Source organism: Rhineura floridana, chromosome 1 (assembly GCF_030035675.1).
Source record: "Rhineura floridana isolate rRhiFlo1 chromosome 1, rRhiFlo1.hap2, whole genome shotgun sequence".
Classification (NCBI taxonomy): Eukaryota; Metazoa; Chordata; class Lepidosauria; order Squamata; family Rhineuridae; genus Rhineura; species Rhineura floridana.
The window spans coordinates 129,564,308-129,708,486 of record NC_084480.1 but is presented as its reverse complement, the minus strand read 5'-3'; the positions used below and the strand labels follow the sequence as shown (position 1 = coordinate 129,708,486).

The 144,179-nt window shown below is 41.7% G+C and overlaps 1 protein-coding gene and 1 pseudogene across 3 annotated transcripts; both read left to right on the top strand.

Annotated features, from left to right (window-relative positions):
- Positions 1 to 35,435: 35,435 nt before the first annotated feature.
- On the top strand, positions 35,436 to 135,280 carry LPAR1 (lysophosphatidic acid receptor 1). Of its 3 annotated transcripts, none has more exons than XM_061631932.1 (4): positions 35,436 to 36,073; positions 68,031 to 68,181; positions 88,817 to 89,564; positions 130,491 to 130,584. In XM_061631932.1, the coding sequence occupies exons 2-4, from the start codon at positions 68,122 to 68,124 to the stop codon at positions 130,493 to 130,495; spliced, it is 813 nt and encodes a 270-aa protein (XP_061487916.1). In that variant the 5' UTR covers positions 35,436 to 36,073; positions 68,031 to 68,121; the 3' UTR covers positions 130,496 to 130,584. The 3 variants fall into 3 exon arrangements, with proteins under 3 accessions (XP_061487916.1, XP_061487896.1, XP_061487906.1); XM_061631912.1 differs by lacking the exon at positions 130,491 to 130,584 and adding an exon at positions 132,558 to 135,280 and having other exon boundaries at positions 35,445 to 36,073; XM_061631922.1 differs by lacking the exons at positions 35,436 to 36,073; positions 130,491 to 130,584 and adding exons at positions 43,764 to 43,834; positions 132,558 to 135,280.
- Positions 92,113 to 101,679, top strand: LOC133375559 (WW domain-containing oxidoreductase-like; annotated as a pseudogene).
- Positions 135,281 to 144,179: the final 8,899 nt, after the last annotated feature.

The following is a 144,179-nucleotide window of genomic DNA, read 5'->3' as shown; positions in this document are numbered from 1 at the left end:
TGGATATTGTTCATGGTGGCTGGGGCTGATGGGAGTTGGAATCCAGCAACCTGGAGGGCCACAAGTTTCCCATCCCTGTTCTAAAGTGGACAACCAAGAGACAACCCAATACATCTACTGAGAGTAAGGCATCAATGCTTGTAATAAGTAAACTGAACCAGCAGGGGGCGATAGACGGAAAGGGCTCATCCAGACAACTGCAAAATGTGTGACACGCCCGCTATGTGTGTTCATTATTTTTCGGTCATCCAAATGACGTCTCACGCAGTTATGCATTTTTGTGAGTTAAATCCGCTCCTTGCAATACCAGCAAAAATGCGGTTTGCTGTTTAAAATTGGGAATCATCCGCTGTGCCTTCAGGAGTTCGGATGCAATACTGCGGACTTTACAGCTGATGGGTGGTTCTTGGGCATTTCCCCTTGCCCCTTCTCCTCATTCCAGCCAATCACATATCTGCACTTTTGCGCATGTGAGAGAATAAGCCCGGGAAAATTGAACCAATCATCGCAATGGTGGGGTGTTGGGGGGGGGGTCTGCAACTACTGCGCAGATGCATTTTATCTTTTGCCAGCCTGCAAACTGGGCGGCCGCTCTGGGTGAGATCTGCAATGCACAGCAAGCGAGAAAGGGGGGGTGATCGGGGTTTTTGCCTCAAATCGGAAAAGCATACATTTGTTTAAGTGTAATATCGCAAATACAAACAAGAAAAGGGCTTCTGGTCGGTTTCAAGCCTGCTCCAGAAAGCTTTGTCAATTTCATTCTCCATGGGAAGGAAAGGGAGAAGGAGGGGGGGTGACACGTTTCTTGCTTTTTTGGAGAAATAAGTACAATTGCCAGCGTGTGTATCTCCTTAAAAATCAATAAAGGCAGAAAAGCATACATTCGTTTAAGTGTAATATCGCAAATACAAACAAGAAAAGGGCTTCTGGTCGGTTTCAAGCCTGCTCCTGAAAGCTTTGTCAATTTCATTCTCAGTGGGAAGGAAAGGGAGAAGGAGGGGGGTGACATGTTTCTTGCTTTTTTGGAGAAATAAGTGCAATTGCCAGCGTGTGTATCTCCTTAAATATCAATAAAGGCAGAAAAGCATACATTCATTTAAGCATAATATCGCAAATACAAACAAGGCAGGCGTGAAACCGACCAGCAGCCTTTCCTTCTGAGGCGAGAACTCCTTTACAGCCATATTGTGATTCATTGCAAAGGGAGAGAGGAGCATACACCATTTTTTTGCTGACCAATTGGTTGATAGAGGAGGTTTTAGAGGTGGAGCTTGGAAAAAGCGAAAAGAATGTAGGGGTCTTACCACTGCATGTGCAGGTGCAAAAAAGCATTTTTTTTAATTGGGAAAGAGCGAACTAAAAGGCAAAGTGAGGACTATCAGGTGACAAACCGAATATGGAAACCGTGGATTATCCCGCTCCGTTTGGATAAGCCCTGCTACTCTTCCCTTGTTGATTCCTGCTTTAGTACCTACTTGTTCTCTTTTTTCCTCAGCCTTTGCTTTACTTCCTTCCTTTACTTTCCGTCAGGAGAAGAGGAATGCAACCACAAAACAATAAAGGTACGGAACAGAGGAAATTCTTTCGTTAGTCCAAGTGTCGTGGCCATTTATTCTTACAAAAACATAAGCTGAGGCATAATACACTTGCTTGATTAATAGCCAAAGTAAATTTTTGTACCCTGTTAGAAAGAAAATCTTATCTCTAGAAATATGCCAATTATGTGGGATGTCCTTGGGCCTGCAGCTTCATTTCTAGGATACCTGGTCTCTTGTGAGGCGGGCGCATTATGCATTCCCTGTGCACCATGGGAATAAAGCAGGCAGCTATTGGTTTATGGGTGATAATAGGCCACAATTTTATTGATTAGAGCAAGTAAGTGGGTTGGCATGGCAGTAGGGCAAGGATCTGCTTCCATTCCGTCAGCCTGATTGAGGGAATGCTCAACAAGCAGTTGGATTCCAACAAACAGTTGGGAAACACCCCTGGGAGTTGATCAGCATTAGACCCAGGTGAGGTGTTTGCTCGTTCACCTGTGATCCCACTGGCCAATCAGTGTGCAGGGGTTACAAACTGGATGAGGCCCAGCCCCTCCCAAGCTAGAGGTGTGGCTAGCAAGTACCCCACTAGACCCCTTATGGGAGTCCTCCTTATGTTTAAACCTACTCAATGCCATTTCCATTGTGGAAGCAATGTTGTGACAGAAGTGATGAACGCCTAACAATTGCACAGCAAGCCACTGAGGAATAGGCAAAAACCCCTGCTCAATCAAGGGCCAATTTGATTGAGAAGAAAAATTCCTATCTGATCCTGTCAACCAGTGACCCTGTTAGGAAACAGCTCAATGACCCACTAAGGAGGAATGAGGGAGGGAGGGAAGCCAGCACATGAAAAAAGAGGCCAGCGGTAGGTAGACCAAAGCCTCTGAGGCTCTTGCAGGATCCCTTCCATTGCTTCTGGGGGCTGCATGCCACCCGACAAAGGCACCCTGAGCCAAGGGTGCAGCTATTCTTATCCAGATACTCCAGGGGAAAGTCTGTACTAATTGGTCCAGCATTGTTTGCACATTTCAGAGTTGTGTAGGACAAAAATACTCTTACGCTGGGGGTGAGCCAAGTTTTTCAGATTTTAAGGGGTGGAGTTATCTTATTTTTAAATACAAGATTGTCAAGAATCTCTCTCTCTCTCTCTCTCTCTCTCTCTCTCTCTCTCTCTCTCTCTCTCTCTCTCTCCCACACACACACACACACACACACACACACACACACACACACACACCCTCTTGCTGCTGCTGTAGGCAGTGCCTTGGCTGCTCAGAGCAGACCCACCTCTGGGGAAAATGCTTTGCCATGACATTGCAATGTTCTCAGGGGTGTTCTACAAATGCAGCAGATCTGCTGAAAGTTGCCAAGCCACTGCTTGAAGCAGCAGCAAGGCTCTTTCTTTGTTTAAAGTGGCTGTACAGCTGTTTATTCCTCCTCTTCCTCCTCCTTCTTTTTTGAAAGAAAGAAGAAAGAAAGACCCTTGGCCACATGGTATTTAAAGGTTAAGACTACCCAGTAGGGATAGGGAAGAAATTTAATTCAGTTTGCATTTAAAGGTGAACCTACCTAATTTGCAGTTTCTGAAACAATACGAGAACCAAAACACAGTCATACTTCAAAATTCACACTTAGCTGAACTTTACAGTGCCATTCTCCAATGAAGTAATGTGTACAAAATGGCATATATTAGTGAAAATATAAAAATGAATTATTTTAAGGAAAATTCCTTTGCAAAAAGTTGCATATTAGGCAAATTGCATACAAACGTGTATATTAAAAGAAATGTGCACCCAAACGCTGTTGAATTCTCATGAAGGCATATTTTTTTACCAAAAAAAAGTGAATTGATGTGGAAATAGGGATGACTGAACTTAAAATGGGAAAAGTGAGAAACTGAAATTGAGAGATTTGTCCATCCCTCCACCCATACTTAATATTCTAAGTCACCCACCCCAAAAGTTGATGGATATTCCCCCCCTCACACACACTTCTACAGGAAATGAATGATTCCATGAAAGTGAGAGGGGAGATATTCAGCCCACCTTTAATCCATACGTATCTTGAAAAGGCAGGGTAATAATAATAATAATAATAATAATAATAATAATAATAATAATAATTTATTTTTAGGCCACCTATCTGGCCAAATGAACGGCCACTCTAGGCGGCGTACATAATTAAAATTAAGATACAACATATAATACAGTTTTAACATATAATACCGTTATAGTCCACCAACCTACATCTATACACTGTAAGCTAAAACTATCTTGGAATCCTGTATGCCCGCTGAAACAACCAAGTTTTTAGTCCTTGGCGAAAACTTACCAGGGAGGGGGCATGGCGAAGATCATATGGTAGATAATTCCAGAGGGTGGGAGCCACAACTGAAAATGCCCTCTCTCTGGTCCGCACCAGCCTAGCTGTCTTAACTGGTGGGACCGAGAGAAGGTCTTGTGAGGCAGATCTCATCAGGCGGCATATTTGGTGATGCTGGAGGCGCTCCTTTAGATAAACTGGACCGAAACCGTATAGGGCTTTAAAGGTTAACACCAACACCTTGAATTGGGCTCGGTACACAACTGGTAGCCAGTGCAGGTCTTCTAGCACTGGGGTGATATGATCCCGGCGGCGGCTGTTCTTAATCAACCGTGCCACGGCATTCTGTACCAGTTGTAATTTCCGGACTGTCTTCAAGAGTAGCCCCACGTAGAGCGCATTACAGTAGTCTAAGCGAGAGGAGACCAGGGCGTACACCACCCGTGGGAGCAGATGGACCGGAAGGTAGGGTCGCAGCCTCTGTATCAGATGTAATTGATACCAAGCTGCCTGGCTCACTGCTGACACCTGAGCCTCCATGGACAGCTGGGAGTCAAGAATGACCCCGAGGCTGCGAACCTGGTCCTTCAGGGGCAATCTAACCCTGTTCAGCACCAGGTCAATATCTCCTACCCTTCTCTTGTCTCCCACAAGCAGTACCTCGGTCTTGTCGGGGTTCAGTTTCAGCCTGTTTCCTCCCATCCATTCACTTACAGACTCCAGGCACTTGGAAATAGTATCCACAGCCAACTCCAGTGAGAACTTAAATGAGAGATAGAGCTGAGTGTTATCCCCATATTGGTGACACTGCAACCCAAATCTCCTGATGATGGCCCCCAGCGGCTTTACATAGATGTTAAACAGCATGGGAGAGAGGACAGAGCCCTGTGGCACACCACAATTAAGAGGCAAAGGGTCTGAAACCTCCTCTCCCAATGCCACCCTCGGGTGCCTGTCAGAGAGATAGGAACGGAACCACCGTAAAACAGTGCCCCCAATTCCCATTCCCTCCAGGCGATCCAAGAGGATACCGTGGTCAACGGTATTGAAAGCCGCTGAGAGATCCAGGAGGACGAGGAAGGAGTGTTCTCCCCTATCCAACGCCCTCCTTAAATCATCCACCAGAGCGACCAAGGCTGTTTCAGTTCCATATCCAGTCCTGAAGCCCGATTGGAATGGATCTAAGTAATCGGTTTCCTCCAAGTGTGTCTGTAACTGTTTGGCCACCACCCGTTCGATCACCTTGCCCAAGAATGGTGGGTTAGAGACTGGGTGAAAGTTGTTTAAATCTTGGGGATCCAAGGAGGTTTTTTTCAAGATGGGCTTTATTACCGCCTCCTTGAGGGCAGATGGCAATGCACCCTCTTCCAAGGAAGCATTTACCACCACCTTGATCCCTTCGCTCAGTCTCTCTTTGCAGCCCACAATGAGCCACGTGGGGCAAGGGTCAAACAAACAAGTGGTTGGTCTCACCGTAGAGAGCACCTTGTCCACTTCCTCAGAAGAAAGAGGCTGAAACCGATCCCACCTGACCGGATCGCAACTGTTCGCCTCTAGCCCACTTCCTGTGTTCACGGTGTGCGGAATTGAGCTCTTCAGGTGATCGATTTTATCCGCAAAGTGTTTTGCAAATGCGTCACAGGAGGCTTTAGAGTGCTCCATGGGTTCCTGGGCAACTGGACCGACCAGGCTTCGGACCACTTGGAACAACCTCCTGGGACAACATTCCGCGGATGCAATAGAGGCAGCAAAGAAATCCTTCCTTGCTGCCTTTGTTGCCACTTGGTAGGCTGCTATCGCTGCTCTAACCAGTGTCCGATCATCCTCGGAGCGAGATTTCCACCACCGGCGTTCTAGCTGTCTCACCTCCTGCCTCAAACCCCGCAACCGTGGTGTATACCACGGTGCGGTTTGAGTTCTATTCAGGGGGAGAGGATGTTTCGGAGCCACCCGGTCTATTGCCCCGGTGAGCTCCCTATTCCACTCTGTCACCAGGGTTTTGACCGGGCGGCCTTCAGACAGCTCCAAATCTCCCAGCGCATTCAGGAATCCTTTTGGCTCCATCAGGCGTCTGGGGCGGACCATCCGAATAGGTCCCTGTCCCCTGCGGAGGGTGTGCGGCAATAAGAGGTCCATTTTCACCAGATAGTGATCTGACCATGACACGGGGTTCGAAGAAATAACCCCCATTTTCAGAGCACTACCACCCCCTCCAGAGGTAAATACAAGGTCAAGAGCATGACCGGCTACATGGGTGGGCCCACAATTACTAAGGTGCAGTTCCCAGGAAGTCATGGTTTCCATGAAATCCCGAGGGGCTCCTATGAGATCCGCCTCGGCATGCAGGTTAAAGTCCCCCAAAACCAAAAGGTTGGGGGAAAGAACCCGCACGGCCGAGATAACCTCAAGCACCTCGGTCAGGGAGTCAGCTGTGCAGCGGGGTGGGCGGTACACAAGAAGAATCCCTAGACTGCCTTTAGGCCCAACCTCCAGTACATGCAATCAACAAACTTGGTCTCATGGAGAGGGGGTCTGGCAAAAATCATGGACCCCCGATAAATAACCGCCACTCCCCCTCCCCGCCTACCAATCCTCGGCTGCTGCGCGTACTGGAAACCAGCTGGACACATGGCCTCAAGCACAGGAGCTGAGGCCTCATCCAGCCATGTCTCCGTAATGTATATCAGGTCTGCGTTCTCATCCATGATCATGTCATGGATGAGAGATGTTCACTGTACCACAGACCTGGCATTACACAACAGCAGTCGAAGATTGGTTGGAGCTGTACGTCCCCCAGTTATCTTCGGGTAATGAGCAGGTCCGGAACAAGGGATGGATATTATGCATCTATCCCTTGTTCCCCGAGACTGGCCTGGCCTGCCCCTAGCACCTTTCCGGCATCTGCCGCCTAGCCTCTGAATGTCGTGGCTTCCCACCCTCCCCACCGGGACTCTCTCTGCTATGCACATGACCCCCTCCCGTCCAGGCCTCAACAGAATCCCCCAGTCCTGACGGCCCACATGGAGTTCTAAAAGTCTGTTATTGACCCCTCCCCTCCCAACTCAGTTGCCACCAGGCACCCCAATCGGGCGCACCGGCGACTCTCCTTCCCTCACCTCCCCCTCATACAAGCCCCAAAAGGGCCGGCAGGCAGCGCCCCAAAACACTCCCGGAACGCTGTCGCAGCAGCAATCCGGCAACAAACCAACCGCTGCCGCTGGGTCCAGGCGCCCGCCAGCCAAGGTGCCTCCACACGACAAATCCGCGCCCACACCTCGGCCTCTTCCCACAGCACCCCCTCTGCCACCGGGTCAACTGTCCTGCATCAAGGCAGGGAGGCCGGCCACACCCAACCACCAGTCGCCCCCCCGATGCCCCACAGCTGCCGCCGGTCTAGCGTTTTCCATGGCCTCTCCAGGCCCAATCGTCCTCCGTGTTCCTCCGCTGTCGCCAGGCCACTCCTCCGTGGTGCTCTTTTGCCGCCACCGGGCCGCTCCTCTTCGGCGGTCTCTCGCCATCGTTGGTCCCCTCCTCGGCGGCGTTCTCTCGTCGCCGCCGCCGGGCCGCTCCTCCTCGGCGGCCTCCCACCGCCGCAGGGCCACTCACCGCCGCTCCCCAACTGCCGTCGGCTTGATGTTCTCTCGGTTCTCTCACAGCCGCTGGACCGCTCCTCCACGGTGCCCTCCCCACCGCCACTGGGCCGCTCCTCGCCGCGCTCTCTAGCCACCGCCAGGCGCCACCACAGGAAGGCCGGCCACAATAATCCCGGTCTTCCCCCACAGCGTTCACCTCCACAATACTCCTCTGTTGTCTCGCCACCCGTCACTCCCGTCTCGGCGCCACAAGGTAGGGACGGTACTTCATCAACTTAAGAAAGGGGGGTGAGGGCTGCTCAACTCCACACATGTGGCCCCCAGAAGATGTAAAAGGTACAAAAAGTACAAAAAGTACAAAAAGATGTAAAAGGTATAAAAGGTGAAAGCACAATATAAAAGATGTTTACTGAAGGCTCTCTAATTCTGAGCACAACTCTTATATTACTTTACTACATAAAGCAAGCATCCAAAAGCTGTTCACTGTTGCTGTTCACTGGGACATCCTGAGACTTTAACATAAGAGGGATAGGTTTTATGGGGAAATGACTTATTCAATAGGATACCAGGCATCAACACAGTAACTCCCACTTTCCCAGGGCTTGGCTGTGAATAAGATAACACCAGAGAACATATCAGGACTGGCCCCAGGCATGCCGGGGCCCTTGGGTACCAGCCTGCCCTGGGCCCCTCCGCTCCCCCTCCGCAATCCGTGAAACTTAAGCATCTGCGGACTGCAAGACAGGAGCTTCTGTGTCGCCCGCCATCCCCCTGCTAGCCCCACGCTTCACCTACCTTTCCATTGTTTTTTGCGGCGCATGCAGGTTTGCCACCAATCAAGATGGCGGCCAAGGTTTTCCTAAGGGGCTGAAGCCTCTGCTGCCATCTTTGTTGATGGCAGTGGGGGGATAGGGGGGGATGGCGGTCCGCGGATGCTTCCGTGAATCGCGGAAGGAGAGCAGAGGGCCTCCTGTAGCTCCAGGGGCCCTTGGGCCAGTGCCCCACCTGGCTGCCCTTTAGAACCGGCCCTGGAACATATGAAGGCCACTTGCAAGATAAATAAGACTGGTGGCTTTATTTGAGAAGGAAACAAGAAGGCTGCCCCCTTTTTACCTTACTTAAGAACTATTCTAGTTAGGTTAGCTTAGATGTTTTAGTTAATGGCTGTCAGGGAAACTAGATACAGGATAGATGGATTCAAGACGGCTCCTATTTTTCTAATGCTTCCACTTGTTTCCTGTTAAGGAGCAACCAGCTTTGCAAGGAGGATTCTTGTGCTGTCAGCTTTACATCATAATTTATTCTTTAATGGGCATATCTAAACAATTTTCAATCCAAGATTCAATTATGGACACAGAGCAAGATTTGAAAAATGGCAAAATATTATTCTTTTCTATAATAGGACGCCTGGCAATTAGGGCATAGCAATTTGGGGGAGCTTCCAAATCATAAAAATGTATGAAGTGATTGAAGGAGAGCTCTGAACAGAAAGATGAGACAAATAATCCTGACAATGATATCTTTCTCTCTATCCCTCCCCCCAATATGTATGTATTCACTAATAGGCAAAAAACCTTGTGGTTTAAGAATGTACCTATAGTCCACAGATATTTCTATCCAACTTTAAAAAGCAGGGAAATTGGGAAGCTATAGTGAATGCAGCAGGGGAGCAGGAGACCTGAACTCCTCTCTCAGATATTGTCTGCCCTACAAATTGTTCAAAATACCAACACAATTTGGGTTGGTCTTTCACAGTCCAATCCACTTCCTCTGTAGCTTGGAAGAATTTGGTAACTTGGTGAGGAGGAGGGAGGGGAGGGAGGGCAGAGGGGAGCAGGGGGAGGGGAGCAGGCAGGAGGGGGAGGGGAGGAGAAGGATAGGTTTGATCATTTGCATGTTTACTGAGTTCAGTGGGATTTACTTCAGTGCAATCATGTTTAGGGTAGGTAAAACTGACGGGGAGGGAGGGAGGGACGGCTGGAGTGGGCAGGGGAGAAGGAAGAGGGGAGGGGAGGAGGAAGGGAGAAGGGAAGGAGGGAAAAGGCAGGTCTGATCATTTGCATGCTTATTGAGTTCAATGGGATTTACTCCCATGCAATCATGGTTAGGATAGGGAAAACTGACCATGCGGGGGAAGGAGGAGGGGGAGGGGAGAGGAGAAGGAAGGAGAAAGGGAGCGGAGAGGGGAGCGGAAGGAGGGGAAAGGGGGAAGGAGAGGTTTGGAAGGGGCAAAGGAGAGGGGAGGGAAGGGGCAAAAGGGAGGTGATGGGGGAAGGAGGGGGGAGGACAGGTTTGATCATTTGCATGGTTATTGAGTTCAGTGGGATTTATTACTGTGCAATCATGCTTAAGATAGGTAAAACTGGCTATGGGGGAGGGGGAGGAGGGAGGGGAGGGGAAAGGAGGTGATTAGAATGGGATGGGGATGAGGAGGGAGGGGCAAAGGAAGGGTGAGGGAAGGAGCAAGAGGGAGGAGAATGGAGGGTGGGTCTGATCATTTGCATATTTTTTTGAGTTCAGTGGGATTTATTTCTGTGCAATCATGTTTAGGATAGGTGAAACTGACCTGGGGGAGGGGAGGAGATTGGGTGGGTGGGCACTGGGCAGAGGGGAAGCCACTTTTATTTCCAAAAGGAAAACATTGTGAACAGTATCATTGCTTTTCAGTGTTTCCCCCACCTTTTTATTGTACAGCAGACACATGCAGCCTCCCACCCAAATTTAGACCAAAGCTGTCCCCAGCCACATATACACCAGACCTTTATTTCACTTTACACAGTCATGGCTTCTCCCAAAGAATCCTGAGAAGTGTAGTTAGTGAAGGGTGGTGAGAGTTGCTAGGAGATGTCCTGTTCCCCTCACAGAACTACAGTCAGAGCAGCTGACTGTTAAACAACTCTGGCCATTGGAGCTTTGTCAGGGAAAGAGGAGTCTCCTCTCAGTACCCTTCACAAACTACACTTCCCAGGTTTCTTTGGGGGAAACCATGACTGTCTCAAGTGAAATAAAGGTCTGGCATGGGTGCGGCCCTGATTAGCCAAGCAGCTGCGAGTCTGGCTTTGAGAACACTGACAATTGGTTCTTACTGAGCACACCTGACATTATCATTGGGTTCAAGGTAAAAATTCTTAAATTAATTAAAAATCAGCCAGGATTTTTTTTAATTTTTAAACTGCAGAAGATGAAGGTCAGAATATGGGGCAAGGTCAGTAATAGGATTAGAAGTACTCAGTGAACACAGCTGATTTTTAATTAATTTCAACAAATTATGAGAACTCTGACAGAAAAAAGTCCAAAAGTGGTTCTGGGTTTTCCCCCCTCTGTTTTTACTCTTCAAACTCTCAATTCTCTCTGACTGTTTTGTGTATTGCCATGACAATTTAGAGGGTTGTTAAGCAAGCGTTTCTGAGTTTAGCACTATAAGTTTTGTAACATTTTGTTTTGAAACGAGCTTATGGGAAGCATCAGAATGGCATGGGAGGTGTTTTCTATTTAACATTGCGGAATGCAAAAAATCCATGCTGGCTATAGTATACAGCCACTCTTGTGGCTGTATAATCCCAATCCTGCCAAATATGACATTTCTGAGTATCACATGTTTTTAAATCAACCATGTGTAAACTCTTTATTTTCCATTAATTACAAATATGGCAAACGTGTTAATTTTTCGTCTGGAACCAACATCAGAATTCCTCTGAATGCGACTTCCGGGAAGGGTGACTTAGCCTGTGCCTGCTTTTGAGACGGGCTCCTGCCTCAAAAGAAGCTTATTCAGATATATCAGTCAGTTTTTTCTTTTTTTTTTGACTGATTAAACTTCTCCCGGGTAGGGAGAAACGAAGAGATTAACCTCAAAGCCTATTTTTGTTGGGACGACCAGATCTCATTAATTTATGGGACGAGGTCCAGCCGACGAAGGTGGGACGGATTTTTAACAGCAAGCTCTATCTGATAAAGCGAACGTTCACCTTATCTTCTAAGAGAGAACGCACTAACAGGCAAGCACCCTTCTTTCTATATTTTTCTTTTACTTGACTTAAATTGTTGCTGTTTAAAAGAGATTTGCCAGATTGATCAGTTTTTGACATCTCACTGGGGAGCCATAACTTCTCTCTGCTACGCACTAATTAATAGCTTATCTCTGTTTTTGTTGCAAAAAGCTGTCCTGGATTTGCATTCTAAAGATATACACAGAAGAGGGATTTCTATTCCAGATTTTTATTTTGAAAAATATTATACTGTTTTGAGACTACTCTCTTTTTGGTCTATTTTATTTTGACGAATCTGTTTCTTGACGATTGCCATTAATTGTTTCGATCCTGGGAACTGCATTTTGTTTACTTAACTATTGGAGAGATAAGGCTGTCTGCTCTGTTTATACTGTGATGTCACCAAGTTTGGAGTATTAACCCAATTGTTGCTGAAATAAGAAGTGGTTTTCCTATATTTTTCTTTTAAAATGGCAATTAAGAAAGTGGCTGAAAATCTGGAAATAACTATGTTTCAGAAAATAATGGATGAGATTGAGATAATGAAAATTGAATTGAGTAAAATGAAGCAGGAGATTAAAGATATAAGGGTCCCTGTGAGAGAGGTGACCCTGGAAGGGGTCCCTGTGAGAGAGGAGACCCCGGAGATTGGAACAGGGGTCCCTGTGAGAGAGGTGACCCTGGAGACTGGAATAGGGGTCCCTGTGAGAGAGGAGATCCCGGAGATTGGAACCAACGTGGAACAGGAACAAGATTTGGAGTCTATGGACTTTAGAAATAAAATCTATTGTTTGGAATTCAATGTTATCTCTGAAGAAATGAATGAAGATTCTAGAGATAAAGTTATCAATGGCATGGATAATCTTCTGGACTGGAATGATGTGATGGAGCCCAATATAGAGAAAATCTATGGAATTAACTGCAGCCATGTGACAATGGAAAAACTTTTAAGAGATGACCCAGTGTATTTTGAAAAAAAGAACAGAGATATGATTTTACAGCAGTATTTCAGCAACCTATTCAGAATGGATGGCAAGAAAATATTTGGGATAGAGGTAATCCCCATCAGACTCTTACTATATGACTATGGCTTTGACAGCAAGATTATTATGGAATACTGATAATGGAAGATTGGATATTGAAATTACTGGACTTAACAAGACTACTGAAGATGGAAGATGGAAAATGGAACTAATAGAGATAATAGAACAATGGCTACTGAAATTATTGAACCTAACAGATTCTGATGTGATGGATTAATTGAAATGTTTATTTTGACTATGGTTATGACAATAAGATTATCATAATTAGTAATGAGATGGATTAATCGATATGCTTATCTGGAAAAAAAAATTGATAGATATATTTCTTAAAGAATTGAAACCTCTCTTTGACTTTTTGTGGAAAGAATAAAGTAATGTTTATGAGATTTGATGATTAAGTAAGATAACTACTGGAGGAAAGTGATTTTATAATATGACTTAAGAGACAGGATTGTTATATATTATAGACTTATAACTGATTTGATCTTTGACAAATGGGAAGTCAATATTTTACTCTTTATTTTTTATTTTTGTTTTTTTTTTTCTTTTTTTCTTTTTGTTTAACTATTTTTGATTTTGTTTTTTGTCTTTGAATGTTTTATGATTTTGTCTTGTATGTTTTATGAAAATCTGAATAAAAATTATTGAAAAAAAAAAAAAAAAAAAAAGAATTCCTCTGAATGCAAAGTATTGGTTTTAACTTGGTCTTCAAATAAAATTAACACTTTTCTTTTATAAAATATGCAAATAATATGTCTAGATGAGGGAGGAGTAAAACCTCAAGTTAACATAGCCCAGGGTGTTCATTATTTGAATTCTCCTTAAGAAACTGGCTCTATGCAATCTCCAACCCTTAATGCCATTGCGCTGCTTTAGATTTAAAGCAGCTTTTCAGATTAAATTGTAAATGTTAAACTGAGAAATGGTGGAAACATCAAATAAGCTTTACAATGTTAAACTGAGAAATGGTGGAAACATCAAATAAGCTTTACAATGTTAAACTGAGAAATGGTGGAAACATCAAATAAGCTTTGAACATTTAAGTATCTTTTCCTCTGTTATTTTCATCATTTTCTTCTTGTTGGAGACCACTGTTCCAGAGCCTTTCTCAGAGCTGCCACCAGAATGTCAAATTCAAGTGAAGTGAAATTTGAAGCAAATTTCAAAGTTTCTTCTCAGACAGACATCTGAGTAATTTCAAAAATAAGTCAAATGAGTTTGATAACATTACCAAAATTTCTCAAGTTCCTAGATTAGCATGGTAGGTGGGATGGGGAACTTGTAGTCCCCCAGATGTTATTGGATTACAACTCCAATAAGCCCCAGCCAGCATGGTCAATGCTTAATTGGAAGCTGTAGTCCAACAACATCTGGAGGACCACAAGTTCCCCGCCTTAGCCATATGAAATGTTTTCAATGTCAATTTTGTTTTAACTGATATACAGCAGAATTTGAAAGAGGGCGGGAGAGAAGAGGGAGAATAGAACAGGATGGAGACTGAAGAGAATACCTCACGCTGTAGTGAACGGTTGTTTTCACTGCTGAATTGTACTGTTGCCATGGGAACGTCACGTTCAATTTTGTATCTTACAAAAGTGCGAGTGAGCTGCCAGGGGTACCATAAAAGCCAGTACATAAAAGCAACTGGGTGCTCTTGGGGTACTTACATTTTTTTTCTAAAGCCACTACAAGTTTTGCTCACATAAAAACTCTATGGTCAAAATTGTCTGGCTCCAAAGGACTCAGTCTGCACACCGTGAAAAGATATGTGTATTTGCATTGAGTAAACAAACCGATCTTGATTCTGAAGTGCAGTGCTACACTGAATTTCTTCAGTGTTTGATTCTCAGGTCAAAAACTGCCTTTCAATTTTTCACTGAAGCAAAAGCTTTCTTTTTAATACTACTACTGTTACTGCTACTGATGCTATTTTTGCTTCCCAAATGATCTAACAAAGAGTTATTGCTTCTGCAGAGCCTAACACCACTACTGCCGATTCCATCTCAGTATTGTTTGAATCTTGTTCAGATTTTTAACAATGAAAATGTATGGTTAGGCTGCAATCCTCTACCACATGGATGTTAGCCCCATTAAACTCAATGGAATTTACTTCCCAGTAGATATGCACAGAATTGTACTGTTAGTGGGCTTTTTTTGGTATTTTTGAGTTTCTTTCTTCTTCATTGTATAGAATCAAATATTTGGTTTTGGAATTTGAAGTGTATGGATTATTAATACACTTGAAATGAAATGAAGTAGTCATAGCGGTCACATAGCCTTGAAGTGATGTGTTGTAGAAAAACACGGTATAAATAGAAGTAATAAAAATAATAATAACTAGAAATGGAATATTGTTGTGCGTTACTACATAAGTTATGTCACAGAGAGTTGCTACATAAAGTCGCGTGGGGTAATGCAGCATATCCCATTGCGCATTGACCTCAGCATGCGGTTGCATCATAATGTGACCAGCTTTGCTGAACCCCGCATTGTTCAAATCAAAATGATCATGGACAAGCATTTCAAGATGGGATCCAAAACCAGATTTTAAAGAAGACATTTTTCACAAAAGACTAGTATCAATGAAAAACAGTTAAGCTCAGCTCTAGCTGGGTCTATTTTCCCTCCAATATATTGTTGTGCAAGTATAAGAAAAGCAAGATAGAAGCATCAACATCTTTTTGAACTAGTGATTTTCTGTACTGCTGGGCTATGCATGCCTTTGTAGATAAGCTGCTCTGACAACTGCCTTATATTTCCCTCCCCCGCACAGCACTGCCCACATATCTCAGACCACACTCCCAAATCAACTCCAGACCCCACTCCCAACTCCTGATGGGCTAACCCAGCCTCCAGGACTAGTTGCTGATGCATAATGAGGAATTTAATTACCTACATAAGGATGCCAATGTTCATAATACGGTTCTTGCCTTCAGGCTTGCAGAAGAAAGCAAGGAAGACTGGGAGAGAACCTAACGGCTAATTTTTCCAGCTAAGGCAGTATCCTGATTTCAAGACATAAAAATGTAAGAATTGCTTTGCTGGATCAGCTCAAGGTCCATCTAGTTCAGGATTCTCTGTCCAGCACTCCTAGCTAAATGAGGCTTAGCAGCACTGGACAATTAGGCAATTGCTGATGGTCCACAGCTGCTGATGGTCCACAGATGGTAACTACATTCTCCACCCAGCTGCAGTGCCTCGTCCGCCCCTTCCAACCACACCACTGTGTTACCATCTCTTCCTCTTCTCAGCTGAGTGCAGGGAGGTAACTTCCCACCCACCCATCTGCTGAAAGCAGATTCTTATAGGATGGATAGGAGCCAAGGCTGTGTATTGCCCATTTTATCAGGAGGCCCATAGAGGGGGGCATGTTGAGGGCCCACATAAGCCTAGATCCAGCCCTAAGCCAAATGCCTCAGGAAACTCACAAGCAAGGCATGAAGATGGCCTTCATCTATTGTTTGAACCAAGTATCTGATATTCAGAAAAGACTTCTTCTGTATATAGACGTTCCATCTACCTATTAGTACTAATAGACAATGGCAGTAGAGATGGAGGAGAAATTCACTTGTCATTTAAAGGCAAACCTACCTGATTTGCACTTTCTGAAACAATATGCAAACTGCAACAAAGCCATCCTTAGAAATGTGCAGTTCTCTGAATGTTGCAGTGCAGTTCTCCAGCCAAGTAATGTGTACCAAAATGCATATATAGGGGTAATATGTGCATAGAAATGCATAAATAGTGAAAATACAAATATCCAGTATATTGGGGGAAATTACTTTGCTTAAAAAAACCTTGCTAGTTGATTTGGAAATGTGGAGAACCAGACTTAAGAGTGGGTGGGAAATCAGAAACTGAGAGAAACCAAAATTGTCAGATTAGCCGATCTCTGACAGTGCACTCAATGGGACTAACTCTCAGGTAAGTGTGGATAGGATTGTAATCTTAACAGAACTATCCTCCATTCGTCTAATCCAGCCTTTCCGAACCAGTGTGCCTCCAGATGTTGTTGGACCACAATTCCCATCTTTCCTGACCGTTGGCAATGCTGGCTGAGGCTGATGGGAGTTGTGGTCCAACAACATCTGGAGGCACACTGGTTGAGAAAGGCTGGTCTAATCTTTTTGAAAGCCATCTATGTTAGTGGCTATCATCCCAACTTGTGGTGGTGAGTTCCGTAAGATAATTGCACATTGTTTAAAGAAGTATTTCCTTTTGTTTTGTTGTTCCTAAGCTTTACCATTCCATTCAGCTTTATTGAGTCATCCTGGTTTGTATGTAGTATTATGAAATGAGTGAGATAATCCCCCCAATGCTGTTCATGATGATGATCACCATCCCACAAGTGCAAATGAGAAAATGAAGATATCAAATATAAAGTGGTCTGGCCAAGGTCACACTATAGGTCAGTGGCAAAATCATGAACAGGACTCAAAGGATTCTAGTTGCTAGTCTGAAACGCTAGGGATGCTAAATAACATGTAGGCATTGCCCTGAATTTTAAAAGTGCCAGTCAATCAGAAGTTTCATACACATCTGTAAGACCACTGGAAAACAGGACAGTAGGTTACAGAATTTATAGGATAAATTATCAACAGTTTTAAAAGCTGCAACTGAATGAAGGCAAAAAAAAGCTACAAAAGCAAATTCAGCAACGAAAATATAAGTTTGTTAATGGAACAGTTCCATTGTGCAGATAATGGAAGTTCTTATTGTATTCTTATTGTGCAGTTCTTATTGTGCAGACATAAATGGCCCACTCATACCACCCAAGCAAGGGTTTTCATTAACTAAATATATCAAAACAATTTGTATATGGCTAATATTACAGTCTCATACACCCTAACCCTTTCACTATTTTTATCAATATAAAGTTTGAGGCTTCCCAGTCCATCAACATTTATACGGTTTCAGGGTCACTGTAGTCAATGGAAGGTATTAAGCACCTTGACAAAAAGGACCCTGCAGTTTCAGCAGCAGTCCCTAATAAAACAGAAAGAAGAATGAGATGACAATTTAGTCATTCAAAGCCAGGAAAGATCCCATTCTCCAAGACAGCAAATACTACTCTGGTGAAAATAACAATCATGAAAATGGATGGATAAATGTAAATATACTGCCTTCAAGTCGATTCTGACTTATGGAGACCCTACAAATAGGGTTTTCATGAGGCTGAGAGGCAGTGACTGGCCCAAGGTCACCCAGTGAGCTTCATGGCTATGTGGGGATTCAAACCCTGGTCACCTAGGTCGTAGTCCAACATCTTAACCATTATGCCACACTGGCTCTCAATGGATGGATAGAAATATATATTATAACAAATGTGAAATACTATAGACTTCCTGTTACCAAACTAATCTCAAATTACTCATTTCTGATTTTCCTGTGAATTTTTAAGTAGCAGAGTTAGAACAAAGCAACCAGCATGAGCTGTTTTTAAAAAAAAACATATATGTTCGTTCTTTCTGATTTCACAGTGTTTCCCCCCAGGATTTACATATGTTTGTCTGTAGTTCATTTAGGGATGGAGGCATCAAATTGATTTCCCCCCCTGTGGCCAAAGTCTCAATGTAATCCACATATACAAAATCAAAGTAATAAATCCACAACACAATACATAATGTTAAACATTAATTCACATAAACTCCCTTCTAGCTCTGTCTGTCCAATGGTTTTTAGCCATTACACTTGATTTTCTTCTTTAAGTTAATTGGCCAGAAAGCAGCCCTGGGCAGAAGGGCAAGGATTCAGCACCCAAAACAAAAACAGAAGAGCAAAGGAAGACGTGAACCTCAAGCTGGTGGTAGAAAGTGGTAATTTATTTTATGAAGAATGACAACCATGTTTTGACTGTAAGTCTTCCTCAAGGGTAAAGGGTCTTCATGTGTCTTAACAGCACAATCCAATATAAAACCAATTCTGGTGCAACTGCATTGAGGTTCAGTGATGACTGGTGCCCATTGTCACTGGCAGAGTGGAAGGCAGGAAGCCTAAACAGTAGATGGAGCCAATGCCAGGTAGAGCCAGTTAATTCTAGTTTTGTTTCCATCTTCCTCATTGGTGGGTTCTACAAGAGCAACACTGAGACTACAGAGGAGAAAACTGACAGGCAGTTTCACTCCTTGGACTGATTGTAAGTAAGAAGGCAGGCAGGCTGAAGGCAGATTGAGATTGGCGGGGCAGTGCCCCAGATGCTCTAATGGACAAGTTTAGACTGTTAAGCTTCCTAGTCAATTTAGGATGCCAAGAGTTTGTAATGAACCTGCATCTCTTTAGCTAACTGGTCCTCCCTACAAATTCCCCAGCCAATGTTCATTCTTCATGCAACCCTAGCCCCTTCTGCCTTGTCTTTGCAGTAAGACTGGGAAAGATTGTCAATATTTACTTTAGGTGCAGGCAAGATGGAAGACTTTTGCTGGGGAAAATCTGGTACCTGAGTGAGATAATTGCAGTGTAGTGCTGACCAACACACTTCCATTATCATCATTGCTATTATCATACACGTACACAAAATTTCTGTCTGGGATCCTGCTTGCATGTGTTTTAAGAAGGAAAAGGATTACAAACGTTGCATACATACATACCCTTCCATATTTGACACAGTACAAAAAACAGAAAGCCCTGAGGTAGAGCTTGCCCAGGACCACTCAGTGAGCATATTGGCTAAATGGGAATTTGAACCTGGGCTTTCCAATTCTAAGACAGCCATACTAGCCATCCTGCCATGTGTAATTTCAGAATTAGACCTCGGTACTCTTAAGACCAGTTTTAATGGAATGCAATGGTTTCATGGGATGACCTGGTTTTATCCAAGAGATTGTATAATATACTAGTTGAAAGAGAACAAGCACGAAAGTCTTTGGTTCCAATTTCACCTGAACTCTGAATTCACCAAGTAACCAAATCACATTGCTACCACCTCTATCTGTGATTGTGGTACTAATAATACTGACCCACCTTATGCAGTTGTTGTACAGTGGGACAGGATTAGTAGTATCACAATTATACTTCTTGTATTATTGAGTGGTTGTAAGAATAATGCTAACAGCATAATCCATCAACACCCTTCTCTAGTGCACCAAATTGGTATATGCTATAATCCTCCCCTTCCAAAGCAGTCTTGCTCCCCCACACAGCAAAGGAGGGTTCTGCTACGGTCCCAGGCTATGGTCTGAAGGCACATGAGGCCAGCACCCTGCTGAAGTTAAGCAGGGTCAGGTCTGGTCAGTGCATGGATGGGAGACTGCCTGGGAACTATATGTAAGCCACCCTGGGTTTCTATGATGAAAGGAAAGGTGGGGAATAAATGTAATAAATAAATAATAATAAATACTAGAGCCCTGCTGGGTGCTGTTTGCTATGTTTCCACCACACTGAGGGAAGATCAAGCCTTATTTTCTCCTTATTCCGGTTATTTTTAACTGAGAAATAAGGATCAAGTAAACGTTTCTAGGCAGAAAACAAAGGATCTGCAGTTCTGGAATAATAAAGAGGGTGCAGTCTTTTATTAAGTTTCTTAGGAACATAGAGGAATAAGTTGTTTCTTTGGAATACTAAATAATGATGGATGAAAAAACCCAGGTCCTGGCAACTGGGTTGCTGAAAAGGGCAGGATTCACCTCCTCTTATATGTGCTGGGTTACTTTCCCTTGTTTTTTTTATTTCTTTAGAGTTCAATCCTATGCATATATATTCAGACGTAAAGTCCCACAGAGTTCAATGAGACATCCTCTCTGGTAAGTGTGTATCGTGTACATGTATGTATTACTCACCCTAAGGCTCCAATCCTAACTAGGAACGGGCAAATCTTTCATTTGCAGGTTCTCTCTGTTTCTCATTTTTCCAATCCTAAATTCAGTTCTCCCCATTTTACTTAAAGGCAGTTGTAATGGGTGGTCTGAACTGCATTGGGACCACAGTGCTGGTGACCATGGCTACATCCACACTAGGTTCTTAAAAAGCAGTGAGACTGTTTTGTCTGGGTGCAGTTTGAAACAAACCTGTACCTAGCTGTACATATTTTTATAGGGTAGAAGTACACTCACTGTTCTGCTGGTTCCCGTGCATCTCCACCTCTCTGTTCTGAAAACAGAGGCACACGACGTTAGTCAAACCCTGCCCCTTTTTACTGTAAAACCTGGTGGGAGCTGCTTGACTGCGTGTTTTTTTTAAAAAATTCATCTTCAAAGAGATTTTGCAACTGATTGGCAGATCAACCCATTCCCCCTCCAAGTGTGGCTAATGGAAACACTTTGATCCAGTGGCTAATGTGTTCACAGCCTTATTCATTTTTATCATATTGACTCTGTGTATACACCACTGGGCAGAGCAAGGCAGTGATGACCAAACAGTTTTGAAATCAAGACAGCTGACCTCTCCCCTTCCCCGCTCCTGTCCTTCTGTCCTCCTCCCTCACAGTTACTTGCTGTCCTTGTGTCATTTGTGGATGTCCATGGATCTCGCTTTTAGGCGAAGAGAGAAGACGAATGCTCTGCTGCTTTATAGCGTGTGACTACATGCTCTCTTCTTATTACTTCAAAGTTTACAGTACAGTAAAAAAAGGTGGCAGCTCAGATGGTGAGATGGGAGACAGTTTTGGAACCTCTGAAGGAAACCAAAGGCAAACAGGAGCCTCTAAGAGAGGATGCATGTGAAGGGAGCCATTGTTCCCCTCCCTCCTGCACAGAAGCCTCCCCACTCCCTGCTATGTACTGGCACTCCCTGCCATGGCTGGTGCCAGGTATGACTGGGCCCTTGGGCACCAGTTTGCCCCAGGCCCACGGTACCGACCCGCATGCCTCACTTCTCCTGCTGTGATGAATGCTGGCCGTGCTGTGCACACATGCCTGACATCAACCAACATGGTGGTGGAGGCTTCTCTAAGGGGCTGATGCCCCTGCCACTATCTTAGTTGATGGTAGGCATGAGCACGCAGCGTGGCCAGCATTCACCACATCGGGGGAAGTAGGTGGGGCATGCAGGCAGGCGTCATGTGCCTGAGTGGTTGTAGGGGGGTGCCTGGGAGCTCCCTCTCTATGATCCGCAGCAGGGTCGGGAGCTGATACTGCCATGGATCACAGAATGGGAGCACTACCCTCCCACCCTGAGGGGCCCTTCAGGGCCCCCCCAGAGGCCCTCAGCCAGGGCCCAACCTGGCCACCCTCTGCTGTCAGCCCTGCTCCCTGCTGTCAGCCCACCGCTCTCCCTGCCCCCTCCTGTTTTGCAGGAGCCGTGGGGAAAGCATGAAGGGCCTCCAGCCCCAGTCTCTTTTCTCCCACCTTATTTCCTCAGTGCCCGGAGGAAGATGCTCACCTCCCTCCTCCAGCAAAACACTTTTAAAGTCTGTGTGAAGCTGGTTTAAAGAGAAAACACATCCGATCTCTAAATTCCCAGATTTTGAAGTAAAAGGGGACAGAGTTTTACTGATGTTGTGTGTCCACAGACTAGGAATGAAAAGAATTGTCAATTTTGATTCTGTTTCTAATTTTTCCAGTCTTAAATTCAGTTTTCCACATTTCTGCAGCAATTTGCAATGTTTTTTTAAAATAATCCATTTTAGTGCGAATTGCTCCTTCTAAACACATTTTTATATGCAGTTTTGACTAATGCACACATTTTTGCAAGAAATGTCTCCTAATATAATGCATTTTGTACATAATTTTTATCAATATATATTTTTATGCACATTTCCTCCTAATATATGCATTTTTGTAAACATTGGTTGGAGAACTACATCGCAAAATTTGGGTAAGTGCGAATTTTGAAGAATGGCTATGTTTCAGTTTTCATATTGTTTTGGAAAGTGTGATTTTGACGAATTCGGTTTTAAATGTGAACCTAATTGAATTTTTCCATCCCTACCCCTGAAACCAGTATAACTGCAAGTATGTGTCTTCCCTAACATGTCTTTCTCCTACTGTTCTATATCCCTGAAATGACTTGCTCCCTCGCCCGACACTGCAAAGAAGAAAAAGACAAATAAGGTATAACATGGGTACCTGTTCACCACCACAACAACTATTAGCAGCTTGAGAGGCAGGGATTTCAATTGAGTAAGTAGCACAGAGGGAAAAGGGTTAACATCTCCTCCCTCAGTGCCATGGTCCTGGTACAATCAGCTCTTCCCCATAGCTTTTTAAAGTCTAAATCTGAGATATAGCACAGGTTGGCCCTGAGAACAGGATCTCTCCTCTCGTTAACACACTTCTATATCTCTCAGCCTCTTCACCCTTTCTAGCTAGCTAAGTTTTGCAAAACATTTTGTAATTCTGCTAATAATCATTTGGTTATATCTATCTAAAAAGGGAGAAAGCCAAGCCTTCAAGTACTAAAGTACTTTTCAGTAATTTCTGACAGTAAATGTAATAGGTCCAATTTCAGGCTCAGAAAAACATTTACAGAAATGCTGTGTGAATCATATTTGCTGAACACTGGCATTTTCTGTAACATGTGACACTAATGGTACACAGAAATCATTAAAATATGCTCAGACTAATTTATGTTTCAGAACCACTTACACATTTCTGGTAAACAAAGTCTATTTCTAACAAATTTCTAGAGTATTGGTCGGAAGGCAACTATACTATGGTCAGAGACATTTTGGGGATCTGGATTTAGTTTTCCGACCGTACATAAAACAGATTGCATCTAGTTAAAAGCTGAAAGTTTGCCCTTAATTAAATTTCTTGTGCCTAAAGGTATTAGCTTCAAATCATAACTAAAAATCACAGTTAAAAGAACCCTGTAATATTATACAGACATCAAATGAGTGGGCAGAAAGCAGACTTTTCATCTTAATGTTAAGCTTCCTGCCTATTGTGAACATAAATCAGACACTCAAACAAGATATTTTTAAAAACTTTAATGTGGAACAGCATTAAGTAACAAACCTAGGAAAGGTATGACTTTAACAGATTTCCAGATTTGTGGGAAATGTTTTTTTTAAATGTAGATATTTGCTTAAAACTATTAATCTAAGTCAGTGCAAAAATATTCATTTTGAATCTGTCTCTTCCTCCAGATTTTAAAACTATGAGATCCCAACATAGTGTTCATAATTAATCACAGTGTGCATCTGTGTACAATTACATAAATATGCTTAATTTCTTAGAGCTGTATGTACCTGATGTAATGGAAGTTAAACTTATTAAGTATTTTAAAACCATATGGCTTTCCTTTTTTCCTATTTGCAAAGGGCTGATGGATATCTCACACATAAGCAGAAACTGTTGTCTCTCTACTTTCATCTGAAGGCTGCAAAACCACTCAACTAATCTAAGCCAAGAAGGTGTTGTGTGATAGCCTATGGCATGTAGGCAACAGTTATTTGGTTTAATAAAGCACAAGTTGCTCATGGATCTTAGATTCTTTGGTCTCCGAAATTCTAGCTTTCAGCTGCTTAACCCTTGTATGACATCAGAGACTTCATGACATTGTTGTTTATTTATTTATTGTTCATTGTTACATTTGTTTACCACCCAATCCTATCAAGTTCTCTGGATGGTTTGCATAAACAATAAACTACAAATCACAAGAAAAACATTAACATGAAGATAAAATAAATCACAACGGGGGGAAATGCAAAAAAACCACAAGTAAAATAAGCAAAAAAGACAAGATAATGCAGCAGTTTTTGGCCCCTGAGTATTGAGTATCTTTATTCAGAGGAATCGTACATTCAAGAGCAAGCCCCTTTACTTGTTCTGGACCCTTGGACCTGCTTCACACGGTTCTCTGGTAATGACTGAACACAAGAGATCACATAGGAGTAGCTGATGACATTTTTTCCATGGCAACAAACCCACTTCCCAGACACATTATGTTGCCATTTCACCAGTCCAAAAATAAAGAGTAAAGCCATCAAATATTATTGAGTAGCCATCCATGTCTTTGCTTCCAGATGAGAACATCCAGAAAAAAAATGTAAGTCACTGCCTGCATGGGCAAATAATATACAACATGTGGCTGGTACATTGGTTGTTGTCCTAACCCTGCAGACATGTTCAGCCTCTAAATAGTCACCAAGGAAAATCCTATATAAAATGAATTTGCTACTGCCAAGTCTGCATATGAAAGAAAGGGCTAAGACTTTCTCACCAGACAAACTGGTACAAACAAGTACTCTAGGCCACTAACACACCTTGGAAATGCAAGCATTGCCATGTATGTTGGAAGAGCATTCCCAAACTGAAAGCTGAATGATGACTGGCATGCCAACAGTCAGTGGTGAACCAATATTCTCCAGTTTATGAGAGCGATATCTGACAACACATATTGATAACAAGTAGCTATGTGTATAAGAAACATCCATTTCATTTCTTGTTATTTTTCGTCATTCTAAATAGGTATGAATGATTTTTTCCATCCCATGCCTTTTCGGCTCTGCCATGCATTCTATTCCTCCTGAAATTTGGTTCAATTATGAAAATTTCTAAAATTAATCCCAAATTGAAGCATACACAGTTTTCCACAACTTTCCATTCATTTGTCCCCAGGGGCAGCTGCAGGTTTCTGGAGGCCCTTGGGTACAGGGTATCAGCGAGGCCCTTCCCTTTACTCCTCAAATGACACCCCTCAATCTTGGCCCCACCCCTTTGAACTAAAACACATTTTATCCATTTGGCACCCCCATTATCAGATAAAATACAAACTTTAGTATTTCACCAGTTGCCTTTTTAAAAATGACAACAATATAACAGTAGAGATAACATTATCCACTATCCTGTACATACTTTCCTGAGAGTAAGTCCCATTGAACTCATTAGGGCTTTCTTCTGAGTAGACATGCATGTAGGATTGGACTGTCAGAGGTAGAGACATATAATTTAAGTAAAGAAAAAATGGGCACATCAAAAGGAATCTACCAGAACCTAATACTGTGCACACTTAGTAGCTCCATCACCTGGCATCCATAAGTACAGCCCAGACATCTGCAGAGATGGAGCTTTCATGCATATTGCTTGCATACAGCTTGCAGTCATATCCCCCTACTATCACCCAGCCTATCACAGGAAGGGATCCTTCCTTGTCTCTTGAGGCCCAGGTGGCCTCGGTGGCACGGAATGCTTTTTACCATCTTCGCTTGGTAGCCCAGCTACGTCCCTATCTGGACAGTGACGACCTCGCCTCAGTTGTTCATGCTCTGGTAACTTCTAGATTGGACTACTGCAATGCGCTCTACGTTGGGCTGCCCTTGAAGACTGTTCGGAAACTACAGCTAGTCCAGAATGCAGCGGCCAGATTGCTGACGCGGACCAGAAGGTCCGTTCATATAACACCTGTTCTGGCCCGTCTGCACTGGCTTCCTATTTGTTTCCGGGCTAGATTCAAAGTGCTGGTTTTGACCTATAAAACCCTACACGGCATGGGACCGCAATACCTGGTGGAACTCCTCTCCCAATATGAACCTACCCGTACACTGCGCTCAACATCTAAGGCCCTCCTCCGAGTGCCATCCCATTGAGAAGCTCGGAGGGTGGTGACTAGAACTAGGGCCTTTTCAGTGGTGGCCCCCGAACTGTGGAACAGTCTCCCCGATGAGGTACGCCTGGCGCCGACGCTACTATTTTTTCGGCGCCAGGTGAAAACCTTTTTATACTCCCAGGCATTTTAAAGTGTATTTTAACAGTATTTCACTATTATTTTGCATTTTGGACATTGTTTGGTTCTTTTATTGTTTGTTTGTTATTGTTTCTTGATTTATTGTATTTATACACTGTGTTTGTTTTATCTTTTGTACACCGCCCAGAGAGCCTTCGGGCTTAGGGCGGTATATAAATAAAATAAAATAAATAAATTAAATAAATATCACAGGAAGGGAGGCATTTTATTAAACTATAATCCTTACCTACTAATTAGAATGTACAAAAATCTTAATATTGAGTAAGGTTTCTTTGCCAAGTCCTCATCCAACACTACCTCTGCAGCATCAAAAAATATAAATAAAGAAAACAACATATATTTTACTTTCAGCAGTCTAATAGCATAGAGCAAGTTCAGTTTTCTTGGCGTCAAATTCAGTACTGCTAACACTTATCTACAAGCTTAGCTTTTCTATTGTGAGTAATCGGGGGCTATTCGTAGTTGATAATTAAGCTTGATTTTTAAGTGTGTATACAGGACAGCTAACATTCATTCAGCATGCCTAATAAGGGGTCAAGAGGCTGAGATCCACAGTATTTTTCAGAAAAATAAATGCAGTGAAGTAATATATTCATAGAGTACTATACTAAAACTTCTCTGCAAATACAATGGATGATTCTTTACTATATTTATACATATGTATCCTCAATCAGTCAAATTAGAAAACATTACAAAAACTTAAACCACCTGTTCCATCTGATCAATCAATCAAAAATGTATTTTGCAAACCATCCATAAACAATATACACTGAGATTCATATGCAAGATGGCGGCATAGGAAGAGGAGCTGTGTTTGTAGCTCCTGCCGTATATCTTTTTAAATATCTTTTAACATTCTTTTAACATTCTTAGCACTTAGCACTTTAACATTCTTAATTACGGCTTTATCGAGATTATGGCTTACCTGGGATTAGAAAGGATTGGATTAGAAAGTATTGGAAAGGTGAGCGAATGTTTTTTCTCCAACCGCCTCCACCCACCCTTTTGCAAACTTGGCGTGGTAACTGAGGACCGCGGGAACCGCAGGAGCCGGGTGTTGCGGCTAATTGAGTCCGGGGATGGTAGCGGCCTTTTATCTCTCTGCTGTCTCTCTGCTGCTGCTGCTGATATTTGTTCATTCTTCGGCGGGAGTGTTCAGCTTTTTGTCCCTCCCCGGCTTGTGTTGGTTTGTGCCTGCTCTCCCGGTGTGCTGGTCTCGGCCATTGCCGCCTTCTGGTTCCATCTCTGCCTCTGGTTGTGTGGGGCTTCTGTTTCTGCTTTCGCCGGAGTGTCCCTGGGCTGTTGTGCAGTCTCTGCCGTCGTGGCTCTGCGCCCTGGATTTCGGCGTGACTGCTGTGGGCTGTGGGCTTGGGCGCTCCGCTGTCGCTGTCGCTACGACTGTGGTGACCGTCATCATTGTGCGGCCGTCGTGGACTCAGACGTCGCCTTCCTGCTGTTGCTGCAGTTTCGAGTGCTGGGCGCTTGCCGCTGCTGCTGCTGCGACCTGCCGCCTGAGTTGCCATCACCGTTGCTGTGACTGCCGTGGATCTGGGTGTTGTTTTACTACTGCTTTGTCCCGACACCCTTGAACTGTCCTGGGATTGTTGTCATCGCTGCTAATCGTTGTTGCTGTCGCCTGGACCTTACAACTTTTGTGATCGCTGCCATTGATGCTGTTTGGTTGGGGGGCATCGTCGCTCCATCGCTCCTGAGCCCCTGCCGTTGCGACTGCCGAGGTTGCGACCCGCTGGCCTCTGGGACATTGCTGTTGCTGCTGTGCTATTTGGATGTTTGTGTGGCTGTATGAATGAGTGTGTGATTGTGTATAAAGCATGTGCTTTGTTATTTATTTTATTTTTATTATGTGCCTGGGCGAGAGGATAGTGTGCTGGGAGGGAGGACCAGAGGGGGTCCCAATCAGTGCAGTGACGGGTAATGGGAGGTATGGCGCTGTGAGGAAGACATGCCAGTTAAGGGGAACTCGACCCAGACAACTGGTGGCTGTGCCGTGTTCCGGTCCTCCTCACACCCACAGGATTGCTGGTAGTCTTATCAGCCAACCCTCGGATCTCCAGTTGCTGCTTCTTAATGCCAGATCGGTAAATAATAAAACCTCCCTCATCCATGATTTAATTATGGATGAGGCGGCCGATCTGGCATATATTACCGAAACCTGGGTGAGCGATCTGGGAGGTATTAATCTCTCCCAGTTGTGCCCACCTGGATATTCGGTCCAGCATCTGGGTAGATCCGAGGGTCGGGGAGGGGGAATCGCTGTGGTCTATAAAAGTTCCATTCCTCTCGTTAGGCACCCTATCCAGGTGGCTAATGGCCTGGAGTGTCTGCACATTGCGTTGGGTCAGCGAGACAGACTGGGAATACTGTTGGTGTACCGTCCACCCTGCTGCCCAACAGCTTCCCTAACTGAGCTGACGGAGGTGGTCTCGGATTTGCTGTTGCGATCCCCCAAGCTTTTGGTATTGGGGGATCTCAACATCCATGCCGAGGCCGCTTTGTCTGGAGCGGCTCAGGACTTCATGACCTCCATGACAGCCATGGGGCTGTCTCAATTTGTTACTGGCCCTACGCATGTGTCAGGACATACTCTAGACTTGATTTTTGCCACTGGGTTAGGGGATGGTGATCTGGGAGTGAGGAATCTTACATCTATTCCTTTGTCATGGACAGATCACTGCCTATTGAGATTTAGACTCACATTGTCTTCTCCCCTCTGCAAGGGTGGAGGACCGATTAAGATGGTCCATCCCCGGAGACTAATGAATCCTGAGGGATTTCAAAGGGCTCTAGGGAATTTTCCGGCTGATAAAACTGACGATTCTGTCGAAACCCTGGTCACTCTGTGGAATACGGAAATGACCCGGGCAGTTGACACAATCGCCCCGGTGCGCCCTCTCCGTTGCAGAGCTCAATTGGCTCCTTGGTTTACCGAGGAGCTAAGAGTGATGAAGCAAGAAAGGAGACGGCGTGAGTGCAAATGGAGGCGAACTCCTGACGGCTGTAATTATGCTCTTGTGAAGGCCTCTACCAGACGTTATGTGAAGGCGGTGAGGGCAGCAAAGAAGCAGTACTTTGCTGCCTCTATTCAGTCATCTTGTAACCGCCCAGCAGAACTTTATAAAGTTGTCCGGGGACTTCTACACTCTGGTCCTCCGGATGCAATACAACCATCGATAGCCCGCTGTAATGAGTTTGCGAGGCACTTCCAAGATAAGATCATTAACATCCGCCGGGACCTTGACTCCAATATTGTAGCAGTTGAATCTAATGAGGTGTCCAGAACACAGTCTTGTCTGGTTTTATTGGATGAGTTTCAATCGGGCTTTCGGCCGGGGTTTGGTACAGAAACAGCCTTGGTCGCCCTGTATGATGACCTCTGTCGGGAGAAAGACAGAGGGAGTGTAACTCTGTTGGTTCTCCTTGATCTCTCGGCGGCTTTTGATACCATCGACCATGGTATCCTTCTGGGGCGACTCACGGACTTGGGAATTGGAGGCACTGCTTGGCAGTGGCTGCACTCCTATCTTGGGGATCGCCTCCAGAAGGTGATGCTTGGGGAGCATTACTCGAGTCCCTGGGTACTCCAATATGGGGTCCCACAGGGTTCAGTTCTGTCCCCCATGCTCTTTAATATCTATATGAAGCCGCTGGGTGAGGTCATCAGGAGTTTTGGAGTGCGTTCTCAGCAATATGCTGATGATACGCAGCTCTACTTCTCCTTTTCATCTTCTTCAGGTGAGGCTGTCAATGTACTGAACCGCTGCCTGGCCGCGATAATGGACTGGATGAGAGCTAATAAACTGAAACTCAATCCTGACAAGACTGAGATGCTGTTGGTGGGGGGGTACTCTGCCCAGGTGGTTGATGTCAGACCTGCTCTGGATGGGGTTACACTCCCCCTAAAGGAGCAGGTCCGTAGTTTGGGGGTCTTATTAGATCCGCTCCTGTCACTTGAGGCTCAGGTAGCCTCGGTGGCACGGAATGCGTTCTACCAACTTCGGCTGGTAGCCCAACTACAACCCTATCTGGACAGGGAGAACCTCGCCTCAGTTATTCACGCTCTGGTAACCTCTAGATTGGATTACTGTAATGCACTCTACGTAGGGTTACCTTTGAAGACGATTCGGAAACTTCAGCTAGTGCAGAATGCTGCGGCCAGAGTTCTTACTGGGACGAAGAAATTCGACCATATAACACCTATTCTGGCCCAACTGCACTGGCTACCTATATGTTTCCGGGCCAGATTCAAAGTGTTGGTTCTTACCTATAAAGCCCTTAACGGCATCGGACCGCAATATCTGATGGAACGCCTCTCTCGCTATATACCTACCCGTTCACTGCGCTCGACATCTAAGGCCCTTCTCTGGGTCCCAACCCATAGGGAGGCCCGGAGAACAACAATTAGATCTAGGGCCTTTTCAGTGGTGGCCCCCGAATTATGGAATGCCCTCCCAGATGAGATACGCCTGGCGCCTTCTTTGTTATCTTTTTGGCGCCAGGTAAAAACCTACCTCTTCGCCCAGGCATTTTAAACTTAAATTTAATTTTATTTTAAACTTAACTGTAACTGTATTTTTATTTTATTCGTATTTTAATTTTGTTTTTAAATATGTTTTATATTGTATGTTTTAATCCACACTTGTTTGTTTTTAAATGTGGTTTTATTTTGCTGTACACCGCCCTGAGAGCTTGTTGCTATAGGGCGGTTTAAAAGTGTAATTAAATAAATAAATAAAATAAATAAATGTATTCTTGATATGAGGATTTTTCTTCTCTTTTTTTCTTTTAAAAGAGAACAATGTATATTATGTTGCCTGGAAAAGAAATAGGAGTATACTAACAATGAAAAGCGATATAGTGAATCATTGAACCAAATGGGTATACATTCCACTGAATAAATAATGAAAAGCCCTGGTTATTTTAGGACAACAATGTGTGGGGCATTCTTAGAAAGCAGAAGGAAATTTATAGGGCATGCATGCACAATTATAGTACTTTGAGCATGTAGCTGACAGAAAGGAGTGTTTGGGAATTCACTCCCTTGTAATCCACAGAACAATTCAACTCATGGGAAGTCAGTGGAAGAGGAGCCATTGGGTAGGTCTGAGGCATCCAATAGCCATTCGGTAGCCTCTGGGCCAGCTGAACACAGGCTCAGTTGCGAGCTGCGTGCGGGGACTGGGAAGTAAAAGCTGGTTCTCACGAATACCCCTGCTGGGGAGTAAGCACTCTCCATTGACCTCCATTGTAATTACTTTCTTAGATTGACCTTTTTCTCGGCATAACTTTGGGCTGGATTGGGACCTGCAAGAGCATCCAAACATGAGTAGGATATGGCCTAAGTCCCACCCCTGCAGCCCCTCCTCTGGCATGCACCCAAAATGTCTCTTTTTCTGGCCTTACGCTGGCTTCCACTGGGCTGGGCTTCTCTGGCAGACCTGCTTCTGCCAGTGGAGTCCAGCAGAGCACAGCAGAACACGGCTAAGCTGGAACCCTGCCGACTCAGATGGGGGTCCACCATATCCAACTCCCCTCAGCCCATTGTAAATAGCAGTTGGATTGTGCCCCCAGTTGCATGTCAGTCCAGTAACATTCAAATTAGGGATTTAAATTAGGGATCAGCCTCCATTTTCTCTTACAAAATTAGCTGCTGACCAGCAGAGCTCTAGATGGAGGAATCACTTGGGGACAGGGGTCTTGTATCACAAACAGAGCAGTCAGATCCAATTTTTCTGTGTGCAATTGGCTTGCAAGGGTTCACACATTCCCACTTTTTCAGTCAAGATGTTCATTGCTATTCCACCACTTGCCATCCACATCAGCAGGCAGAGCTTGATAGAATGCATCTAATTTCTGGGCAGTGGTTTTTGTTTTTTGCTTCCCTAAGTCACTCCTCCCCCATCCCCCATTATCATTTTCCCAATCTGGGCACGCATGCAGGTATTTCTGTACCCGTGAATATGCACCTTTAAAAAGAATTCTCAGGAAGTGCACAAGAGCAAAAAACAAACGTTACAAGCTTTAGTTATCATGTTTCACAATGGGCAATATGGAGGGTTGTATTATTGGAGAAGGGCAGTTGTCATTTCCACTTGTTTGTTTACAAAAATTAAGACTGGGGTCTTGTGCAAGACTAAAATATGCCTGCATTAGAGTGTTTGTTTTTTTTAAAAAAAAGCCCAATGTATGTACTGCAGTTACAGTGTCCAGGAAACAAGTGTCCTTGTTAAAATTCAAACATGCCTTTTGCAGGCAGCAATCAGTAGAAATATGCATGCTCATATTGTTTGGGCCACCATTTTAAAAATGGGAAAGCTGTTCTTAGATGAGGAGCAAACAGAAGTAGGGGTATGGCTGGGAAAGTTGTACTTAGGTGAAGAGCAAATGGAAGTAGGGGTACGGCATTACAAGCCACTCACTGAAATGTCACAAGTGACAAAGTACCCATTAAAAATAAATGCTAATGAGCTTCCATATCAGCAGTGATTACAGATGTGTAAAGGGCTATTTTCAGATTTTCCATGGAACAGGTAAATCCAGATTAAATTAAGAAAAATGAAGGGCTGGCATTTTAATGACAATCATGTCATGTGGATGATACAAGCAACTTGCATGAATGAGCACCAACTCCCATCTGGAAGCATTCTTAGGAAGGGCAAATTTTGTGGTTACTTTCGTCCCGTACCTCTGTTGCCTTCCCTTGGGTGATGTTTGTTTTGGAAGAAACAATTTCCCCTGCAGCAGGAAACAGACCAGCATGGGACCTTACCAATAGGAAAGGGGCTCCCACACCTCTTCAGTAATGTATGTGTTGACTCTGTTGCCTCATTTAGATTATATATCAGTGTTTGTGTTGTGCAACTTCAATGCTAACTTATTTTTAATGTTTTGGTTGTAACTTAGTATCAGTTATGCACTTATGGGCTCCTAATGAAATATAATAGCTGGCATACAAAGAACCCCTTCAGATCCACCCAATAAATCCAAAGTCCTGGACAATGTATGGGACAAAATGTGTTGTTGGTTGCATCCTGGCCAGGGAGAGATAGTAAAGATAGGAGAAGACCATCCAAGATGTGGTGAGTCCATCCAAGATGCTGCTATTGAAGTATACTGAAAAATAAATCTGAATTGCAGTACAATTCTTGGTATAAATTCCCATGTTTGTGAATCAGGGCCTGGTAATATGGCAATGTCCAAGTTTGTGCTCCAGAATATCACAGAATGTTAGCACACTATATAGTCAAATACATACTTAAAAGGGGGTCGTTGTGGGTACACAGGTCTATTTATTTGTGACAATATTCATTCAGTGTGTATTTATTTTTATTTATTTCATTTGTACCACGCCTTTATTTTCATGATAGAAACCCAAGATGGCTTACATATGGTTCCTAGGCGGTATCCCATCCATGCACTGACCAGACCTGACCCTCCTTAGCTTCAGCAGGGTGCTGGCCTCATGTGCCTTCAGACCATATCATGGGACTAGCAACCAGTGAGTTGGCTATAGATATAAGTATTCCTGAATCATCTGAAACATGGTGGTACTGGCTATAGATATAAGTATTCCTGAATCATCTGAAACATGGTGGTACTGGTGGACAGACTGACCCTCTGGTTTCCCTGAAATGTAGTTCTGGGGTACACTTACTAAACTCTTCTATACAGAAAGGAGGGGCAAGCTTTTGCTTTCAACAGGCGAAATTTTGAGGGGGTACAAAACTGGAATAGCTGAGGAGGATCTGCCCTCCTTAATTTCTTCCACCTCTCTTAATTACACTTGTTGGGGAAGAGAAGAGGGTCTCCGTGCCTATGCAGCATTGTACTATTTTCAGTGGAAATGCCAACAGGTTTCAGTAGAGACGGGTAAAATTCACATCAAGCTTCCCAGGACAGGATAAATAATCTAGGGAGCCTGAACACAAGGAGTGGGGATGGGATCACCCGCACTTGGCCTGCCTCCACTCACAATGTGTTTATCCCAACAGAGCCTACATGTGTACAGCTTACATATGTTTTACATGTTTCTAGATATTCTTATTTTAAATATTTTAATTCTTTTAGATGGTCTTAATTGTTTTTAAATGTTTTAAATAAATAAAAATAATTTTAATAGTATTGTGCTTGCTTTGGGTTTTGCTGGCCTGGACTCTTTTGGGAGAAGGGTGGTATATAAATACAATAATAATTATTATAAACCGCTTGGAAGTTTTGTTACAAACAAGTGGTATATTATTTTTGGCAAATAAATAAATAGTTGGTTGCATTCAATGCTAGTCCTACTCAGAGCAGACCCATTAAAATTAATGGACCTAAGTTATTAACGTCCCTTTATGCCAATGAGTTTACTCTGAGCAGGGCTAACATAATAATAATAATAATAATAATGCCTTCTCTTTTCAGTGCCTGCTAAAGACGGTCATCTTTCAACCAGCATTCCAAAATCTTTATCCTAGTTGGTATCTGTCTTAGATTTGAATGGATGTTATGTATGTGTTGTTGTTTTTATATTTATAATTGGTTTTATATAACTGTTTTACATATGTTATTAGGCTGTAAATTGCTTTCGGTAGCCTCATGGGAAGCAATTCTTAAATGAAATAAATAAATATTATGCAACCGCTCCATAGAGAAGACCCACTCACACAAAATAGTTATAAGTGTGTGTGTGTGTCACTGCACCCCTAGATGCGATGCATAGATGTATGGTATAGATGTATGGTATACAGTTTGTATATACCCTGTTCAAATATTTGGATCAAGGAATAGAGGTTGGGGGAGGGACCAGCAGGTGTGTGCCTCACCCATTTCCCGCCATATATTCTCTTTACATTGTTGGATACCAGAAAAAAAAAACCCAAATCAGTGTATTTTAAAAGCATGTCTTGTGGTGGTGTTTATACACCATAATAATAACCAGAGATATAGATACACTCGAGGATAATCAGTTAGTCTGAAAGTGTGTGGATGACTCCCAAGCGAACCAGAGGCTGCCCCCAAATATTTTCCGCTGGATCATTCACTCCATCAGCTTTGCTACAGTATATCTTGAGATCCGATAAAAGTTTGGATGACATCCCTCCCCCCCTAATGGTTTTGCTACACCTTCGCTCCCTCAAACTGTTCCCCTCATCCACTAGCTTCGTAGCGTCAGCTGAGGTGGCAGGACAAAATGGTCAAGAGAGACGGGTAACGCTGCTTGTGTAAGGGGAGCACAACAATTGCCTTGGAAGCTACCTGAAAGCCACTGATTGTGCGAGGGGGAACTGTGAAAAAGGACGCGGGAAAGCAAAGGGGCTCATCACTGAGGGGCAAGGAGCGCCATCTGTGTGTTGGATGTGCGCAAGTGTGGCATGCTGGTTAATTGGAGCGAAAAAGGCGCCAATGTAGAAGGAAAAGAAAACGCCCTCACTTGCGAAGCTGCCTGTGGGAGGGAAGGTTTAGAACTCGAAGCGGTGTTGGCCACAGGCCAGGGGGAGCAAAGGAGGGAGCTCGAGGCAGGCACCCCACCCACCGACCCACATACACAGACATCCAACCTCGCGGCTGCTGCAGACGGTGGCGGCACCCCACAACCTTCCCGTGTGTATGCGTATCTGTGTTTGTTTTTTTACTTATGAGCACAGTTACGACTGAGGAGGCTGCCGCGGCTGCCTCACCTTCTCATTCCTTCAGAAAAGCAGCGCTGCGCTGGCTTTTGCCCCCTCCCTGAAGCGGCCGCCGGGGCAGAGGATGGTGTTGCTGACGCCGCCGCCTCCCCGCTGCCGCTGCCCCGCAGCAAAGTGAACGACTGGAGTCCGCTAACTGGGGACAAGGCACCAGCAGACGGCTGCGGCGGCGAAGACGGGAAGACCCCGCAGGGTCCGTCTGGCTGTCCGCGCGACGAGAAGATCCAGGGGGGTTGGCAGCAGCGGCAGCCTCAGGGACTTCGCCTGGCCCAGGTAATTCGGTTGGGGACATCGAAGGTGATATTTCTGTTGAGGAGCAACGGACTGCCATCCCTTCGTCTGCCTTTCTGCTCCTATGGGCAGCGTTGAAATCGGTTTCTTTCTTTTATCCGCCAGTTTGTGCCGTAGGCAAGCAAGATTGCTTTTCCAGGCATCAGTTCCCTATCAAAAATCTCTTCCATCCGAACTTTCAAAAGATCTTCCTTTTTCTCAAAGTGACTTTGGTTGTATAGTGCATGTATCCCCCCGCCCCTGTTTCTTATTGTTAATGGGTTTCCCCCCCTTCGGTTGGTTTCAGATATTTCTCCCTTTAACTTGCTGCTTGTGCATTTCGTTTGAGAGATGAGAAAACTTTCAGCCTGTAAAACTCTCCCTCCGCCGTGCAGCAGACACGTCTCTGACTTTTAAAGTAGTGGGATTTGCGGTATTCGCTTGTCTCCTCCTAGGGATATTCGCGGAAGTTAAGCGCAGAAAGCTTTCGGTGACGGTGTCTTTGTCTTTAGCTGCAGTTTAGCATTTTCATTCAACTAAAGCTGTTTTTTTGGATGACCGTGTTTAAATGCTAAGATAAAATTTGCTGCATAGTAACACAAGATTCCTCCGCCGTCTATTAAGTCATTGTGGGAGCTGAACTACATACAGCGCTTTCTGTTATCGTTCCAGGTTTCGAAACTCTTTTAATTCTTAACCTTCAAAAAATAAGTGCAAGTTTTGGAATTTAGGTTTAAGATCCCATCTTGATTTCTTAGGCATTTGTTTTTCAGCAAAATGTTTCCAGTGACTTAGAATTCCTTAGCGTTCCCCCGCCCCCTTTGCTCAAAGCCATATGGTATTTTGATGTTTAAAGAGTGAAGACACCCTAGAAGTATTGCTTTCAACCTAAGCTGAGGTGCTGGGTATGTGAAAGGGTTCACTTCCCAAGAATTAACCCTTCATCTGCCAACTTTCTTATTTTGGCAACATGAAAAATTGTTGAGTAGAGATCAGAAATCCTATAACACACTATAACCACCTTATTTATACTTACAGTCAGCATGGTTGAAAAGATGCAAAATGGTTGATTCTCCTCCTCCTTTGTACTGTGTGCCTGTGGAGGATATTGTTCTGTTTTAGCAACTGTATGGTGATAGTTCTCCGTTAACATGGAATACAAGCATCTTTCCTGTCCTAATCAATCTTTCAGCCCAATTCCAAGCATGCTTACTTGGAAGTAAATCCTACTGAGTTTGATGGAATTTACTGTACTTCCAAGTAAATATACATAGGGTTGCGCTTCTAGGGTTCAATGGAACTTACTCCCAGTCATGTATAGGATTGCAGCCTTGAATTGAATCTTAAAAGATCCTCTACATTCCATATGCCAACATTTGGTCTTCAAAATTTAGTGGAATGTGTGGGTAGATAAAGGGTGATTGAAACACTGCATTTCCATAAGCTGCAGTGTCTTGGACCAAGCATTTCAATGAAATAATTGTCAAAGCAGAACGTTTGTATGGATTAAATGCTGCATATTTATTTAATTCATAATGTCACAGATTCTTGGCCATTTTAAGGCCATTCATGCTTATTTTCCTCTCTCATTTTATACATGCAATGCTCAAGGCAGAGAAGCCCAGTGAAAGAAAGTATACACAGAAGTTGTGTGCCCAGTTTCATGTGCTTATGCTCATTGACTTGAGGACCCTAACCAAGCATAACCAGGTATAGTCTAGACTCTAGGCAGAGGAAAAAATAAAGGAAAGAAAAAGTATGGAGAAAGAAAAATGTTAGAATTAAAGTTGACCATCTTTATCTGTATTTCTCTCTCCCCCCCCCCCCCCGGAGGCAAATTGGAAATATAACTTCAAATGAAGTCACTAAATCAGTCTTTCCAACGTGGTGCCCTTCAGGGTTTTTTGTGTGTTTTTTGGCCTATAATTCCCATCGTCCCTGATCATTGGCCATGATGGCTGAGGCTGATGGGAGTTGTAGTAAACATGTCTGGAGAGCACCAGGTTGAGGAAAGCTGCTCTGCAAGTTCTCTGACTATTCAAGATGTAGCATCTTGCAATATTCATGCATCCCATCATAGATTGATAGGATCTCTTCTCCTTTACATTTCTGATCATTAAATCATGGCATTTTTGTTTTTAGACATTTCCTAATCATCACGAGGACATCCATCACTCCAACAATTTATGATTACTTACTTCACTCACTGCAGCGGGGGCAGCACACATGCTATTCTAGATGTTGGACTGCAAGCATGGCCAGTGATGATGGGAGTTGTAGTTGAACAATATCTGGAAGGTACCACATTGGCTACCTCTGCATGGGCAGGAAGGAGAGTCACTGAATTTGCATTTGTTAATTTATGCCAATGTGTGTAATTTAAAATTGCTCATTGTCTGTATTAATCATTAGACCTTTCTGTAGCCTTCAGTACTTGTGATTGCCAACTTGGCATGAGTCGATAGTACCTCTGCTCATTTCAGTCAAGAAGAGATGGAAGGCAATAATGACCAGGTGCATATATCCCTATCCCTAATACTTCCAATGAAGTCTCAGTCACTGAGGCCTAGTGGGGTCCATCCTGCCCACACTCCTTTTGAATGTGCATTGGAGGCTTCTTGGTGAGATTGAATGGAGGTTTGGAATCCATATGCTGATGATACTCAGTTCTACCTCTTTTTCATCTGTCCTGGGTCCTGCAGTTTCAGTGTTTACACAATTTCTGGCTGTGGTGACATTTGGGAAGCAGTTGAGCTAAATGATGTTGAACCCAGACTAGAGTAATTACGTTTGGTACCTTTCACATGCCTATCTATCTGATCAGGATATTATGTGTCTGTAACCTCAGTGCTAGACTACTATTGCTTACGTGCGTAATGTGGACTGGCCTTGATGACTGTTTAGGACAGCCTTTCCCAACCAGTGTGCCTCCAGATGTTGGACCACAACTCCCATCAGTCTCAGCCATTGGCAATGCTGGCTGAGGCTGATGGGAGTTGTGGTCCAACAACATCTGGAGGCACACTGGTTGGGAAGGGCTAGTTTAGGAGCTTCAGTTTCTATAGAACATGCCAACTCATTTTCTCACAGAAAAAAATTCTGGGTTGGTTCCCAAGGTACTGGGTACTGAAGTTACTGGTCTTGAATGATGAAGTCCTGCTTAACTATATATGGCCTACATACCTCTGAGACCAACTTTTTTCTTAATTACGTTATGACCTTCAGAATCAACCGAGAGCACCTCTTGATGGTATCACCAATGCACCAGGTACAAACAAGCATGGGCATGTAGAGAGACTGCCCACAATTAAGAACACAGGAAAAGGCTTGCTAGGTCAGGTCAAAGGCCCATCTAGTCCAGCATCCTGTTCTCACACTGGCCAATCAGATGCTTTTGGGAAACACACAAGCAGAACTTGAGGGCAACACTATTCACAATTATGGATGCCTGTGGGAAGTCGGCAAGTAGAATCTGAGCTCAATACTCAGAACTGGCAACCTTTTTACCAAGAGTGCCACGGGTCAAATTAAACTGTGGCAAAATGCCTCTCTAGTGTGCACTACGTACACATATGCACACTCTATACCTGATGATTTTGACTTGTCCAAGCCTGCATGCTTGTAATCCACAAAATCAGGTGTTCACCGGCCAGGTATGGAAGCCCATCGCAAGCTCAGTAAACACCTGCTTTTGCTACTTGCCTAGAGCTGCGGAAGCAGAGGAATTGTCAAGCGCAAGGCAGTTCACAATGTATGGATTGGCTAATGCTGGCTATGTTCCCTCTTGGGCCCATGTATATCCACAGGTTCACTAAAATCTAATCATGAATACCTTTATATGTACTGACTGTATTGGCTTTCCATATTAGGGTGATATCCAAAAGTCGGGATTAAATAGGTATATAATAATTCTGATTTCATTGTAATATATTTTATTTTTAAGTTTGATTGTTATATATATATATTTATTTTGCCTTTCTACATTGGGTGCCTAATGCGGATAACAAGAAAACAAGTGGGGCTTGCAACAAAATATTACAGTATGGAGTGTTCCTGTTCAGTGTTCTGGTCAAGCAGCAGTGCTTTATTCCATTTTCCCCCTCTGCATTCTATGGCCACTGAACACATTCAGTCCTCACTGGGTTATTTTGGGATTGTTATTTTTCTTTTCTCTTTTGCATGCTATAAAAGAGTGCCAGTGTGATGTAGTGGTTGAGGTGTTGGACTACGACCTGGGAGAACAGGGTTCAAATCCCCACATAGCCATGAAGCTCACTGGGTGACCTTGGGCCAGTCACTGCCTCTCAGTCTCAGAGGAAGGCAATGGTAAACCACTTCTAAATACTGCTTACCATGAAAACCCTATTCATAGGGTCATGATAAGTTGGAATCGACTTAAATGCAGTCCCATTTCCATTTTCCAAAAGGAGCTACATAAAAAAAAAAAATAGAACAGACCAACAACAAGAGCAGATAAGGCAGCAGTAGGCTGAAAACCATCATACAGTAGAAAAACAAATGAGCCCAATCTGTCAAAGACCTGCTTGAACAGGAAGGTTTTTACGTGCTAATGAAATGCCACTAGAGATGGGGCTAGAAGGGCCTCCCTTGGAAGAGTTCTTGAGCCTGGTTGTAGCCACTGAAAAGCCTCCTCTCATGTTCCTGCCTGAAGAGTCTTTAAACCCAGATAGGTTCATATTGATCCCAAGCCATTTATTGTTTCAAAGGCCATAACTAGCATTTTGAATTGTGCTCAGAAAACCACCAGACAATGAAGATGTTATATTGTAACTAGGGAGTTTCACATTCCCATTAATTGGCCTCAATCAACAATATGGCCGTGGAATCTGGGTCAACTCCTGAGCAAGTTGGTGTAATGCTGTTTTCTTTTTTAAATTTTTGTTACCCTTGCTGTGTGCTTGGGAAAGGTTAGAATATAAATGGAACAAATTAAATGAATGGGTATATTGATTATAACCTTTACAAAAATGGTCTAGCCAGTTCTAGGCACTTTAGTGTCAATAAACTGAACTGTTGGGCAAAATGCAATTTAGAATTGGTTTTCATTTGGTTAAGTTCTTTATAGGTGCTTCTGACTTGGGCCCTCATAGTCTTGGAATATATTTTACAAATCATATCATTAGGGGGGGAAATCATTCATTGGTGCCAAGATATTTTTGCTGCATTGTGTGTTCCGCTCTAAAATGACTCATTTTTCCAGGTTGGGGAATCTAATTTCAGTTTGGTAGTGAAAATTACCAGCTCTGTAGTCTGCTGGTGTTGTAGGCCAAACTCTTGCATTGCTATCATACAGGAAACATATAAATATAACCATTTTTAGCATTTGGAGCTTTGGTTCATGAAATTCAAGTCATGGCTGCTATTTATACAATTATGGAGGTATAATTTTACCTCATCTTAACCTTCTTTAAAAAAATTCCTGGAGACTTGTTTGTAGGTTCTTATTTGCTATTTGAAAAAAACCTTGTGCTTACATAGGCAAGGCCTCAGTATATTCACAGTTAAATCCCACACACTGTATTCAGCGGTGCTTACTCTCAGGCAAAAAAATAGACAAATAATTGGGTGTTAGAACAAATTAAACCAGAACTATCACTAGAAGCCAAAATTATGAAACTGAGGTTATCATACTTTGGACATATAATGAGAAGATATGATTCACTAGAAAAGACAATAATGCTGGGAAAAACAGAAGGGAGTAGAAAAAGAGGAAGGCCAAACAAGAGATGGATTGATTCCATAAGCCACAGACCTGAACTTACAAGATCTGAACAGGGTGGTTTATACAACAGATGCTATTGGAGGTAGCTGATTCATAGGGTCGCCATAAGTCACGATCGACTTGAAGGCACATAACACACACACACAGACACACACACACACACACACACACACACACACAGGCAAATGTACATTGGGCTAAAGACTTAATTTTTGTAGTTCTACAGAATTTCTTGCAATCTCAAATCTCACAGAGTATCTCAGTAGCAGTTGATTAATTTTCTAGTTAAAAAAAGATAAGTCATTACCTGGAACTTCAAGTATACCCTGCTATTGATGTTGTTGTTATGTGCCTTCAAGTCTAATAATAATTTAGCCTTACTGTCTAGAGTTTTACAGGTAGGGACTGAAAACAGCTACCATTGAAATTATTATTTTTGCAGAGTTGCACAAGGGAGTTAATGTGGCACAGAAATACATGGAGATTGCGGTCTTGATCTGTCATCAGTGCAACCACATAATTTTTAGTTTGGAATGTAACTCCATTTTCTGATAAAACACCTAGCTTTTAGATGAATATCATAAGCCAGGGGAACTGAGCAAGGATGAACTTAGACCTTGTTTAGTTGGAGTACTTTAATGTTGTGTGGTTTTTCCACATAATGCAGGAGCTTCTTTTTCTGTATATATTTCATATGGCTGTATCTGTATTTCACAGTGGCCTGGTTCAGATGTCGCAATCAAACTATGGCTTAGCACAGTGATTCTCAAATGGTGCGCCGGGGCACACTGGTGCGCCGCAAGAGGTGGCTAGGTGTACCGTGAATATTATGAAAGTATATTATTATTAAGTTATTTTTATTCATAGTTTAAAATATATTAATATATTTTTAATTTTGTACACAAAGTGCGCCAGAAAATTTTTATATGTTTTACAGTGCGCCGTAAACCAAAAAAGTTTGAGAACTACTGGCTTAGCAGAAGGCTCTTTGAGAGAAACTCACTGCTGCCTTACTCCTTCCCAGTTCTTTTTGCTGCTGCACTGATCTAAGTCAGAGTTCAGTGTGTCGTCATGGTTAAGCCCTCTCCTCATTAACCATCAGTGGTAACCAAGGTTTGTTCTTGATGCGTTTTTATCCCATAATTCAGGTGGTCTGCAGTATGTCTGTGGATTTGTAGTTGAAGATAGGAGAAGGCATATCCATCATATTAAATATTCATATTGATTTTAACTGTTTTTTAATTGCTGCTTTTATTTCTTATGTTGTATTTTATTGTATTACAGTTTGAATTCTATGATATACAATACAATATATAGGAAATAAAAGAAGCAATAAATATGTTTAAAAATAATAAAACATCTAGCACAACACATTACAGTTGTTAAAACAGGCAACAATTTTCAGTGGGAATGGTTGGGAGCCAGTGCCCTAATTTATAGATGTGTTTGGTTACCGAGAAATATTTTTCTATAAGGTTATACTGATTAAAGAATGTAAGAGATGGTATATTGTGTTTACCTTGCACTGTTGTGTGGCTTGGCTTGCTCACTGGAAGTTCTTTGATTATGGTCATCTGTGATTTTATGTAATTTGAGCTCCTACTTTTTTTGTTTTGTATCATGCTGTAAGCTAGAAGATGTGGAGTTAGGGTTGCCAGGCTTGGGCTGATCCTGATCCTGATCCTGTTTCTTTAGGAGAACAGAAAGTCAGCCAAGTGCAGGTGTTATTGCAACAGTATAATGAGAAAAACCACAAGGTGGAATTCTCCCTTCCCCCTGCACAACTTTTAAAGATACAGAAGACTTCTTGGTTGCCAGGCCTAGCCTCCAAGTGTTCTTCTGTATCTTTAAATTTGTGCTGGGGGAAGGGAGAATTGCACCTTGTGGTTTTTCTCATTACAGTGTTTCAAGAACATCTGCACTTGGCTGACGATCTCTTCTCCTAAAGATACAGGATCAATCTCAGGCCCTGAACCTGGCATCTCTATGTGGAGTGGATATGCTAAGAATCTTGTTTCAGGGTAAGTCTTGAAGGTTGCTTCAAGTTATTTGATTCAAACTTCTGTATCAGACAGGCTGCTTGGATCAAGCCCAGTATTGGCTGTGGTTGTGAAAAAAGCAGTACCTCTTGAAAAAGAACTGCTGTTATTTCTGTTTACATTTCTAAGGATTTAGATTTTGTTTTTCTTGGTTTATCTTTATGGTATAGCTGTGTTAAAAGAAGTGGAAGGATTGCCAGTTCATTCACACAGTTTCAGCACTATATGAAAACAAACAAATGTGAGCACTGGAAATAGGTCATAGCCTCCTCCTCCTCCTTTTTTAACAAAGTGAAGATACAGTAAAGTATGAAAACCATCTGCTCCGATTTCTCCTTCCTTATCTCCATCTTAAATGGGATAAGTTGCTTAAATAAGGATAGCTTTTGAGGACAAATTCTTGACCCTTGTTTGGATGAAAAATTATGCTAAATATCCATAGATTGTATACGGTATGTTTAATCCTGCAGTTGCTCTGTCTTTGAACCAGAACATGAAAATCAAAATAGTTAGCATAGTGATTCAAGAGCCCAGTCCTATGCATGTTTAATTGGAAGTAATTTCTGATGAATTCAGTGAATACTTCCTAGGTTCTCCCTTAGGGAATAAGCCAAGAAGTTCCTAATTAAAATTGGTGCTGTGCCAAATAACTTCCCTCCCACGCTTTTGCAGACCATTTGTTCCCCATATAAGGCCCCCCCCAGGAATAACTAGCTACTTTTGGGGGGATTCATTTTATCTTACAAGGTAGCAAAAGGCCTTTTTGTGTGTCCCCCTTTTATTTTCTTTAATAAAAACCTTGCAGGCAGAAACATGAAAAAATAATAGAAATCCCAGAGCCACAAAATAAGGTAAGACAAAAACATTAAAATTACACTACTCCCCCCACTCCTAACATTAATCCAATTTTCAGTTGTTCTTTTTGTCCCCTCTCTGAAATAGCTGGGCCAAATAATTTGATGCAGCACTAATTACAAATCTTACCTCAGCCACAAATTTACTCATTCCTCCCTCTGTAATATGTAGATAATAACATGACTGTTATAAGATGTACTGGTATGAGAAGGTCTTTCAGCTTTTAGGGAAAGAGCCCTGTATGATTATTACTGTTTAAGTTGTTTGTGTGTGTCTGTTTTCTCCCCTCATGACTTCAGCATATATCTCAATGTGATTTTATTATGAGATATTACAAAAGTTGTCTTACTGTCCTGCATGATGTAATAGCACCGCTCTCATATGGGTCAGAATGACGCTTACCACTGGTTAGGACATAGTATCCTGAATGCTTATGTTCCATCCTCTGTAATGCAAGAATTTCCACCCACTGCCATTTCTGGAGTCAACCATGGTTATTATTGAACTGGTTCACACAAAGATTGGCTTAGCAAGACTGCACTTAAGTGTGGGCTCACAGAGAGGAGCTTGCAACTGCTTTGATCCTCCATGGTCCTTTTTGCTGCCATGCTGTGCTAAGCTAAGCCAATTTGGTGATTTGGATGAGATGAAGATGTCTCTGCCCAGCTCTACTAGTGGAGCGGGGCTTTGCCACCATGGAGCTCCTTAATGCACCTGGCCAAGCTGTGGGCAGGCAGAAGCTACTGCCCTTGGTATCCCAACTGGCAGTAGCCAGCATAAATCCCTGAATCGGTATTTTGCAGTAGGAACAGAACTGGGCTGACAAAGGATGCACTGGATCCTAAATAGTCCCTGCTGCCAACAAGTTCCAGTGGGGTGGAGATCAATCCAGCATCTTTGCTGCATACCTTGGGACCTAACACAGGAAGTTTGCAAGATTCTTCTGCCTTTTCCTCTTCCTCTGGCTAGAACAAATTGCAGGGTATGGCAGGGGATTTGTCAAGCTCCACTGCTGCCCTGGTAGAGTTAGTAATGTAGCTGCAACTTTTAAAGATCTCAAGAAAAAAAGACCAAAAGTTGTTTAAAAGAAGTTTTAAGAATGTGACCTGCTTTTCACATGGAAGGGTGCTTTCAAAGAATCCCCACATGTAACCTAATTGGAGTATTTCTTTCATTTATTCTGTGGCCTATGTGAGCATTTTTGGACAGGCCTTTGGGGTCCCTGGGGTGGGCTAATTTCTTTATATTGTTTTAAAATTGTCTATTGATGGCCCTGTACTCCCGCTTTTTAAAATGGTTATTGTTGACTGCATTGTATTTTATTATGTATTGTATTATTATGTATTGTTGAATTTAATGTTGTACGTCGCCTAGAGTGGTTTCGGCCAGATAGGCGACACAAAAATTAAATTTATTATTATTATTATTATTATTATTATTATTATTATTATTATTATTATTATTATTATTCATGTTGGAGAAAATACAAAGAGAAATTGAAGCATACATTGAAGTCAGTGGCATTTTCCTACAAGGAGCATCTGAATTAAGCTTTACGCCTAATTTCCAACAAAGCAGAAACACCCCCACCCCCCCAATACGTCTTGAAGCAAAGGAGATCTCTGTCCTACGTCTCATGGGATAGATTTAGTTCAGGGTCCACACTCCAGCTAAATTTGCATGGTAAACTAGAGCTTCATGTCCTAGCAAGTTCCCAAACTTGCTGCATGTACACGAGTAGGAGGGGAGAAATTCAATTCTAAATGCATTTTAATGCGAAAGTACCCAATTTGTATTTCCAAAAACAATATGTGTACTGAAACACAGCTGTTTCTTGAAATCCAAATTGTGCAATTCAGTTCTCCAACCAATGTTTACAAAAATGCATGTATTAGAAGACATAATTCACTAGAAAAGACAATAATACTAGGAAAAACAGAAGGGAGTAGAAAAAGAGGAAGACCAAACAAGAGATGAATTGATTCCATAAAGGAAGCCACAGACCTGAGCTTACAAGATCTGAGCAGGGTGGTTCATGACAGATGCTATTGGAGGTCACTGATTCATAGGGTCACCATAAGTCGTAATTGACTTGAAGGCATATAACAACAACAGGGGAAAGTGTGCATAAAAATGAATATATTAGTGAAAATGACATATAAAAACGTATTAGCGGAAATTGCTTGCAAAAATATTCACATTAGTCATAGGAACTTAGGAATCTGCCTTATACTGAGTCAGACCATTGGGCTATCTGGCTCAATATTGTCTACTGACTGGCTCTCCAGGATATCAGATAGGAAATCTCTCCCAGTCCTACCTGGAGATGCTTGGGATTAAATCTGGGACCTGCATGCAAGGTAGATGGTCTACTCACTGAGCTACGACCCTTATATATGCAGTCAAAACTGCATATAAAAACATGTGCATTAGCAGAAATTCAAACTAAATTGCTGACAAATTTTCATGAGGATCCCTCCTGCCCAAATCGGCAAGTTGCTGCACAAATGTGGAGAATGGAATTTAAGTCTGGAAAAATGAGAAGCTGACAGCTCTGAACTTGACAGATCCTTCTATCTCTATACGTGGGCATTCTTTATTTGACTACAGCCCTTCCTTGCCTGTGGCCCTGTTACTGCTAGCTGATTACAAAAGAGTAATGTTTGTGAGAGCCACAAATTCTGTAAAATGGCATGAAATCAGTGCCAGGACTGAAGGCACTCTCTGAGAAAAGCAAGAAGGAAGCAGCAGCTCGTGCCTAGCCCTGTAAGCCATAGTAAGAAAAAGGGAAGGTGTGAGTGAAATGATGATAAGGCAGTATGACAGACAAAAGGCTGTTGCTTTGTTTTAGAAATTACATTATTATCCCAGATTGCAGTGTGTGGCCTGCAAGTGCCACAAGGCAGGTGTATTTTCAGCGATTGACTGAATGATTGAGAAGGTTGTTTTACACTGTGTATATAGTTGTGAAGGAAGCTGCTTTGAATGGAAGGAATGTTGCTTTGATGTGGCCATAAAACACTAACGCAGGATGTAAATGCCAATTTGGCTCCTTAGCCTGAGGTAATGTTTTACAGCCTTAACCTTTGTACTAGACTCTAGTAACTAGACTACCGCCTACTTTACTTGAGGGTACTAATTATTATGTTATTAAAGAATTTGGATGGCAGGTTAAGAAGGACTTAAAGTGGGAAATAGTATTTAGGCTCAGTAATAAAACATTAAATCTCAGTGTTGTATTACTAATGATGTAACCTTCAAATTATTACTAGTATTCTAGAGACTTCATTTAAAATACGACATTCTGGTACCTTTTGTATCTTCTTCCTGTCCCAATAAAAACGATGCAGGGGTCAACCTGGTGTTTCGATTTCAAAGTTAAAATCATGCTGTAAATGTACACACAAAGTGTCATTGTGTACTCTCTAGGGGTCTGCATATGACACAACACATGAGGAGGAAGCAGAACTGTGTGCTGGTGGCTGCACATGCAGCACAAATTAGAGAGGGCCCTGCACACATAGAACTGTATGTGCATGGGGTACTTCTGTGCAATGCTGGCATCTGGGGCATAGGGCAAATCCACACCATACACTTAAAGGGCATCCAATACACATTTAAAGCACCTGTCTTCTACCAAATAATCCTGGGAACTTTTCCCTCATAGAGCTGCAAATTCCCAGCACCTTTAACAAACTATAGTTTCCATGATTCTTTGGGTGGACATAATATGCTTTAAATGTTAGTTGAATGTGCTTTAAATGTATGATGTGAACCTGCCCCTAACCAGCAGGCATGGTTTCACTTCCAACACATTCAGTGTATCTGTTGGAGAGAATGTTTCCATATCACTTCAGTCTTAAAATAGGCATATTGCATAGTGGTATGTGTTATACTTTGCATAGCTTCCTTCAGAACAAGTTGAGGGATGAACTATAGTTCAAACTAGAAATGTGGAATTGTGTCCCAAATATGCATACACCTTTCAATGTTCAACAGAATTGACATATTACAAACAAACATAAAACCAAAATGCCAAGCCGGTGAGTTAAACCAAGGATACAATACTAATTCATGCAAGAATTCAAACACCAACAAGACACAACATTTATAAAACTAGGTACTTAAATCTTATTGTGACACCATATAAGCAATTAATAACTATAACAATTAATACAGAGTACTGTAAGAGTCCACTGTGTTTCACCTGTGTGCAGTCTTTATCAAGTTTATATAAAGTTCATATCATAAAGTCCTAATTCCTGGAGAAAAATGCCTTTGTGCTGAAATCCAATAGGAATATTGCCAGACTGAAATCTTTCTACTTGTTGGCGATAACAGAAATTCCTCTTGTTGTGAAGCAGACCACAGCTGGACTTTTGCTGAGACCTGACCATCTGAAATTGATAGGATCCTATCTTGGGCTGATGATAGAGGAATTGGAGGACTGTTCAGATACCCAGGTCTTGATAAAAATCCATTTAGCACTCACATGAGGTCTGTTTCATGTAATGTAAATGTAAGTAAATTATATTGAAGACAATAGGTTTCTCCATGTAAATAGACTTAGAATCTGTGTCTTCTCAAGTTGATTAGCCATTGGGTTGTGGGTGGCAAATGAATGTATTATAAAAGGTTGTAATTCTATTTGAACTTTCTTGGTAGAAAGTCCCAGGTTACACAGCACAATCCTGTGTTTGCTTATTCAGAGGTAAGTCCTGCTCAGTTAAATGAAGCTCTCTCCCAAGTAAGTCTGCATGCAGTTGTAGTTGCACACTGCAATCTTAAGCATGTTTCCTCAGAAGTAAGTCTCATCAACTTCAGCGGGACATACTACCAAGAAAGTTCCACAGGATGCTCTGTTATGCTGCAATCCAAGACCCTTTTGTGGCAGCCCTGCTAGCCTCTTTCCGTAGAGTGACAGCAGTATCACTCTCCTGGTGTAGAGTTCCCCGATCCACCCACTGAATGGAGCCTCCTGTTCTGTCTGTGGAAAGTCCACAAACAGGGTGTTCTGGAGGAGGGGCTGAGCTAGACCAAGATTTTCTGAATCCCTAGGTGGCTCCATGGTTGTTGGTTGATGCCATTAAGTCCAGTCTGGGCCTGTTTGCTGCATCAGCTCCACAGCGATTTCCCAAATACCACCACCCGTCCTAGCCATCATGACTGAAAGGGCTATGAATTCTGTGTTGGCTCTGCCACTCCTTTGCACCCTGCCACTGCCCTGCTTGGGTTTGTATTGTCCTGTCTGGCTACTGTCTCCATTTTAATGCCCACAATGAAGTTATTATACTGATACAGATTATTCAGTACCTGTACTGAGATAAGAATATCTTGGTCTTCACCCTAATTGAGGAAAGTAATTTTGCATTACAGTTGTATCAACTTACCAATAAAATACACTAGCCTACCTATCATTTGTATATTTTTAATGAGTACATGAAGCTTCAGGACATATGCTTAATTTTAATTCCTAGACACAGAAATAATTCAGTGCATGAAGGAGAAGGAAGTAAATGTTTTATACATATCTTTAATAAAGTACATCACTGTTTTGTCTTCCTAGAATCATGGTGGGATGTAATGCATAGACTGTCTATAAAAGGTAATATGTGGATGTAACCCTGAGCTTTATCTGTGGTTGTAGTGATTTCTGCATCTTGGGTAGTCACATCTTTAAATGTCTCTTCAAGGGGTTTAAGAGTGGCTTTCCAACTCTCTGTGAGATTAATATACATTTGTGCAGCTAATCCGCCAGAGAGAGTTCAGCAGTGGCCTTTGACCATTTTCCCACCTTCACTTTATTAGTCACCATTTTGAGCATGTCAGATCCACTCCCCTCCGCTGACCTGTCAAAAATTTCAATGTGATAGGACAGAGATGTTAAGCACTGGGAGAATTAAAATTAAAGCATTTGTGATCTGCTCTAAGTCACCTGACCGATGCTACTCAAGGTCATGGAAAATGGGGACAATCATCCATTCTCAGTAGAAAAGCGAGGAATATTGCCGAGACTAAGGGTTAAGAGCCATCTTGGTAGCGGGCTAGCCACACACCCCAGTGGTGTTTTTTAATTTTAAAAATATTGAACAACCCTTGATTTCTGGCTTATTAAATAACAATGTAAGAAACAATTGAAGTTCAACATGCTTGGATTATTGGCTCTGGCTGCATCATCATCATATGACCTGGCCCTGTGGTTCGCAAGCTTTTTGCAGTTGGTGGGACCCTTCATTTTAAACAAAACTTCGGTGGAACCCTTGCACTAAAACCTTTAAAAAAATTTTTTTAAGGGGAGGAAGGAGTTGATTATTGGGAGACCATAAAAGAGAGAGCAAGGCAGAGTGCCAATTTTTAAAAGCAGCAAGTCTGAGATTTTGAAAAACTTTGCTGTCAACCTTCCAAGCCCCTCTGATAGGAGAAATCTTTGTTTTGTCTGTCATCTTTAAGGCTTTCACTCTTATCAGGGATAAGGGATTCCCATAACAAGTGTTTCACCTGCACATTTAACCCAGTAGCAGGGCAGGGCAGGGCAATACAGGCAGGGCGGTGTTGCTTACCCGGCTCCCCAACAGCACATGTCACTGCTGGTTACCAAGAGGGTTAGGAGTGAGGGAGCAATGGGAGTATCAAATTGGCTTTACTGCTGCCCCTGCACCATGCCAAGCTCCCCTGCTGCTTCACCCACCCACCCGGTAACTGGCAGCAACATACGGTGTTGTTTTAAGCAATGCACCCTGCCAGACTGTCAGATACTACTGATTTAACCCTTGGAAAGTGTGGCAAGGGGATGAATGAATTGGAAGGAATACCTAGGACAAGCTTCTGTAGTACATTTAAATACCCATGGCTGCTGCACAGTGGAATTCACATGTCCTCCATTACAACGTTTTTCTTTGCAGAACTCCTTAGACTACTTTGCAGAACTAGAGATGTGAAAGCCCAGAAAAAAATGGGAAAATGTTTTGGGGGATTTTTCTTTTCTTTTCCCCGAAGCCTCTTTTGTTTTTCTGAAAAATTGGAAAAAAACCCAGGGGAGGATGCTTTCCCTCTCTAATTTTTCCAGTTTTCCCCAGGTCTTCACATCTCTATGCAGAACACAGTTTGAGAAGTGCTGCCCTGGCCTATGAAGTCCCAGTGCCATTAACTTTTGAGTGAAGAATTTTCTATCATGATCGCTAGTTACAGCAATTTTTGCAAACATGATGTAATGTAATGATGGCCAACAACTTGAATGGGTTTAAAAGCAGATTAGACAAATTCATGTAGGACTGGGCTATCAGTGGAAGACTGTATACTAGTTGCTGGGAATCGCAAGTGGGGAGATTGCTGATGTGCTCAAATTCTGCTTGTAGGCTTCCCATGGGCATCTGTTTGGCCATTGTGAGAATAGGATGCTGGGCCACTGACCTGATCCAGCATGTTTTTTCTTCTTTTTATTTTGTTGGGGTTGTGCGCACGTGCACACAATAGATTATCCATTTTATTTAAAAATGAACAGAAAAATGCTTTTTAAAAACATGGTGTACATACTTAGAAACAAGTGCAAACAACACCATTATCAGTATGAGTTAAATGTTAAGACTTTGGGATTGAAGTAAGCCATCTAATTCTGAAAGAAAGAACCAGGAAGTAGCGATGCATGGAAGGATATGTAGAACTAACATCATCACTCCATGACAACAGAACAAGTACTTCAGCATATAGGAAGTAACTTGGGCTGACTGAAAGTTCGCAAAACTCTCCTCTTTGAGCTCTAGGAGTTTTACATCTGAAATAAAGCAAGAGTAAAGTGTTTTGTATAAAATGTTGAGCACAAAATGATATACTTTTCATTTAGGGATAGAACATTTATTTCCGCTGGATTTGCTTTGAAAACTGAGTTGCAAGGTTTTATTGGCTTATTTGATACGTATTCAATAGATACCTGCTCTGAGTTAGTTGTCACTTCCCATTTTGTTTGTGGCTTCCTACCAAGACAGCTAGATGACATCTGATTGTCTACCCCTTGTGTTTGGCATGTAACTGTAAACTGCTTTTAGAATGTTTTTAGCTGTTTTAGAATGCTTTTGTTGTTAAATTGTTTTGTTGATGTGTTTACTGCCCTGGGCTCCTTTGGGAGGAAGGGCAGGATATAAATTCACATAGTAGTAGTAATAGTAGTAGCATTTTCTTTCTGAAGTAAAGCAGCTGAAGAGAGAGTATCCTATGTGACTGATATCAATTCCAATTACCTATTAACCTTCTCTATGTATTTACAACAAGAAGGCATTTTTAGCCAATATATCAAAACCTACTTCCTATTGTTTCAATTAATTGTTACTGCCTAAATGTTTTCCTTCTGAGTCTGGGGGGTCTCAGAAGAATGTTGCTATCTCTTCCTTCTCTAAGACACAAAAGCTATTAGAGACTGTTTTTTGCAAATGTATGTCCTGCCTCTGAAATGTCACCAGAAAGAAGAAAATTATCCATGTTACGTTGCTTGATCTTTACAGAGCAATCCAAATGCCAGGGGGCTGGGGGAGGAGGAGGTGGAGGTGGCAGAAAACTCTGGGCATCTTCTGGGAACTGCCAGCCCTGCTGTACACTGGCTCTGTTGTAAACTGCATGCATGAGCCGGCCTCCTGGGGAGTAAGCGTTCCCTGTAGGCCACAATGGAATTTTTTTACTGACTTTTACTGGCCTTTTGGTCAGTGGAGTTTCTGGGTTGAGCAGGACCTGGGGGAGGGCTCTGAATGCAAGGAGGAACTCACATAAGTCCCCACCATGGCTCCTCCCCCACTACGCCCTTGGAATATTTCATTTTTGGGGTTTCCGCTTTTGCCAGCCGCCTGTCTGCCAGGCTGGCTATCCCCAGCGGATCCCCAGTAGGTGTGGCAGGTTCCTGGTGGCACTACAGCTTAGCCGCAGTGGAGGGCTGCTGCCAGTGGAGCCTGGAGGAGCATGGCACAACTGGGAGCCTGCCGATGCAGCTGGGGTTCCGTGACACCCAGCTCACCCCATTCTGGCGGAAAAGTGAGTTGGATTGCGCCCTAAGTTGTGATGGAGATGCAAGTTGTTTATTAATACCAATTTTAAAAATATGTATATACTAGGGGCCTGTGCTCGCTTTGCTTGCCAACACCGCCTACTCTCATAGAATCCCTCACCAACCCCATCTCCCCCCTGTAACCCCTTAGACCTTCCCCTTTCACTTCCTGCAACCGCTAAGCCCTCTTTTCCCCACTGTAGACCTCTCTAACCCCTCTCTTCACCCTTTAGAGTGACCTTCCTAAACCCCTCCTATTTTCCCCTTTAGACCTTGCTAAGCTTCCCTTCTCCTCATAGACCTTTAGACCACACAGGCACCTACAGTTCCCACCCCACCCCACCTGCTTCTGCTGTTGCACCACTGCCCCTACCCTTGACACCCTACATCTGGTCAGCAGAGCCAGCAGCAAAAGGCAACCAGGTGGGCCCTGGCTGAGGGCCCCGCAGCCCATATGGCCCCTGAAGAACCCCTCGTTAGGGTGGGGGAGTAGTGTTCCCCTGTCGCGGATCACAGGGAGGGAGCTTCCAGGCCGCCCGCCCGTTTGCTAACTCCACCTAGCTCTCTCCTGTCTGCTGCTGCAGCACATGCAAGGCTATCATCAACCCAGATGGCAGCAGAGACTTCTTTAAGGGGCTGATGCACCTACCGCCATCTTAGTTGATGGCAGGCATGTGCACGTATCATACCATGCATGCATGCCATCAACCAAGATGGCGGTGGGTGTATCAGCCCCTTAGAGAAGCCTCCACAGCCATCTTGGTTGATGGCAGCCCTGTGTGAGCAGCAGCAGAATGCAGGAGAGAGTTAGGTGGAACAGGCAGGGCCACATGCCTGGGGCAGGCTGGTGCCCAAGGGCCCAGTCATGCCTGGCTGCATGTGTGCAGGTGTGCGGGTGCTGGGGCCCGGGGCAAGCTGGTGCCCAAGGGCCCTGGCATGCCTGGCCCTGGCCCTGCTGGTCAGTCATCTTTGTTTCTTGCCACATTGCTGCCGCCCGCACCCTGATGTCACGCTGACTGATGTTATGACAGATTGAAATATCTTACATTTTTATTATATAGAAAAAAATTAAAACAAAAGCTTCATAAGTGCCAAAATGCCGTAACTAAAAATGACTCTTAAAATGTTCTAGCCAAAGTCAGACAATGAAAAATTTAAAAATAGAAGAATATTGGAGAAACAAAACCCTTTGATCAGCAATTGAAACAGTCTGTCAATAAAACACAGCACAGCTTTGTAGCTTGGGAGTGCTGCTGGGCTCAATGCTAACTCGGGAATCTCAGTGACAGCAGTGTGCAGGAGTCCTATTATCAGCTCAGGCTGGTACACCAACTGCAACACTATCTGGAGCGAGCAGAAATCTTGCCTCAGTTATCCATGCACTAGTGACATCCAGGCTGGACTACTGTAACATACGTTATGTGGGGTTGCCTTTAAAGATGGTTCAGAAACTTCAACAGGTGCAAAATGCAGCCGCCCAATGACTCCTTGGTGGCAGATGGTTGGAACATATCATATCTATATTGTACCAGTTGCATTGGTTGCCAGGGAATTTCGGTGTCCAATTTAAATTGCTGGTGGTGACTTTTAAATACACAAATTATTTAAGACCAGATTACTTGAATGGCCACCTTGTTTCATACCATCCTGCCTGTACTGTATGATCTGCTTTAAAGTGCTTGCTTAGTGCCTAGATGCACAACTCCATTTGTAGGGCTCTTAAAAATCATTCTACACATTTGTTGAACCCTTTTGCTTAAATATATTCTGGTGAGTAGAGTTTGGAAGGGTTTTGTAGTACTTGGTGTATTACTAATAGCTCACAATAATGCTCTGTTCTGGATCTGTAAACAAAGCGTCAGTTCAGAATTTGACTGACCTCACATACAGAGTACAAGCTGCCCTGTGAATACAAGCTGTAGTCATGTTGGGGAAAAATGTGGAATATTAGTAACATTTTTTAGAAAAACACAGAAGATTTATTGACATTAAAAAGAAGTTATTTGAAGCTTCTTCACATGTTGCTTTTTCAGAGTGTAAACTTAAGATGTTTTAGGAATACATCCAAAATATAAAGTGTGAACTAGAATGGTAACTTACCACCAAAAAAGAGGAAACGATCACCAAAAAAGAGGACACCGATTTGCATAAAATTAGTATAAACTAATTTACATATCTGTTGATGTACATTTAGAAGCAATTAGTATGATTTAAATAGAAATACTGTACAATACATCTCACCATAGTGGGGGAAACTGTGTGCTTGCTCTGTCTGCTATATAGGTGCAAACTATTGAGGGGCAACTTCAAAGCCCTTGCTCTCCCTTTTTATGGTTCTTTGTCTTTAAATTGGCTTTAGACTGGATAGTTCTTCAAAATGTTATCTGTGAAGTAGGACACATGGCCACTGAAGTGTGCACATGGCAGACATCATGTATATTCATAAGGGAGCTGGGATTGACTATAAATACATCCCAATGTGGGTTTACCCCCTGGGATGCACTAAGAAAATTAATGTCAAAATAAAAAATGCAGGAATGGTTTAGGCAAAGTAATGTCACCATAGTTTGAAGTATCAGAGGACAAACCTTGTACTCACATGGCCACAGTTTGATCCTGGTTTGGAGTGCTCACTCAAACCTCAGTTTATGGGCTCCTGCTGGGAGGAAGGGCAGGATATAAATAAAATAATAAAATAAAATAATAAATAAGTCAGATGTAATGGCATATTAAAACCCAGGAAGTTGCTTGTTAAGCTGAGCACCCAAGCACAGGACTTGTTCCCAATCCTCCAAGCTATGAAAAAGTAAACCAGAGCAGTAATAGCCCTCCCCCCCAAAATGTATTCATATAAAGGAGGCTTTTTACACAGTTATTTTGTCTTGTGTCATTTGGTAATTAAGTTCTAATGTAATTTAATATTTAATTTCTTTTGTTAGGAATTGCCAAATATTTACAAGGTTTCATTGCCATAAGTGTCTGATTTGAGAGTGGAGTAACGTTCATCATTAGATTTTCAGTGTCGTTATATATGGGCTTTTAAATCTTTTGAACAACCATATAATACTTATGAACGTGAAAGTGGAGTAATAGAAATGTAAATCCCTTCCATCCTCAGGAAGTTTCTGGCTGTGACATAGTGCTCTTTTTAATAACTATTACTGCAATCAATAAAGTGAACTGGGTAAAGGTGGGATGAACTATTGGAAAGAGAGGAGACTGAATCCCCTTTGAAAAAGGGTTTTATTTGTAGGATTTAGGACCTTAATTGGTCAGAAAAGGTCCAAGGTTAGTCTTTAAGGATCATTAGCAGAATCAAATATTTGTTGCTCTAATTATAAACCTCAAGTAAAGAAGTATGACCAAGTATGTTTTCATGGGTCTTACTCCCAGATGCTATTAGTGTTAGTATGCCCATTTATTTTTCAAGGTAGTGGTAAATATAAATCTGAATTACCCATTGCCTATAGGTTTTATTGTTCTGGTGTTCAGGTCAGAATATGCAGCAACCGTTAATTGATTTTTTGAAAAATAACAGATTGATAAAGGGAAATACAAGGTGAATATAGTGAGGACAGAACAGACAAGGTTGGGTTTTATAATCTCCCAATACTGCCTTTTAGCTTTTCCTCCTTAAATGTGGTACTGCTATTAGGACAAAAAGGAGGAAAAAATGGGGGGGGGAGCTTTGTTCATCCCTCTTGTTTGTCTTTTTTTACTCTTGGACTCTCTGATCCTAAATAAAAAAGTGCAGTTAAGAAGAAAAATGTCATCAATGTTGTAATCTTGCTAGGAAGTTTAGTGGTTTTTTAAATAATTTAGTGCTAATAATAATAATAGGGTTAGGTCATAGGTCAGTAGTAGAGCATTTGTTCTGCATGCAGAAGGTCCAGGTTCATTCCCTGGCATCTCCATGTAGGGTGGAGAGACCCCTGTCTGAAACTCTGGAAAGCTGCTGTCAGTTGGTGTAGGCAAACGCTAGATGGACTAATTGTCTGACTCAATATAAGGCATTTACTAAAATGAATACATTTACTAAATGAATGAATAAGTATTTGGACCTGAATTTCCAGCCAGTCTCCAATCTTGTTTTATCCCAAAAATAATTGTCATAATTGGGCTGAAAGGAGTTGGCTTTCCCAAGGCTTCTTGCAGCACAGAAGCCACATTATTATTGAAATGCTGCAACAGTTCTGTGAAAGTTACTGAACAATTTAACTAAAAGTTCATTTTTCCTGTAAGTGCCCCCCCCCCCCGAAGTGGAGTTGGCTTGGCATCTTGAGCTTTTAGAATGGAAGGAAGTAGCTAAGACAGTGCTTGAAAAAGTGATTGTCAAAAGCTCTATGTACTCCCAGGAGTCACTCTAGTAATAACTGCCATTCATTTAATTGTTTTTCTGAAGGTCATTAGCAGCATCATTAGATGCTATTTGGCTACCAAGGGAATCTCTTGTGTATTACATATTAAGTTACCACTTTGCATAAAAGATTTTTTCTCCACTTCTAAGGGCGAGTGTAATGTCTTTTTGTAGCGAGTTACTACATTCATGCCCATTCTTCCACTTATTTCCCAGCTTAAAAGGATTTTAACAAAAACAAAAAGTAAATTATTTTGATTCAGAACAGAAACAATACCTGGAGAAACGTCAGGAGGTTTCTTGTTCAAAAATATTAACTAACATAAGCCCAAATTGTTATGTTTAGTTGGAGTCCCTTTGGAGAAATGTAATATTTATTGACTGATCTTCTAATTGGTAACCTTATGCAAGGGCTGGGGAACCCTTTTCAGCCCATTGTTTAAAAAAATCCCTCATGAACAACCTTTTGGGGGCCTATTGCCAGTAGTGGGTGGAGCCAGAGGCAAAAATGAATTTGTGTGTAGGCTATATTCTAGCAGTACAGAAACCTCTGATTTTTACATGCACACACACATACCCCTCCAGACCTGCAAGCAAGAGACATTATCATAGTTCAAGGACACATTCCACGCAGGTGAGAGCTGTCAAGTAAGGCATAGAGCGGGGCCAGTGAGAGGTGTGACCTGGGGAGAGCCTGAAGGCCAGATAGAGAGCGTCCCTGTCTTATACATAGGAAACCGAAGGGCTTATGTGTACAATTTTAATCTTTATTTGTATTTGGGCTTTCAGATAAAGTCATCATTGTCAGGGGGCTATTACACTCTGGCCCCAGGGACATGGTAGAACCGTCTGAGGCCCGCTGTAATGAATTTGCTAGGCACTTCCAGGATAAAATCTTTAGCATCCGCCAGGACTTAGACTCCAGTGTTACAGCAGGTGAATCAAGCGAGGTATCCAGAGCACAGCCTTGTCCCGATTTCTTGGATGAGTTTCAGTTGGTGCTGCTTGAGGACGTTGACAAGGTGCTTGGACAGGTTCGTGCAACCACTTGTGTGGTGGATCCTTGCCCTTCTTGGCTAATAAAAGCTAGCAGGGATGGAACAGCCGGCTGGACCAGGGAAGTGATTAATGCCTCTCTGCGAGTGTGACTCTGTTGATTCTCCTTGATCTCTCAGCAGCTTTCGATACCGTCGACCATGGTATCCTTCTGGGGAGACTGCCTGAGTTGGGAGTGGGAGGGACTGCATGGCGGTGGTTCTGCTCCTTGGCAGGTCGCCTCCAGAAGGTGGTGCTTGGGGAACATTACTCGGCACCCTGGACTCTCCAGTATGGGGTTCCGCAGGGGTCAGTTCTTTCCCCCTTGCTGTTCAACATCTACATGAAACCATTGGGTGCGGTCATCCAGAGTTTTGGAGTGCGTTGCCATCAGTATGCTGATGACACGCAGCTCTATTTCTCCTTTTCATCTTCATCAGGTGAGGCTGTCAACGTGCTGAACCGGTGCCTGGCTGCAACAATGGACTGGATGAGGGCTAATAAACTGAGGCTCAATCCAGACAAGACTGAGATGCTGCTAGTGGGTGGTTCTTCTGACCGGATGGTGGATGTCCAACCTGTCCTGAATGGGGTTGCACTCCCCCTGAAGGAGCAGGTTCGTAGCTTGGGGGTTCTCCTAGAACCATCTCTGTCACTTGAGGCTCAGGTAGCCTCAGTGGCACGGAGTGCCTTCTACCAACTTTGGTTGGTGGCCCAAGAAAGTCCCTATCTGGACAGGGATAACCTGGCTTCAGTTGTCCATGCTCTGGTAACCTCTAAATTAGATTACTGCAATGCACTCTATGTGGGGCTTCCTTTGAAGACGGTTTGGAAACTGCAACTTGTGCAAAATGCAGTGGCCAGATTGGTAACAGACGGTCCGAACATATAAAAACTATTCTGGCCCACTTGCACTGGGTGCCTTTATGTTTCCGAGCTCGTTTCAAGGTGCTGGTTTTGACCTATAAAGCCTTACACGGCTTGGGACCACAGTACCTGATGGAACGCCTCTCCTGATACGAACCCACCCATACACTACGTTCAAGATCAAAGGCCCTCCGGGTGCCTACTCGGAGGGAATCTGGGAGTCTGGCAACAAGGGAGAGGGCCTTCTCAGTGGTGGCCCCCAAATTAAGGAATGATGTGGATGACGAGTTGCGCCTGGCGCCAACACTGTTATCTTTTCGGTGCCAGGTCAAGACTTTCCTTTTCTCCCAGGCGTTTTAGCATGTGTTTTATATTGTTTAAAATTTTTAAATTGTGTTTTAAATTGTTTTTTAAAAGATGTATTTTAAATTGTATTTGTTTTTAGTTACTGTAAACCGCCCAGAGAGCTTCGGCTATGGGGCGGTATACAAGTATAATAAATAAATAAATAAGTTCCAAATGTAAATCAGGAATGTTGAACTACGACCTGGGAGAGCAGGGTTCGAATCCCCACATAGCCATGAAGGTCACTGGGTGACCTTGGGCCAGTCACTGCCTCTCGGCCTCATGAACACCCTATTCATAGGTTCGCCATAAGTCGGAATCAATTTGCGGGCAGTATATCTACATCTTATACAACAAGTATTCCAAACTTAAGTGATAGAACAGGTTAGAAAATTGCATCACAGTTGTGGCTGCCTTGTACCAGTTCCTGAGAATTGTATTTTGGATAGTTTTGATCAGTCAGCCTCAGCAACATAACAGGTAGGGGTGTGTGTGTGTGTGTGTGTGTGTGTGCTGCCTTCAAGTTGATTCTGACTTATGGCGACCCTATGAATAGGGTTTTCATAAGGCTGAGAGGCAGTGACTGGTCCGAGGTCACCCAGTGAGCTTCATGGTTAGGCTGAGTTTACATATATCATGAAACCATGGTTAAGCATTATATGGGTTACCCTGAACAACCAGAGTAAAACTTTGGGCTCCTGAGCTCTTATCTCACCTCTCCTCCTCCTACGTAGTGAGGAGTTTGGAGTTCGACAGAGTTTTGTTTCACTTTTATCAATTCCCAATTTAATATTTTGTTCAAACCAGGGATTGTGGTTTAAAACAAACTCCAGTTACTTTAATAAGCCAGCTCCATAACCCATGGTTTGAAGTTGGCTTATTATGAAGTTATGTAGAGTTTGTTTTAAATCAGGATCTCTGGTTTAAACAAAATGCTAAGCCAGGATTCAGGAAAAAGTAAAACTAAATTCTGAGCAGGTCCTTGACCACACAGGTAGGAAGAGAGCGAGATTGAGCACAAGCCCAACATTTTGCTGTGATTTGTTCAGGTTTGCCCACATCACACTAAACCATAGTTTTATGGAAATCGGGCCACTGTGGAATCCAAGCTGCTAAAATTTGTTTGCTTTGTATTGGGGCTGAATGCTTGTATATGAGGATGCAGTACAATGATCTTTTGCACTGTCAATTGACAGCATAGAGTAAAACTGTTTTCCTGACAACCTGCTGAAATAGTTGGAGAACCCTTCTATGACATATCTGCTCCTACCCATGATATATTGCACTCTGGGTCACATAGAATAAACTGTGTATAATCAATGCAGTCTAAATCACAACAAGGATTGTAAGGATTGTACAAGATGGCTTTTTAGGTCCCTTCCAACTTCATTATTCTATGTAACAAACAAGGATAATGTCTAATTAGCATAATCCAGAACATAAATTCCTCATCAGAGTGTGAAGGAGCAAGTCCTGGACTTTTTACCTTCACCACCACCACCACCTTATTTATAATGTTGCATATGATTGGCACATGCATGTACTTACGCTAAGTGCATATTTAATAAATGAAAATATTATGTATAATATTTATAATTTTATAAATATTTATCATTTACAAAATTATCAGCATAAATTCATACTAATTTCAGAGGTTTTTCTACCCAATTAAAAGAAACAGGCAGTCAGATTCTCCTGAAGAACACTAGTATTAATCCAGGGACAGTGGCTTCACATATTGGATAGTGGTAATCTTACTGCAGAATGGGGAAGCGTTACTGGTCTGGCTGCACCCCTGTTTTTAATGTGGGAGATTGGTTCTTTAGCTCTGGAGCAGAAAAATACAGCCTTCAATGAAATACATTTAAAACATAAGGAAGGATTCATTTAACGGTGTAATATTGCTGTAGGATAAAGGAAAGGTTTGCTGATGTGTGTCACTTATAAATAATATTTTTAAAAGAGCTACATGTGTGCTCCCATACTTGATTGGTACAAAAGAGAACTCAACCTTTAAAGAATTCTTTTAAAAAAACTTTCTAAAATGTTGCAAAATATCATAGGTATATTACTTGTGAGTGCCACATGCACTCCAGTAGATGTTGTGACACACACATGGTCGTGCTCCACACAGTGATGTGAGGTGGAAAATTTTCCACTGCTTTATTTTTCCATGGAAAATTTTCCATTTCATAAGTTGATTACTAACAATGAATGGATGCCAATTACAAATATAATAATAGGCAAGCTTGGCAGTTTCAGCTTTGTTTACTAAAACAAGTAATACAAACATACTAAATTGGGTTACTCTCTAGAGCAGTGGTTCCCAAATGTTTCCGCCCCCCCCCCCCCACAGACCACTTGAAAATTGCTGATGCTCTTGGTGGACCATTTAATGATTTTTCTGCCCATTGTATCAATTGTAATGTGCTGTGCTAGTTGCTGTATGATTTGTGATTGTACTTCTATTGCTTCTTTTATTTCTTATATTGTTTTATATTGTCTTACAATTTGCATTCCACGTAATTCAAATTGTAAATCAATAAAATACAATAAAAGAAAAAAAGCATTAAAATAAATTAAAAATCAATATGAGTATTTAATGCAGAGCACCTAAATGAAGCTCATGGCCCACTGATAGCCCACTTACCACAGTTTAGGAACTTCTGCTCTAGGGCATCAGAACATTTTCCTATGCAAACTTTACTCTGTGGACGTTTGTATAGGATTGCAGCTCTAATGAGCTTAGAAACTGGTCCTCTAGAAAGGCTCTTTGGCTGCATTCCTAACCTCACTTACCTGGGAGTAATTGAATTCAGTGGGACTTATACCTCTGAGTAGACATGGTTAGGATTGCAGCCTTAGATATCAGGATAGAAGACTTACAGAGAGAAGGGGCAGAGGGAAGCAGAAATCTATTATGTCAATGTTTATACCAATTAGAGTTGCTAGGTCTCTGGTTTTCGCCCAGAGACTCTGGATTTTTGGAGTCCTCTCTGGGTCTCCGGGTGAGTGACCCCCTCCAGATTCTCAGCTTTCATTTTTTAAAAAAAAGTTTCTAGGTGATCTGGTTCAAGAGATATACACCAAAATGTCAGTTTGCCCCCCTGCAACTTCTGTTAAATGAGCTTGCAGCTGGCTGCTCTCACCCCACCTTTTCAGATTTGTTGCCAATAAGTGAAGTCAGGGTCATGATTGACAAAAGATTTGTTGACCTCCAGACAGTAGCTAGAACCCACTGCAGGGTCAGAAAATTGTAGTATTTTCCTGGGTTATAGCTTTCAGCAGTAGGAAAAGTCCCTTTCTCTGCATGTGCAGGTCAGGAGATGTAGAACAAAAAAATCACAGCAGGATATTGGTAGGCAGTTGTTTACTAGGTGTGCTGCCCTAGGTGTGCTGCCCATTCATGAGTGAATTGAAAAGAACAATTTTAAACAGAGGAAGGACTATAGCTCAGTGGTAGGGCACATGCTTTGCATGCAAAAGTCTAAAAAGTAACTTTTCCAAGCTCTGGATTCACGTGGTGGTGATGAAATGCCTTGTGCTACCATTTTACTACAGTAAATTTGTTATTACTAGTTACTATACATTTGCCATTTATGAAGGAGTCGGAGTTGGTACATCTCTACCAACTCCGACTCCACCCAAAATTGCTCCTGACTCTGACTCTACAGCCCTGCCTCTGACATCACTCCATTACAGCAACAACAGTGGTTAAGCTAAACCCCCTTAAACCCACTGATGATGTACCTTGTTGATTCCATGACAGTTTGTTTCTTACCCTATAGTGGTAAAAGAGAATTCACATACTGGGAAATGTGTCCCCAGGCTACTGCTTGTGAAGGTAGACCAAACCATGTGGGTTTTCTCTCTTGTAATTATTACTCACTGGAATTGGGTTGGCTGTCAAAGTGAGTTTATAGCAGCCCACAGGGTATGCAGAAAAGAGTAGAGAATCTTCTTAACTCTTACTCATTTCTCAAATCTCTCTCTGTAGGGAACAGTCAAGTCTGTAAGGAGGTTTGGAGCAGACATGTTAAAAGGCAGGCAGGGCATTCCAGGCAGGGGGCTGCCAACCCTGCTTTGATATGGATATCTTTGCAGAGGATCCCTAGTCAAGGCTTACAAATGGCACAATCCTAACCATATATACTTAGAAATAGGTCCTGTTGAGTTCTATGGGGCTTAGTCCTTTAGTAAGTGTGCTTAGAATTGCAGCCTTAAGGGGCATCTCCATCTTTACTCCTGAGTGCTCCTATCTAACATCTCCACAACACTAGGCTCCATTCTTCCTTCAGTGACCTTCTGGTGTCTTGCCTGGCCTAAGGGTACTTAAACCCTTCTTGCCAGAAGCAAGTAGGCTAGGTTAAATGTTCCTTACCCAGGCTCCCTAAGCAGGTGAGAGACATGATCCTATCACCTCAGCTGGACCTGAGAACACCCTCATTTACCTAAGATTTCTATCTTAATTTCCAATCAGAGATATATTTTTAAGTGGTATATTCCAAGCAACTGCGGTTAATGCTTAATGTAGCATGCTTGATGACATCATTAGGAGCTGACCCATGACATCACTAGGGGGTTTCTCAGGGTTTGGGATGCTTCTGACCTGGCAACCCTAATACCAATATGTTATTTTTTATTTAGTTGCCAGTAACTTTTAGCATTTGGAGAGGGAAGATTAAAAAGCAATATCCATCCACTAGTACTGGAAGCCTCAGGAATAATTGTACATTAAATAGTCCTCAGTTGCCTATACTTCCAGAACTACAGTATCTATATCACAAATTGAATATGGTAGGCTACCAATACATGGCATCATTAAAAAGAAACTTGTTTTGCTGCTGACTGTATTTTACCTTTGTACATTAGATTCTCTGTACTGGTGTTCTTTATGCACATTATTTAGACTGTATAGTTTTAGGATGCTTTGTGATTCAGCTGTACGTGAGATTCTCTTAACAATAAATTATAGGTTAATTTCATTTTCACAGATATTGGGGCAAAATGAAACCAACATAGATAATTCCATTGCAGGAGCCATGTCAACTTGTAGGGGTCCTAGCATAATAGTGGCAAGTTTTGTAGACCACACAGAGAACTTCAGGCCTCTTTTGGATGTAGCCTATCTAACAAGGATTGCCAGGTGCTTTTTCAAACTATCTTGTTTTGCTATTTGGTAGGTGGAAAAAAATGGGAGATTTATGGAGCTTCTGGTGGGCTGCCAAAATAGCTGGTGGACTATGGTTTGGTGGGTCCGAAGTTGTACATGCCTGGACTATTTCATTAGGTCCCTGGGATGGATTGACACTGAAGTGCATGTTTTGAAATATCTTGTGAGGATAAACTAAATAATGAATATGAACAATTAGTGGGTGGATGAGAGCCCTTGGGTAATGGCCTGAAATAATCCTGCAAATTTGCTAGGATAAGGGAGTGGCAATGGTATGGAGAGGGGAGGGAGGAAAGGGAGTGTAATAGCTAAATTGAGATCATGAATGGAAGGTCATCACCCTTAGAATATGCTGTTACGACTTTTGGATACTTTGCCTCCAAAAACATATCTGGAAGTGTTAGTGGAACATGCATTTTCATTACCCATCCATTCTTATTAGGAAAAAGAAAACTCATCCTGACCATAATGCTTGGAAAATAACGATCAGTAATGCACCTTTGAAAGAATATTGCAGGAGTGGGGAACTTGAGACTTAGAGGCTGAATGTGGTCCTCCAATCCTTTCTGTTTGGCCCTCAGGCCATACTAGTCACCTGCTCTGTATTCTTCTTGAGTACTTTTTTTGTCTGAATTGTGTCTTTGAATGATAATGCTCTTGCTTGCCTAGATTAAGGATGGAGCGGTATGTGTGCAGACCTCTTTTTGTGTGTGTGGCTATAATGAGGCCATCTGTAAAAGGTAAGAGTCACATTCGTTGCTCTGCCCCCTTTTCCTCTTACTCTGCCCATCACTGGAATGTGGCCTCCAGAGGTTTGTCCATGAGGGAATGTGGCCCTCAGGCTGAAAAAGATACCCCACCATGGAATATTGGGGAAGTGTGTAGGACACTAAATAAATTTTATAACAGCTGTGTTTATGAGGGAGGGATGAAGGAGTAGTTTTCACCACAGTGTGCAATGCTTGAGATTGGGTGTGTGTGAGAGTTTTTAAATCTGACTCAGAAAAGTAATGCTGTCACAACATCACGAGCAATGCTAGCTGTAGAAGAAAGATATTGAAAGAAAGGACTCTTCTTAGCTAGGAACTAAATCTGAGCATCTATATCTAAAGGGACTAAAAGTCAGCAGATTACACAAGTAAAAGGTACCCGCTACAAGTCCCAAATAGTACTACAAGGCCTCTGTTTAAGGCTGTCTGGCGTCCTGAACAGGAACAGTTACATTGAGGGCTGGGGATACCCTGCATAAGTTCATTGCAAGAGGTGCCTTCTGTTTAACATTGTGGAATTCATCAGCTGTCATGGTATTAAGTTCCATGGATTGCTTTCAGCACATTTTGCAGGCGTTACATAAAACCTGTTAGCAATCTTTACTGAAGTGATGTTTAGCTAGATTGTAATAGGCTTAGATAAGTTTACTTTTATTTCTTTAATGTCAGTGATCTGTTGAACTCTCTAATTCAAACAATCTTAACTGAAAAGGAATTGATTGGCCTAAAACCCTGTATTCTGGGCGGTGAGGGGAGAAGCTGCGTGAAATATATAGATACAGGCTGCAGTCAGAAGATCTTCCAAACAATGGTTTGGAGCATTGGGAATAAGCTCAAATGTGCCCCTTCCTTTTCCATTGAACACTTCCATTATTTGCTGAATTCAGAGACAAAAGCAAATTATGGTTTGCTGCTAATGATCTCTCCCCTTCTCATCTCCTCTCTGAGCTCAGGAGAAGAGAAAGAGAATGTGTGCAAAATTGTTTCCGCTTTTCTTTCCCAATCCTCCAGTCCATTGTTTGGTGGATCATCTTTTTTACATGGCCATAGTTTTTACAGCATGAAAATGGAAAATGTTGGACAAACAAAACCTAACAGGATTCTTTAGGTGTGATAGAGCATACAGAGCACAGCACTTCTGCAGCTAAAATAAGCAAAACCATTTTAAAAGACCCAGGATTTTCCAGTTGGCTAAAAACTAAAAGACAGACTTTACCTGCATGGAAGTTTCTAAAGATTTGCATGAATATAACTGCCCCACGTAGGCACTGAGGAACAATGAGGCACAGTAGGTGCAGCACTAATATGGAACAATAACTTGTATCCTAACACTGGTGCTGGTTACCCCCACTACTGAATTCTACAAGATGCTGTGTAGTTGCAGATTCATAAAATTGGGGTCTTAAGATGCTGTGTAGTTGTAGATTTGTATAATTAGATTCTTGAACCGCTTAAAAATTTCTGAAATCTAGCTTGTGACATATTTTTTTTCTTTGTGTGAAAGAATGTATGGCTATGTAAGATGAAAATTGCTGTTGGAAGTAGCACTTGGTTTTTTAATGCCAACTTTTCATGTTTTGTGTTTAAAAATTGTCTTTCATTTTGCTTTGTTTTTTGGTAAATGATTATCCAACAGATGGGCTAAGTTAAATAATATTTACTAGAAACTGAAAAGTCTACCCTTTAGTCCATTTATAGTAAGTGCTTTTGATTTTTCTAAGGATCTAAAGTATGTTCCTCTCTTCTAGGCCCAAGTGTCAGCATGACCGAGAATTGACCCAGAATCTCAAGACTTTACCCAAACATCTGATACGACACCACTAACCCTGCGGTGTAACCATGGCAGACCCCTCAGCTGAGATACCCTTTTCTGTGATGACACAACCACAGCTAATTGAGGTAAGCGGAAGCAATTATAAGATTTTACTATGCTCTGCTGTTAAATTTATGTGTCTGCATAACTGTCAAGCTAGCATTGGTAAGCTCTGCTGGTAAGAGGATCATGCGCCATGCTAAATGGCCAGACTGCACAGCTGGTCAGCCTAAAAGGTCCCCAAGCTGTGACAGTATTTTAAGCTTTCTCTAGCTACTGCCACTGGTATGGTTTCAGAAGTATGTCAGAGTTAATAATGTTTTGAAAAAGCTATTACCTTTCTTCAGCTAATATTTTGCAAATGTAGTGCAGATAGAACTATTATATGAACCATACCCAGTTTTGCTGTACACGGGGTAAAATAGTTTTTAACCATAAGAAATTTACAGAAGCACATTAATGTGCTTGGTCTGGTCATGTGGCTTTTAAAGGGGAAGCCAACAAAGAGAGAAGTTTATGAAATGTTTTTTGTTTTGCACTATATCCATTCCAAAAGGAGAGCAGCTTTCCTCTGGTGATTTTGAAGTCAAATATATAGTCATTATGTTAGTAAACTGTTACTATAAAATGTACAGTTGATAAACTGAAAACTGACAAAGATGTTTGACTGTTGAATTCTGTTGGCCAAATAACTTCATGTTTTTCATGTATTTGTTATAATAAGGATGATCAAAATAGGAAATAAAATGTAGTGACTAATTGAAATAGTCTTATTCCTATGACTTACAAGGTAGACAATGGCTTGATTTTTTTCCTCCTCGTCCCTTCAGATTTGCCTGTTTCTGCTTCTCACTACATAGCTACCACATGGAGGCTGTTTAAAACTACCTCCTCATAGTGGCTGCTCCCCTGGAGAGCCTTTCAGTATGCCCTCCATCCTCTTCCCCAGTGCCTGGCTTCTCTACATGTCACTACTAAACATTCCTGGTGGCAGCTGCCAGTAGGACTGAAATAAGTGACATAGGATTGTATCCAATATTTGTCATCCATTGGAATTAATGGACATGGTTACCATGGGTTCATCGATTTCTGTGGGTGTACTCTGAGTAGAACGTAGACGGATTAAATCCATGTACTCTGAGGAGCACATAGACGGATTAAATCCATGTACTCTGAGTAGAACATAGATGGATTAAATCCATGTACTCTGAGTAGAACATAGATGGATTAAATCCATGTACTCTGAGTAGAACATAGATGGATTAAATCCATGTACTCTGAGTAGAACATAGATGGATTAAATCCTTAATGCACAGTAATCCACAGAGTGAGTCTGTACTCACATGATGACCCTTCTACGTGGAGCAACAGTAATGTGTGGACAGTTCCAGGCTATTGTTGTGAGAAGTAGCACTCTGACGGCATTATTTCACTTCTGGTATATGTCAGTTTTAGAATATGCCTGTCAGCAGTGTAATTGCATATTACATTTGTTCTTCTCATCCCCCGATGATTAGCCTCTAAGTTATCTGAAGGTGAATTGTAGCAGCTTTAGGATAAGAATGAAAATGCTTGAAAACCAAACAAATTGGAACACGCAGGGAAGCCTCTAAAAGCAAGAATTTATAGAGTACCAGGTATTTTTTCCTTCATGACAGCATGTGGAATAGTTAGTATTCAATATGCGCATTATGTGCTAAGGCTTTAATGGAATTGGTTTTTGTGGCCTCCTTGCTTTACCTGCCTCAATGGGTCACTAATAGAAAGCCCATTGTTTTTAAGGCCTCAGAATTCTGTTTATGTATTTTTTCCTGGGAAGGTTCATCAAAGCAAGGTAAACCTTAGGTGAAAGTAATCTGCGTTTGCAAAAGTCCAATATAATTCCTGGCTTATTTTTCTGAAGCAAAATCCAGTGATACGATAATTCCCTTTAAAACCTTCTGTTTCCTGTCCAAAGGAAAATGTCCTACTTAACTTAGTGGGGTCTTATTAATTTGCTTACAGTTTCTCCTATTTCATGAGTTTCACTGGTTGTTGTCCATTATTGTCTGAGACTTAATCCTGAATGAAGCAAGGAGTATGTGTCTGTAAAAATCACTGAAAAAAATGATTCACACTATATAATAAAACACTAGGGCTGAACAAGAGAAACCATGTAAGTGGCCAAATGGTTTAAAGTAAACTGCAAACCATAGTTTAAAATAAACATGCATGTTACTCTTCCCGTTCCTGCTGCTGCCACACCAGGATAAAACAAGCAAGAGAGACCAGCCTAGCATCTCAGAGAAATAAGCCACAATCAGCAAGCCAACCAAGGCTTGTTCTTAGCTTACTGTCTATGGACTGTTTGAGGGAAACAAACCATGAATGCTTGTTTTTCATGTAGCTGGAAGCCAGTCTCTGGTTTGTTCTCCCACTGGCACAGCAGGAGTGGGGGATGAACAATGTGCACCAGCATGCTGCTTATTCATGTTTGTAGTTAACCTTTGCTGGAATATAGGAGTTTCTCTTTTGTTGCCTGCTGAAAGAATTACCAAATAATAGAAAAGACAAGTATAGATGACTTGAGAGGTCTGGTAATAAAGCTAATATGTTTTATAGTGACTGATTATATAAAGCCAGAATATACACTACATTTTTTTTCTGGTGTGAGGCAGCATGATAGAGAGGTCCCACTTTTATGTATGTGTGTGTGTACCTGGGTTTCTGACACCACAGCAGAAAAGAAAGTGTGGCATGAGGTAGGAGGAAGGGCAAGAGGTAAAGGAACCCAAGTGAGCACAGTAGGGATTCTGCTGATCACATAATTCTTATGTGTGCATGTGGTGTGGGTTATATCTATGTTGGCCACTGCTATTTTTGTCTTCAGCATTGGATTCAATTTAACACAATGTCAACCCCACTGGAAGAGTGTGCTATGTAATTTATATAAACTACAGTGATAAAAGGCTGAAAATAGCCCTCAAGGAATGTGACACTTGGAATTTGGGTTATTCATTAACTCTTTCTCAAGAAAAATCCACTTGAGAGTTAAAAACAATATGACTTCCTGTTGTATACTCTATTTTTTCTGTCTTTTTGAAAGCTATTTTTCATTTTGTTATTCCATTGTAGTAATTTCACAATGAATAAATAGTAACAAAAGTCAACACCCTCTTTCGTTTTTTACTGGCAGTCTGTGGAGGTTTATAATCATAGCTTCCAGCAGGTCTCTAACAGTTTGTAATCATAGCTTCCAAAGAGGCAGGTCTCTGACCTTCTTGACATGCAATTGTTTCCATAGCCTCCCAGTTTCTGAAAATCCTTTTTTTGGTAACACACACTTTTCAGAATCTTCTCTGACATACGTAACTGTCCAGTTCAGATGACTTTATTTATTTATTTATTTATTATTTCAATTTATGTACCGCCCTTAGCAGAATAGCTCTCAGGGCGGTGAACAAACAAGATAAAATACAATATATCTTTGACAGTTGGTGCATGTTATATACTCAGGTTTTCAATTTAAATACAAATTGGAGAAAAAAGATAGTGGGATTTTCTTGTACTTTTCCTTTGGTCCTTGGAGATATGAACAATATTGTTCTACATTCAGAAATGAAAATGCTTGCAAGGAGCTGCAAACACTGTGATGCTGAACCAGAACTTTCTTCAAATGCTAATAGTTGGTTTGCTTTTTTATATAAATAAGTAAACATAACATCAGGAAGATGGGTGTCTTAAAATACCTTTTGCCTAGAATTCAACCTTTGACCATATTTTACATAATACTGTAATTGGAACAATTGTTTGCTTCCAATTCCTGATCAGCTTGGTGTAGTAGCTGACTGGCTCAACAACTGAAAGATAATGGAATCTTATCTGGTATGCCCTTCTTTGCTGAAAGCAAAATACAATTTGCGTATCTTGTATTTTCTTGAAGAGTCTATATTTAGTAGTTTTTAAAAAATAAAACATCCTGTTCACAAAGGCAAAAAAGTTCCTATCTCACATCAGAGTTTTCAAGGTTTTCAAAATAGATTTCTGCTGAAATCCAGCCTAGCCTACTGTTTGCTCTGAACAAAAATGCAGGAACGGCAGCAAATTTTTAAAGCTTATTAGAAGAGTAGGACACAGGAAACTATAATCCAGTATTCTTGTATCACAGCTTTAAATTCTTATACATTTATTTGTTTGCGTAATCTGACTTTCCACCATTTAAAGTAAGCCTACATATGGAGTATATAACTGTGTGTATATATGCCAAGGATGGTGCTCCCAGCATATTAAAACGCAAATCCTATTTATCTATTGCATTTGTATACCGCCCCATAGCCGAAGCTCTCTGGATGGTTTACAACAATTAAAAACATTAAAAACAAATATACAAATTTAAAAACACATTTTTAAAAAAGCAATTTTAAAAGACACGCTAAAATGCCTGGGAGAAGAAGAAAGTCTTGACCTGGCGCCAAAAAGATAGTGTTGGCGCCAGGCACACCTCGTCAACCACATCATTCCATAATATGGGGGCCACCACTGAGAAGGCCCTCTCCCTTATTGCCAGACTCCCAGATTCCCTCTGAGTAGGCACCCGGAGGAGGGCTTTGGATGTTGAGCGTATTGTACGGGTGGGTTCATATCGGGAGAGGCATTCCATCAGGTATTGTGGTCCCAAGCCGTGTAAGGCTTTATAGGTCAAAACCAGCACCTTGAAACGAGCTCGGAAACATAAAGGCACCCAGTGCAAGTGGGCCAGATTCGGTTTTATATGTTCGGACCGTCTGTTACCAATCTGGCCACTGCATTTTGCACAAGCTGCAGTTTCCAAACCATCTTCAAAGGCAGCCCCACATAGAGTGCATTGCGGTAATCTAATTTAGAGGTTACCAGAGCATGGACAACTGAAGCCAGGTTATCCCTGTCCAGATAGGGACTTTCTTGGGCCACCAACCAAAGTTGGTAGAAGGCACTCCGTACCACTGAGGCTACCTGAGCCTCAAGTGACAGAGATGATTCTAGGAGAACCCCCAAGCTACGAACCTGCTCCTTCAGGGGGAGTGCAACCCCATCCAGGACAGGTTGGACATCCACCATCCGGTCAGAAGAACCACCCACTAGCAGCATCTCAGTCTTGTCTGGATTGAGCCTCAGTTTATTAGCCCTCATCCAGTCCATTGTTGCAGCCAGGCACCGGTTCAGCACGTTGACAGCCTCACCTGAAGAAGATGAAAAGGAGAAATAGAGCTGCATGTCATCAGCATACTGATGGCAACACATTCCAAAGCTCCGGATGACCACACCCAACGGTTTCATGTAGATGTTGAACAGCATGGGGGACAGAACTGACCCCTGCAGAACCCCATACTGGAGAGTCCAGGGTGCCGAGCAGTGCTCCCCAAGCACCACCTTCTGGAGCTGACCCGCCAAGTAGGAGCAGAACCACCGCCATGCAGTCCCTCCCACTCCCAACTCAGCCAGACTTCCTAGAAGGATACCATGGTCGATGGTATCGAAAGCTGCTGAGAGATCAAGGAGAATCAACAGAGTCACACTCCCCGTCTCTCTCCCGACAAAGGTCATCATACAGGGTGACCAAGGCCATTTCCATGCCAGAACCAGGCCTGAAACTCGACTGAAATGGATCCAGATAATCGGTCTCAACCAAGAGTGTCTGGAGCTGGCCTGCCACCACTCGTTCCAGGACCTTGCCCAGGAATGGAACATTTGCTACTGGCCTATAGTTATTAAGATTTTCTGGGTCCAGGGAGGGTCTCTTCAGGAGTGGTCTCACTACTGCTTCTTTCAGGCAGCCAGGGACCACCCCCCTTGGAGAGAGGCATCCGCCAGGACTTAGACTCCAGTGTTATAGCAGGTGAATCACCTGGAGTATCCAGAGCACAGCCTTGTCCCGATTTCGTGCAACCGCTTCTGTGCTGGATCCTTGCCCTTCTTGGCTAATAAAAGCTAGCAGGGATGGAACAGCCGGCTGGACCAGGGAAGTGATTGATTGATTGATTGATTGATTGATTGCACTTGTATACAGCCCCATAGCCGAAGCTCTCTGGGCGGTTTACAGCAATCAAAAACATTAAAACAAATACACAATTTAAAAACATATTTTAAGAACAATTTAAAACACAATTTTAAAATTCAAAACAATATAAAAACAATTTAAAAACACATGCTAAAATGCCTGGGAGAAGAGGAAAGTCTTGACCTGGCACCGAAAAGATAACAGTGTTGGCGCCAGGCGCACCTCGTCAGCCACATCATTCCATAATTTGGGGGCCACCACTGAGTCCATTGTTGCAGCCAGGCACCAGTTCAGCACATTGACAGCCTCACCTGAAGAAGATGAAAAGGAGAAATGGAGCTGCGTGTCATCAGCATACTGATGGCAACGCACTCCAAAGCTCCGTATGACCGCACCCAACGGTTTCATGTCGATGTTGAACAGCATGGGGGACAGAACTGACCCCTGCGGAACCCCATACTGGAGAGTCCAGGGTGCCGAGTAATGTTCCCCAAGCACCACCTTCTGGAGGCGACCTGCCAAGGAGCGGAACCACTGCAATGCAGTCCCTCCCACTCCCAACTCAGGCAGTCTCCCCAGAAGGATACCATGGTCGATGGTATCAAAAGCCACTGAGAGATCAAGGAGAATCAGCAGAGTCACACTCCCCCTGTCTCTCTCCCGACAAAGGTCATACAGAGGGCGACTAAGGCTGTTTCTGTGCCAAAACCAGGCCTGAAACCTGATTGAAATGGATCCAGATAATTGGTCTCATCCAAGAGTGTCTGGAGCTGGCCTGCAACCACTTGTTCCAGGACCTTGCCCAGGAATGGAACATTTGCTACTGGCCTATAGTTATTAAAATTTTCTGGGTCCAGGGAGGGCCTCTTTAGGAGCGGTCTCACTACTGCCTCTTTCAGGCAGCCAGGGATCACCCCCTCTCGCAGAGAGGCATTAATCACTTCCCTGGTCCAGCTGGCTGTTCCATCCCTGCTAGCTTTTATTAGCCAAGAAGGGCAAGGATCCACCACAGAAGTGGTTGCATGAACCTGTCCAAGCACCTTGTCAACGTCCTCAAGCTGCACTAACTGAAATTCATCCAAGAAGTCGGGACAAGGCTGTGCTCTGGATACCTCACTTGATTCACCTGCTAAAACTTTGGAGTCTAAGTCCTGGCGGATGCTAAATATTTTATCCTGGAAGTGCCTAGCAAATTCATTACAGCAGGCGTCAGATGGTTCTACCATGTCCCTGGGGCCAGAGTGTAATAGCCCCCGGACAATTCTGAAGAGCTCCACTGGGCGGCAGATTGATGATTTGATAGTGGCAGCAAAATATTGTTTTTTTGCTGCCCTCACTGCCCCTAAATACAGCTTACTATAGGCACTTACCAGTGTATAATTGCATCCACTAGGAGTTCGCCTCCATCTGCACTCAAGCCGTCTCCTATATTGTTTCATCGCTCTCAGCTCTGGGGTATACCATGGAGCCGTACGAGCTCTACACAGGAGAGGGCGCTCAGGAGCAATCATGTCAACCACCCAGGTCATTTCTGTATTTCACAGTTCAGCTAGGGTTTCAACAGGAGCGCCAGCCCTGTCAGCCAGAAATCTCCCCAGAGCCCTTTAGAAAACTTCGTTGCTGCAAAACTAAAAAGGTGACATAGGAATAGTGAAATGACTGAAAGTGGAACGCTGTTCTTTTTAAATGTCTTTTTAAATATAGATATGCACAAGGTTATTGAGTGAATGGAATGCATGAAGTGAACCACAGTTTGATTATACTATAGCCAGCGTGGATTTTTCGCATTCCACTGTTAAATTGAAAATATCGCCCATGCCATTCTGCTGCTTCCTCTGACCACATTTCAAAACAAAATAATAAAAAATGTGTAGTCCTGAACTCAGAAACACTGGCTTAACAACCCTCTAAGTTTTCATGATGATACACACACAAAAAGAGAGAGAGTCCACAGGTGAAAGTTGAAAACAGGAGTAAAAAATTCCAGAAGCCTGGTGGACTTTTTCTGAAATGTCATAATTTTTTGAGATTCATTAAAAATCAGACATGTAAATAGAGTACCTATAATCATATCACTGACCTTGCCCCATACTCTGGGCTTTATCTTTCAGAGTTTAATAGTTTTAAAAAAATGCATGGCTGATTTTAAATTAATGTAAGAAAAATTAAAATTGGAGTCTATGATAATATGCACGCAAGGAACCAATTGTCATGTTCTAAAAATCTGACTAACAGCTATTTGGCTTGGAGCCAATGTAGTCCATCTGCTGAGCAGGGTTAGCCTGGGTATGCTTTTGGGAGGGAGACTACATGTGTCTGGTGTAGAATAAAAAGGTAGGGTAAGCCCCCCCAAATAATGATGCTGTTAACAATGTTTTCCTTTTGGAAAAGAAAGGAAAGAAAAAGGGCTTTCTCTCTGCCTGTTGCCGACCCAGCCACCCAATCTGCCCTCCTCCCCTCTATCCCCTCCCTCCTCCCACTCACCATATGCTCAAAGGCACATGTTACCAAATTCTTCCAAGCTACAGAGGAAGTGGATTGGACTGTGAAAGACCAACCCAAATGTCTTTGCATTTCTACAAATGAGTAGGCCAGTAGAATATCTCAGAGAGGAGGCCATGTCTGCAAGGTCTTTTGCCTATTAGAGAGTAATGGAAATAAGCTGTCCATGCAAAAGATGGACAAAACAAAGAAGGGTGCTTGCCTGTTAGTCCGTTTTCTCTTTGAAGAAAAGATAAACGTATCGCATTAAACAGATAGAGCTTGTTCGGAAGTCCGTCCGGCATTGCTGGCTGGACCTTTTCTCATAAATTAATGAAATCCAGTCCTCCCAACAAAAACAGGCTTTTGAGGTTGATCTCTACGTTTCTCCCTGCCCGGGAGAAATTTCATCAGTCAAAAAAAAAATGTTCTGACTGATTTATATCTGAATAAGCTTCTTTTGAGGCGGGAGCCCGTCTCAAAAGCAGGCACAAGCGAAGTCACCCTTCCCGGAAGTCAACGGACTAACAGGTAAGCACCCTTCTTTCTATTTTTTTTTTTACTTGGTTTAAATTGTTGCAGCAAAAAGAGATTTGTCAAATGAATCAGCTTTAAAGAACTTCTGGGTGAGCTATAACTCTTCTCTGTTATTCACGAAATTAACAGCTTATCTCTGTTTCTATTGCAAAAAGCTGTCCTGGAAGTGCATTCTAAAGATATAAACAGAAGAGGGATTTCTATTCCGAGGAACATTATATTGTCTGGGACTATTCTCTTTTTGGTCTATTTTATTTTGACGAATCTGCTTCTTCACGACGCCACTAACTGTTTTGATGCTGGGAACTAAATTTGTTTTGTGTTCTTGAACATAGAGAGATAAGGCAGGCTGCTCTGTTTATACTGTGATGTCATCAAGCCTGGAATATTAACAGGAGTGCTCAGCTGGTGACCGTCTCTGAGAGATCTCTGCCTCAGAGGAAGCTTTTTTCAGTTTAAAAGCCAGCCAAGAGGAAACTTTGACTGGCTTAAATGTTCTCCAAGGTATTGGAGAACCGATCAGATTTTCCACAGGACTTCGTTGAGCTGTCGGCTGCTGGAATTGATCAGGAAATCCCTGAGATAAGAAGGCATGCCGATCGGCTGAAGATGGAGTCAGGACTTCCAGCAAGCTGCACTGGAAAAAAGCGAAGCGTTTTTTTTTTCTTCTTAAAAAAACGTCCTTAACCAGCAAGCCTACTTCTGTCTAAATCTTATCATTTGGCTTAAATTACTACAATAAAAGGGATTTGTTTACGAATCAGCAACTGAGAAATCTGGGTGAGTCATACTTTTTTTCTTTTAAATATAATTAAGGAAGAAAGAAAATGTAAACAACTTATATATATATTTTTTTACGACAAAACGCTGGCCTGAATTTGGAGTTTTAAAGTTTAAAAACGGATGAGAGGTAATTATTATTTGATGGAAATATATTTTGGACTATTTTTCTCCTTGGACTATTTCTTTTTGGACGAATCTGCTGTTCGTATATGTTACTAATTGCTTGGTGTTGTGAACCAGAATTGTTTTGCATTCCTGGACGTAGATAAGAACTGTGCTGTGCTGGCCGGACTATAATAACAGGCCTGGAATATTAACTCTTTTGTTGGTGGAGGAAAAAAAAAAGAAATAGATTGCCTCTAGGTTTTGGAACAGTGGTTAATATCAGAAATTAAAGGCTTCTTTCGAGAATGACAACTAAAAAAGCAACTAAGGCCCAGGAGCGAAGAGGTTCAATTGACCCACAGGAAGGGGCTATACCCCCAGATATGTTTCAAAAAATAATGGAAGGGATTAATGATATAAAACAGGAAATGAAAACTGAATTGATAGATATAAAAGACTATATTAAAACACAAGTGGATGAGATTAAAGGGACAATTGGGCAAATAAAGGAGGATGCAAAAAATACTAAAGAAAAGGTACAAATCTTGGAGAATAGAACAGATATATTAAATCTGGAATTAGAAAAAAGCTTGGACTATATGGCTGTGACTGAAATGAGAAATAAAGAACATTGTTTGAGATTCCGTGCAATCCCTGAGGAAACAGGTGAAGACATCAGAGATAAAATTGTTAATGCTTTAGTAAAATTTCTGGATTTGAATGAAGATCGGATGAAATTTGAAATAGACAAAGTTTATAGAATTAATTCCAGATATGCAACAATGAAAAAAATTCCAAGAGATGTGCTTGTTCATTTTATAAAGAAGACGACCAGAGATATGGTATTACAGCAACATTTTAAAAATACCTTTAAAATTGATGGTAAGGAAATACTGGTGATGAAAGAAATTCCAATTAGACTTTTACGTAAGAGAAAAGAATATGCTTTCTTTACAGAAAAACTTAAGCAATGCAAAATTCAATTTAGATGGGATGTTCCAGAAGGAGTGATCTTTACATTCAGACAACAGAAATATAGATTGAATACTGTTCAAAAAGCAAGGGACTTCTTGAGAAAAGCTTCAAAAGACATGGAAGAAGATAAACTCAAAGATATGGATATAATTCCTGGGAAACAAAGTCAACAAGAACATGCAGAGGAGGGGAAGGAAGATGATGGATTAAAAGGAGCATCAGGCACATTTTAAAATACACGCTTAAAGATGGATTACAAATATCTAACTTGGAATATAAATGGAGCCAACACGGCGCAGTAGAGAAAGAAAGTGTTTCATTATTTGAAAAAATTAAAATTGGATATAATTTGTTTACAAGAAACTCATTAAGAAGAAAGATTCCAAATATTTGATTTGTAAAAATTTGGGTGAAGAATTTATTTCGGCTGGACCAAAAAAAAAAAATGGAGTTGTTCTTTACATTAACCCACAATTGCTTCCTAAATTGGTATTACTGGATGATAGTGGTAGATTTGTGGGGGTTGAAATTACTTTACAGGGTACAAACATTTTGATAGTGGGTATTTATGCCCCCAGTGAAGATAAAACAAGGTTTTACACAGGACTTATGGAAAAATTGTCAGAGTTTTCATATGATCATTGGTGCGTCATGGGTGATTGGAATGGGGTAATCTCACCAAAAATTGATAGACTTTCTGAAAAAAATATTAAAGAGACACAGGGTAAATTACCGAAGATTTGCTTTGAACTGATGGAACATTTAGAATTGGTGGATACCTGGAGATATATAAATGATAACGCAAAGGAATTTACTTATTTTTCAGAAAGACACAAAACATTCTCGAGGATTGATATGATTTGGATGTCTAAAATTCTAGCGAAGGATATTTTTAAAATGGATATATTACCAAAAACTTTTTCGGACCACAATCCTGTGATATTAACTTTAAAAAAAAAAATCTTGGATTTAGATGGAGACTAAATGAATCTTTATTACAGAATGACAAAGTAGTACAAGAATGTAAGAAGAAATTAAAAGAGTTTTTTGAACATAATTTACATAAAGGAACAAATGAAAATATCGTTTGGGATACAAGTAAGGCATTTATGAGGGGATATTTTATTAAATGTAACTCTGAATTAAAAAAAAAGAAACAACAGAAAATGCAATTAATTTTGGAAGAAATAAAACAAAAAGAGGAAGAATTGAAAAAGAATCCAACTAAAGTTTCTATTGTAAATCAAATTAAAATGTTACAGAAGCAAGTATCAATGCTGACAGTTAGAGAAATTGAAAGGAAACTAAATTTTGCTAAACAAAGGACTTTTGAATTTGCGGATAAACCAGGGAAATGGTTAGCATATAAATTAAGAAAAGAACGTCAAAAAAATATTATTTTAAAGATACAAGAAGGAGATGAGACGCTGACAGATAATGTAAAAATCAAAGATTTTTCATCAGTATTATTCAACATTGTACAAGTGTCAGGAAATTCCATCTGAAAAAATAGAAGAGTATATATCTAAACAGAATTTGCCTAAAATTACAGACTTTCAGAGACAAGCTATTAATGGCCCTATTACGTCAAGAGAGATATCTGAAGCTATAAACAAAATTAAATTAGGAAAGGCGCCAGGACCAGATGGGTTATCTGCAATGTATTATAAATGTTTGGAGGAAGAACTCTTGCTACCTTTACAGTCTACAATGAATTTTATTCTGCAAGAGGGAAAGATACCGGATAGTTGGAAAAATGCTAATATAACATTAATACCTAAAGAGGAGCAAGATTTAACTAAAACAAAAAATTATCGGCCAATATCTCTATTGAATAATGACTATAAAATTTTTACAATGATCTTGGCAGAAAGATTGAAAATAATATTGCAACAATTTATCCAGGAAGATCAATCAGGGTTTTTACCTAAAAGACAATTACGTGACAACTTCAGGAATGTCTTGAATGTGTTGGAATATTTAGAACAACGAAATGATAAACAAGCAGCTTTGATTTTTTTAGATGCTGAAAAAGCATTTGATAATTTGAATTGGAAATTTATGTTTCAGGTTTTGGAGCAAATGGATTTTGGAGACAATTTTATAAAATGGATTAGATCGATTTATACATCTCAGAAGGCTCAGATAATTGTTAACGGAGATTTAACGGATTCATGTGAAATACAAAAGGGTACAAGACAGGGATGTCCATTATCTCCCCTTTTATTTATTCTGGTCTTAGAAGTGCTGCTTAGAGATATAAGGCAAGATAAAAGGATTTCGGGATTAAAGATAAAAAAAGAAGAATATAAATTGAGAGCATTTGCTGATGATTTGATAATTGTACTAGAAAACCCTTTGGAAGGAATTAATGTATTGATGGACAAATTAAAAGAATTTGGACCGTTAGCAGGATTTAAGATCAACAATCAAAAAACAAAGATGTTGGTGAAAAATTTAACTTTAAGGGAACAGAAAGAGTTAATGGACAAGACAGATTTTACAATAGAGAAAAAGTTGAAATATTTAGGTATCATTATGACAAATAAAAATTCAAAGTTGTTTCATAATAATTATGAAAAATTATGGACAGAGATTAAGAAAGATTTGCTAAGATGGGATAAACTACAATTGTCATTAATGGGTAGAATATCTGTGATAAAAATGAATGTATTACCGAGAATGATGTTTTTGTTTCAAACAATACCTGTAATATCCTCTGATTTACCTTTTAAACAATGGCAAAAAGATATCTCTAGATTTGTATGGCAAGGAAAAAAACCAAGAGTTAAATTTAAACTACTACAAGATGCCAAAGAAAGAGGAGGACTGGGATTACCAAATCTGAGACTTTATTTTGCTGCCTGCTGTCTAGTCTGGATAAAGGAATGGATCTTATTGAGGAATAAAAGACTATTGGATTTGGAGGGCCATAATTTGAAGTGGGGATGGCATGGATATCTATGGTATGACAAAGTAAAAGTAAATGTAGACTTTAACAATCATTTTATAAGACGTCCTCTGTTGAAAATATGGAATAGATATAAACCAAGGTTTTATTCGAAAATACCATTATGTGTCTCAAGTCAAGAAGCGTTTTACAGAAGAGAAATGGCTGGAAAAGAGAAATGGTTAACTTATCAAGAACTATTAGAAAATGTACATGGAGAATATATAATGAAAGAGAGAGAACAACTGACAAAGGAAGGATATAGTTTTCAATGGTTTGCCTATTTACAATTGTTAGAAAGATATAAAATGGACAAGAAAATGTATGGGTTTGAAATAAATAAATTTGATTTTGAAATAGGTTTGTGTACAAATGATGAATGCATAATTGCAAAAATGTATAAATTTTTATTAAAAATGGACATGGAAGAAGAACAAGTAAAAGAGTGTATGGTTAAGTGGGCAAAAAAATGTGGTTATAACATACAAATGGATCAATGGGAAAATATGTGGAAAAAAGGCTTGAAATTTACACTATGCTATAATCTTAAAGAAAATTTCTATAAAATGATGTACCGTTGGTACATGACTCCAGAAAAGTTGTCAAAAATGTATAGTAATGTTTCTAATGTTTGTTGAAAATGTAAACAACAAGAAGGATCATTTTATCATATGTGGTGGCTGTGTAAAAAGGCAAAATCATTTTGGGCACAGATAGGTAGGAAGATGCAAAAAATTCTAAAGATAAATATTCAGTCAAAACCAGAATTTTTTTTTATTGGGTTTTATGGATAAACAAATAGAAAAGAAATATGGAAGAATAATATTATAATATGATTACGGCAGCAAGATTATTATATGCACAAAAGTGGAAAATGGAATCAACACCAACAACGGAAGAATGGCTATTAAAATTAATGGACTTAGTAGAAATGGATAAATTGACATGTCTACTTAGAGAAAAATCGACAGATACATTTCTTAAGGAATGGAAGCCTCTCTTAGACTTTTTGTTGAAAGATCAAAATAAAATGATGATATTGGGATTTGACGATTAACTAAGACAGCCTATGGAGAAAAGTGATTCTGTATGTATACATTAAGGGACAGGTTTGATGTATATTATATACTTATAGCTGATCTGCGACAAATCGGAAGTCAACTATTTTTTTTTTGTTGTTGTTGTATTGTTATGTTTTTTTACTTTGTTCTGTTTGTCTTTTAAAAAATTTGAATAAAAATTATTAAAAAAACCCCTAATAATTAAAACAGCTATTATTTAAAAAACCATTCTGGAAAAAAAAAAAAAAGCCTGGAATATTAACCCAATTGTTGCTGAAATAAGAAGTGGTTCTTCTTTATTTTTGTTTTGTTTTGTTTTCGTGGTTTTAAAAATGGCAATCAAGAAAGTGGCTGAGAATCTGGAAGTAATTATGTTTCAGAAAATAATGGATGAGATTGAGATAACGAAACAAACCCTGCGACAGGGCAATAAGGAGCTGAAAATTGAACTGAGCAAAATGACGCAGGAGCTTAAAGAAATAGGGGATCCTGTGAGAGAGGAGAATGAGATCAGAGATGAGAAAAGAAAAAATAAAGGGAAGATACAAGCCCTGGAGATTGGAACAAATGTGGAATTGGAAAAAGATCTGGAGTTTATGGATATTAGAAATAAAATCTACTGTTTGGAATTTAACGTTATCTCTGAAGAAATTAATGAAGATATTAGAGATAAAGTTATCAATGGCTTGGATAATCTTCTGGACTGGAATGACGTGATGGAGCTTGATATAGAGAAAATCTATGGAATTAACTGCAGCCATGTGACAATGGAAAAACTCTCAAGAGATGAGCCAGTGCATTTTGTAAAAAAGAAGAACAGAGATATGACTTTACAACAATATTTCAGCAACTTATTCAGAATTGATGGCAAGAAAATATTTGGGATAGAGGAAATTCCCATCAGACTCTTATTATATGACTATGGCTATGACAGCAAGATTATTATGGAATACTGATAATGGAAGATTGGACACTGAAATTGCTGGACTTAACAGGACTATTGAAGATGGAAGATGGAATTAATATGGATAATGGAATAATGGCTATTGAAATTATTGGACCTAACAGATTTTGATGAGACGGATTAATCGATATATTTATTTGGACTATGGTTATGACAATAAAATTATTATTATTGAGATGGATTAATCAACATGTTTATTTGGAGAAAAATTGATAGATATATTTCTTAAAGAATTGAAACCTCTCTTTGACTTTTTGTGGAAAGAATAAAGTAATGTTTATGAGATTTGATGATTAATTAAGATAACTACTGGAGGAAAGTGATTTTATAATATCATTTAAGAGACAGGATTGTTATATATTGTAGACCTACAACTGATTTGATCTGCGACAAATGGGAAGTCAACATTTTATTTTTTTGTTTAATCATTTTTGTTTTGTTTTGTTTTTTGTCTTTGAATGTTTTATGATTTTGTTTTGTATGTTTTATGAAAATTTGAATAAAAATTATTGTAAAAAAAAAACAAAAGATGGACAAAACACATTAAAGTACAGTGTGAGAAAGTTACTATGAATTTTTTAAAAATGAAATGTTTGTATTGCCTAACCCACAAACTGTGCAGCATAAGGTTTACTGGGAACTACAGACCAGTCAGCCTGACATCAATCCCTGGGAAAATTCTGGAGCAGATTATAAAATAGGTCAATCTGTAAGCACCTTGAAACCAATGCAGTGATTACTAAAAGCCAACATGGATTGGTCTAGAACAAATCCTGCCAGACTAATCTCATTTTTTGATTGAGTAACCTCCCTAGTAAACTATGGGAATGCTGTGGACATAATATATCTCGACTTCAGAAAAGGTTTTGACAAAGTGCCCCATGATATTCTGATTAGCGAACGAGCTAAACATTGGCTGGATGGAACAACTGTCAATGGATCCACAGTTGATTACAGAAACGTACTCAAAGGGTGCTTATCAGTGGTTCCTTCTCAAACGGGACAGGTAATGAGCGGCGTACCATAGGGCTCAGTCCTGGGTCCAGTACTCTTCAACATTTTTATTAATTACTTGGATGAGGAGGTGTAGGGAATTCATACCAAATTTGCAGATGATACAAAATTGGGAGGGATAGCTAATACCCTGGAAGACAGAAACAAAATTCAAAGTGATCTTGATAGGCTGGAGCACTGAGATGAAAACAACAGAATGAAATTTAACAGGGATGAGTGCAAAGTTCCATACCTAGGTAAAAGAAAACAAATACACAGTTATAAGATGGGGGATTCTTGTCTCAGCAGTACTACATGCAAGAAGGATCTTGGAATTGTCGTTGATCACAAGCTGAATATGAGCCAACAGTGCAATGTGGCTGCAAAAAAGGCAAATGCTATTTTAGGCTGCAATACCAGAAGTATAGTTTCCAAATCGTGTGAAGTATTAGTTCCCCTCTATTCAGCACTGGTTAGGCCTCATCTTGAGTATTGAGTCCAGTTCTGGTCTCCGCACTTTAAGAAGGATGCAGACAGACTGGCAGAGGAGGGCAACAAGGATGATCAGGGGACTGGAAACAAAACCCTATGAAGAGAGACTGAAAGAAATGACCATGTTTAGCCTTGAGAAGAGAATACTGAGGGGAGATATGATAGCACTTTTCATATACTTGAAAGGTTATTAAACAGAGGAGGGCCAAGATCTCTTCTTGATCATCCCAGAGTGCACTGCAGGACATGGAATAATAGCCTCAAATACGACAATGGAACCAATTACCTAGGGAAGTGGTGGGCTGTCCAACACTGGAGGCATTCAAGAGGCACAGCCACCTATCAGGTATGCTTTATGTTGGATTCCTGCACTGAGCAGGGGGTTGGACTCGATGGCCTTATAGGCCCCTTCCAGCTCTGTTATTTTACTGTAATACAGCATACCACTGTTTGGGAATATACATTTCTAGCCACCAAGTAATAGTTTTCTTTGTATTCTATAAGCTATAAATAGATAGCATGACAGGATAGCAAACCCTCTGAATTGCATTTCGTGATTAGGATCATATCAGTTCAGAGCATGCCCCAGGATAAAACTTGTTGATTATAATTAATTTTGTGAGGGGAAAAAAAGAATAGGCAGTAGGCAGTGATATTCTTAGCTTAAGATTTTCAAACAATTTCCTTTGTCTGTTACGGATGAGCAACGATGGACTGAACATTCCTGTTGACTTTTCAACTACTGACTGAAAAAAAAGAAATTGTAGCTGATGGAACAACAGAAGTTGCAAAATTATGTGGATATTCCTACCATCAATGCTGATTTTGACTAATATTTCACTTTCCACTGCATAGTTTTCAGACTTGTTAGTTCCACGTAGTCTTTTCACTAGGAAGTGAAATCCATCAGCATTCATAACTTTAATCCTGCTTATTAGGAGATATCTATTATACATTGCCATCTGTAAATGATTACATATGGCATACATATGGCACATACCTGAGCATTACAGGACATAACTACATTATGGACTAAAACTGGTTTAGTAGTTTATCCCTGTTATAAGGGGACTAGAGACCAGCAGTCGCTCACACGTAACAATTACATCAAAAGGCACTCCTCAGAATTGTATGGGGGAAGCTACCACAAATAAACTGGAATAAAACTTACTTAAGTTTATAATGCAGGCATGCCATAAGGTAGTCAAGTGTTTCAGCAAGAGATAGCAAATGCAGTATTAGTGTGAAACCCACTAACTGAATTTTCTCTTTGTGCCTTGTGATACATAAAATCTATTTGTCTACTGGTTAGGCAGCAAGGTTGAAAATTACTTCAGCTTAAAAGACTTTTAACTGTAAAAGAAATTTTTTTACCTGTAAAGGTACCTTTTGTTATCAGTACTACACAGTTACTATTAGAGACGGGCAAGGTCCCTCTTCCTCATGTCAGATTAGCTTGGAAATTAACTGAGCTATTTCCAGAACAATATTTATTTATTTATATACCGCCCCATAGCCGAACCTCTCTGGGCAGTTTACAGTAACTATTAAGCTTGGAAATTAACTGAGCTATTTCCAGAAATACATCAACTCTGTCCCAAGCCAATCCAGCTTCTCACACACACCGTACTCCCTCCCACCTCACCGTTTCATTTAAGGATAACTGACTAGAGGCTTATCTACACGGGAGCATTTCTTCATAGCAAATACACTGCTTTTACTGTCATAATAGATTTGCAAGGTCCACACTTGGTGCTCAATGGTAGCTTCAAACCCGTTGTTTTCCATTCACATAAGTAGGAGTATTAGTGTTGCTGTTTCCTTGTGGCCCTGCCCTCTAATTTACATCTTTACTCCCTCTGGTTGCTCAGTTACTGGGCATGGGCAAATATTTTTGACCTGTGCAGTAATTTCTACTCCCACCTGCTCCTACCGCTTCCTGAAGTTTGGCAGTTGAAAAGAAGTGGGGTCATCTGCCCTCCCTTTCTCTGCTGCCCCTTGCTTTTTCTGAGTTAATTTTTCCCCACTGGAAAAACAAATCAGTATACTATCGATATTTTAAATAAAATTTTGATATCAATATTTATATTTTCTCAAAATTCAATATCAATATTTATATTTTCTCAAAATTCGGTATCAATATTTATATTTTCTCAAAATACCGATATTAATAATGATATTTTCAGGTGGCCCTTTTCTTAAAATCTACTTTATATTTTTTTTGGGGGGGGGGGGAAATGGGAAACCAGGCACAGAGAGATGTTACTTCAAAATTCTCTCTGCAAAGTTAGAGAATATGAGAAAGAATGATAAAATCCAATGGCAATTCCCATCGCTAGTTACAAGGAGTGAAGAAAGTTTACTTAGGAAGGGAGGGAGGGCTGCAGCAAACTGTGAAATGGGGAAGACAGAGCAGTTCTAAACTTTTTGTATTGTCAGCAGATTGGGTTAGTACGGATTTACAGAGAGAAAACTGCATGATAGCTTCTGTTTGCCAGTAACGTGAACTAGAGATAGGTCATGTAAGCCATGCAAATTAAAAGGAGATGTGAATAGCATCAAAAATACACTAAACCACCATGTAGATGAGCCCATAGTCAGTGACAGTGGGAACAGCAGTACATGGAGAGAGAGAGAGAATGAGAGAGACCTGTCCCTCTAAGTGTCCTGAACAGGGCAATAGTCTTCCTGGAAGCATGGCTACTGCCATGCAAAGAACTACATCCCCTATAGCCTCTTTCAAGAACCACCGGAACTTTTGGTAGTCAGTGCAGACCTCCCTCCTTCCCCCTTTCCTTGCACTACTACTTCTCCTACTTTTACCAGCCTAGTAAGTTGTCTTTAAAATGGATGGTAGAGGGTGGATTGGGAATTGGATGTGCTAGTGTGGGGGGTAGGAGTGAAGCTGAGAATTCTTCTCTGGCTCAGATTTTAATTTGGGTCTCGATAATGTTTTTTAGTTTGTTTTCTTTTTCTGAAGTGAAGCATTGTATCCAGACATGACCCAAGACAGTTTCACCAGTATCCCTGTTCAATAATCATATTTGTTTAATATTTGGTAATTCTGAAATTGATACCAATGACTACAAATTGGACATATGCTATGTTTCCTGTTAAATTGGACAGGTGCAGCTCCACCAGTGTGTCCATTGTAGAAGGGCTACATGTATTTTTTTAATAGTCATAGTTTTAATGCTTTCCTAGGATGTAATTATAATGCGGGAGGTCTAAGACTCCCCACTCCCTTCATTGTTTTTGGTTTTGTTGTTGCTTTTGCTTACCTCTTTTAGTCATTTTTCTTTTTCTGACACTTCAGTACTTCCACATCCTAACTTCTAATTTTGCTTTGTTTTCTTCTTTTCAGTCCACAGCCATGAGTGAACCACAGTGCTACTACAATGAAACCATTGCCTTCTTTTATAACAGAAGTGGGAAATATCTAGCCACTGAATGGAACACTGTGAGCAAGCTTGTGATGGGCCTCGGGATTACAGTGTGTGTCTTCATCATGCTAGCCAACCTCTTAGTTATGGTGGCCATCTACGTCAACAGGCGTTTTCACTTTCCTATTTATTACCTAATGGCTAACTTAGCTGCTGCTGACTTCTTTGCAGGGTTGGCATATTTTTACCTAATGTTTAACACAGGACCCAATACTAGAAGATTGACTGTAAGTACCTGGCTCCTTCGTCAGGGTCTTATTGACACTAGCCTGACAGCCTCTGTTGCCAACTTGCTGGCTATTGCCATTGAGAGGCACATCACAGTATTCCGCATGCAGCTACATACCCGGATGAGTAATCGGCGAGTGGTGGTGGTAATTGTTGTCATCTGGACTATGGCTATTGTCATGGGTGCTATACCAAGTGTGGGCTGGAATTGCATCTGTGATCTCGATCACTGTTCCAACATGGCACCACTCTATAGTGACTCTTACTTGGTCTTCTGGGCTATTTTCAATCTGGTCACCTTTGTAGTCATGGTGGTCTTGTATGCTCATATCTTTGGGTATGTGCGCCAGAGGACTATGAGAATGTCTAGGCACAGTTCTGGACCACGTAGGAATCGGGACACCATGATGAGTCTTCTGAAGACTGTGGTCATTGTGCTTGGTGAGTATGTCAGGCAGAATTTTTCTCAAAACCATCCCAATTGAACACCATTCAGTCCTTGCTGGGACAACGGAAGATTCATTTCCCCCAGTAGTCTTTTGGTATTGTATTTCATGAAAATGCTGTTATGTTAAAAATATTTTATACTGTAAAACACTCCTTTGAAGACAAGCATATTGACATGTACATTGAAACATTTCCCATTTCAATAGTATCTTATTCTGCACATATTTAGTCCTAAATCTTTCCAAGTCATAGTCTGCTGAGACGAATAGCATAGTTTACTTTTCTCTTTTTAGAATACTATTTTCATCAAAACTTAACACCCGTATTATAAAAAATGCAAGTTTCAGAGTTAACTCCCCACCCTGCCCCCTGTATTCTGGTCAGCCCCTGTGGTGCACTTCTTTTTAACTTCTGAGATGAGGCCATTTTAGAAACATATTTTGGTTCTTCCAACATTATCTCATAGATATGAGAGTCACTGCAGTGATGCTGCTGTGGAAAGGAACCATATCATAGGAGTCCTTCCATATGATCTCAAGCTTCTGACACTACTAAAGTAGCATGGAAAGGAGGCATACTGCGCTGACTTCCTCCCTGCTGAGGTCACATTAGTAGGGATGCTTAACTTTCAGGACACTTCCACATATATACGGTCTACAACAAAAGAACTATCTGAAGGCATTTTATTAGAACCTTTTTGCTTGGTAGTTAATGCCTAGTGTATGCAATTAAGCATGTCTTTGCAGCAGACAGTTTGCAGGCTATTACTCAGCATCCTTCTTTTATTCTTTTTGTTCAATCAGAAGACAGCTACAATCCAAACACAAATTGCATATTCTGATAGTTAGGGGGAGGGTGGAACGCTTGTTTTCTGTTGCTGAAAACAGAACAAAGGTGTTGCATGTTAGTGTTAGTTATACTGAAATAAGCCTTAATAATAGTGATGATTCTTAGTATTGTTTTGATAGTAATTGTTAGGCTTGGAGCCAGCACATGCTGTGTCTTTCTAAATATTTAAACACACACATAGCTCTCAGCAGTATCAGCCCTCATTATGCAGTCTTTATCTCTCTCTCTTTCTCCTTCACATGCATACATAAAAATGTATATGGAGAATTTTTTCTTAGAAAACTAGAATATCATGCATTTTGGTGCAGTTAAATTCACTGCAATTTCCTGCCATCTTGGTATATCAGTTACTTTATGAAAGTGATTTCCATATTCTTTTACTAAATGGACATGCCAGCAAAAACTGGCATTCATTATTTTAAAGTTGACTTCTTGAACTCCTTTCAAATTTGAACTGCTTTGTCCCCAACGCCTATTGCAAGCAGGCAGCCCATCCGATTCAAAATTACTGTTTTAAGAAAGAAATGCACTGGAACAGTCGATCTGATGTTTTTCCTTAACAAATCCTTTTGTGTGATATCCAACTAAGTCAGACTCAGAGAAGACCCATTGAAATTAGTGGACTTAAAGTAAGTCAGTTGGATTCAGTGGGTCTACTCTTGAGTTTGACTAACATTGGATATTACACTTTATCTGTATGGCGCGATAAGGATATGTCTACACGAAAGCTTCCTACAGTCCTATATTTGGGAGATGGGGGAGCAGAAATGTGGGTTGAAACAGAGCCCAGATCAACATTATTATGGCCAGTATGCAGATTTGTACCTATCTACATCCACACAGCAGACCAGCAGGCAACCAGCCTGGGTGAAGAAAAAGCACAACCTTGCTTGTGCAGATGAGGTATGCTAAAGGCAACCATCAACTCAATAGTGTACACATAAAAAGAGAGAATGTAATCACTGTCCATCATCCTTTACTACTTATTGTCTCTGGGACTGAGATGGAAAGGCAGGACATAAATATCAACATAAAACATACAATCCTGGTTTTAGTTCCCAGTTCATTTCTGGACCCAATTCCAGGTGCTCATATCGGTGTTTAAAGCTCTAAATGACTTAGGCCTTAAGCATCTGAAGGACTTTCTCTTTTGCTACAGACCCTCTTGCATGTTAAGATCAACAGAGGGGGCCCTCTTGGTTGTTGCCCCACTCTCGGAAGTTCAGAAGATGGTGGCCCAGGAGAGCATTCTCTGTGGCAGCCCCTACATTGTAGGATTCCCTCCCCACAGATGTGTCTAGCACCTTCACTGTACAGTTTTCATCATATGCTGAAGACTCACCTCTTTGCCCTAGCCTTTGACACTTAAGTTATACATTTTTAAGACCTACCCTATACTTGTAATTTGTTTTAAACCGTTTTTAATGTTGTATTTTAAATTTTTGTAGCCCGCCCTGGGACCTTGTGGTAAAGGATAGGTAATATTGAAATAATAATATAATATAAAAATCTTAAGGAGAATTACGATGTAAGGCTGATGAAGCTTAATGGGACTAACTTCTGGGTAAACATGTTTAGGATTGTACTGCATGACAGGACTTCTTTCTAAGCAAGAGCAAATGGCATGATGGGGCAGCAGCACTCACCTGACATCAATTTCATTATGTTGCAGCTCTTTACTGGGAGGTAGAGAATGGGCAAGGTTAACACAGTGCAAATGCACCAGTGGAACCAATCTGGAGCTCCCATCAGTGCATTTGCACGTAACAGCTGCTTCACTCCTCTCCCTCTCCCTCCCAGTAAGCAGCAGCGATGTGTCCAATGCGAGGTCAGGTGAGTGCTGCAGCTCCATGCTGTCTGCTACTGCTTTTAAGTAATAATAATAATAATAATATTTAATTCGTTTGTCGCCTATCTGGCAATTAGCCACTCTAGGCGACGTACATTAAAAGAGATAAAATACAGTAAGCATATTTAGAATTGCACTGCACAAAGACCAAGGTATGCTAAGTGCAAACGTTGTTTTTCTGGCTGCCCAGAGGTTGCCTGGTTTTTTAGAGGTGTTAGTTATCTTTAAATATATAAAATGAATACAATATTAGTCTTCTATAATTAAGAGAAAGAAAGAAATATGTTTTAGGAGTCTACAAAGCCTTAAGCTACTTTATAATTATAAGCTTCTAAAAAGTTGTTCTCAAGGTGCAATTGAACACCTGTAGTTTTTGATAGGACAATTAGTAAATGTGAATAACATTTTCTATATTTAATTTGCCTCAGGTATCCCAAATACACATTCTTTCTTTAGTGTCAGAAGCATGGCTGTGTGTAATCCATCACCAGATCAGTAGACCTTAAAGAAGCAGCAGCATAATAGTTCTTATTTGGATTTTCACATTTAGACCTTCAAAAGTGCAACTCTGCTGTTACTTATCAAACACTTGGATTCCTCCAAACGGAAATGTTTAATGAAGTTCACAAACAATTATCCTCCATATCTAAAAGGTTGCCATCACTGAAAGAGCAAATGAGTGGAAAATTCAGTATTCTACCTCAGGCATTTATTTCAGTATAGCATGAATAGTAATGTTAGCAATCTGTCTCTGCCAAGACTATATTTCCTGGTCTTGGAAAAGCTAAATAAGCCCAATATATGTTCTCAGACATGTGTGGAAAAGATTACTGAATGTTTATCCACAAGTTGCATGGATTTTTCCAAATAAACCTTTGGCTTTATGCATCAGTAAGCCTTGTATACAATGCTGTGTGGAGAGAGAGAAAAAGCACACAGGCTTCTCTAGTGGCCTAGCACCCAGTTGTTGCATCTGTTATCTGAGACAAAATGTGATGGAGGAAGGGGAGAAATAAATTATTTGAATTCTTTTAATGAAAAATTCCTGGAGCTAGCTCATTAACAAAGTTTGAAGTTCTTTTAACTCTTTATCTTGGGAGAATCAGAAAATTAGGTGGTAGAAGTCATATGGTAATGCCAAGGAGAACAGAAATTACATATTTAAGAAGCCTCACTCACTGTGGTAGAAAAAAATTAAAATACTTAGACAACAGGTAGCTGACATGATCACTGGATAAATAAAGCATTTTTTTACCTGTTGTAGGAATGTATGACAAAGTATGCCTTAGAACAGAGGCCAGGACTCCCACATGTGAGAGAATGAAGAGGTGTGAGAATTCTCCTGTCACACAGCTAGGATCATATTTGGGAAATGCTACAACTCATTCAGTCATCCCAACAGCCAAGATATAAGCTTGTTTACTTGTATGTAAATGGTAGCTCTATGCAACCCTTCAAAAAGGAAGTTAAACATACATGATCAAAATAAGCTGCACTCAAGTCACAGAGGAGTACTTTTGTGCAATGTGTTTAAGATAGTGTTTAGTGATACTGCATTTAAAGAGCCTGTGAATCCATTTAAACCCACATTGTAATTGAAGCAACGTCTCTCTCTCTCTCTCTCTCTCTCTGTTTTCCCCTTTCCAGTATGTGTGTGTGTGCATGGAATCTTTCAAATGAACAGAAAAGTATTTTCATCCATCCCCCCCTGCACTCATACAAGGGCCAAACAAGAGAATCTTGTTTTTCTGCCCCAGTAAATGCCTAACATTGTGTCTGTCGTCTCTTTACAGCTTTGCTTTGCTCCAGTAGGATGACTCCTCTTCTTCGGGGGGGGGGGGGCAGGATCTCCTCCTGGTGGCATGAGTGATGTGAGATCCAATCGAGTTTCACAAGAGGGTTCATTGTTTTGACTTATGACTAAGATGACTTGAACCTCTGGCTGGAGCAGTCAGAAGCTGGCACACTGCATCATCCCACAGAATTGCTGAAATGTTTAATCTTGGGGCAACGTCAAAACAGAAGAGATTCCCCCCCTCCTTTTCATGCTCTTTTGTGTTTTCCCCCCTCTGAGTAAAATATTTTAAACAGAAGGAAATGATTTCATAGTTTGAGCTCTTTTCTCTTTTTAACAAGGCTGCTTTTGAGATAGCTAAAGTAATAGAGAACATAAAACTCTTTCTCCATAGCATGCCTCTTTGCTCTGGGGCTTACATAGAATTGATTTATATAGCATACATAGGCATGAAAATGGACCTTGGTCAGGCAGTGATTCAAATGCTAACAGAAAATTTTTATATTTGAAATGTGCTTTAGAAAAGAGAGCTTACGGGAACATAGTTGGTGCAACATACTTGTGCTTCAACCGGACTGAAATCCTAAGCATACTTTCCTGGATCCAAGTTTCTCTGAGTAAATTTGTCCAGGAATTAGATTTAAATGCAAAATTTTGAGGTGCATGGCATTTCCTAGACAAATAAAAATATGATTAGTACATTACCTGTGTAGCTGAGGAGCCACTCTGTCCCGTGTCACCAGTGGACCATAGGAATTTACAGTGGACCAGCCACAACACACATTACAAAAACCTCCCAACACTGCATCAGGGTGGAGGATCAGTTGCCATTTCTCCCAATGTAGCAAACATTCTGGTTTGCACATAACACATGGCTTAAGATTATGTGTCATCACTGCCCAGCCATTTAACTACAGTTTGTTTACTGTCAATAAACCATCCTCTGAAGCCATGGTTTGTTGTTGGCTTATGAACTCTGTTTTGCTTTAACTGTGGCTTGGCATTATATATGAACCAATCACCTTTACTTAACTATGGTTTATTTGACTATCTCATCCCAGAAGTTCACCATACTCCTCAAATGTGTGAGGCAAGAGCAACTGGAAAATAAATCAAGCTTTGGAGAAACAAGCTATGGTTTGTTTGATCATCTCTGGGACAACTTGTGGGTTGTCAAGCAAACCATGGCTTAAACAAACCATGGCTTAGTGTTATGTGTGAACCAGGCCATTTAATAAATGTCTCCTTATGCAAAGGGGCAGTAAACATAAAATCGACCCTGCTGTATCAGACCAAAGACCTATCTCTAGTCTAGCATTCTGTTTCCCAAAGTTGCCAACCAGATGCCTAAGGGAAGCCCACAAGTAGGGCATATGGGCAATAGCTATATCTCATTGTTATTTCCCAGCAGCTTGTATTGGAGGAATGCTGCCTCTGATCCTGGAGGCATATAGCCATTGTGATTAGTAGCCGTTGATAGCCATCCTCTATGACTTTATTTGATTCCTTTATCTGACCCTATTTTAATGTCAACGCTATTTTAAGATCAACACCTCACTTTGTGGTACTGAATTCTGAAGTTTACTGTATACCGTGTGAAGAAGTACTGCCTTTTGTCTGAATCTCACCACCGTTCAGCTCCATTGGATGACTCCAGGTTCAATACTATTTGGGAGGGGGAAGGGTGGCATCCAAGTAATGTGTTCCATTAACAAAAGGATTTCCACTTGCGCAGCAGAACTTCCCCTCTCTATCCACGTGCACCCTGCATCCTCCCCAAATCTGCTCTGGTGGGTTGGGAAAACCCCTTGAACAGATTTAGGGTGTGCACAGGGGAGGGGGGAGTTCTCTTGCACAAATGGAAATCCTAGTGCTGATGGAAAGCTTTGGTTGGATACCCCACAAAGTCTATCTACTTTCTTCACACCATAAATAATTTTATACAGAAACATAAATTACATAGATAGTATGCTCTGTGAGGACAGAGATGGATACTGAGTCAATTGTTGTATGTCTCCAGAATCCATGGGATAGTGCAGGGCATAAATATAAATATATTGGGTGCACTCCAATCCATGGGTGAGACTGCCAAGCACATTGGCTAGATATGGACCATTGTCTTTGATAAAACATTCACCTTGTTGAATTCAGTTCCCGAGAAAACCTCTGGCACAGCAATGTTGGTGTTCCTACAGATTTTGGAAGATGACTGAGTTATATACGGGTTCTTAAATGGCCAATGGAGCAGATCGTTGTTTGCACAGCTGCAGTTAAAAGTGCTCTTAGAGTGGGTATGCCCAAGTACTTTGAAGTGTTTTGAATGAGTGAGAGAAAGGACGTAGTGTTTTTTTCTCTGCACAATAGTTTCATTTTATGCTCACAATTTCTGTTAAAAATCTGTGTCCTGGCCTACTCATGTATATTTATATTACCTATTTTTGTTGTTGCCTAGTTAGCATTATTGGTAATAACAATTCACCTAGTAATTTATATCTCCTATGAACTTGGGAGCAAAACAGACTGATTGAACTAAGAACATTAGTGAAAAACGGATGAGTCAAAACATATTACCAAATACAACCAGAGATATGATTAAAACAGCTGTCCTTCCTCCATTATTTATAAAGCCAAAGTAGAAGCAATGACATTAGACCTTTCATCTCTTGAGAGTGTACAGGACTTTGCTGAAGCATTCAGATCCAAGAATGTGTCTTTTCACGTGCTGATCTGCAATGCTGCTATTTTGGCTGTTCCTTGGCAATTGACTGAAGATGGTCTGGAGTCCACCTTCCAGGTGAATTGTTTGGGACGCTTTTATCTCATTCAGCTCAAGATGGCGGCGTAGAAGGAAGTTGTGTGTTTAGAGCTCCGTTTTAGAGCTCCGCCGTTTTATCCTATTTAACATCCATTTAAATATTTTAAGACTTTTTTCCATCCTTTATTATTCCCCTGTGATTTGTATGGACTTGTAGGCATGTGGGTACCTTTGCTTGGATGTATTTGGTTACCCACCCTCTCCTACCCCTCTGTCAGACACGTAAACTATCGAGAGGCAAGAAGAACGCCGCTGCAGTCTGGAGCCGAGGGATGCACATGGACTACTCACCCCTTTTGCTGTGAGGTTGGTGCTGTGGGGCCCAGCGGCGGTGGGGAGAGTGGGGGGCTGAGAGGTGGTCGGAGCGGACCTCCCTCGTCCCATGTTTTTCCAGCGGCTTCTTTGCTGCTTCTCTCCCGCTGCCGTCTCTCGCCTGCCATTGTAGCTTGCTCCCTGCCGCCCGCTGGCCTTCTGGTGCAGCGTTGTTTGATCGGCCCCGGGTTGCCTCCGGTTTGGACTGGGTTGAGGCTGCGACCTGGGTGGCGGCCCGAGTGGCGGTGCTGTCCTCAGACGGCTTGGGAAGAGATCTCTGGGGAACGGATTGAGGTGCGACACGACGCTTTTTGCTGGCTGCGACAGTGGCGATATGCCCCCCATCACCCCCACTGGCCCGAGCAGCGGCGGCGCTGCTCGCTTTGTTCTTTGGGCGTCCCAGGGGGAAATCCCTGGGGGCGGTGTTGGGGCGCGAAGCGGCATCTTTCGCTAGCTGCAACATCGGCAGCTCAATTGGCCTATTCGGAGGCGCGGCGCGACATAGTATCTTCACGAGCCGTGACATTGGGGACACGCCCTCCATTGTACTAGAGATTCCTTCGGTCGTTCCTGTTGGCCCGAGAGGGGAGGAAAAAAGAGGACGTCGGGACACTCTGGCCGCGACGCTTTGCAGCGATGGAGAAGATCGCCGTGGTGGAGGCCTAAGAATGGGAGGAGACGGAAGGCCCATCATCAACTACAAGTGAACTAACCCCACATTGTGGGCAGGAGAGACGTGGAATATTTTATTTTTATTTTATTTTTATTATTTTTATTTTTATTTTCTGTTACTTAGGAATAGGCCTGCCTGTTGGCGAATAGGAGGGAGCTATGTGCAGACCGGAGGGGGATAGTGTGGGGGTGGTCGTGAGCCACAATATTCAAAGGCTAGGCGGCAGATTCTGGAAAGGCGCGGGAAACAGGCCAAGCCGGCATCGGGGAACCAGGGATAGATGCTTAATATCCATCCCTTGTTCCGGGCCTGTTTACCACCAGAAGATAACTGGGGGAAGCAGAACTCCATCCAATCTTTGATTGCTGTTGTGCAACGCCAGGTCTGTGGTACAGAAAACATCACTCATCCATGATATGATCATGGATGAGGACGCAGACCTGGTGTGTATTACGGAGACATGGCTGGATGAGGCCTCAGCTCCTATACTTGAGGCCATGTGTCCAGCCGGTTTCCGATATGCACAGCAGCCGAGGATTGGTAGGCGGGGAGGGGGAGTGGCAGTCATCTATCGGGAATCTTTGTGTTTCGCCAGACCCCCTCTCCACGAGACCAAGTTTGTTGATTGCATGTACTGGAGGTTGGGCCCAAAGGGCAGTTTAGGGATTCTACTTGTGTACCGCCCACCCCGCTGCACAGCAGACTCCCTGACTGAGGTGCTTGAGGTGGTCTCGGGTGTGCGGTTGCTCTCCCCCAACCTTGTGGTGATGGGGGATTTCAGCGTACACGCCGAGGCTGTCCTCACAGGAGCCCCTCAGGATTTCATGGAAACCATGACTTCTTGGAATCTGCACCTTAGTAATATAGGGCCTACCCATGTAGCCGGTCATGCTCTCGACCTTGTGTTTGTCTCGGGAGGGGAGGAAAGTGCTCTGAAAATGGGGATGATTTCTTCTAACCCCGTGTCATGGTCAGATCACTATCTGGTGAATATAGATCTCTCGATGCCACACGCCCTCCGCAGGGGACAAGGACCTGTTAGGATGGTCTGCCCCAGACGCCTGATGGAGCCCAAAGGATTCCTGAATGCTCTGGGGGATATGGAGCTGGCTGAAGGACGCCCGGTCGAATCCCTGGTGATGGAGTGGAATAAGGAGGTCACTAGGGCGGTGGACCGGGTGGCTCTGAAACGTCCTCTCCCCATGAATAGAACTCAGACAGCACCCTGGTATACGCCACGGTTGCGGGGTCTGAGACAGGAGGTGAGACGACTTGAGCGCCGGTGGCGGAAATTTCGCACTGAAGACGATCGGACACGGGTTAGAGCAGCAATAGCTGCCTACCAGGTGGCAACAAGGGCAGCAAAGAGAAATTTCTTTGCTGCCTCTATTGCGTCGGCAGAGTGCTGTCCCAGGAGATTGTTCCAAGTGGTCCGAAGCCTGGTTGGTCCAGTTGCTCAGGAACCCATGGAACATTCTAAGATCTCCTGTGATAATTTTGCTAAACACTTTGTCGATAAAATCGAGCGCCTGAACAGCATGCTTCCGCTCGCCGTGGAGACAGGAAGTGGGCCAGAGTCGGCCAGTTGCAATCTGGTCTATTGGGATCGGTTTCAGCCTCTTCTCTCTGAGGAAGTGGACAAGGTGCTCGGTACTGTGAAGCCAACCACCTGTCTGGTTGATCCTTGCCCTTCATGGCTCATTATGAGCTGTAAAGAGAGACTGAGCGAAGGGATCAAGGCGGTGGTGAATGCATCCTTGCAAGAGGGTGCAATGCCATCAGCCCTCAAGGAAGCGGTGATAAAGCCCATCCTAAAAAAAACGTCCTTGGATCCCCAAGAGTTAAACAACTTTCGCCCAGTCTCTAATTTACCATTCTTGGGCAAGGTGATTGAGAGGGTGGTGGCTGCGCAGTTACAGACACACTTGGAGGAAACGGATTATCTAGATCCATTCCAATCGGGTTTCAGGACTGGCCATGGAACGGAAACAGCCTTGGTCGCTCTGGTAGATGATATGAGGGCATTGGATAGGGGTGAATACACCTTCCTTGTCCTCCTGGACCTCTCAGCAGCTTTCGATACCGTTGACCACGGTATCCTTTTAAATCGCCTAGAGGGATTAGGAATAGGAGGCACTGTTTTGCAGTGGTTCTATTCCTATCTCTCGGATAGGCAGCAACGGGTGTCATTGGGAGATGAGGTTTCAGACCCTTGGCCTCTTCATTGTGGAGTGCCACAGGGTTCTATCCTCTCTCCCATGCTATTCAACATCTATGTGAAACCGCTGGGGGCTATCATCAGGAGTTTTGGGCTGCAGTGTCATCAGAATGCAGATGACACTCAGCTCTATCTCTCATTTAAGTCCTCACCGGAGTTGGCTGTGAACACCATGTCCAAGTGCCTGGAATCCGTAAGTGGATGGATGGGAGAGAATAGGCTGAAGCTGAACCCCGATAAGACTGAGGTATTACTTGTGGGAGATAAAAGCAGGTTAGGAATTACTGACCTGATGCTTAATGGGGTGAGTTTACCCCTGAAGGACCAGGTCCGCAGTCTTGGGGTCATCCTTGACTCCCAGCTGTCCATGGAGGCTCAGATTACAGCAGTGAGCCGGGCAGCTTGGTATCAATTACATCTGATACGGAGACTGCAACCCTACCTTCCTGTTCATCTGCTCCCCCAAGTGATACATGCCCTGGTCTCCTCTCGCTTAGACTACTGCAATGCGCTCTACGTGGGGTTACCCTTGAAATTACAACTGGTGCAGAATGCAGCGGCTCGCTTGATTACGCATAGCCGTCGCTGGGATCATATCACCCCAGTGTTATTAGATCCTCACTGGCTACCGGGTGCAATTCAAGGTGTTGGTGTTGACCTTTAAAACCCTATACGGTTTCGGCCCAGTGTATCTGAAGGAACGCCTCCAGAATCACCGATTGTGCCGCCTGACAAGATCAGCCTCGCAAGACCTTCTCTTGGTCCCACCGGTGAGAACAGCCAGGCTGGTACGGACCAGAGAGAGGGCTTTTTCTGTTGTGGCCCCCACCCTCTGGAACTCCCTCCCTCTCGATCTCAGACATGCTCCCTCCTTGTCAAGCTTTCGCCGAGCCTTAAAGACCTGGCTCTTCAGGCAGGCCTACAAGATTGGAACAAATTAACTCTATGTTATAATGAACTGAAGGATGGTTTTTAGCTTAAATTTGTTTGTGTGATATATATATATGTATTGTTTTTTAATCTTGTTGTAAGTCGCCTAGAGTGTCCCTAACCCGGACAGATAGGCGACTGAAAAATAAAATTTATTTATTATTATTTATTATTTGTTGCTCAGCTCCTGCAAGAGTCGTGGTGGTTTCCTCAGAATCACAGAGATTAAAGACAGCTCAGGAAAGCTTGACTTCAATGCACTTTCTCCATCTAAGAAAGAATACTGGGCCATGCTGGCATATAATCGGTCTAAGCTGTGCAATATTCTCATATCCAATGAGCTCAACAACTGCCTTTCTCCCCACGGGGTGACATCGAATGCAGTGCATCCTGGAAATATGATGTACTCATCCCTTCATCACAACTGGTGGGTGTATACCCTGCTGTTTACTTTGGCTTGTCCTTTCACCAAATCAATGCAACAGGGGGCTGCCACAACAGTCTACTGTGCTACTGCCCCTGAACTGGAAGGCCTGGGAGGGATGTACTTCAACAACTGTTGTCGTTGCCTGCCGTTGCAAGAGGCGCAGAATGAAATGACTGCAGCAGCCTTGTGGGAGCTCAGCGAGAAGCTGATCCAAGAACGAATTGGCAGGCAGGGCAAGTAGCAGGGAGCTCCTGGAGAGATCAAAACACAACTTCAATTCTGAGTTTCTTTCCTGGACATTTTTTTCTTAATAATGTTATTTGTTATTTAGTTTAATTTTTGTAAATTGTATTGCTTTCATTGGTGTATTTTTATATTTGTGTTTATTTTTCTTTGTAAGCCGCCTTGAGGGCCTTTGGCCAAAAGGCGGGGTATAAATAAATTTATAATAATAATAATAATTTATAAGTAAGGTATATATTAACAAACTTAGTATGACGATATAGGTTAATAAGAGATTGAACAAGTTCTGAACTGTTGATTACAAATGTTAATCAATTGCCAAGAACTTTAAGACAAATTTATGAAAACATTGCTGAATTGGAACCACTTAATCACAATTACAAAGCAAAAAGGGAAGCAGATATGCTAACAATAATGCTAAGAAAAATGGATATGGAAAAACATCCCATAATTTATCTTCTATGACCTGCCTTCAAGTCAATTCTGACTTATGGCGACCCTATGAATAGGGTTTTCATGAGGCTGAGAGGCAGTGACTGGCCCAAGGTCACCCAGTGAGCTTCATGGCTATGTGGGGATTCGAACCCTGGCCTCCCAGGTCAAAGTCCAACACCTTAACCACTACACCACACTGGCTCTCACTTTATCTTCTGTATGAACCTTCAGGAAATTTTTAATCAAACCATTTGATCATTCAGTGATATTTAACTCCAGCCAGATTGAATAGAATTTATCTAACAGTCAGTGATCATTATTGGAGATGTAAGGCATCCAATACAAATCTGTTTCATGTGATGTGGAAATGTCCCGTAATTAAGGCCTTTTGAGAAGCTGTTTTACTAGAAATGAGAAATACCCTTGGCTATGATTTCCCAAGGGATCACTGTGATTTTTATTATTTTGGAGCTCATCAGAGGAAGATTTTAAAATTGTACTCCATTTAGCAGCTAGTCTGTTAATTTTTCAAAACTGGAAAAATCCTAAAGCACTTTCTATAGATGCTTGACTTTAAGGTATGGCAAAGGGCCTATATGCTCAGGCTGATCAACTTATTTAGTGTAAGAGAAGGCAGACTGAATGACGACAAATTTGTGGAAAACTTGAGTTTGGTTATATATTGGAACATTAAAGTGCAGGATTCAATTATTCCGTACATATTATTAGGAGATGTATATATTGTGAACAGCTGACTATTTTGAAAAGTAATTAGTGCTAACGTTGATATTTGTAAAGAAAAAAATAGTGTTTTAAAAGAAGAAGAGGGTGTTTTTTTTAAAAAAATTAATAATTCATTGCAAAGCTTTATAAAATCCTTGACTGGTCAGTAGGGATGGGGTTCGCTAGCTGATTCCTATCCATTTTAATTCCAGCAGCCTGGCTTTCAGTGCCAGTCTGCCATTTTTTTGTCCCTGTTTGTTTTTGCAATTGCCGATCCGCTGGGATTTTTTAAGTGAAAAAATGTAATTTCTAACAAAAATGCTTATGAAAATGCTTATGCTGTAGGTGCTTGTTCCATCTTTTTTCCTATTTACATATTAATTAGGCAGATAATTGCCCATTGAATCTGTCTCTTGCCTCAGGCTAACTGATACGCTGTTTAAAGATGACTCCCCAAACAAACATTGCACTATTCTTGTTGTTTTGCAATACTTTTGATTTTTACTGTTGAAAAGTTGACCACCATTGCTTATTTTAACTTCTTTGTTTTAAGGGAATTTATAACTAAGTCACTCACTCGCACATCACAATTACACACACACACACACACACACACACACACACACAGTGGCAGCAGAGATTCAAAAGCGGGGGGGGGGAGAGATCCTGTCCAAGTCTGCTCTGTGCTACAATTTAATGGGTGGGAGAGGAAAAAAAGGATGGGTTGTCGGTCATTTCTGAGAATCAACAAAACAAAGGGAAAATTAGAAGGAGGCTAATGGATGCAAATAGCAATCGTTATCACCTAGACAGCATTTAACAATGCATCACTTTGTTGTGCCTTCAAGTTGATCACAACTTATGGCAACTCTATGAATCAGCGACCTCCAATAGCTTCTGTTGTAAACCACCCTGTTCAGATCTTGTAAGTTCAGGTCTGTGTCTTCCTTTATGGAATAAATCCATCTCTTGTTTGGCCTTCCTCTTTTTCTATTCCCTTCTGTTCTTCCCAGCATTATTGTCTTTTCTAGTGAATCATGTCTTCTCATGATGTGTCCAAAGTATGATAACCTCCGTTTCATCATTTTAGCTTCTAGTGACAGTTCTGGTTTAATTTGTTCTAACACCCAGTTATTTGTCTTTTTCGCAGTCCATGGTATCCGTAAAGCTCTCCTCCAGTACCACATTTCAAATGAGTTGGTTTTTCTCTTATCTGCTTTTTTCACTGTCCAACTTTCACATCCATACATAGAGATCAGGAATACCATGGTCTGAATGATCCTGACTTTAGTCTTGAATGATACATCTTTGCCTTTGAGGACCTTTTCTAGTTTTCTCACAGCTGCCCTCCCCAGTCCTAGCCTTCTTCTGATTTCTTGACTATTGTCTCTGTTTTGGTTAATGACTGTGCCAAGGTATTGATAATCCTTGACAAGTTCAATGTCCTCATTGTCAACTATAAAGTTACATTAATCTTCTGTTGTCATTACTTCAGTCTTTTTGACATTCATCTGTAGTCCTGCTTTTGTGCTTTCCTCTTTAATTTTCATCAGCATTAGTTTCAAATCATTACTGGTTTCTGCTAGTAGAATGGTATCGTTTGCATATCTTAAATTACAGGTATTTCTCCCTCCAATTTTCATACCTCCTTCATCTTAGTCCAATCCTGCTTTCTGTATGATATGTTCTGCGTATAGATTAAACAAATAGGGTGATAAAATACACCCGTCTCACACCCTTTCTGATGGGGAACCAATTGGCTTCTCCATATTCTGTCCTTTAGAGGAAAGCCAATTACGAAGACAATAATGTAAAATTCGGAGCGGATTTTTTTTAAAGAGTGCCAATGACAGCTGTAACCCACTAGAAGAAAGTGCTGGTTTGAAAACAGCGGATTGTCAGATTATGTCAAAATACTGTAATAAATCTGATTTAGTGGTTATTCTCCCCCATCCCTACTGGCCAGTAAGTAAAGTGCAAGCACCTAGATTCCTGACAAGCTACCAATTAAGGTGAATGGCATATGGTGCAGGCACAGCTTCACAATGGCTTTCCTCCACAAAAAGAAAGCTTTATTTTTGATGATCCAGTGCTTCCAGTAGTGCAACACATAAACCAAGGGTCAGTTGAATAGAGGAGAGTTTATCTAGACATCCTGCCGTTTGGGCCACTTCCCACCTCCACCCCCATCCAAGCGGAAGGCCTTTGCTGTCACTGCAGATTGATGCTAACATAAAGAAATGCTACCTGTTTTCTGTAAGTGTGAGGAAATGCTACATTTTCATAGCTTCACTGGGAATCAGTGACATAAGTGGAAGGTAGTTATTTTCAGTCGAGGAAAATAACTACATGAGGTCATGGAAACCTCAGCAAATTGCTTTGAAAAACTGAGTGAAGAGTTTCAACAAATGGCGCTACAGTGAGTGGAAAGCACTACAACAGCTTTTAAGTTCTGGTGCCTCTTCTGGTTTTGCCGGCCCTACCTGACTCACTAACAGTAGTGATGCTTGTACATTGGTGTAGTGGGGAAAAAGAAGGCTGTAAACTCAGGCATTGGCAGTGTGAATCTGTCCATCAATTATTTTCTGTTCTGACACAAGAGGAGCAGTATTTTAGCCTTTGTGGGTTCTTTAGAAAAGCATATGCTTTTTAAAATGCATGGACAATGAACTAACCAATACTCAAGTAAAGATTAGTTACTATCACTGATCTTAGCCACTCTGTTTTGGCCATCTTTTATAGTTTTTATAGGAAGCTGCCTTATCATGAGTCAGACTGTTGATCATGTAGCTCAATATTGTCAACACTAACTGGCAGTGACTCTCCAGAGTTTGAGATGGTCTATTCGCAGCCCTACCTGGGGATCCTAGGGATTGAACCTGGGACCTTCTGCATGCCAAGCATTGAGCTACAGCCTTTTCTCCAGTAATTCTCTTAGTAAAATCCATAGCACTTTTCATTCAGTATAGAGCAGGGATACTCAACAAATACAGTAGCTCTCAGACCACATTTACACTGTCATTAACTTATTAGGGCTATACCACTTCCTTAACTGTAGAAAATTATTTTTTAATCTCATTTTAGCTCACATACCCATTTTGGTCAGGTGTACAACCTTCTCTTGAGCATTGAGTTCAGAGGAAACCTGTTATTCCTGTTTGCAAGCCAAGTGCTGATTGTGACAGTCATGAAGCCATTGCCTTCCCTTATCCAGAACAGTTTTTGAAGTTTTAAATATTTAAACAAATAAGATGTTAGACAAATGTTTAATCAGATATGTTTGCAAGCTACAGGGAAAAACATTTTAAAAGTGGAAAATGTATCCTGAATTATGAAGAGAGAGGCGGGGGGGGATGCTGGATTTGGAGTAAATAAATACATTTGTGGAGTGACAGGAGGGGTGGGGAAGCCAAGCACAGCCAGTTCCTGAACAAGCCATGCTGACCCATGTTGGTAGGCATGCCTGTACATATACCGTTAATTGAGTTCAGGTTAATATCTTCTGCAAGGATGGAAAACATATTGAAAAGAATATCGTTTGAGAATGTATGGGTTGAATGATTACTCTGGATTAATGTTCCTTACTCTAAACTCTTTATTTATTGTCTGTTCTGGAAACAACCCATTCTGAAAGTATCTCCCAGAAAACAATTTTTTAAATATTTTGTTGTTTTTAAATGAAGGGGGATTTAAGTGGGCAAAATACGTATTTTGAGCCCCAATACACTCCTTAGCATTCCAGAGTTACTATGGATGCTTTCCACTAAACAGGGAGAATTTTAAATGTACCAGCAGCAATGCATATGGAAAAGCAATAGAGGCTCTTAATACTGGGTTGAGCTGAACTAACAGGCACTGTTGATGAAAAACCCAGCTAAAAAGAAATTAAATAGTTCTGAGCAAACTGATCTTGTTCAGCAGCCATCCACTCAAGAATGTTTTTTTTCAGCTTCATTCATTCCGATAGGAGGCATTTTGTCATCTTCACCTAACTCAGTCCCGTCTTTTGGGATGAAGCTATACCTCAGTGATGGTAACTTAATAATAATTAGTAGTAGTCCTAGTTGTTGTTGTTGTGGGGGTGTGTGCAAAAAGAATTTCCCCTAAATCTGGGGGAAAGCAGTACTGGGAGAAATAGCATATGGCATGAAGGACAAAAAAAATACAGCCACCAAGGAACCGTACTGCAGCAACAAGATTTGTTTCTATCATTAAAATCACTCAGAAAAATAAAAAAGAGTCCTTATGGGTTTATATGAAATTTGGATGACAAATATAATAAAAAGAAACACTGAAATAATATTATGAAGTCCTGAATTGTTCAAGGGCTGGCTAACGTTTTTCTAACAGTTTTGAATATTGCCAGAGTGCAACATGGCACACTGTCAGTTACTTGGCACTGACACATGTTAAAATAGTTTGAAAATATATGTTAATAATGGGTACCTAAACTTGCAATTTAGTCATAAGCTGTTTATATGATATATGACTCCTCTGCCTAGAATTTCCATGTTGGTACTGAGGAGTTTTCCATACAATTTTGTTATGATAAACGAGTAGTTACCCATTATGTACTATCCATATTCTCATTGTTGGGCTGTTGTGGGGCTATGGCATTTTCTGAATCCACTTTATATTATCCAGGGGAAAATGCGGCTCTTCCACTGGTGCATCCTTGCCTATAGTGATCCTTGTGCTGCATGCTTCATGGGCAAGTATCACAGGCTCTCTGTTGCCTATTGCAGGAGTGAGGAACCCTGTGGTCCCCCAGATGTTGTTGGGCTATCAGTGACAGCCAACATGGCCAATGGTCAGGGATGGTGGGAGTTGTTCAACAGCATCTGGATATACAAAGATTCCCTATCTCGGTCTGGCATGTAATTAACGAAGCAATAGCTCCAAATCATCATGCTCATTATTTTGAGATTTTTAAATTATTTAGGGATATTTTAATGGCCTGGTATGTGTTCCCTAGCTATGTAATCCCAGCTCTGGAGTGCTTATCAGGGGCTGGTTGAAAATATTTTTTTCCTTGGATGACCAGGAGGGGATACTCCATACACATACACACCACAGTGTCTGGTCATTTCAGGATTTATATTTTAATGACTGACCTTTTTCATTTCTTGTGGGTTATATGTTCCACTGATTTCAGTGGAGTTTATTTCAAAATAAGTGTGCATAGGATTGCAGCAACACTCTCAAAAATTCCAGTATAAACTTGCTTCTAAGCGTTAATTTCTTCTAAATTGACTTTGTAAGATAATAGCTAAATATAAAAGATTGGAAGGCTTTGTAATGGGAAATTAAGCTTTTATATGCATGCTGTTTTTTCCCCAAGTGATCTTGCAAAAAAGAAAAGACAAGCCTTCCTAGTTTTACTGAATTTCTTTTCCATCAGGAGTATCAGAGGTGTGTTGTCTACAATATTTTTTTCAGAGGAAAGATCTGGTTAGTGATAGTAATGGAACACTTTTTTTGTAAAGCATTCCTGCCATTAATTAGAAGGAATAAGCATACTTACTGTAACTCCTAGAAGGGAGTCACCACGATTAAATGACCACATGGAAGTAATTTCAGATTAGTTATTTTTAACCTGACTTTTAATTTATGCTGTTTAGTTTGTGGGTGATTTTGAGAAGCACTATTTGAACTTTGAAACCAATGTGGTATAGTAGTTAGAGTACAGAGCTAGAACCTTGGATTACTTGGATCCATACCAATCGGGTTTCAGGACTGGTCACGGAACTGAAACAGCCTTGGTCGCTCTGGTAGATGATTTGAGGAGGGCATTAGATAGGGGAGAATTCTCCTTTCTTGTCCTCCTCGATCTCTCAGCGGCTTTTGATACTGTCGACCACAGTATCCTTTTACATCGCCTGGAGGGATTGGGAATTGGAGGTACTGTATTGCAGTGGTTCCATTCCTTCCTCTCCGATAGGTTTCAACAGGTAGCATTGGGGGAGGAGGTTTCAGACCCTTGGCCTCTCAATTGTGGTGTGCCACAGGGTTCTATCCTCTCTCCCATGCTATTTAACATCTATATGAAGCCGCTGGGGACAATCATCAGGAGATTTGGGCTGCAGTGTCATCAATATGCAGATGACACTCAGCTCTATCTCTTGTTTAAATCTTCACCAGAGTCGGCTGTGGAGACCTTGTCCAAGTGCCTGGAATCCGTGAGCGGATGGATGGGAAGGAACAAGCTGAAACTGAATCCTGATAAGACCGAGGTGCTGCTGGTGGGGGACAAAGGAAGGTTGGGAGAAGTTGACTTGAAGTTCAGTGGGGTGAGTTTACCCCTGAAGGACCAGGTCCACAGCCTTGGGGTAGTACTTGATTCCAGGCTGTCCATGGAGGCTCAGATTTCGGCAGTGAGCCGGGCAGCCTGGTATCAAGTACACCTCATACGAAGGCTGCAACCCTACCTTCCTGTTCATCAGCTCCCACTGGTAGTACATGCCCTGGTCACCTCTCGTTTGGATTACTGTAATGTGCTCTACATGGGGTTACCCTTGAAAACGGTCCGGAAATTACAACTTATACAAAATGCGGCTGCTCGACTACTTACGAACAGTCGCCGCCGGGATCACATCACACCAGTGTTGTTCGATCTACACTGGCTTCCAGTTGTTTTCCGGGCCCAATTCAAGGTGTTGGTATTAACCTTTAAATCCCTATACGGTCTCGGCCCAGTTTATCTTACGGAGCGCCTGCAACGCCACCAATTATGCCGCCCGACAAGATCAGCCACACAGGGCCTTCTCTCAATCCCGCTGACAAAAACAGCCAGATTAGCGGGTACTAGAGAGAGGGCATTCTCAGTGGTGGCCCCCACCCTCTGGAACTCCCTCCCACAAGATCTACGGCACGCCTCTTCCCTAAATACATTTCGTAAAGCCTTAAAGACCTGGCTCTTTCAACAGGCCTTTGGGATTTCCGGGAAGGGTTAATTACTAGATTGAATTGCCTCCTACTGTATTGTATGCTGTATTGTTTTTATACTGTTTTTATATTGTACTATTGTATTTTTTATGCTGTGTTTTAACTGTTGTATGTCGCCTAGAGTGGCCATAGGCCAGATAGGCGACACAGAAATTAAAATTTATTATTATTATTATTATTAACCTTCTGGACTCCTGCTGGGAGGAACGGCGGGATATAAATCAAATAATTAATAATAAATGAAAACCTGGGAGAATGGGATTCAATTCCTCACTCAGCCATGAAGCTCATTGAGTGACCTTGAGCCAGTCGCCCTTCCAGGGCTGTTCTAAGAATAAGGGGGCAGGGAAGGACAAGGCAGGCTGTCTTGAGCTCCTTGGAGGAAATGTGGGATCTAATAAATAAAAATAAAAGTATGGCTTGCCAACCTGAGGAACAGGTAGATGTGAACTGAATCTAATTTTTTCTCCCAACCCCCCACCGAAAAGGCTGGTCACCACTGCTTTGATCTTTTATCAGACAGAGTCGTTGCAGAGCGGGGCAGATTTCAGGATTGTAATATCTACTTTTTTCCTATAATCTATAATCTCAAGAACCCATAACTGTAACCAGGTACAACAGGCAAATGCATAGAATTAAGGGATTCTAAACCCTGGAATGTTTTCCAAGTATCTTTCAGAACTGAACTGAGCTTATAGTTCTTTCACACAAAAATTCTAGTTACTGCCTCCCTCCCTTCTTCATTTCAACAGTTAATTTGGTGGGGGCAGTCATTTTGTCATTGTCATTGTTAAACAATTGGCAGCCAGAAATTCCTACCGATCTGTACCTTCGGCCCAAGCCTGTTGTGTAGTCTAGGATGGGCCATTTAGAAGCAGGTAAATACTTCTAGAAAGAATGCCACAGTAGATTGTAAGTAGATTTTTAACAACTCATTGCTCTTTTCTGGGAATATGGTATTTGGCAGTTAAAAGAGTGTCCACAGATACTGGAGGCATTGCATTTTAATGCACATACTTAGATCAATGTGAAGAATCCTTGAGTTTTCCCTATGAGTCCGGCCATCACAGCGGGTATTAGCTCCACCTATCGTGCGAAGGCAAGAATGTCTTTGAAGTCAAGACTAGGGGCGTCAGGCCCCTCCCACTCTCCAGTTCATTCTTGCCTTCCTGCGAACGAGATTGAAATCCTATCATTGAGATTCTATAGCGTAGAATTTAGCTAAGTTGTTTTCGTATTTGTTTACTTTGTGTTTAAATGTCATTTATCTCTGTTGCTTGTTTGAGGTTCTTTCCTCAGAGACCGCGGCTGAGGTTCTCCCTGATTGGTCTTTAACCTTTTATTTTTCGTTTATTCTCCTGCTTGTCTGAGGACCCCCACAGAGACCCCGGCTGCGGTGTTCTGTGGTTTCTGGCCGTTTTGAGCTTCGGGAGATCGCAGATCTTTCTCTCCCGTAGCGGTTTTTCCCTGTCTCAAGCCGCGCTCTGTGGAGCCCTTGGAGAGACCGCCACTGCGGTTCTCTCCCAGGCGGGAGCCTGCGGCTGCGGCTCCCTGCCTTTTTTCCAACCTATTTTTACCTGCCGGGGTTCTGCCTCCCTAGAGCCTGGTGATCCGGCTCTCTCTCCGCAACTTTAATTTCGCCGCGGAGAGCCCTGCTCCCGGCGGCGGCAGCGGCTTGCCTCCTGCTGCCTCATCCCTCACAGGCTTCTCTCGGCACTTTGATTTCGCCGCAGAGAGTCCTGCTCCCGGCGGCGGCAGCGGCTTGCCTACTGCTGCCTTATCCCGCACAGGCTTCTATCTGCTCTTTCTTCTCGGGGGTTTCTTGGAGCCACTAGTGCGGCTATCGGCCCCGCGGCTCCCCCTGCGAGGCTGTGCTGAGCTACCCTTCCCCCAGTTCATTACCAGACGGCCGCCATTGCTCTGTCTTTCTCCGCCATTTTTAGATCATTTTTTCCCGCTCTCCTTTTTTCCGTGCGCCATTTTTGTTGAATTCAAATTTCTCGCCTTTTTTGTTACCCTTTATTAACCATCGGATACCTTCCCTGCAACCTATCTGTATGTGTGTTGTCTGTGTGTTGTAGACAGAGTTACACAGGGCTTCCTCACACACAAAATTACTGTGACTGTATCATCAAGGCTGGAGTTTTAATACAGTGGCTGACTTGTACTAAATTTGAATTATATTCAGTACCATCAAGGCTGGAGTTTTAAATCAGTGGCTGACCTGTACTAAATCTGAATTATATTCAGTATTATCAAAACTGGAGCTTTAATATCAGTGGCTGACTCGTACTAAATCTGAATTATATTCAGTATTATCAAGGCTGGAGCTTTAAGATCAGTGGCTGACTTGTACTAAATTTGAATTATATTCAATATCATCAAGGTTGGAGCTTTAATATCAGTGGCTGACTTCTACTAACTGAATTATATTCAGTATTATCAAGGCTAGAGCTTTAATATCAGTGGCTGACCTGTACTAAATCTGAATTATATTCAGTGTTATCAAGGCTGGAGCTTTAATATCAGTGGCTGACTTGCACTAAATCTGAATCATATTCAGTATTATCACGGCTGGAGCTTTAATATCAGTGACTGACTTGTACTAAATCTGAATTATATTCAGTATTATCAAGGCTAGAGCTTTAATATCAGTGGCTGACCTGTACTAAATCTGAATTATATTCAGTGTTATCAAGGCTGGAGCTTTAATATCAGTGGCTGACTTGCACTAAATCTGAATCATATTCAGTATTATCACGGCTGGAGCTTTAATATCAGTGGCTGACTTGTACTAAATCTGAATTATATTCAGTATTATCAAGGCTGAAGCTTTAATATCAGTGGCTGACTTGTACTAAATCTGAATTATATTCAGTATTATCAAGGCTGGAGCTTTAATTTCAGTGGCTGACTTGTACTGAATCTGAATTATATTCAGTATTATCAAGGCTGGAGCTTTAATATCAGTGGCTGACTTGTACTAAATCTGAATTATATTCAGTATTATCAAGGCTGGAGCTTTAATATCAGTGGCTGACTTGTACTAAATCTGAATTATATTCAGTATTATCAAGACTGGAGCTTTAATATCAGTGGCTGACTGGCAATAAATTTGAATTATATTCAGTATCATCAAGGCTGGAGCTTTAATATCAGTGCTGACTTGTACTAAATCCGAATTATATTCAGTACATCCTGCTCCCTCTGTGGCCGTGTACCATGCCTGAAATCCAGCCTACAGCACTAATCTGAACTATATTTTGTACATCCTGCCTCCTCTGTGGCTGTGTACCAAACCTAAAATACAGCCTATATTATACTAACGCTGATACCACAGTGCATTCTGCCCCCTCTGTGGCAGTGCACTTAGCCATCTGCCAGTGTATTCTACCCCCTCCGTGGTCGTACGCTGTGCCAGTTCGGGTCTTTACATCCTGCCCCCTCCGTGGCAGTGTACTGCACCCAAGTTAATATAAGATGGCAGAACAGCCAGGCATGTCGCAATCAGCCAATATGATGCCAGATCAGCCAGGCATGTCACAAACAGCCCAGCCACAACACTCTAAGGTGACTAGGTCTAAGCATGTTAAAGTAATGGCTAAGACAAAACATATTTCCAGCCATAACAAACCAAAGCGGCCACGCTATGCCTCTGTGCCAACCACCACCACTACCACAGCAACTCAGGCACACATAAACGATATACTTCATTCCCCTGCTGCTTCCTCTGACGAGGAGGTTTTTGCTGGCTTTTCCACTCAGCTTTCACCTAACCAGCCTCCCTCCGTTTTACCGCCCCAAACATCTGCTCCAATACCGGCTCAGGCACAAACATCTGCCACAACCAGGCTGCAGCTGTCCCCTGATTTCCTCTCCCAACTTCAAGCCATGCTGGCATTTATCACCCAAATGCAGTCACTACCACAAGTTCCGGCCATACCTCAACTCAACATGGACCAACGTGCGTGTCATGAAGCTCATCCTTCCTGCTCACCAAATGTCTTCGATATAGCCAGAGGCAGATGTATTGACGAAGCCTCGTATGCTGAGGAGTCAACCTTCACTGACCACGTTGAAGGAGATGACTGGAGCGACGATTCAGATCATGAGGAGGATACATCGTATCGCTTGTTTAATGCCTCAGACTATCAGCCCCTGGCACGCAGGGTAGTTAATACCCTTGGTCTACAGACTGCGCCTTCAACTTCTTCCGCACCAGCCATCAAAGGGGCCAAGGTTCTCAAATCTCCTGCACTTATTGAACACTACATCCTGGTGCCGGACCCAATTGCCAAATTGGTCTCTGAAGAATGGGCTCACCCATTTCAATCTCGCCACTTCAAGAACCTGGCTGACAGGCTTTACGCCCTAGCTCCGGACTTTGCCACCAAGTTACACGTCCCTGGCATAGATGAACCAATCGCTCGCCTCGTTTCACGATCCCTTTTGCCCAGGGAAGGGGAATCCCAACTAAAGGACACTACTGAGCGTCGAATAGACTTCACCCTCCGCAAAAACCATGAGGCCACTGCCCTATCCACGCGTGCCTCCGCTTCAGCCTCCATTTTCTCCAGAGCAGCTATGATGTGGCTGGATGGTCTTCTAGAGGACACTAACCCTGATCCTGTCGCCCTCAGAAGGTCACTGGTAAAGTTGCGTATGACAGCAGCTTTTGTGCCCGATGCCACCTTGGATGCCACTCATTTGGGGGCACGAGCCATGACGGCTCAGATAGTCGCTCGACGGACCCTCTGGCTTCGCCACTGGCAGGCTGATTCAGCGGCCAGAATGAATCTGGCCAGGTCTCCTTACTCGTTACTCTTCGGCGAGGAAGCTCTAAAGGCAGTGCTGGTTGATCCCAAAGACGCCCACAGACCGGTTCTGGCCACTGTCCAGAACATCGACCACTGGCCTTCCAGGCGCTTTCCTTCCTTCCGTACTAACCAGCCCTTTCGAGGAACGCGGCCAGGAGGACGAGGCCACAATGTCAGATTCTATGACCCCAATTCATTCAGGGGCTCCTGGAACCGACGCTTCCAGGGCAGAGACCTACGGCTGGCTTGTCAACGTCGACAAAAGCCATCTCTAACCAACCCAACGCCTACTACATCTAGGGGCAATGTTGGATACCCTGCAGGCAATGGTATTCCTGGCTCCAGATCGCATCACTGCCATCACAAGCATCGCAAGGTCCCTGATGTAACAAACATCAGCAGACGTCATGCTTCTAGCCAAGGCGCTCGGAATGTTCATTTCTACAATCCATATTGTGCCATGGGCTCGAGCCCACACTCGGCATCTGCAATGGACTTTACTGCCCTTTCAACAGGACATTGCCAGCTCCAACCATTGCAAAGTTCGCTTGATCCCCGCACTGCGCCTATCATTCCGCTGGTGGACGAGGTCCCAACACCTCTCCAAGGGCACGCCGTTCAGAGAACCACACAGAACTGTTGTAACCACAGATGCCAGCCTCATAGACTGGGGAGCCCACTGCAACTCCCAGTACGTTCAGGGGGTTTGGTCCACCACGGAGCAGACTCAAAGCATCAACTGGCTGGAGCTAAAAGCTGTACATTTAGCTCTAATTCATTTTCAGTCTCTGTTCCCTTTGGACCATGTCCTCATTCGAACGGACAACTCGCGTGTAAAATCACATTTGAACAGACAGGGGGGCACCAGGTCTCGTCCTCTGCAGGACTTAGCCTCCCTCACCTTCGTCTGTGCAGAACAACATCTACAATCCCTGAAAGCAGAACATCTCAGACGGATTTGGAATGTGACAGCAGACTGGCTCAGCAGACAACAGGTGTTTCCGGGGGAATGGAAACTTCACTCAGCCATTTTCCATCGTCTTCAGAGTCGGTTCGGCGAATGCTCAATCGACCTGTTTGCCTCCAGTCGCAATTGCCAGCTTCCCAGGTACCTTGCCCGATACCTGGATTCAACAGCGGAAGCAATGGATGCTCTGACAATACCGTAGCCAGACGGTCTCTTGTACGCCTTTCCTCCCATACCATTGTTAGCCAAAACCTTGAGGAAGGCGTGAGCCGAGAGGGCACAGCTGGTTCTGATAGCACCATTTTGGCCACGCCGACCGTGGTTCTCAGATCTTCTGGCAATGTCGATGATGGATCCTTGGACACTTCCAATCAGGCCAGACCTCCTATCCCAGGGTCCAGTACTGCACCAGGACCCTACTTGGCTCAATCTAACAGCGTGGCGTTTGAACGGGGACATTTGAGGTCAGCTGGACTGTCTGACGCTGTGATTGATATTATTTTGACCTTGAGAAGACCATCCACTACTCGTATTTATCAACATACCTGGGTGGCTTTCTCCAAGTGGTGTCAGTCCCACCACCATGATCCATCCCAGGCCACTGTGCATCAGGTGCTGCAATTTCTCCATAGCGGCTTTATGATGGGACTTCGACCCAACACTCTACGTCGACATGCGTCCACTCTGTCGTCCATTCTCTCAGTGTCCTCTCCTGGAGCTCCTATTTCCTCACATCCGTTCATCAAACGTTTTTTGAGGGGAGTCGCCCTTCGCTCTACGGCTGTTGTCCATCGGTTTCCCTCATGGAGTTTGCCGAAAGTTCTGCAGGCTTTGCAACGCCCTCCGTTTGAACCCATCAGGACTGTGCCCCTACGTATGCTGTCCTTCAAGGTCTTGTTTCTGATCGCAATCACATCTGCCAGACGCGTTTCGGAGTTGGGCGCATTGTCTTCTGCTCGACACCTCTGCGTCTTCCATAAGGACTCTGTTGTGCTGAAGACTGATCCTTCCTTTCGTCCCAAGGTCGATTCAGTTTTTCATTGCAACCAGGACATTGTTTTGCCTTCCTTTTGCCCGAATCCTACCCATCCTCTCGAGAAGTCTTGGCATTCGTTAGATGTCTGGAGGGCTCTCAAGACCTACCTGTCTAGGACCCAAGAGATTCGACGAACGGAGTCTCTGTTTGTATCCTTTCATCCAAGGTTTATGGGGCATAAAGTATCCAATCCTACCTTATCCCGTTGGTTGAGGGCATGTATTACTTTAGCATATGAGTCTCTGAAGCTGTTAGTTCCAGCTAGTATAACGGCTCATTCTACCAGGTCAGCTGCCACCTCGGCTGCTTTTGCTACTAATGCTCCTGTTGCCGATATTTGTAGGGCTGCAGTCTGGTCTACCCCACACTCGTTTATAAGGCATTATAAAATTGATCGCTATGCCTCTGCTGACGCATCTTTTGGCAGACGAGTGTTGCAACAGGTTCTTAATGAGGATTAGCATCCGGTCCCACCCTGTATGGGCTGCTTTGGTACATCCCGCTGTGATGGCCGGACTCATAGGGAAAATGGACCATTGGTCTCACCGGAAGGGTGATTTTCCTATGAGTCCGGACATCACGACCCTCCCAGTTGGAGGATGACTATATATTTTCTAATGTGTTATATATTACTGTTACGCTATTATATTTAAATTTAAAAGTGAAGTCAAGACTTCTAGTTCTGTTATACCGCTATGTTGGAGTCATGTTACTATGCATGGTACTATTGTGTTATTTTCCTGCTGCCAGGCCTGTTGGCCTTGTTCTTGTATTTTTAGATATTTCTCCTTAGACTCGCTGCGAATGAACTGGAGAGTGGGAAGGGCCTGATGCCCCTAGTCTTGACTTCAAAGACATTCTTGCCTTTGCACGATAGGTGGAGCTAATACCCGCTGTGATGTCCGGACTCATAGGAAAATCACCCTTCAGGTGAGACCAATGGTCCATTTTGCCATTCCAGATGTATAAATCTAGGGCACAAAGAGGAGAATAGTTTTTGTAATTGCCAGCTATTGATTCCTGAAGCTCTTTAAGATGCCCAGTAGTATTATCCTTTAAAAAAAACACAGAGGCTTAAAAGGCACAGATGAAAGAAAAAATGATTTAACAATCTCCTCCTCATCTAAAAACGAACAACTTTTGCATTTAGGAATGGGTAACAATGATGCCTCTTTGTATTAAATAATGTGATTGATGACTTTACTTAATCCTGTGTGGTTTTCTTTCTTAGAGTTGTATTCTCCACTCTTAAATTTTCTTCTATCGCATCTACTTTCTTTTAATGTTTAATCAATTACAAATTGCCTTTGTATGTTTCTGAGTGGTCAGCCACTAATTTAAAATTGCTTAAGTCTGTGGTGAATTATGGTCTAGATAGGGCTGTTCTGTGAATAGATGCCATGGGGGTGGGGAATCAAAAACATTTGCTAGGTTTGTTTGTGTGTGTTTCATTTGCTATAGTGTTGCTTTTTATGTGCAGATAGGTAACATTTTTGTGAGTCAGAATAGATTAATTTGATATTTTATTGGCACTGTTGTGCCAATTGACAGTTCATACAGCCATGTGTTTAGGCTACTAACAAATCCTTCCAGGTGATTAGTTGCCAGATTACACTGTTCAACCTGCCTTTCACTCATAGGTAGCTTGTAAATTTTGTAACTGTAAAAGTTATTTTATGGCATGTGATACTTCTTACTGCAAAGAGTCCCGTTTCTGTTAGGTCTGCTTTAATGGCAGAGGCTGCAGATTGAAGGTAAAGACTATTGCAGAGGGTGGGTATCTTTGTTACCCTTTTCTTTTGAACTGCTTTCCTGCAGAACTCTCTCCCCCCCAATTTGGGGAAAAGATGCATATACCAGTGTATTCTTTTTTAAACTGCAGCCTTAGTTGCTGCATTGTATTGTTGTGTGCCTCCCCAATCTCCAAGCGGTGAGATTTCCGGGATCCCTGCGCTCATCCAGGGTTTGGTTTCCTTTGGGAAGGTCAGTGGAGACTGCGGTGTCTTTATGAAATATGGTTTGTTTATTTACACACATTCCAACCTCAGCTTAGGATGGAGGGGTTCAAGGCATCAGCAGTCCAATATCCAGCTTTTCCATGTGGGTTGCAGGAGGCATCCTAAAGCCAAGGTGCAGAGGGATAGCCTCTCTGCCTGCCTCCAGCCCCAGCCATTCTCTAGAAAATTCTAAAAACACTCAAAGCACAAACTTCTGCTAGCCGCCAGGAAGGGGGGGAGGGAAAGGCTCTCCTGAAGAGTTTCAATGACAAAAGGGTCTTCCTGGCCCATTCACCAGTTGCTGGGCAACTGATAGACCCATTCTCCTATCAGGCCACTCTATTAGCTTGACAAAAGAAACTCCAGCAGAGCCAGCCCCTCACCCCAAGGCATAGGATTCCAAATCAGAGGCTGGAAAGGTGACCCACAGGGATCATCCATTCCAACCCCCATGCTCATAACAGTATAAATGGAAATGGACTACCTTCAAGTCGATCTCGACTTATGGCTACCGTTTGAATAGGTTTTCATGGTAAGCGGTATTCAGAGGGGGTTTACCATTGCCTCCCTCTGCGGCTAGTCCTCCCCAGAAGGCTAGGGCCTGCTCAGCTTGCCACAGCTGCACAAGCCAGCCCCTTCCTTGTCCGCAACTGCCAGCTGGGGGGCAACTGGGCTCCTTGTGACTATGCAGCTTGCCCACGGCTACACAGGTGGCAGGGCACGTAACCCCTGAGCCACTCACTGTGGTCTTTAGCTGGCCCTTGACACCCAGGAGACACGAGCGGGAATTTGGACGCTGGACTCCCAGCCAGGCTCTCCTCCCCACTGTGCTATACCAGCTGTTGCTGCATTGTATATAAGACTCTAAAAGAATCATGAAACTACACAGTATAATTACACTCTTAGTTATAAACTTCTTTGAGCATTGTGTGGGAATGAAGTGTGTTGTGTGAAAAACTGACTTTTTCCTTTAATCTGTGTCCAGTACTACTACAAGAGTTCCATCTGCCCTTGCCATCACTTATTAAAAATATAACATGCTTTGAAATTGAGATGGGTTTTCTGATCCCAATTTCAACAGACCTTCATCTACAATTGAGAACTGGCAGTCTCTGCAATACCTACTGCAATGCCAATTTAGCATACTTTGTAATGTGATTGTATCTAAGTCCACATTTACACTATACATTTATTCCACTATTATTCCACTTTAAACAGTCAGGGCTTCCTCCAAAGAATCCTGGGAAGGGTACTTTGTGAAGGGTGCTGAGAGTTGTTAGGAGACCCCTTTTCCCCTCACAGAGCTACAGTTCTTGGAATGGTTTAGCAGTCAGTCCCTCTTCTCAGGGAACTCTGGGAAATGCACGTCTGTGAGGGGAATAGTGGTCTTCCAACAATCCAGCACCCTTCACAAACTACACTTTCCAGGATTTTTTGAAGGAAGCCATGACTGTTTAAAGTGGAATAATAGTGGAATAAATATATGATGTGAATGTAAGCATTCATCACTTTAATGTTCTGCAGTGGAAAATAATATGATGTTATAGCCAGGAAACTGCTTAATTAGATATCTGGTCTGCACATTTAATTCTCCTTGAAAATTAATTAACAAATATGAGAATTATTCACCATCACCAAACATGTATTCATCCAAACTCAGCTGCAATCTTAAGCACAGTGTGTTTACCATTAAATACCCAGGAGTTCAACGTTGGGGGGTCTGGTATTACTGGGACGGTATTGCTTATACCCCACAAACCAGCTTGTGTTTGAAAGTAAAAGGAAATTTATTTATTTACATTTAAAAGTTATCCCTGTTTTAAGAAACTTTTATTTTCTTGTGCATGTTTCCCTTCCCTGTTTAAACCAGAGCTGGCCCTGTCATTAGACAGAGTAAGGCTGCTGCTTCAGGCAACTGATTTGGGTGTCATGAAAGTACTATAAATTGTTAGTTAATTTGCTGTTACTGTATTTTTACTTCTATAGAAGTGTTTGTGGGTTTTTCTGCCTCAGGTGACAAAGTAGTGGCTAACCTTGAGTGCTACGCACTTTCGCTGGGGGAGGGGGATATTGCGGTGTCATTTGCTGCTCTGCCTCAGGCACCAAAATGGGCTGGCTGTGGGTTTATGGCTAAACAAGTCCCCAAACAATCACTGGCCAAAAAATAAACGTGCCTCACTACTCAAGTCCACCCACCTTCTCCTTCCTGTACAGAAATTTATCAATTAACATATATTAAGTACTGGGATTTTAAAAGGTAATACGTTATTAAATGGAGCACCATCAAAGGGAAACTCTGAACATGTCTGGAGCTAGTTGAGTTGTTGCTTATCTTTTCCCTGCCCTTCAACAATATATTGCTGATGGCTTTAATTGATTACTTGCTTTAAGTAACAAGAATAAAAATGTGTTGTATCATAGAAAGATTGTTAAAGTGCATGCTTGACAGGGAGTTGGGTTATGATATAAGCATTATATATTATCTGACAACACATTGCTTTGTCAGCATTAAAAACCAGAGCTTGGACAAGTTACTTTTTTAAACTACAACTCCCGTCAGCCCAATCCAGTGGCCATGCTGGCTGGGGCTGATGGGAGTTGTAGTTTAAAAAAGTAACTTGTCCTATCTCTGTTAAAAACAGTGATAATACTGAATGCTAATGGCAGCACAAAAAAGCAGTTATCTTGCTGAGGTGATGAAGGCTGTGCGGGGTTGATGCTCATTTAAAAATAAAAATAAAAAAGATGTGGTGACAAGCCCTGAAGCAAAATAAAACTAAAGGGTCAACAAAGCAATCCAATAATCTTTGGATGTCTACACTAGCTCATTTTCACATGATCTGTCATTCAAAATAGTTCAAGGAACTGGGGCAGTTGACACCTCATGCAATGCTGTGTTGCCAATGAGTGTTCCAACTCATTCCAAAAAAGCAAATCTTGCTCCAGTTTGTCTGTCTCATGATGTCCCTGTTTTTGTCTTTTATGGTAGGCCTTCCCCATACTAAATTCTCTCTCTCTTTTTTACACACACACACACACACACACACACACACACTCATCCTATCCTTTTAAGTTTGTTGAACATTTTGAAAAAATACAAATTCGTCGTAGACATACTGTAATGCTGATTTATTTTGGAGAAAGGGTCATACAGGGACTGTTTCTAGAGTTGCCATATTTCAGCTTCCCAAATCTGGGCAGCCTTAGTTGCATAAAATGCAAATTATTTGCTAATTATGCAAATCATATGAAAGGGTTACACAGACCCCACACACACAGAGACATGGACTGATTTTCCACTTCAAACCACCCCTTCGAAAGTTGCTTTATAGGAAAAAATGGATGTTGTGTTTTCCTATATAAATGTAAACGTCGACTTACGGCAACCCTATAAATAGGGTTTTCATGGTAAGCAGTATTCAGAGGTGGTTTACCATTGCCTTCCTCTGAGGCTGAGAGGCAGTAACTGGCCCAAGGTCTCCCAGTGAGCTTCATGGCTGTGTGTGGATTCAAACCCTGGTCTCCCTGGTCGTAGTCCAACACTCTAACCACTATGCCACACTGGCTCTCATTTTCTTATATACATGTGGAATAATTTGGAGACTTACGAGAGGGGTCTGTCCCTGTTCTCCTTGCAGAACATGCAGCATGGCCCCCAGAAAGGAAACCTAGCTTGAGTGAACTCCAAAATGAATGCCATCCTCAGCAGATTATATACATAGGCGTGAATTTCTGCCAACTCCCTCCTTCCTTTGCAGCTTTCCATACCATATCCCCCCTCCCGTCACCATTCCTAAGGGTCCTCCAACTACAGGAGCAGATTTGGGATCCATCCCCATTCTGTGAAGTGTTCATGGAAGGAAAAGATTAGGATTTAAGCCGTATATGTAGAGAGAATGGGTGGTATTCAGCACTAGTCCTGCTCCTGCTCCTACTCCAAGTAAACCCACTGGACATTACTAACAGGTTCATTAATTTCAATGGGTCTACTCTGAGTAGGACTTAGTTGAACACAACCCAGTGTCTTCCAGCTGAGGACAATCCTTCATACTTCTGATGAGGTGGGCTCTAATCCATGGATGTTTATGGAATAATAAATCTGGATTGTATTTAATGTTAGTCATAGTCTGAGTATACCCATTGAAATTAATGGACATGATGTTAATTTCCATGAGACTACTTTTAGTTGAATACAACCCTCTGTCTTCAAGATGCCACAAAACCTTTATCTTTGCTACAACAGACAAATGTGCCCACCTCTCTGAAACGAGTCCACTAGTTGTCTGACAGTATTTGATCAGCTTCTCAAACTTGGGGTCCATAAATGCAGACTTAAGTGTGCTCAGAAAGGAACTACCTCTACTTCAATTGTAATGGACATCAAATAACATGAATTTGAAACCAGATGATTCAAAAGAACCCTTACATGCTCTGTTTGTATCTTTCCCCCTCTTCTGAATAGCTGGATGCGCCCATGTACATTTTTTAAAAATCATTTACTTCCAGTTAGAACAGGTATAGAATAGGAAAATGCTGCATCGTCCATTTTGAATGGAACACTTAGAGAGAATTTCCTCTCAACCACATAGGAATCTGGAGTTGGACCATTATGCTGGCTTTTTAACATAACAAACTCCATGAAATTTGGCAGCTATTAGACCATGTTTTCTCTGAATTAGCCATATTAGGTCCACAGCTTTCTGCATGATATGGGGGTGTAGAAAGAGGGAGAGAAATTATCATGCCTGAGTTGTTTCAATTAAATTAAAAGTTTGCTCTGATCTATGTAATGCAATTAAAGTAATGGCTGTCACCATGATACCCTGTTCCATCTGTGTTCTTCATCTTACACTATCTTTGTTAGTAACAGATTGTAGTCATTCACTGTTCCACATTTCAAAGCATGATATAAATCTGCCTTGTAATTTATAATTGCTTGCCTTGAAGAAATAGTTAACTGCAGCTTCTCCAGACAGGCCATGTTCTATGCAATAATAAATCTAAAAAATCCTCCAGAGACAAAAGTGGTTGGAGCAGTGGATGTGATCCCTTACTTTTGTACTACATTCTAACCATACAGGTTTCTAATCTCCATATACATCTCTCCATCCAGGCCACCTCTCACCATATGCTCAGAGGCACACTTTACCAAATTCTTCCTAGCAACACAGGAAGTGGATTGGACTATGAAAGACCAACCCAAATTGTGTTTGCTTTTTGACAAATTTGTAGGCAGTACAATATCTTAGAGAGGAGGTCAGGTCTCCTGCTCCCCTGGTGGATTCACTATACCTGCCCAATTTCCCTGCTTTTTAAAGTTTGATAGAAATATCTGTTGGCTATAGGTATGTTCTTAAACTGGAAGGGTTTTTTGCCTATTAGTGAATAACAACAATAATAATACAATATTTTCCCTAAATGTTCAAAATGTATCATATCAATAATCCTAACAGCATCCTTTTAAGCCAGGCCAATATTGGCATACACGTAACACTGTGTGCTGGGATCACATCCTTGCCATACATTGAAAGCACATTTTATGCCAATTTAACAGTGATGACTTCCCCCCAAAATCCAGGGAACTGTAGTTTACTACTGACAGAGCTACAATTCTTAGCACCCATAACAAACTACAAATCTTAGGATTCTTTGGGGGCAAGCCATGTGCATTACAAGTATGGTACGGATATGACCTAGAAGGCTTGAAGCTGAGAGCCTGTGGCTTGCCAAAACCACCAAGTGAGTTTATAGTGAGGTGCAGCTTGAATGAGACTTGACAACTCAGCTATTTCTTTTAGGCTGCAATCCATTTGGGGGGATCTGCCCTGTTGAACACAGTGGGACTTACTTACAAGTAAATATGTACAGGATTGCACGATTAACCACTAAGTTTTAGCTCTTGTGTATCTTTTCTTGCCTGCTGCTATTACTGCTTGTATAACAGGTATGAGGAACCTGTAGCCCTCCAGGTGTTGCTGGGCTATAACTGCCATCATTCCTGACCTTTGGCCATGCTGCCTGAGGATAATGGGAGTTGGAGTCCAACAACTTCTGAAGGGTCAGAAGGTTTTCGCCCCTGTGGTACAGTCCTGACTCCTAATATTAAAGCTAAGATAGAGCTGGTTGCAAATCTAAGTATAAGTAAATATATGCTTTTGGATTACAGTATTGGAAATACAGTACAGTATTACAAGAAAGTATTAGTAAGATATGATACTTTAACAACACAGAAAAATGTTAGAAGACCTATTTTTCTGCTATTGTTAAAAGCATAAAGCAAGAAATATGGTTTAAATTTGTTCCAAAGTGCAGCCTGCTTTAGTTTGGGGTTTGTCACTTGGGTTAAAATCCACCGGGAGGTTCACTGGTGCAAATGCAAACAAGGGCGTACACTATCAATATGGAGATTACCCAGGAGAAATTTACTGGTGAATTGCACCCTTGGGTCAAGTTCCTAGGCAGTGCAAATACAGAATTTGTAATAAACAAAAAATAACAGTAATATTACTGAACTTCAAGTTGAATATAAATATTTAGCAGCATATATAATAATTCACAGTTTTAAAAGCTCCCCCCCATGGTGGTCAAACTAGAGAAATTATAAAGCTGTTAAATATAGTTATACACTGAGAAGTCAGCCATGAACACCGTCTGTGAGCTAATTATTCCCGACTTTCTGTGCATTGTCTGGTTTCCGCTTTGTGCCTCAAGTGACCTCTTGTGGTGAGCCAAAGAGCTTGCAATAATGTGGTTGTGCGTCTGCTTCATGGCTTGCAGGGGAAAAACTTGCCAGAGGGATTCTTTCAACAGTGGTCCTCTTTCAAAATACTTCTGCATTCACAAGCATTCAGTGATTAATTATTTTTCCCTTACAGTAAATTTGACAAATGTTTTTTGCTTTCTGAATGTATTTGGTTAACATCCTGAAAGGTGACTAAGTGATTCAAGTTGCATGCATTATGTATTTTCATCTGGGGAAATGTTTTCAAAAGATGGTTGCTTGTTATTTTCTGAAACAAGTCCTTTTTAGACTGTTATTGTTTGCTGTGGGAAAATGTCAGCTCTGTCAGGGTGTTAAAGAGCTTTAGATGGCAGACCTTTGAGATGTTGTGTTTTTATAGGGATATGGTGATTCCAAAATAATGCTCAGAAATGTGGGCTGCTGAGCATTCTATTCACCTGTCAGTAAATTAATGAACCCAATTCAATATTTTTGAGCTAGAAAGGGATGAATGGCCCCTGAATTTGTTCAGTTCCCATCCCTTTAATCTGAGTCCTTTAATTGGGTTGCCTTTTTTTTTGACTGATGCCTAATGAGTGACACTGGTTCATGCCAGAGGCAGAACATGCTGCATAAATCTTCTAATGTTCATTTTTCAACAATCACATTTTTCAAATAGTATCATTTCAGAAAGTTGGAAGATCATCCAGTGTAAGCCTTGTGCCTTAACATTTTTAATGGATTAGCGGAGAGTACCCAGATAGTAAGTTGCCACAAGTCTTGAGAGATCAAAGGTGCTTCTAGTGAATGGGTCATTCAGATACTGCAAATGGGTCATTGGCAATAGGGCTTTTTTTTAAAAAAAACTTACTGTATTTTCTGTAGAAAGGGTACTGACAGTTTGACGCTAACAATGTTATGTGGATGCTGTGAAAAATTTGCATGCATGAGAACCACCAGTCTCACAATAAACCCCCGTCTGGAAGCAACATAAGGTCTGTTGTACTGGAGGAGCTTGTAGAGCAAGTAGTACATTTAGTAACACTAAAACACAGGGCTAAAAGTAACATCTGATTTCTGTTGTGCTGTCTGGCAGAATAAAACCTTGGAACTTCCTGTTTATCCTGACCTCTACCAATTTCCCTCCCACAAGGCCAGAATTGAGATGAGGGACTCTTCATGCAGCGATTAGAGTGTAATGTTAAATATATTTGTTCAGGGATGAGCCTCATTAAGTTTAGACATGCTGTGTAATCATATCCATACCTACTTGGAAGTAAGTTGCGCTAATTTAAATGGGTCACTCCCTGGTAATTGCATAAAAGATTGCAGCCTTACTCCACCTTTAAAAAAAGCACAAAAATCCTTTTTGGGAGGGCTTTTTCCAAGACTGCCTGCAGCTATTGTGTTCCTCTGTGCTTCTATCTAGTGCCATTTTTGTCTTCTTCATGACATGAGCCAATCAGAGATCACTTTGTAAATGTGATGACACACAGTTACATAGCTAATTGTTTAGCTACACAGTGATGCCACTGAGACCAAACAAGGCCCTTTACATTGTCCATAATGTACTGTATTTTATGCTGTAAACTCCTTTGTGTTTTTTTTTTACTGACGAGCAGTATATAAATATATAAAAAGAGTTCCAGTGTGGTCTAGTGGTTAGAGGTTGGACTAGGACATGGGAGGCCAAATCCCCACTCAGCCTCTGTCTCTCAGCCTAACCTACCTCACAAGGTTGTTTTGAGGATAATGATGGGAGAGAGAACTATGCACGTCACCTTGAGTTCCTTGAAGGAAATGTGGGATATAAATATCATCATCTGAATTGAGGGGAACATGGAAATGTATCGGCCTGGTTGTCTTCTCAACAGGACAAAGTATTTCCTCTCCTCCATTCAGAGTGAGAGCAGTTCATTTGCACTCACTTCAAATGGAAAGGAGGAAGCGGATATGTTGGCCCATTGGTGACAAAACCAGGGAAACTGCTAGTGCAATACAACATAGGAAGACAGAGTCAGCCCAGTTTCTTTAGCAAGCCGGTGTATTCCCACCCCATGCTCACCAAAATACCCGGGGCAAGGGAGCAAAAACATATGTGAAACTCAGTTGCCTCCTTCTAGCTCTTCACTAGTATTGACGTTCTTCTTTAACTTAGATTATGCTGCATTAACTATATATCCTTTCCTGAAGTTTTTAAAGAGTGCAGTCATTTTGGCCAACAGAAGGAGAAAACAACAGAATAGTCCCCTTCTGACCCCAGCTGGCTACGCATAAAGCATCAAATTAAAACTTATTGTGTAATAATCTATATGGCTGTTTCAGTTCAGTTTTGGGTACCAACATTGGCCAAATGTCTTATATTTAATGCTGTATCTATTACTTTTTAAATAGTATTTGCACTGAACCAGAATTGCAGAGCCATTGTTTAACTGATACAAGATGATAAAGACACAAACACTTCCTTTGGCAATGATGGTATTCCATAAGGAGTGCTTTATAACTTGTAGAGGATAAATATTTCAAATTATCTTGACAACAGCTGGGAGTCATTCATATCATTAGTTTCGCATATCTTTCTGGTTTTAGATACCATTGGAAATCCTGACATCTTTAAAGCTCCTCTGTTTATCTAAGCAATTCAGTTTGTTAACTGAAGAAAGTAAACTTAATTTTCATGAGTTGTAAAGAAATCTAGGCCTTACATTTTAAGTGCTTTCAGTTTTCTCAATTGAGGCTGAAATAGAAACACCATTCTGTTGTGGCATACTAGAGCTATGGCTTTTTGCCCTCATCTCCCATAATAAAATAATAAGAAGGAAGAATGGTTTTTTTTAATCATTAAATGTATGTGTGAAGCCTGTTACTTATCACAGCCCAAACATATATGGTGTTAATTAAGCTATCGTGTGGACCCTGGGGAAGAATGTGATATGGCTTCTGCTGAATGCAGTGGCACAACAGGAAGATATTTTCAGAACCCAGTGGGAACAAGGATTCTCAGAATGAAGCATATTTGTGCGGCGGCCTTCCTCTTAATCCAATGCTTGCTGTGCTCCTGGCCCTTCCTTCTCTCTCTCTTCTCTCTCGGTTAAGCATGCTGAGATGTGTGTTTGGGCATCACTTCAGTGCAAAAGACATGACAGAAATAAATATTGGTTTGAAACCTGGAGGAACTCTTAAGTAGGATTTGTAGAAAAGCCTTCAGGCACATTTCTCCTCTCCCCAGGTGGCTGAGCATTAGGGTCAATTTCACATGACTTTGCAGTGACCTGTGGGGTCAAGACCAACCCCAATTTCAGTCAGTGTATAAAGAAGCACTTCTCTGATTTCCTCGCCGCATGTACAAAGAGCTAGTTAGCCTACAATAGACTATATCTACATTACAGGCAATCTGAGCATGTGATGAAAGAGTCAGATAATCTACATTATGTACATTTATCAGTCCAGTTTTTATCTCATCCTTCATCTAAGGCTTACATAGGGATCCCCTCGGTCCCATTTCAGTCTGGCCCTGTTACTAGGTGGCTTTACCAGGCACCCACTCCACTTATGAAGCTAATCAGACCACAACTTTGGTTGCGCAAACATTCCCATGCCCTGACATATTATCCCTTGTTTAGGGATCTGGAAGTAATGATGATGAAAACAAGATTCTTTCCTTTGGATTACAAGGACAATATGGGCCTAGAAGCCAGGAGGCATAAAATAAGCAGGAGTAACCAAGGCTTTTTGAATGCTTCACCTTTTATCAAAGCCTTGAAATAATTTCCCTTTCCTTTTGCCATGCTCAACTTCTGTATTTCTGTTACCTTTGCATCTTCTGTTCATTCCTTCTATTTTTGCCTCATTGATTCCTTGCCCAAGTGAAACATTTCCCTTTTTTTTAATTTATGAAAAATGCTGAATTTTATCTTAGAAATAAGAGATGAAATATTTTGGAATTAGGAGTAGTTTAGAATACTCCCAGTGGTGTGTGATTTGGAAGAGGCAGACACATTCCTACATCACCAGATAATCTTACCCCTTAAGAAAAATAAAATGTGTCTTGCTTAAGAGGTGCTTCATCTGTTTGTTGGGAGCCTTTTCAAATAGACTGATACCTTGTAATTTGAAATAAGAATATAGGAATTAAAACAGCATAGTTATTTATAGTGGTTTTAAGCTTTGGATTTCCAAGTTCTTATCCTTGAAGAACCCTTTCCACATAACTTCTGTATGCAAAAGAAACTTTGTTCATCTGCTATGCTCTATGCCTGATTAAAAGGTGATACTGAAAATGGGCTGCTTTAAACTGCTTCATGTTTAAACTGATCCTGATCACAGCCACCATGTGTTCAACCCACCCAGACCATAGATCCCTAATGTACTAATGCTGCATGCCTATGCAAGAAAACCTGGTTTTAATAAGAAACCGATTACCCAGAATCTCACATGGGCAGGTTTTTCTTGTATGCCTGGTATCATATTTAATCAGCCCTTAGTTTACGCACGGCAATGGCCAGGTATGTCGGATCCAGCTGTCATGCCATGCAAAGTGAGTTACACCATACAAATGCCCCCTACATTTCCCATATGTTTGCACATTGCAGGGAAAAAAACCATAATGATGGAAAACCTGTCTTTCAGGCTGTTATTTTGTCATTACTGAATTTTTCTCACGGAACTGTTCTTACTCTAGGACCTAGGACTCATTCCAGATTTGAGTGGGCCCTGGGGAACCAAAATCACATCTGTAAGGAAGATTTTGAGCATGGTTTATGGGAGGGAGTAGGAAGGGAAAACTGTCTCCTATCCTATGATGATCTGGGGCTCTTAGGTTCAAGAGCAGGGACCAAGAGCAGTTCTAACTCTTGTCCTCTGGAATAAGGGGGGGATGCAAACACTCTGAGGTTGGGGGGCCCATACCACAGGGTATTTAGGCAAAGCAACCTAATTTGTACCTTCCAGATGAATGCACGGGTTAGAATGTACTTATCCTTCAGGTTTTGCTCTTCATCAAATTTTGCTCAAAAAGATACCAAAATGTGTACAAGATATATGCATACTTGAGTATAAAATAAGTTTAGAAATGCATACATTGAGATAAAATACACACTTAAATAGGTATCTTGTGATAAAATGCATATTTAAATGTGAATTTCCATGCTTTACATTTTAATTCACAGATTAATGTGAAAACAGGATGGAATGGACTTAGGAATGAACCTGTACAAAACTGGCATGGATCAGAAATAGATGGATATGTCCTTCCCTGCATTACAGGACTGTATTTTCCCCCTCTTCCATGTTTCACTTAACGTATCTTGCAAGCTTACGTTGAATGACAAATAAAGTGGGTTCTTTTCCGGTTCAAGGCTTATTTATTTATTCAAAGACTTCTATACCACCCTTCACCAAAATAGTCAAGGGTTATTTGCAGCAAAATAAGGCCATATAAAACAATATATAATAATCAGTAACTTTAAATAATCCTCATAAAATATATAAATCACATATGTAGCAGCAGCAGCCTGGCAGAAAAGTGGAGTTTTTATCTGGTGTCTAAACAAATATAAAGTTGGGGCAAGACACGCTTCAGTGGGAAGGTCGTTCCAGAGATGCAGAGCCACCACCAGAAAGTTTTTGGCGAAATGTTGGGTGAAAATGCAATATTTGGGAATTTGGAAAGTAGGCTACACAATGAAGGCTGATCATTTTAATGGCCACCTTGTCACTAGTTGTTCTGTCATGGATTCAGTTCACCTGACGCAACTCAGTTTGGGACATGGTCACTGACATCAAGTATTCATTGCTGTAACTTGTATCACTGTTTGGGGGGCATTGTGCATCAAGGATATGGCTGTGGCCATATAAAAAAAGAGAATCCAAGTACATCAAACAACTTTTCAACAAGAAAAGTTGAGACTTGCATCTCCTTCCCCTGCCTGCCCCCCCTCCCTGCAGTCAGCCTGTAACAACCTAGATAGTATGTAGCTAGGTAGTAAGACTGACCTGCTCAGCTTCATGCTTATGGGCCAGCTAACCAGAAAACTCTGCAGATGAGATTTGTTCTATATAGTGGAGCCATCGGATCCAGTTCACTTAATTTCCTTTCATTTATTCATGAGATTTTTGTAGAGGAACACTGGTGCCAACTCCTTATTAAAAGGATAAACACAGATTCATATCAGCATTTTAAATACTGTATTATATCTTGAGCTGTATCCACTGTCTTCCAAATGAGGAATAGGAAGGAATGCCTTTAAATCAGAACTAGACCTGCTTTTGTCTATGCGGCCTTATCTCTGCAAGCACAAACAGCCTCTCCCATTAGTTACCGGGGGGGGGGGGAGGATATGCAGCTATTGAAGTGTCATTTTAAAATGCTAAGTGCATACATGTCCAGTAATTTTGAACAGTGGAAATCTCAAACTTTTCCTTGAAGATTCTTTCCTGCTCTTAATTGTGTCAGTCTCAGAGATGGGGTAGAAGACACATTCCCCCTGGTGCTGCAACAGAGTAATTCACATTTAACTCCAGGGAAGCGGTGAAATGTCAAGCTCTGGGAGGCAACTAGCTGGTCAGCTACATTTTTGTCCAAGTTATTTTGATGTTATTGCACCGAGCTTCAGCGGTGTTGGATTGGGTGGAGGCATTGCCCCACCCAGCCTTTATAGCCTGCACTGATGATCTCACCCTGGGGCAGAACTCCCTATTTCACCTGCCAAATGTGTGGGTGCTGCTGCTGGAGGGATCCCCATCGGCAGCAACCCATTGAAAGCCCCAATATAGGGCTGAATCAGGCCAGGATTTGCTGGATTCCAAGCTGGCCCAGTTGTTGTTCCAGGTAGGTACAGCAATTAGCTTGACCTTCTCCCCCCCCCAACTTCTAACCTAGCTGGTGTGAGGAGCAGGGCTGCCTGTGGTGCAGTTGTGGTCTTTGAAAATTGGGATGGTTTGTGTGTGTGAATGCTACTTTTATGGATCATTCTTGTAAGCTGCCTTAAGGTACATTTTGGGCCAGAATGGAGGATATAAATTTGAAAAAGATCTGAAATCTAGTGTAGAATGCAGAGGCTAAGGTATTGAACTCTGACCATGGAGACCTAGGTTCAAATTCCTCACTGTGCTGATTGCCTACCACCACACAGAGCTGTTGTATGTGTGTCACTGAGCTGCTCAGAGGAAAGGCAGGATGCAAGTGTGCTCAGTATATGCAGAAAAACAGATATTTTCCTTGTGATTCTTTCCAGGTGCTTTTATAATCTGCTGGACTCCGGGATTAGTCTTGCTGCTCCTTGATGTTTGCTGCCCACAGTGCAATGTCCTGGCATATGAAAAATTCTTCCTGTTGCTTGCTGAATTCAACTCTGCCATGAACCCCATCATCTACTCTTACCGGGACAAGGAAATGAGTGCCACCTTCAAACAAATTCTTTGCTGTCAGCGCAGTGAAAATGCCAATGGCCCAACAGAGGGCTCCGACCGATCTGCCTCATCACTCAATCATACCATCTTGGCTGGAGTACACAGCAATGATCATTCTGTGGTTTGAAATGGAACTGAAAAGTTTTTAGTTTTTAAACCCACACATGAGAATTAATTCTGAGTGGATAACTAGTTGGTAAACAATTGACAGCATTGTTGGAGGCCATTGAAGTAGAGAAAATAACAAACTTACCAAGCTCTTCTTTAATCACTAATGATGATAATACTTTTTTACCAGTGCCCAGTCCACAAAAACTGTCCAGTCTAGAAGCCTCACTGTTTTTATTTTTTTTTAATCTTCTGTTTGTTTGGTGAAAGTAGAAAATGAGCTGCTCACCCTGGGAAGCTGACATACTTTTTAAATCTACTCTTAACTAGCCTTCATCAGATGATACTTTTGTGATGGCCCTAACTGAAATCATCTCCAATTAATTAAGCTTAATAACTGCTTCACTGCCTTTTCATTTAGAAATCTAGGCTTCCTCCTTGTTTTGTTTTGTTCTTAAATGCATTTCATTTCATAATTATCCCCATCAGCATGCTTTGTGGTGGACATTTTCAGGGCAAAGAGAGAAACGGTTGTAGCCTTCATTTTTATTTACACTGCTAATAACAATGAAAAACAGTTTTTACCAGTAAAGTTGTCAAGATATTGGTGGGAAATAAATGTCTTTATCTTGATTTATTAGAGTTTGGAAGGAGGTATGTTGTGGATGTGATTAACTCTCACCTTGAAATCAATGGGACTTAAAAGTGTTTGATGACTGGCTATATTGTCCCTGAGACATTTAACTTTCTTTAGTAAGGAGTTCAGCAAGCTATGTAACAAACACAGGAAGTATTACCAAGTTTCTTATGGTCAAATTTTTAATGTGGGATATAAAGCTCTAAAACAGCCAACTTCAAATTGGCTTAAGCTGAAGCACAATAATGTGTATTTTTAAAAGTGATTTTGTGGTGTCGAGTCTTCTAGTTAAGAGGATTTTGCATTTTTGGAAAAGTGCTCTTTTTAAAGTAAAACTTTTTTATTTTTTTAAAGAATGAATTTTCTTCGCTGTTTTGCACAGAGTGGGAGATTTTTTCTTGCTGATTAGGGCTGGAATATATTTGCCCAGTTGCCTCCTGTGCCCTCCAAAAAGCCTGTGACATGGTTGATAGGAATGACAGGTTTTATCTCATTTCAGTGGGGGTGCTTACTGTAGCGGGGAGTACTCTTTCTTTACTTTGTTTTTAAAGCCACTGCTTGTGAAGATGACAGCAGGCTCTCTCTGCTCCTAGAATTTAAGATTGCATACACACACCATACATTTAAAGCCTATTTAAATCACATGTCTTTCCCCAACAACTCCTGGGAACTGTATGTAAGTGTCAGGTGCGTACACAGCCTTATAAATCTAAAGCTGCTGGGGCTGGAATTCTTAATCTGTTCACCATGGTTTTAAATTCATATTCCAGTGGGTGAAGAGACAGAGCCTGACACCACGGTCATCTTTACAGACAGTGGGTTGTATTCAGCTAAGTCTTACTCAGAATAGACCCATTAAAACTAACCTAAGTTAGTCATGTCTATTAACTTCGATGGGTCTATTCTGAGTAGGACTAACATTGAATACCACCCATTGACCTTAAAAGTGTTAGAAAAGAATGGAAGACAAATTTTGTGTGCCTCTGCATCTCAGCCCTATTTTTTACTATCATCCAACTATTTCTTTTACACCAAGTACAATTTCTATTTTCACAGACAAATACATAATAATCACAATTAAAATGTGTTATTCCATTCCTACAAATGGATTTAATATTTAGAAAAGTGGCTTTAGAGTTAAGCCTTTGTTACTGTAAACCCTTGATGGAGATTCAACATAAAGAGTTCTCTATAGTGAAGGCTGAGAATTTTAAAAAAAAGAAAAGAATTTGGGATCATTGTAACAATAGTGTAGTGTGCCACATCAGTAACAAATCTGCAGGTCTTGTGTGTTGAGAATCTACTTACAATGAAAAGAACATTTGCTTAAAACCCTTGCATGAAATAGATCCATCGTTCTAATGTTCTGTTAATGATAAATAACATATTTGAGATAGTACCATGTTTGTGGGGCAGACTATGTAGATTTCTAAGAACAATGTATAGCAATGTCAAAAAGGTAAAGAGCATGTACAAAGATAGAATATTTAGTGATATGGTAAGTGAAAGTAAAAAAGAAGTGTGGCTAAATCACACCAGAAGGTATCCAGAGACCACCTGCCAGTTAACGAAAAGTTAATAAAATGACAAATATTAAATGAGTTTCTTACTGAAATTAAAAGCAATGAACCCATTGTCCTTTACTTATATAATTTGCCTAATGAAACAGAAGTCAGGCTGTTAGAAGTTTTTTTTAAAAAACCTACATACTAAGCCACTAATAAAGTTTTCTCTATGAATTTATGTTTTGTGTATGTGTGCCTGTCAGAATTCATCATATCTGTAATATTCTAAAGCACAGGTGGGCAGCCTGAGACCCTTGGCCCAATCTTATGTGACCTTTGATTCCATGTGGGTGACAAGGAGGAAGAAAATGGGGTGCAGGAGGGGATAACAGAAAGGGAAGGGGTGGCAAAAGGAGAAGATAATGGCAACAAGAGAGAGAAAAAGGAGATGATGGAAAGAGAAAAGATGTAGTGGCCTTACCCACCTTTAGCTGTGGCCCTATCCATTTTTTGCTCTTACTCTGACCATTTTTTACTTCAGCCCTGCCCAGCGGGAATGCCTTTGACAGGAAAAAAAAGTTTCTTCAAAAGAAAATGTAATTACAGCTGTTGGACTTCAGATTTTTTTTAACCTTCTTGAAATTGCACCTTCGTCATCATACAGTCTACAGTTTCTAGTGCTTGCTAAATGAATAAAAACATTTATCCATTCCTCTTTATTAATTCCTCATTTCTCATTCCTCTGTTATGAGATAGATTGGTTTAGCCTCATTTTCCCCAGGACAGCATAAGCACCGTTATTTATTGCTGTAAACGGTACTAGCTTTTGCACGTCATAGCTTTTTGCAGCCAAGCATGTTTATAGTCCTCTTGGCTGCAGAAAGAAGTCTAATATGTAAAGAGCCAGCTGGGTTTAGAGTGTGCCTACCCATCTATTGCTTTGTGCTACCCTGTGCCTCCTCTTCTCCAGCATGCCAGTTTGGTTCACCCAACCCCCAAAATTCTGCCCCCCAAAAAGTATTACAATTATTCAGTTGCAGATACAATTGTCCAACCTTTTTTTACATGTATTTATAATAAATTTTATAACTTGCACTTTCCTTCCCTAGCCAGTCAAATACAATTAATACAACACAACACTACAGCAAAACTAAAACTAGCATTAAAACAAACGTAGAAGCCAGACAGAGCTAAAATAACATTGAAATCTAAATAGCAATTAAATCAAATGTGTTTCCTTTGTGTAGACTTTATAGAGTCTTTCCTGCATATCTTATTGCCACAACTATTCTGTATATACCTAATTTTCTTCTTACTGTTTATTAATTTATGTACCACTTTAATTGCCAAGGTGACTTCTAAGCATTTTAGAAGAGCATTTTAGTTGAGTTTGATTTAAAGACTCCAGTTTGTAAATGACAGCTTGTGAATGAAGAGCCATTTCACATGCTACATTTTAAAGCATGTACACACAAAAATGCAGTGCATGCACATGACATGTTTAGTATGGCATATATCTTACAGGCACACACCACTGTCCTGTTATGTATAAATATTTATTTGCTGCCATTTAATATGCAAAGGGGCTCTGAGGAGCCCCCCCCCCAGTAGAGTGAGATAGTCATGGTATTTTGTCTAAGGTAAAACACATGCATATTACCATTTACTTCGAAGTTATCACAGTCATGTACCAATTATTCCCCACTGAAATACCGTATTTTGCCCCTTAACATGCAGGAAAAAAGCCATTCAAAATGAAAGATATTTGAAACTTTTCAGTATGTATGAAAATGGAAAAACTAACTTAAGAAATTGTTTTCTTAGGTTTTGATAACTTCAAAATGTCCATCAGAAAAAAGGAGAGTGGGAAATTATTTCCACCTTTTTGTGGACATTCCGTTTTTTAGAAGAAAGAGCTTACGCTTTCTGGATCAACATTAAAGCTTTACTCATTGACCAATAGAGTATAAAAAAATGGCACCATAAAGCTAATTTGCCTTGATATACAATGCGGAAAACCAAAATATACAATTGCTGAATAACTCACATCTCGTGAAAATGTGTCTTGATACTTCTAGGGTTTTCTTAAAAGCTGAACAACATTTGCTGTGGCAGTTCACTTATTAATATGGCACTCCATTTAACACAGACAAGCAACACTTGCCATGATGCTGAGCATGTACTGGTGAGAGCACTGGGCTGCAAAAGCAAATGAGGATTTGGAGAAAGCAAGTCTCTAAACCTGATGTATGTTCTCTTAGCAAATTCCAGAGATCCAGGTAAAAAGGAAGTTGAAAGGCAAAGTCAAGAGTTCAAATCACTCCAGAATGCTTGCAAGTTGTTTAAAAACAATAATAAAAGCTCAACTGGAGTGTACACCACAGATCAGGAAAAGTACTGCCAGGTTCAAGAGGTTGCCAGTGTGGTTAACAGAGTCAAAGATACTATTAGAGCCTCTAGAGGCAAGAAGGCTTCCTTCAAAAAAATTAAGTCTTGTCCAAATGAGGAAAATAAAAAGAAACAAACTTTGGCAAAAGAAATGCAAGTAAGCAATAAGGGATGCTAAAAAAGAATTTGAGGAGCACATTACTAAAAACATTTTAAAATTATTTAAATACAAAAGCAGAAGACCATCTAGGGAAGCTATTGGACCCTTGGATGACAAGGGAGTCAAAGGTGTGCTAAAGCAGAATGAAATTGCAGAGAAACTAGATGATTTTTTTTGCATCTATCTTCACACTGGAAGACATAGGGCAGATCTGTGCCTGAACTAACTTTTGCAAGAAGGGAGTTTAAGGAACTGAGGCAAATAGTGGTGACAAGAAATAAAGTTCTAGGCTTAACAGACAAAATAAAAACTGACAAATCATCAGGTCTGGATGGCATCCACCTGAGAGTTCTCAAAGAACTCAAATGTGAAATTGCTGATCTTTCTGTTGTTGTTCATTCCTTTACTCTGGTTTTATCCATCCCACACTTGCTAAAAGTACAAATGTGATATTTCTGATCAGATATATCTGATATTTTAACAAAAATATGCAACTTGTCCCTCATCCATTTCCATACATGAGGACTGGAAAGTGGCCAATTTTTAAAAAGGAATGCAGAGGGATCCCGGACATTATGGGCCTGTTAGCTGCTGAAAAGTATTGTTAAAGATAAAATAACCAAACATATAGAAGAACAAGTCTTTCTGAAGCAGAGCCAGCATGGCTTCTGCAAGGGTAAGTCCTGTCTCACTGACCTATTAGAGTTCGTTGAGAGTGTCAACAATCATATAGAGAGAGATAATCCAGTTGACATAGTGTACTTGGACTTTCAAAAAGTTTTTGACAAGGTACCTCACCAAAGCCTTCTGCGTAAACTTAATAGTCATGGAATAAGAGAAGAGGTCCTCTTGTGGATCAGGAACTGGCTAGGAAACAAAGCAGAGATTAGGAATAAATGGACAGTTCTATTAATGGAGGGATATAGAAAGCATGGATGGGATTTGCCCCCTGCTGATCTGATTTGCCTTGTTTCACCCTGCTCACCTCCAGCATCACAGCTAGAGAGAAGGGGACCTCCTCAGGTGAAAGGATAGAGCGGCTGCCATGGCAAAAGACTCCTAGTGCAGGGGCAGACTACAGAGGAGGAACAGGAAGAGGAGGTGCCACACTGCTGGGCAAGCGACAGGCTGCAGGCTAGGATGGGTGAAAAATCTTAATTCTAACTTGGGGGGGGGTGGAATTAAGCAGATATTTGGCCGTTGCACCCTGCAGCCTGTTGCTTGCCCCACTGTGTGGCACCTTCTCTTCTTGTTCTTCCTCCTCCACTGTCTGACCTTGCAAATAGAAAGTGGAGTCTTGCAAGGATTAGTGTTGGGATCTGTGCTTTTTAACTTGTTCAAAAATTGAGCAAACACATGTTTATCTCTGGTCACAGGTTACATATGATTAATGGTGCAACTTTGCTAAAGTTGTGGTATGGACCTGATCAGTTCCCTAGATAGGAAACCACTGGGATCCAAACGTAAAAGCATGAAATGAGTACAGTATTTTTTAAAAAATAGCTAACTGCCAGCCCTGCTGGTCAATAAGCAGAAGCAACTGTGCATGATTTGCACTTAAGTGGGTGCTGGTGTTAAGAATTAGAAGAGTTTTTTTTCTAACTTCCCTAGTGCTCCACAATGTAAGTACCAAGTTGTACCAAGTTGATGTTGCAAAGATTAATTGATTCAGTTCCTGTGCTTGGGGCCAATCAGCCCAAGATGCCATAGATCAACATTGCTCTTGCTCTGGCACTGTGCGTGTTGATAATGGCAGTGATAGGGCTCAGCTGGAGTCAGGGAAGACCATCTGACCAACCACAGACTACTTAAAATTCCAGCAAGGAAGTGATTCTAGTTATTGTTGTTTGTGATCTTTCAAAAAAGAACATATTAGTAGTGTGTGCTTAAAGGGTAGTGGGAAGGCAAGCAGGTGAGTGGCAATGTGTTTGTCTATGAAAACTGGAGTTTTTAACAGTGTAAAAACAGTGCTTTAAATTACATTGATTTAGTGTATTATAAACTCACAGCAGCAGTACTCCAAGACAGGATATCCTTTATAGTCAGGTTGCCAACTCTTTTTTTCCCCTTGGCACAGTTTCTGCAGAGGTTTAGCAGGCGACTGGTGTAGCAAAGGTGTATGTTTCACCTTCTGAGTGTCTGTAACAAGTTGAAAGTGGAGGAGCTTTGCCTAAAAGGGAGTTGACAACCCTATATTTGTTCATGTTGTAAAAAGTGTTTCCTACCTTAAGTCTCAGTCACTATAAAAACTGAAAAAGACTGCTTAAGTGAGCTGCATTCTCTGTTGTTTCTCAGAGAATCATTCCAGATTGTTTTCCCCCACCCCAAACTGTGTGTCTCTGTGTCACTTAGTTATTCCTTCCATCTGCTTTCTTATATCTCTTTTTTAGGATCCTTCCAGATTACCTGTTTATTGAGCATTCATGCTGATTTGTTTGCAGTTTATGGGGAGGTTATGCAGTGCCCCCTGTTTATTGAGCATGCATTCTGATTTGTTTGTGGGGAGGTTGTACAATGTCACATCAATCGTTGTCCCACACTTTACAGTGCATTTTTCTGCCACTTTCCTTACTGCAAAAAGTATTTATTTATTTATTTATTGGTAAGCAAATTGATTGCACAAGAATGTCAAAGACACTTTAATTGCACAACATGAATTTTCTGGTATGTGACCGAATCACACCTGCCAAATAGTTGGTAGGTGTCCCAGTTCCACTGACATTAATACAACATATAGCTAGCTATTAAGCTTAGAGACAGGCTGGGATTTATTTATTACATTTATTTCCTGCCCTTCCTCCCAGAAGGAGCCCACAAGCCAGGCTGGCAATCATCATTCTAGCCTAGAGTGTGGGCCTGCCCTGAGGCTTGCAGCAAAGACTTAACTGGACCTTTTCCTTCTACTGATCCACCGTTGCAGATCTTTACCCTGCTAGCTCATGTCCTTCAGTCACACAGGCAGTCAAATGATCACACCCTGTTTGGGGAAAACTGTCCCCAAACTTTCAGAGACAACAGCTTCTCCCAGGCCTGTTATGCTAACTACCACATGCACCCACGGGGAGCCCATCTCTTTCCTAAACACTTTCCTCAGGAATTCTGCTACCAAGGTATCTTATTGGCCCCTAGCCCTTTGGATCCTGGACATAAAATTTATGTGCCCTCCAGCAACCCACGCTATTAAAGGAGCAGACACCTCCACCTCCGTGGGCTTCACCTAGGGATGGGGGAGAAATTTGATTCAGTTTGCATTTACAGTCTACCTAATTTGCACAATCTGAGAACCAAAACACAGCCTTCCTTTTGAGTTTCACACTTCTCCGAATGTTGCAAGGCAGTTCTCTAGCCAAGTAAAGTGTACAAAAATGCACATACTAGGATAAAGTGTGCATTAAAATGCATATATTTGTGAAAATAACATACCAAACATACCAAAAGCAACTTTGCATGAAGACATGTGTATATTAGGAGAGATTCACACTAAGATGTTGATGAAGGTTGGAAAAATGAGAGAAATGATAATTGATAAAATTTGTTCATCCCTAGCCTCACTCTAATATTCATTTAATTCAAAATTCTTGAAACCCATCTGAGTGCTATACTAGTCTCTCACACACACCCCTTCACCTACATGTCCTTTACAATTCTTGCCTTAGCATTAAATCTTCTCTAGTGAAAGGCAACTGTCCCGGTCTTTGGCTCCATCTTGCATGTCATTCTGCACCTGTTTTCCCCCTCCTGCTGCCCTATGAGCTGTAGGGTTGTCAGTAGAGTTTGGACAGCTGTCCACAGACACATTTGCTCATCTGCTCACTTGCTTACACAGGAGTTATCCTTACTGTGTTGCAAACACCAAGAAATCAAAGCACAGTTCTGGCAAATGTAAATAGCATGTTAACTGTGCTACTTGTTTACCAGTGTTAGTAATTAACTACCCCTCTTATATTTTGCTAGGCAAGCATGCATGACTTGGAAACGTTCATAATTCTATTCCCCAAAGCATACACTTCAGTATTTTGCTGACCCAAGAAAGAGCAGGGTAGTGATCAGGAGAGAAGGAAGGCCCACCCAAGGACCAGCTCTTAAATTGATGAAGCATCCTTCTCTTTCAGTAGCAGAAGTGCAGATTCCAACACTGCTCTTTGATCTTTCACATATAGTGACCTCGGAAGAAATAATCTGCCAGGCTAGATCAAAATAGAAAGGCCAAGTGTAGTGGAACCTTCAACAAGTGACTCCTCAAATGACAAGATTAAAAACCAGTTGACTGTAAACATCATCTGCAAGAATTCATCCCTCCGGATCCATCCCCTCTTTGTGTCCTTTAAGATATGCAACATGGCAATATATATTTTGTGTACTGTATTGTGTAATGTGACCGTCTGTTAGAATGGAGTGCCTTTTTCACACATTCTTCCAAAAGTGTATACCAAATATGTGGTAGGCAGTGGGTTTGCATTAGCCTTCACCCCAGGGCCGGTTCTAAAGGGCGGCCAGGTGGAGCACTGGCCCGTCAGCCCCTGGAGCTACGGGGGGCCCTCAGCAGCCCCTCCGCTCCCCTTCTGTGATCCGTGGCCCCCCCACACACCCCACCTACCTGTCTGCTGTCTTTTACCATTGCCCTTAACGAAGATGGCGGCCGTGGTTTCCCTAAGGCACTGAAGCCCCTGCCGCCATCTTAGTTGATGGCAGTGATGCACGTGTGTAGCACGCACGCATGCCATGAACAAAGATGGTGGTGGAGGTGTCATCCCCTTAGGGAAACCTCAGCCCTCATCTTCGTTAAAGGCAATAGTAAAAGACAGAAGACAGGCAGGTTGGGGGCGTGGAGGCCGCGTGAATGCGTGTGCATGCGCGCACACAGACACGCCAGGGCCCAGGGCAAGCTGATGCCCAAGGGCCCCGGCATTCCTAGAGCCGGCCCTGCTTCACCCACTCCAGCTTCAAGTGTACCTTCCCTCCACAGCACATCAGGGATGTACACTGTGTCAATGCGATGAATGCGTGTTCATTCCAATGGGTCCTTCCATTTGTAGAAGGCTCTTTGCTCCAGGAGATGTTTCTGTGAATGGAAGAGAGGGAGACGATTTTAACAAATCCTTCCTCTCTCCTGCAGTTCTGTGGGCTACTTCTAACACTGTTCCAAAGAGTTTTCCAACCCCATGGAGCAGATTGAGGGGGCACAGGGGAATAGGGAGTCAACAAAAATCACTTCCTCCCTTCCATTCATGGAACTGTCTACTGGGTTGAAGTCCCTTCCATGATTTGTGGGTAGAGATGGGCAAATCTGTCCAGTTCACTTTCTTTCTGTAAATCATTTTTTCCAGACTTAAATTTATTTCTCTACATTTCCACATCAGTTTATAAATTTGTTTTGAGTCTTCATGAAAATTCATCAGCCCTTTAGTGGGGATTTCTCCTAATACATTTTGAATGCAATTTTGCCTACTATACAAATTTTGCAAGCAATTTTCTCTAATATAATGCATTTTTGTATTTTTTTTTGTCATGAACGTAATCTTTTTACCCTAGTATATGCATTACTTGGCTGGAGAATGGCATTGTAAAATTGAGAGAAGTGTGCATTTTGAGGGATGACTGTTTCAGTTTGCATATTTTGGGGGGAAGTGTGCATTAGGTAGATTCTCCTTTAAATGCAAACTGGACTGAATTCCTCCTCCCCTATTGCTAGTGGTGGAACACAATTACATATAACCCAGTGTGTTCTGGTATAAATGTGTGCATGCTGGAAATGTGATGTATTGACCCATAGCAGGTTCACTGTAAACACATTTAAGAATACTGTATATAAATGAGACTGGTGGGGGAATAAATTCTACAGCATTTAATTGTTACACATGTGGACTATACATGGGCTATAGATGTGGATCCTGAATTGCTGTACATGTGGATGTTAATTGGCTCAGGAACAGGAAGGGAAACTGCTGTAAGAAATAACTTACAAAGGAGATTGTTGAAGGTAACAGGTCCAGGTCCAGACATCCGGCATATAAATGTGTAATTAGATAACATATGTATGTTCTCTAATTCACTGTCTTCACCCACATGACTAAAATCACATTGCTTCCAAAATGTTCCCTTATTTGCAGCATAGTATTGCAAAATAATATTAGCAGAATTCATTGACAGATGTGGGGTGTGGTTGTGCAACAGCAGCAGTGGCTCCTATTTCAGCAATGGTGGCTTATCCCCTCTTTCCCCACCCCACCCCCATCCATCCACCCACAACATCACACACACACACAGTCTGCCCCTTTGAATGGAGCAAAAAGCAAACCTATTGAAAATCTGTGTCAATCCTAGTTAAAATGGACTGCAAATTGCATGAAGAGTTTAAAAAATGGCTTTCCTCTTGGGGTTGTGTTTTAAGCAGGTCACATCCAAATGACCTGTTTACTGAGCATTCATCCTTATTTATTTGCGGGGAGTGTATATGATGTCATATCAAGCAAATGTTATCCCAAACTTCCCAGTGGATTTTCTCATCACTTTCCATACCAGAAAAAGTTGATTGTTTTTAAAAAGTAGATTTGTTGCACACGAGCGTCAAATCCATTTAATTGCACAACTTGAGTTTACCAGTATGCCATTGACTCTCATCCACAAAATGGTCTGAAAATGTCCACAG

Bases quoted from the DNA above. Each gene is read 5' to 3' on its own strand.
- LPAR1 (XM_061631912.1), top strand. From the start codon at position 68,122: ATGGCAGACCCCTCAGCTGAGATACCCTTTTCTGTGATGACACAACCA. The intron at 68,182-88,816 runs GTAAGCGGAAGC...TCTTCTTTTCAG, and splicing joins CACAACCACAGCTAATTGAG to TCCACAGCCATGAGTGAACC. The intron at 89,565-132,557 runs GTGAGTATGTCA...GATTCTTTCCAG, and splicing joins GACTGTGGTCATTGTGCTTG to GTGCTTTTATAATCTGCTGG.